The sequence below is a fragment of the Nomascus leucogenys genome, chromosome 22a (genome assembly GCF_006542625.1).
Source record: "Nomascus leucogenys isolate Asia chromosome 22a, Asia_NLE_v1, whole genome shotgun sequence".
NCBI lineage: Eukaryota > Metazoa > Chordata > Mammalia > Primates > Hylobatidae > Nomascus > Nomascus leucogenys.
The window spans coordinates 134,377,114-134,505,610 of NC_044402.1; the positions used below are offsets into that span (position 1 = coordinate 134,377,114).

Genomic DNA, 128,497 nt, shown 5'->3' on the forward strand with positions numbered 1-128,497 from the left:
ATTATGTTAATTATTATAGAGAGATGTTATTGGGATACACACCTTAACATTCACCACAATTGAGTCTGTTCTGTGCAGTTGCCTTAATATGCTTAAGTACAAAAATTGTATATCCCCTGAATGTCTTCTGGATAACTGAGAAACAAGGTGTTTTTCCTACAGTAACTAATCATATCAGAATAGAAACTGAGATCTGTGGTTATTACTGCAAGGCCCCATTCATTCTCTCATGTTCCATTCTCTTCCTTGGAAAAAGAAGACAGTGGGCAAGAGAAGATCAGCTTTCTTTCTCATTTCATGAAGGAATGAAAATAATTTCCTTAAGATAGAGTTCAGAATGGGAAATATATCAGGTTAAAAAGAAAGAACAATGATGTTAAAGACATTTATGTAAATACAATAGTAGGATTCATTTATAGTTAGAAAAGAGTAAATCACATTGGTTGAGATTGAACAAGAGAATAGGAATTGGGATGATCTTATAAAAACCCTCACTTGAATAAAGCAAATTGTGAAAAACTCATTAAAATTACAGCTATTGTAATAGAATAAAAGCATCTGTCCCTTTCATATACCCATTAGAATGTCATGTTTTATTATTCAGGCTCATGGAGAGTTCTTTGATTTTATAACATTGGTAGAAGGATAGTTCTCTGGGGGTGGTACTGATATTTCAAGGTTCCCAAATTATTCAATACAAACTTAATCTCTAAAGAAGCATGGAGCTCCATAGATGCCTGGTGAGGTCACCCACAATGGATCTGGGAAGATGTGAAGCTTAAATAAGGGGCCCAGGGCAATCCAGCCTGAGCCAATGGCCATCTGGCCATTGAACCTTGAACTCAGAACTGGAGAAAGAGCTTCTTGCTTGAGACCGGAAGAGACACAGAGAGAAGAGTCTGAAGGAGCTGGCTAGACCTGATTCCATCAGGGAGGGGAGAGTTCCAGGGACTGGGGAGACTTATGAAGAGCACCAAATCTAGAGGGACCTCTTATCCCCTAGACACAGAGAGCCCTGGGTTTGCCTGGTGGGCATTCTCTGGACCACTCTTCTGGTTCTTGCCTTTCTCCGTGTTGCTGGCCTTGGAGCTGACCGTGGTGCTGACAGGAGTCTGGCACCTCCTGCGCCCTTGCTATCAAAGTGTGTACTGTGGACCTGCAGCATTGGCTCACCTGGTAAGAGCTTGTTAGATATGGAGCATCATAGGTCCCATCTTGTATCTGCTGAACCAGAATCTGCATTCAACTAGATTCCCAGATGATTCATATGTACATGAAAGTTTGAGAAGCATTATTTATCACTTTTTATTACTCTACTGCAGAATTACTGGGGATGTGAAATGGAGGGCTGAAGGCAGAAGGGGATTTTGGAAGGTGGGTAGAGTTGCATAGATTTGGTTTTTAATAGGATTGATCACTTGAGTGGCTGAGAAGGATTCCATGGTTGTTTGCAAGTGTGGGCTATACATGTTGGAGGCACACTTTATGCTAGGAGCTTCCCATCAGGTCATTGCTTCTGGGACCTATAAATGCATTGTTTGTACTGTTCTTTTGCATGCTAGAGGGTCCTATGGATCTCTATGTTAACTTGCACTATATCAGCTAGAAACTTTTCCAGACTCAAAATTATATCAGAGAAGTTGAGGTACAGGCCACAGTTCCTATGGAATGGTGTGTTCTTGATGGATGAGTTGCCTAAGCCATAAGCAATGTTGAGTTGGTGAGGTAGTGAAGCAGCCGTGCTGTTGACATAGGAAGCATAGCCAAGGATCTGGCTTCTTTTTGACTGTCAGTGTATAGGTCACAGAATATTAAAGAGTGGAGCACTTTCTAGAACAGAGATGGTGAACCGAAGGCTGTAGTCCGAGAGGAAGGTCATTTTTGAAGACAGCCAGGAAAACGGTTGGAACTGCAGTTTTGGGACTAAAATGAACAAACAATGAGGGAGGCCTGGGCCACTGAGAGGCCTAGAGGGTGTTGTATGTATGGGAGGGGGTAGCTCAGAGGCTGGATACAAGGGCTGTCTGTCCACAGGTACTGGAGAACTCAAGGGCTTTGTGTGGATGAGGTGCCACAAGCCTCCTCCTGGGCCATGGCTATGCTTTGGGACCTGCCTGTGTTGCTCATGAAATCAATGTTCTAGCACTGTGTGCAGGCTTCCTCAGCCAGTCCACTGTGGTGGAGCAGATGCCCTATACTTACTGCCCTCAGAGCTTTCTTAGCATTTGATATGCCAGGAGCTGGCATGGTCAGCCCATGGTGTTAGGCTGAATACACTCACTGGGAAGGACCAGGGTCTTGGCAACAGATTCATTGCATATTTGCACCTATGGTGCCATGGTAACCTTTCTTCTTCCCGATGACCTACACCTATATTAAAGTTTATAAAACAGTGGCTGGGATGGTTGGAGGATGCAGGGGGACAGAAGCCATGGAGCCTGCAGAAGTAAAGGGTAAGTTGTTAATTCTCCTGGAAAAGGTGAGATCTTGGGTCTCCTACCAGGAGAGGCCAAGAGACGGGGTTATGGGTAGCACCCACTGCACCCTTTGCACAATGGGAGGGAGGATGTATGACTTGATGGGCCTCCCAGTTGTGTGTTCATCAGCTGCAATATGCTCTTCTCAGGAGTTAGTTTGTGTCAGGGAGTGTCTGTGCCTCCTATACAAGGCTTATTATAAAAGACACCTGATGTCCTTGAGTGACCAGAGTTCTAACTTGGGAGTATGTGCCCACCTCCATCAGTTGCTACCAGTGTGTCAAATTCCCTTCTACACTTGGCTAGGACTAAGATTAATGAGAGGAGCAGAATGAGCCCTGCCGGTCCTCCTTTTACTAGTAGCAGGAAGCAGCCTCTTCTTTGCAGTGTGGACCAGTGGCCCCTGGACCCTCAACTACTACCTGAGGCTTCTCTCCTCATCAAGGCCTCAGAGAGAGGCCTGGGCTCCTGCCAAGAAGGTAAGATCGGGACCCAACCAGAACTCCAGCTTCCTGCATACGGTCAAGAGAGGGAGGCAGGCTCATGGGTGGCTGCAGTGCAGCCTCCACAGGACTCTTCACAGGGGCAGACTTTTCATGGAATGCCCAGGGTGGGAGGCCTTCCACACTGACCAGAGAGCCTTGTCCCTTCCACCAGCTCCAGTGCAGCAAACTCAGCCAGAGAGTACAGTGCAGCATCAGTGGCATCAATGCATTCACATTGGTCTGTAACCATCATCGTCATCCACCTACAGTTTGTTCAGTTTTAATGTTTTCTCATGGCAAAAAAATAAGGAAGCTGAGCTGAGAGTCTGAGTCTACACATTTAGCTGGAAGTATGCAGAATGGCTCTGCTCATCTTAGTGGGGGAGGAAGGTGTTCAGGGACGAGCAAGGACAATGCTGTTAATTCACTTTTGAAACCTGCTTTGGGGAGTAAGTGGCCGAAAACGTCTCTGTGTGACTGAGGTTGCTCAGGGCAGCCACCTTCTGGCATTAACAGATAGTGCAACAATCCAGCATCTTAAAAAAACAACAAAACAAAGCAAAACAATTTCTATCTACCTTGCTAGATGAATTGGGCATTTTGTTGCATCTTGGATGAAATGGTAAATCTGTACATTATATATGTACACCTCTACTTATACCTCTTTATCTCCATCTCTCTCGCTCCCGTTTCATGAGAATGCTTACTTACAGCAAGGATCCATTCACGTACGATTTTAAGGACTTGCTAAAGATATTTGAATACAACTTGTTCAGGCCAGATCATACATTATCTGTTGTGGATAAAACAAGTTTGGATTTAGAATGAAAATTGAGATAGAACAAAAGACTTGCTTAATAACCAGAAAATAAATGAGAGAAGTCCACATGAGCTTAATTAATTGGCTCAATATTTCCCCCTCTCTGTCTCTCTGTCTGTCTCTGTCTCTCTCTCTCTCTCTCTCTCTCTCTCTCTCTCTCTTTTCTTGAGACAGAATCTCACTCTGTCACCCAGGTTGGAGTGCAGTGGCCTGATCTTGGCTCACTGCAACCTCCACCTCCCAGGTTCAAGGGATTCTCATGTCTCAGCCTCCCGAGTAGCAGGGATTACAGGCACGTGCCACCACACCTGGCTAATTTTTGTATTTTTAATAGAGACAGGGTTTTGTCATGTTGCCCAGGCTGGTCTTGAACCCCTGACATCAAGCGATCGGCCCGCCTCAGCCTCCCAAAGTGCTGGGATTACAGGCATGAGCCACTGCACCTGGCTGGCTCAATATTTCTAACAGCTAAAAAGCTCATTTTGCTGCTCTGCTCCTCAGATCGACTTGCTCCCCTGTGCAGTGCTATAGTTGTGCTTGGGGACCATGCTGGGTATGGGAGTTTTTAGTCCTAGGACCCATATTTACAGTAATTCTGAGATTTCTCTGATTCTCTCTCTCTGTTTCTGGCTGGATCTCTTCTCACATGGGTCCTCATTCAAATCTATCATTTCCAGTTTTCCACAGCCCCCACCCTTCCCTACTACCTTACACTTGCCTGCTTCCTTCATCTTTATGACCTGTCTGAGCTTTGGAATATTTGAATTTGAGACCTCTGTCTGGAGTCTTTTGTCTCTCTTTGTCGAGGGGGTTTTCTTCTTGAATTGAACATGCTTTCTGCAGGAGTTATCACTACAACCCTATCCTTCCTTTCAGACCTTGCTCAAATCTCTCTGCCTTTGCAAAAAGCCCCTTCACACTCCTTCTCTTTCATCTCTAACCTTTTTGCAAGTGTATGTCTTGTGCAATCACTTCCTAAAATACACTATTCTATTTGTATTTCTCTATGATACATGCTTCATATGAAAATAATATAATAGAAATAATGGCCAAAAACAGAGGAACATTAGTTGTAATATAACTATTATGTTTGTGGCACATGATTTAAGGAAAATGACCGAAAGTTGCCCACTGACAATTGTTACTTATTTCTTCTAGGAGAGTTCTTCCAAAGTGTAGTTTAAAGGCGACAGGAAATAGCTGTAAGTTAATGAAGTTGGATTTGCTCACCTCCATGATGCCCTCTTGCCCGGCCCAATACTGCATTTAGTTGGTATGAGGAAAGCTCACAAAATCTGCAAAAAAGCAATGTTGGTTAAATTTCCTCTATTTAATAATTTTTTTCCTAATCTTAATTAAGAGCTTTTAATTTATTAATTAATCTTGTCATTGCTTTCTATAATGAGCATTTCCCATTTTATTTGTGGTTTTTAAAATGTGCCATTAATTGCAGAAATTAAATATTAGTATGATTTCATACTATGGTGTTATTGTCAAGCTAAGAGCGGTATCATTTCTTTAGTAGCATTTAAAATACCATGTTCGCTAATTATCCATTCCCTACTCGTATTCCATTGCTAAATTGCTACTGTGCTTGGAGGCTTTAGGAGTCTTCTTGCAATTTCAGTGGCTTAAGTTTTTTGTTCCTCTGCTTAAAAGAACCTCAGAGAAGAAGGCGGGGCTAAGAAGATTCCAGTTATAAAAGCTTTCCTCCTCCTGTGCTGAGAGACCAGCAGGATCCTTGGGTGAAAGAAAATCCTGCTTGATAAAAACCGCCACTTAGGGTATGTCATCAACTTTTGCTTTTTGCTTCTCCTTAAATGTTGCCATTGCTGTAACTTGTAGAATAGTATGAGTTTGTGTTTCTGGGAGGGGCATCATTTAGTTTTTCTATGAAGATTTGAAACTAAAGGAAGACAAAAATTTAAATTCCTCAAAGAGTTGTGGGCATAAGCAAAATGCGGGTTCACAGATATATCTAATCCTCACTTAGATTTATTTAGAAATGTTGAAATCTTTGCTGGATTTTTGAATGACTTTAAATACAATTACAGTTTTCTTTTTCTGATTGAAGGAGTTAGAAACTCCCTAAATGAGCTTTAATGAAAAATTCACTGGCATCTGAACTCTGCAACTGACTATCTGAAGCAATCCTATTGGGAACATAATAAAACAAGTTTTTCTTGAATCAAGACTATGGTGAAATGTAAATTAGCACCAAGAAATAATGCATTCAAATAGTAAATATTCTTTCATAATGAAAGGAGAGGGTATATTTGGCTTGTTTTTACACACTGTGTTTCCTTTGGTTCTTCCAGCCTGTTGAAACAGGCTCATCATTTGTATCATTCAGAGGCAAGAGAGAAACACTGAAAGTCTGGATGAATAATTAAAGTTTTATTTCCATTTAATTTTCAATCCAGTATGGCCAGTGCTGACTTTTTCAGTGTTAGGATTCTTGAGCTGAACATAAGGAAATGGTTATTCCTTAAGCCTATTCTATATGTGCTAATACAAAGATACTGATCATGATAGAAGTTTTAGCTTGTCAAAATCTTGACAGTGCAAAGAACTTACTTCCAAGGTTGTGACTTTGGATGCATATTTATTTATGATTTGGAAAAAAGCTATTATTATTAATAATATATTTATAATTATATTACAAATAATATAATTGTTATATAAATAATATAATTACATTATAAATTATAATTACATTACAATTTATAATACTAATTATTACTATCTTTGTCTTGCCTAAGAACTGATATCATTCTTGGCACCTGTGAAGACAGTAGGGGTCCAGGCTCCATAGGGACCCCTGCCTTTCCTCTTATTCTAAGAGGCTCTCAGCAAATAGCATCTTGGAGCATCACCTGCTGCCTGTATCTACCTCCTGTTTCTCACTTCTGCTTTTTGGAGCAGGATACCTTGGGGTCAATGACTTCGGGAGCCTCCACTGGCTTTTGCTATTTTCCTAGTTTTCATCCATCTATTCAAACTTAAAAAAATTTGGCTGATAGAGGCAATTAGAAAAACAGGATAATTCCTATAACAAAATAAATCTCAGCTATCTCCTGGTGGTGACTGAGATGTGGAGGCACAGATGCCTAGTGACCTTTTCAGGTATTGTAACCCTTGTATGCACCACTGCTATGCCCCTGCCAAAATAAGAGTGGAGGAGATCTCTCTGGATGGTGTCATTTATATTTGAGGCTCCTGCAAGTGTTATACTCACCATTTTCATGAATAATTGATGGCTCAAAGAGTGGAGATGGCTGGGGTTTGGTGTGGGGCCCTTTGGAGCATTTTCCTTAGAGCATGAACAAGTTTTTCCTCTCTCATTCAGTGTGCAAAGGAAAACATCTTGTTTCTCCTCCTATCCCATTTTTTTTTTTTATCAGAAAGAGACTTAGAACTAGACAATCCTGCTTGAAAATGACACTTTAGCACTGATTTGACCATGGTGATAGGTGGGCTAAAAAGCAACTTATAAAACATGCCAGGAGTCTTTTTTTATTAGGATAATAAGATAGCACACTATTTTTTTTGTATTGAGTTCAAAGGATGCATGAATATTCTGTTGTTCATGAGTGACTTCTAGACTATTTAAAATTATTCATGACCATTGATAATAAAAACAGTACCATGGCCAACATCTCCCCTCAACAAACAAAATGAGGTTTGTAATCCTTTGTTTAAATTTTGGCAGTGTACTAATATGTTATTAAGATGACAATCTATTTCTTCTTAAAGCTGTATTAAAGTGGCACAAATTAGCTTAATGTTTAAGATTGGATCTCAGGCCAGCCTGCTTGATTTTGAATTCTGCATCCACTACTTATCAGCTGTGTGACTTTGGGAAAGTTACCTAACCTCTCTGTGCCTTGGTTTGTCATCCATCTAAAGGAGAAAATAATAATTCATATAACTCATGAGGAGACAGATCCATGTAAATACTCTTTAAAGTATCCATGTAAAGAGTATTTGCATGGATCCATCTTGCCATGAGTTATATGGATTATTATTTTATTACAAGTACAGTGCTTGGCACATAATAGACATGACACAATACATAGCAGTTATTTATTACTGACATTTGGATGGTGTTCCTGGTCTGTTGGAGATGCATGTTTCATGTGCAAGCAGGACAAATTGTAATGTTCAGACGTTCAAGTTGTGACTACACAAGAACACAAAGCCAAAATTAACATGATATTGCCTCCTGAACATCCCATCAGTTACCTGCATGTGTTTCGAAAAGATTTGATTATATGCTCTGGAAACATTTTATTGCAGTTTAAGGACAGGGGGGTCCTTGGTGTGATCTGTGACCCAGTGGTCCTCTAAATGTGGTCCTGAGGCCACCTCATTGGCACCTGGGAACTTGCTAGAGATGCAGAATCTGGGGCTCACTCCGGACATCTCATGCTCTTGAGGTGGGGCCCAGTGCTCTGAGTTTTAATGAGTCCAGTGAGTCAGCCTGCAGGATGATGTATAGTTTCCTGTGTGAGAAACTGTAGGAACTGTTGGTCCTTAGTTTGTAACTGCTCTCTCTCCTGATAGGTATGGTAGGTCTATTGTGAAGTTTTGAAAAAATGTGAACGGTGTTTCAAGAGTCCACCTTGATTTTAATTTTTACTGAGGTTATCTCTATGGTGGTAATTAAGATTCCATTAAATTCATCAGGCCCATTTGAAATTTTTGAGAGTAAAGACCATAAATAAAAATAATTGAGATTATGGACTAAAAACACGAAAGCAAAGTTTTACATAGTTAAACAAGTAAATCCTAGAACTGGACAAATCCTTAGCTGTCTCCCTATGAAGGTCCCATCCTTTGGGCCTGCCATGGAGAGAATTCCATTGAATTTTACTTTAATGGCATAGCTTCAACTTGCATTCAGGACATTCTAAGAAATAGCCAGGCTAAGTTTAGTGCTGTAAGTCTTGTATGGCCGTGCGGGGATATTTACCACTATGTGGCCCAGCATGCTTTTGGCATAGACATTTTTCTTTTAACTTATTATTTTGAGATAATTATAGCTTCATAGGAAGTGGAAGAGGAAAAAGTGCAGAGAGGGTCTGTGTACCCTTCACCCAGTTCCCCTCAATGGTGACACCTCACATAACTATCATATAAGATTAATACCAGAGAATTGGCATTGGCACAATGCAAAGGCTTTATCAGATTTCACCTTTTTTTTTCTTTTTTGAGATGGAGTCTAGTTCTTATTGCCCAGGCTGGAGTGCAATGGTGTCATCTTGGCTCACTGCAACCTCCGCCTCCTGGATTCAAGTGATTCTCCTGCCTCAACCTCCTGAGCAGCTGGGATTACAGGTGCCCATCACCACGCCTGGCTGATTTTTTGGTATTTTTTTAGTAGAGATGGGGTTTCACCATGTTGGCCAGGCACGTCTCGAACTCCTGACCCCAGGTGATCCACCCCCCTTGGCCTCCCAAAGTGCTTGGATTACAGGCATGAACTACCATGTCCGGCCCCAGATTTCACCACGTGGACATGCATTCATTCATGTGTGTATAGTTTAATGCAATTTTATCACATGAGTAGATTTGTATAACTACTGCCACAACCAAATTTTGGAACTCTTCCATCACTAAAAAAGCCCCTTCACTCTGCCCCTTTACAATCACCCCATCCTCCTCATCCTACCTGTCCCCAAATGCAGGAGTTCTTTTCACCCTGGCCTCTGTGTGAGGGAATGTGGGTTTGAAGTTAGTTTATGGATGCTGCGAAGCTTGTAATTGACTATGTTCATCCTGTCAACCTAAAATAATCAAAAGGCTCAGGATCCAATTAAAAGAGTTTATTCAAGTGCAAAGATGAGAGCAGCCATCCAGACAGCAGAATGACAGCAAAGGATGGTGATCACTGCACCTGGGATGGGGAAAAGGGAAGATCATTTATACAGGCAAAGCCAGAGGCACTGAACAGAAACACCTTTTCTTTTTTATCTTTTTTTTTTTTTTTTTTTGAGATGGAGTCTCACTCTGTCACCCAGGCTGGAGTGCAGGGGCATGATCTCGGATCACTGCAACCTCCCAGGTTCAAAGGATTCTCATGCCTTAGCCTCTTGAGTAGCTGGGATTACAGGTGCCCGCCACCACACCCAGCTAATATTTTTGTATTTTTAGTAGAGATGGGGTTTCGCCATGTTGGCCAGGCTGGTCTCGAACTCCTGACCTCAAGTGATCCACCCGCCTTGGCCTCCCAAAGTGCTGGGATTACAGGCGTGAGTCACCATGCCCGGCCAGAAACACATTTTCTGTATGAAGGCTACCGTACAGATGTAAGATTTGATTGACTACTATTGTTTATACTCTAACGGGGTTGCTTAACAGTCTATTGTAAAGAGGTTACAGTCGCAAGGGTCTCTGTCTCCAACATCATTAAGTCTAGGTTAGAATGAAGGATGGGGAGTCCGGTTAAGGTATAACATCTCCATCTGGTTTTGTACAACCCTTGCAAAAGTCAGTCAGCAAGGGTTGTGCAAAAATAGCCGTGCTATGTGACTTTGTTTTCAGAGCTTCACTTTCCCCATTGGCATAATCAACCTGGAAGGTCCTAAAATTTTATTTTCTTTTTACAACTCCTTTGCTCTGGCCATTGGTAAGTTTAGGGCATGATTTCTAGTGCCCCCTGAGGACCTTGGAACAGGCTTCCCCTGTGGCTGGATAAGCCTCTCACTTAACCAGTCTCTTTCTCTTATTTTATCCTCAGCTCGTTTATTTCTCTTTGGTTCCTTTGTTTTACGTAATATTTTAGTAAGTTTCTTCAATTCTTTCTGCACTGAGATAAAATATAAACATTTAAACTGAAAAAAAACCTCTACCATGTCATCTCTACTTATTATTTATATCTGACATTTTCCCTCCAGCCTCCCTGTCTCCCTTTCCAGAGCTGCCTAAAGTTATGTGTGTTTGCCTTCCTTGTTCCCCATTCCTGAGTGTGTCTTTCTACTGCCCTCACAGCTGAATTGGCTCAGGATACAATTCCTAGATCACAATCTTTTCCCTCTTAAAAAAATGTAAACACTGTTCCATTTTCTTCTAGTTTATAGTGTTGAAGAAGATAAGTTTTATACCAGCCTGGTTTTTCTCCTTTAGTAATTTTTTTCTGCTATATTGCTTGTATGTTTTTATGTTTATTCTTTTTTTTTTTGGAAACAGTCTTGCTCTGTCACCCAGGCTGGAGTGCAGTGGCATGATCTCGGCTCACTTCAAGCTCTGCCTCCCAGGTTCACGCCATTCTCCTGCCTCAGCCTCCTGAGTAGCTGGGACTACAGGCACCCGCCACCAGGCCTGGCTAATTTTTTTTTTTTTTTTTTTTTTAGTAGAGACGGGTTTCACTGTGTTAGCCAGGATGGTCTCGGTCTCCTGACCTCGTGATCCGCCTGCCTCGGCCTCCCAAAGTGCTGAGATTACAGGCGTGAGCCACCGTGCCCGGCCATTTTTATGTTTATTCTTATACTTAAATGATTTCATCTGGATACCTCTGGCCCTATTAATTTTGCTTGGCAGCAGACCCAGTGATATTTTTATTGTGAAGACTCAAATCTTTCTTCATCTCGGGGAAGATTTATTCTGTTGATTTTTTGATAACTGTCTCTTGTAAGTAGAACATTCTCTTCTTTGGAAAGGCCTGTTACTGACATGACGAATCTCCAGTGTTCTCCATGGCTCCTCTAGCAATGGCCACAGCCAGGTGTGGTGCAGCTGTACCAAGGTTTTCCCTCCTTGGTGGGGTGGGATAAAGTGGAGGGACACAGCCCCATGTCCCCTGCTGCCGTGCTCTGCCTGCCCAGTGCTGCTGGCACTAGGTTACCATGCAGGGCTCCAAGGGCCAGCATCCACTGCACATCTCAAGCACATTCTCTGGTTTGACATTGGGTCACACGATGCTGCCAGTCTTTGCCACACCTGATTAGGGCGCAAGTTTCATTAGAAATAAAGACGACTGTCAATTAAACATTTCACTGGTGGGTCTTGAGACTTCTAGTCTCAGCTTCCATTGTGCCTGGGGAAGCACCTCACTCTCTCTTCTCCTTGGGGAGGCTGTAACTAGAAAGCAATAAAACAACAACAACAAACTGTCCCAAGCTGGAAAAAAACAAAAACAGCCAAAATTGAGTTTGCATGTAAAGAGAGCTTATGATCAATGTGAAAATTTCGGATCAATATCTGGTTAGAATCAGTAAACTATCAGGACTTCAGAATAAGGGGAACATGCTGGGCAGAAAGAAGAGAAGGGAGGCTGCAGTCAGGATTTTCTTTACCAGATCAAAACTCTAATAAAAACAGAACTACTTTTACAGTGTTGGGGGGAAAGTGTTGAATGCAATAAGAAGACATCCCCATGGATGATAAGCTTCTCACAGGTTCCTCCTAGGCTTTGCTGTGCTAGGATCATCCCCAGGGACCTTCTCCGGACACTGACAGAGAAGTCCAAGGTGGGCGAGTCAGGAGCGGAAGGACTCATGCTGGGCATGGACATCCCAGCCCTTTCCCCTTTTTTTCCAGGGACTTTTGGATCGCAGGATCTGGCAGTGTGATTTTGTTACTTCTCCCTGGCACATGACGCATCAAGGGATCGGCTTTCTCCCCCTGCCTTTCCCGTTCTCTCTCTTTCAGGGGCATCTCCTTTTCTGCAGACCCCTTCCTCTCACTCTCCAGGGACCCAGCCGCTCTCTTCCTATATCGCTTCTCTTGGATCTCAGGCCTTAGGTTCCTTCTTCCAAAGCTTCTTTTACTTCCGAGCCTGAAGTCCTGCAAGAATGTGTCTAGAAGGTCAACAAACCTGCAGTCCTGGGATAGCTGCTGTCTAAGACTGTATGCCAAGACCCAGAGTCAACCAACTTGCATATCAACTGGTCTCAGAGAACCAGTTGAGACTACCAGCTGCTGAGAAAGGCATTCGGAATGTCAGAGGAGGGCTATTTGCTGCATGTCTTAAATGGCTTCCCAATGTTTTGTTCGATAGAAATGTGATTTGAAGGCAAAAATACCCCTTTTGTGTTGCAGTGAAATAAACAGTTTTTCATTTCAAGGCAAATGAAGTCACTTCCTAAGCCTTGGTGCCCTACTTAGAAGCAATTTGCTGTAAGGGAATCATAGTGAATACCTTGCAGGATTGATGTGTGGTTTTGCAGTAATGTATGTAAAGTGCCAATTAATACTCGCAGCTTCTCTTTGAAATGCCTGGGGAGAGAAGTAAAAGAAGCGCTTGTTGTTTTAAACAGTCTAGACCAACCATTCGGAGTGCGTTTTAAAGCAGTGCCAGTCTCTGAGGTGTGGGAGGCCTGTGGCTGGCCTGGGATGGGCGATCTGGATGGAGGAGTCATGGCCCCTGGGCTGAGGGTCTGAGAGCTGAGTGTGGCTGAGTGGTGGGTCTGCTCTGTGTCTTAGACATTTCTGCATTCGGGAGTTATAGAAGGTGACGTGGAAGTAGTTTGCAAACCGAAGGAGGATTTGCGAGGGGGTATTGATTCAATCAAACTATTCATCCAATAAATATGTATGCAGATCTCCTTTATGCACTGTGCCAGGCCCTGGAAGTCTAGTGGTGAACAAGATACAGTCCTTGGCCTCAGCAAGTTAACAGGGGTCAAACAGATCATTAAACAAATCATGATGCCCACAGCTTGGTGCAGGTTGAAGGGGCTACACAGGCAGGTGAGCACTTGCTCAGCTTGGGCATTGTGGGGCATCTCCCTGAAGAAGTGATAAGTAAGCTGAGCCTGGAGGATGAGCAGGAGATGATAGCTGGAGGGGTATGGGGAAGAACGTTCTGGACAGAGGGTGGGACCCCAGATAGGAAAGCCAGGCCCAGAGAGAGAGGGAGGTGGGCACAGTCAGGCCGGGGAGGTGGAGACCAGCAGGGCCCCTTGCCAAGCGCAGAGACAACGCGAGAGCCTTGGAAGGGGTGAGGAGGAAGGACTGCCGCTGGGATGTGGTGGGACAGACAGGGAGGAGCTTGGAGCCAGGAGGAGGGGACTCGGAGACACGGTGTGCGGGAAGGATGGTGCTTTCATTTACTGTGTCTGCAGGACAACCCCAGAGGTTGAGTAGGCATTGACGGGTTTTGTCCCAAGCTTGGGATGTGGGTCTGAGTTAGAGTTTGGGAGACAAGGGGAGAGGGGCCTCCTAAAGTATGGGATGGGGGCATCTTAGAGTGAGAAAAACAGAGCAGGGACTCCAGGAAGCATTGAATGACAGATAAGGTTTTGCAATGCCCAGGCTAGCAGCCTGCTCCAGAGCCCAAGAGGGAAGTCTTGGGCGTTAGAGTCTCAGGATGACCTGGGACATGCTGACCCCCAAGCCCTACCCACCACCCTTCAGGGGCAGGGGTCTTCTTTTCTGCCTGAGGTCCAAGTCCTCTGGCCAATACAGGCGGCTAGCCATAGTCTGCTCTGTAAATTCCCTTTATCCTCAATTCATTACTTAGCAAGTAGCTATTGCAAGCCCCTCCGAAGTAGTGCACTGTGATGCATGTGGTACAGACTGCCCTTTCAGAGCTTGCAGTCTGGTGGGGCCATGAACTTGGCCACTGCAAAGAGGGGGCACCCAGGAGGGGTTCCTGACTCAGGGGTGAGGGGCTAGGGAGGATGTGCTGAGGGGTGGAAATGCCATTGGGGTCTTGGAGGGTGAAGAGGAATTAGGGGCAGGGGCACAATGACCAAGGTGGGCCGAATGGAGCGTGGGACATTGCACATGGCAAAGGGGAGAGGGTGGAGGGAAAACGGAATTGGGGTGAAGCTTTGAAGGAAGCCCTGTTACTGTTTGTGACCCAAACTTATCCCCTCCACCCATCGTCACAGAAAAGATGTCCTTTCGGGGAGCCAGGCTCAGCATGAGGAACAGAAGGAACGACACTCTGGACAGCACCCGGACCCTGTACTCCAGCGCGTCTCGGAGCACAGACTTGTCTTACAGTGAAAGCGTAAGTCATGCGCATCACCTGTTTGAAAGGTTATCATTTTAATCTTCATAAGGTGTCAAATCATGCATTTGCACGTTGACTTTTAGGAAATTTTAAATGCCATGTCTTTAAAATTCCTTTCACTACTTAATGCTCAGTGCTCTTGCTTCCAGTCTGAGTCTTGAATCTCAGTCCCTTCTCCAGCTCTATGGCAAGTGTCTCAGTTTGGGTCCATCTGCATTTGTTCTTGTAATGGCCTCCTAGCTGCACTCCTTCGCACTGTCTCTCCTGGTTCCAAGCCAGCTTCTGCGCTGCCTTCAGGACACAGACGTGCCTAGTCATGGCTTTTTGGGTGAGCTGGAGGCGGGGTTGGGTGCCAGCGGGAGGTGTGTCCTTAGCACCTCTCTGCCTCTCCCTGCCTGGCTCTGCTGATGCTGGGCTGAGTTCCCTCCTGCAGGTTTTCCACCCACTCTCAGATCCTGTCCAACACTCTCATATCCTGCCCAACACTCTCATTTGTCAAGAAATTAAGACAACATTCCAGCCTGACATCCAGTTCTCTTGGACTACGGTGTTAAAAGTCAGGATAGCGGCTAGCTTTGGAAAGTAGGAATTGGTGGTGGGGGGCAGGTCTGGGGTGTTGTTTAGGATTTTCATCTCACTGGTGGGTTCCATGGGGGCTGACTTTGTGATCTATCATTGAGCTGTAAGAAAACACACACAAACACACACACAAAAACCTGCTCTCCCCTAGCTTGGGTCTACCTCCCAGGGCCCGGGCTAGGCAAGTGAGGCACCCCTGATGCAAAAGGTAAGGAGGTGCCAGCCTTCAGGGGCTACCCCTGCACTTGCATGCCTGGGGGGACTGAGCACCTCCTTGCACTTGCTCCCCAGTCACACCTCAGTCCTGGCCACAGGAGAAGCAAACAGTGGGCCAAGGGCGGTGGTAGCTTTTCTGGTGATTTACTCCCTTGCTGTCTTCCTTCAACCCCAGTGATGAATCACCTCTGGCAGGGCTCTTCTGGAGGGGTTCACCTGGCCTCAGCATCAGAGCCCTGGGAGATGGACAGAGGCTGACTCTTTCTCGAGCCTGCTGCTGCGACCTTCTGCTGGATGGGTCTCCCCTCCTCAGCCCCTGCGGGTGACCCCCTCCCAGATGCAGGCATCCCTATGGGTAGAACTGCTGAGATCATGCAGGAGCATCTCAGTTCTTGGGGGGGTTCCTTTTTGTCCCCTAAGCACATGCACACCTCTGCAAAGTGCATTTTCAGAGGGTTTTTAAGCAACAAAACAGTTTTTAAAAATCATCACCCTTCTTCCATGATCATTGATTACACAGCTTACACAGCTGTTTTCTTCCTGCCTGTTAAGTAGACTTGAAATTAGTCAAGTGGATGAAAAAATTACAAGTAAAAATGGGCATCACAGACTTTCAAAACTGTACAGGTGAGCACTGAAGCTATTTTTGCTTTCAAAATGTTTATGTCGAAAGATACATAGAAAAGAATGTATACAGGTGAATTTCCAGCTTAAAAAGAATATTGAAAAAAATGTTCTTGTGCCCACCACCAGCTTGAGAAATAGCATATCGCCTCCATGTGGCCGCCCCGTTGGCTTTCCTCTCTCCTGTCAGAGGTTATAACCACTATCCTGAATTTTGTGTTACCCATTCCTTGCTTTTATTTATAACTTTATGACTTGAGTATATGTATCTCTCTAAACAATACATTGTTTAGTTTTGTTCTGTTTTGAACATCCATGGAATTGTACTATGAGTATTTTTTGTGAGTTCCTTTTTTTTTTCTCTCAAAACTGTTTTTGAGATTCATCCACGGTGAGATGTGTAACCATTGTTGATTTATTTCACGGCTATGCTGTGCCCTACTGTGTGCTTATGGTTATTCACCCTAAGGGGGATGGCATGTGGATTTCTGGTCTTTGCTATGAACAGCAATACCACTTTTAACATTCTTAGATGTGTAAGCCATGTCTATCTGGAAAATATTCTTTGAGTTGAGGCTTGGTGGGTGAAGGTAAACATCCCTCTTTCATGGGTTTAAGACATATGGGTTTAAGACATATGACTTATGGGGAAGCTTATGTTCAAAGGATTGGGAAGATAAGGCACGTGGTCACCCTTCTCTGATACTGCAGGACCTGCAGGGGCAGAGGGTGAGAAAGGAAGGGGGCACATTGTGAACTTCATTCCAGGAGAGAGGACTTCCTCCTTTGCAGTGCATGGCTGGTGGCAGCCTTGCTGGTGGGGATAAGAAGTCAGGGCTGGCTCTGGCACCAGTGGCCTGTCTTATGAGGCCAACTGTGTGTAAAGTTGTCTGAGAACTCCGGCTGCCAGTATCTGGTGACCTGTGGGAAGTGGCACTGGATTGCCGGGGAGAGGAAGCTCCTAGCAGCCCCACCTCCCCACGGAAAGGCAGCCCTCTGAGGCTGAATATTTATTGCCAGGCAGCTTTGCCAGGCATTCTGGGTGTGCAAGTCATTCATGGGGCAATTCTGCCTTTCTCCACCAGAGACTCTTCCTCAGGGAGGTAACTTTACTGGCAATAGTGGACAATATTCAAGAATGGTTTTACCTGTTTACTTCCCCATCCATGATAGATGGGGAAGTCTCACTGCCCTCCCCTTCAACTATGCTGGGTTGTTGATTGCCTTTGATATTTTTACTAACCTGGTGGGTGTGAAATGGGATCTCACTGTGGTTTTCCTTTGCATTTGCTCATTCTGAATGAGGTTGAGCTTCCTTTCATATGTTTATGGGTTATTCTCTTTCAATGAATCCTTACTCTTGTCTTTGGCCATTTTTTTCCCATTGGATTGTCTGTCTCATTCTTACTGATGTACAATGCTTATATATTCTGGCTACCAATCTTATGATGTTTCATACATGATGCAAATACCTTCTTCCACTTTGAGGAATGTAGGTATTTTTAAAGGAGTTTTTCCTTTGTTTCCAAATAGTTTGCTTCTGCTAACTTAAGGGAAGCTTTTGGTTTATAAAGGCTTTTGGTTTTTTGTCAGAATTAGGTCCCAGATGTGCCTAACTACCTCTCCCATGGAGGGATAAATACAATTATGAAGGGTTTTTGGAATATGTCTTCTTTTAAACAGCAAGCATAAGAGGAATGGGAATCTGCATTGATATATTATTTATGAAAAACTATCATCCAATGCCTATATTCTCCCTGGTAGCCTTAGAAGTGGAAAAACATAATTCGTATGTATATAATACTGTTTATATATAAGATAAGCCCAAATCACTTTTAGAAAAATTTTCCATTTAGTTATAAAAATTTTAATGTATGCATCTTTAAAAAAAAACTTTGTGTGCTCTAAAGGCATGAACAAATGCTGGATGCTATGAATATGTGGTAAATCCTTAAAGCCTTTGAAATGGGGTTACATCATATTTAGTATTCATCAATATCAGCAAGGGGTGAGAATAAATTAGTAATGTGTTATTCAATGTTCTCTCTCCAAAGGACTTGGCGAATTTTATTCAAGCAAATTTTAAGAAACGAGAATGTGTCTTCTTTACCAAAGATTCCAAGGCCACGTAAGCTACTATTTTCCCTCCATTTTTGCTTTCCGCGTTCAAAAAAATTATCAACCACCCTTACAACAAACAAACAAATGCTCCCTAGTTTCATTATTAAAGACGTCTTCATCTTATAATTCTCAGAAACATTGTGTGCGCAGGAAGCATCTGGCAAGGAGCTTATAGTTGTTACTTAGAGCTATACAATTTTGTTTGGTATTTTCAGCTTTGGCAATAGTTGGAAAAGTCACTGAAGGAGGCTGTCACTCTCTTCAGTATTCCCATGAGATTGGGAACCCACCTGAGTGACCTTGGTAATGAAAGTTGTTTTACAGCAGTTGGCTGGCAATACCATGCATGCGTACATATGTCCATCTTACTGGCTCCTCCGTCAGGCTTTTCTTCCCTGCTGTTGACTTTAGGTCTTTCTTTCTAATTGGGTGTTCATCTACTCTAAGTCTCATGTGTTTTGGAACATTAAGGCTGGGTTACAAAAGCAGGCTTCACCAGCTCAGCCTACAGGAGATCTTCAATAAATGTTGATGAGCAAGTGAGTGAGTGAATGGGTCGACTAGTGCTCACCCTTTGTGCAGAAGATGCATTTGAATCTAATTAAACAATTTTCATCCTACCTCCCACTCTCCTTATTCCTCTCTGCCCCTTCTTTTTTGTTGGCTGGCAATGCAAGAAAGAGTCTAGCTATTAATTGCAAGTTGCTGCTGTAGTTTATAATGAAAAGACTCTCTGTTGAACAGAGGCAATGAACAGAGGAAGGATATAGAAATAAGGAAAAAAGCTTTAGAACCAGCTTTGGTTTCAACCTTGACTTGGCTGGCTCCTCACTGCATGGCCTTGAGCCAATTATTCTCTTTTCTAAAGCTAATTCTCTTATCCTAAAAATCTAGCAAAATTATACCTCATGGGTTGTGGTATTCAATGACGCAGCATATAAAATACCTACCATAATGCTTCAGAGCATAATTCTTACTTCATGTGAATTCGAAAATGAACACCAGAAAAACTAAGAGATCTCTGCTTTGTCACTGGTATAAACTTATGTATCATGAGTCATTCTGACAAAGTATAAGCTCTGTAAGTCCACTGTTTATCCCCTGTATGTTTCATGAATGGGACTTACATACTGGATTGCTAATACTATCAACCTCCTTGCAAGGAAGCTGTTATTACCTTTAAGGCAAGTGAGGCCCAGAGAGGTTCAGTATTTTACCCATGGTCACATGTCCAGTGGAAGACGGATGAGAGACTTAAGCCCAGGCTTTCTGATTCCAAGGCTGTGCCTTCTCTATACCCTCAGTTGCCTCCCTTTCTAAGAATGGCATTGCTTTGGGCAGAACAAATTCCTCAAGATGTTCTCAGTTACAGATGTTCAATCTAACTGGCATAAGTGGAAGCTGGAACGGGAATTCTGTGGGGTGTGATAATGGGATCTTGTGGCTGAAAAGCACAGCCAGATCCAGGGCTTACACAATGTCGCCAAGACTCTGTCTCTTTCCACCTGTTGTTTCTGCCCTTCTCTGATGGACAGGCTCTTCACTATTGGAGGCAAAATGGTCATTGTTGGTTGTGCGTTATCAGCTTTCCATTTGCCAGTTAGAGCAAAGAGGGCCTTGCTCCTAGCAATTCCATCAAAAGTCCTGGGCTGATGTTCATGGCTCTTAATGGTCTTGCTTGGAGCATGTGCCTATCTCTAAACTAATCCCTGGGGCTAGAGGATGGATTAGTTGAGTTGGACAGTGGAATATGTTGATTGGCAAGGCTTGGGTGATGTGTCCAGGTGAACTCAGTGCAGAAACGCATGATTCCTCAAAGGAAAATCAGGGCGCACTTACTAGTGGAAGGGGAAGTAGATGCAGGTTAGGGAAACCTATGGCTGTCCACCTTACAATGCTTGATTGCACCTCAAGTCTGGGTCAAAATGAAGGGAGATGTGGTGGGCAGCCACAGCCCTCAGCAGCACAAGTGGAGCACAGGAACACCTCAGGGTCTTCCAGTTCCCATCTCAGAAGGAATGCAAGGATGCAGGATTCTATAATCTCTGAATTCCCCATGTTTATTATTTCTCTCTCTCCATAGGTAGTGGGATCACTCCATGTAATCTAAGTTACCCATCAGACAAGGGCATCAAATGAAGTGATGATTAATTATATTGATACCCTGGTTTTGCTGTTACTTGCCACACTAGATGACATAAGCTGCCCAAGTCTCCCCTGAGAGTTCCCAGGGTTGCCACCCTGGTGCTAAGCCCAACCCACCCTTGCCTCTCTACTCTAACTTCTTTGGATGCCACTGCAAGATGGTGCCGCACCTTTGCCCCTGCAACTGTGTCCTCTGAAATGTGCTGCCAGCTTAGGAGCCACCTTCTGGCATGCTATGAGTAGTAAGCTCCTAGGTCTGGGTTTGTTCTAGTCACTTCTCACTTCCTTGGCCGTGCTGGGTTCCAGTAGAAACAGAAAGAACGCTACCTTCACAACAGCAGCACTGTGCAACAGAACTTCCTGCCATGGTGGAAGTATTCTATGTCTGCACCATCCAATATGGTAGCCACTAGCCACATCTGGCTATTGATCATTTGAAATGTGACTAGGACAACCAAGGACTGTTTTTAATTTATTTAATTTCACTTAATTTAAATATAAAATTAAATAGTCATGTGAGGTCAGTGGCTACCATATTGGACAGTGTAGTTCTACAGGATTAAGACTTGGTCCAAGGGGGTAGAACTAGGGTCCTGATGCTTTCCTGTCCTCTTCATTTCTCCTATCTTTCATCCCTATTCCTCCTTCAGGTATCTGCACTCCTAATCCCTTCCTGGCAATCTCTCTTCTCCATTTATAAACCAATTCATACAAATTGGTGCTTAGAGGGCTACCAGCCCATAGACCGGAGCTGCCAGGCAGCTCTCTTGGTTAACGTCACCTGCGACACACCCCTACCCTTAGCAGGGAAAAGGGCTCAATAGTCTGTTTGCAGTTACAGCAAGAACAGGTGGGGCAGGGAATTCTCTCCCCCATCCCCCAATAAGCTTGGGTGGTTGGACAGATCCCAAAGGATGGTGGAACAGTGGAAGCTATGGAGAGAGAAGAGGAACATCAGGAAGCAGCCTGGGCTCAGGAAGTGCCCTAACGCTTAGGAAGAGAGAGGGCTAAGAACATTATGCTCAATTCTGGTTGACATTTTCTTGGCCACACTGAGTAATGCCCTGGGAACTGTTCCAAAACAGAGGTGGGTTTGCTGCTGGAGGGGGATTTTGGATCCAGTCTCTAGCTCAATTGTTATAGCTTTAGAAAATATTAAATGCCTTGAGAAATATTTTGAATAGGGATCATTTCCATACTGTGTGGTAATTAAGACTTTCGGTTACAAGGAGCTCAACTACCTAAACCTAAAGAGGAGATTTACTATAAGGAAAAAGAAATGCCACCTAAGATCAGAGAGTGGCCAGGCCTCTGGAGTGGTTAGAAACAGCGACTGATGAGAGGGTGCTCAGCAGGTCCCCTCTGCCCATTCCTGCCTCCACCTCTCCCTGCACACCTGTTCTCTTCTCTCTCAGAGTAGCTATGATTGTGTTGTGGTGCCTGATCTTCCATGTCACAGGCCTAGACCTACAGAAAGACGGGAGCAGCTCTTTTGGTCCTCATTTCAAATTCTTAAGAAAGGGATGCCTATGTCAATCCTGGGTTAACTTCCCATCCTTGGGCCTGTCAGTTATGAACATTTCCACAATTCAGTTATATGAACAGGCTCATCTTGATCCTACTGTGTAGACGAGGCTGGAGAGAAGAGACAGTCTCACTGGAGTCCATGTCAATGCACCATCTCTAGCAGGGACATGCCTCGATGTAGCTGCAGCAGCATCCCCAACCCCCAGGAGAGCAAGCTGCTGAGGATTGCTGCTCAGAAGCATTTGTTCCTCATTACGGAATCTCTTTGTTGAGTGGCTTTGGGAGTTACCCTGGGCTTCCAGTACTTCAAGAAGATCACTAGCAGCAGAGCAACTCCAGGTGAAGCCAATTGCTTCCAGGCAGCAGAAACTTGGCCACAGTTTGGCTGGGAATCCATCTGCTTCTGGACTGGTCATAAAATTTGCCCATAAAGCAACTCATTTCTGCTCCTATTGTGTTTTTAGAAACAGTCATAGAAATGCATATTACTATTACCATCTTATAAACAAAAATGTGACCTCCTGCCACAGAGTGCTTTTAGAATGAATCCTACATTTTGCCATATGTTAAATAAGGTGAACAGTGAAGAAGATCTTGAAAACATAGCCCTTCTCTGGCCATGAACAGCTATGTATACTTAAGCTTGTATTCTGGAAGGAAAACATACCTACTTTACAAAAATCATTGAGGATACAAACTATTTAAAAGAAGACCAATCAATGTATTTATTCACTCATTTGTTCATTCATTCAAAGGACATTTGCTAAATGCCCTGATGTGCCAGAAACATGGTGACAGAGAATATAAGATAAAGAGTCCAGCTGGAAGCAAACCCTAACAGGATTTCCTCAGTTTATTTATCTTTATTTGGCTCAGCCTGTGCAGGGCATCCTTGCTCCAGAGTCACTATGTATGGTTGCCTGGGCTGTGCTCTGCACAAGAATGTTGGGAGTGAGTGGGGTTGAATCTTCTGACCCTGCATCTTGGTACTGACCCACATCTGCCAGAGGGGGATGCCTCTTCTGGTAGGTTAGTGGTGAATGGGTGACCACAGACTTTATCGTGGGGTCTAGAACACGGATAAGAGTGATGGAGGCACTGATCTTACCAGGACTTTGGCAACAGGTGTAAACTGAGACTGTTCTGGGCAAATCAGAACATTGAGTCACCCACTGATAAAAGGAGAGCTGTGCCCTTAGGGCCTGTTTCAGTGACTAAACATGTCTCCCACTTTGCTATTCTCTAGCCTTCTCAGGACAGAACTCTCTATTCTCCTTCATCACTGGCCACGGCCCCCTTGAATTCCTAGCACCCTTGGATCTTGCCCAAAGATTGGTCAGAGAGACAGCAGGGAGAGATGCAGAACCAAGTGGGTGGGGCAGGCAGAAGGAAGCTGGGAGGAGGGTGAACAGTGCCTTACTGAGCGGGAGTTGTTTTTGGCTAAATGGGAATCTTGGTTGTTGTTCCTGTCTTTGGGGACCACGTCTCTCTGGATGCCCTGGATAGAGAGGTCAAATCGTCATAGAATGTGTTTTTAGATTTTTTTTAACTGCATTTTTGCTTCTTTTCTGTTGCCACTGCCTTCATTAATCCTTGATTTGCATGTATGGCACCACCATAGCCCAAGTCACCTTGATGGAGCAGGTACCACATTCCAGGCCCAGAGAAACAATGTGCATCATTTCCAACCCTCATGGCAAGCCTGACAGGGGAGGGGCTGTTCAAGAGTAAAATGAGGTGTTTGTTTGTTCCCCTGCACTTTGCCAGGTGTCATGCTTAGCTATTCCTAAGAGACCAACTTAAGGGCCGGAAGGACATCCAGCTCATCTTGGGCTGCTGTGAAGCTCAGCCCAGGGCTGACTCAGAATGGATTTTCAGTCAGTATCTGTTGAATGAAGGTGGTATGCTGGCAAAGGCACAGGGGAAGAGGATTTGCCACTGACTGCGTGTGTTTTTATCCTCTTCCAATTTCCTGTTATGCCTCTGTGTCACCTAATGGATGAATTTAGTTCCATTGCATTTTTAATGAGAAGATCTTGTGTTCATTTACCGCACAGTTTGTCCTCATCTACCCCAAATTATTGAAAGTCTCTCTAGCAGCTAATGTCCAATAAGGAAAGGATGATCTCTCTAGAGTCTGGAACATTTTGGGTCTCTGCCAAGGGAATGCATCTTCCCATTGAGTTCAGCCCATGGGAAGGATGTCTCACCTCACTTCAGAAGAGCCTTACTGGCTGGGCAAACTGGCAGGGTTGGTACTGAGGTGCTGAGGCCAACTCAGGGCTCCTGTGTGTTATGAACTGTTTGAGAAGCTGAATAAAGTTTCCAGATTTCTGAAACTCAGTCTCATAACAGCCCCATGGACAGAAGCTAGATTCCATGACAGCAGGGCTTTGTTCTGTCCTATCAGCACAGAGCCAGCTTGTTGATGAAGGGAAAATAAACACCAGGGATAAAACATCAAACTAGTTTCTTTCTTTCTTTCTTTCTTTCTTTCTTTCTTTCTTTCTTTCTTTCTTTCTTTCTTTCTTTCTTCTTTCTTTCTTTTCTTTCTTTCTTTTTCTTTCTTTCTTTCCTTCCTTCCTTCTTTTTCTTTCTTTCTTTCTCTCTCTCTCTCTCTCTCGCTTGCTTGCTTTCTTGCTTGCTTTTTTTTTTTTTTTTTTTTTTTTGATGGAGTCTCGCTCTGTCGCCCAGGTTGGAGTGCAGTGGTGCGATCTCAGCTCACTGCAACCTACACCTCCTGGGTTCAGGCCATTCTTTTGCCTCAGCCTCCAGAGTAGCTGGGGTTACAGGTGCCTGCCAACATGCCCAGCTAATTTTTGTATTTTAGTAGAGACAGGGTTTAACCACATTGCCTAGGCTGGTCTTGAAATCCTGACCTCAAGTGATCCGCCCACCTCACCCTCCCAAAGTGCTGAGATTACACGCATGAGCCACTGCACCCATCCACATCAAACTAGTTTCTACACAACCAACTGAGATGATGAAAACAGTCTGAAAATAAGACTTGAAGGTATCCTTTGTGTGTCTATTTAAGCTAACAATGCCAGTTTCCATAAGCAGGCTCAGTGAAATCCTTCCTTCCTGTCCACACCATCATGCTTATCAGGGAGAATGTGTGCAAGTGTGGCTATGCCCAGAGCCAGCACATGGAAGGCACCCAGATCAACCAAAGCGAGAAATGGAACTACAAGAAACACACCAAGGAATTTCCTACGGATGCCTTTGGGGATATTCAGTTTGAGACACTGGGGAAGAAAGGGAAGGTAAGCAATGGTTTTCTACTTTGGCAGCTAATTCATAGGCCAAAATGACCTGGGCTACCTTGATTTACTTGGAATTGTCTAATAGGATGGAGGCAGGAAAGATGGGTAGTAAACACCAAAAATGATTGCAGAAAAAGATACATCTTGTAAAAGCCAAAAAGCGGTTATTAGGCTATGCTCAACAGGAAAACTCACCAGGTAAGGACTGGATTATCACCTAGCCTCCTGTGTCCACACGCAAGGCAGGCATCCATGTCACATCCACCTTGAGCCCTACTGCTACTGAGGGCCGCATGAATGCTTTTGTGAACCTTACTGCTTAGCTCTGTGTACTCCTGAGGTACATATGGTCCTGAATATGCATTCCCTTCATACTCACTGTGCAAGCTCTCTACCAAGGTTTTGCAAAGGTGTTTAATGATCAGAAATAGCCTCTCCTACATCCTCCGTGCTCCCAGTCTCAATGAGAGCACCATCCACAGGCTGTTCCTGCAGGGCCCAGGCCTCTCATCTCCCAAACCCCCATGGCATTCCTGGGAGGTGACCCAGCCCATGGCATCCCTGGGAGGTGACCCAGCCCCATCCTCTGCTGACTCTCCCCAGGGCCTCTGGCCCGGAATGGGCCGGCACCCTCTCTTGCTGCCCGCAGCTCTGCCCACCTCCCTGTGGCCTCAGCATGGCCGCTGGAGGACTCCCTAAATGTAAAGCCCACCCTGTTCCTACCCAGCTTCAAACGGCTCAAGGCACCCTTCTGCCTTCAGGACAAAGTCTCAAGTTCTCCACTTGGCCTGTGGGGCTTTTCAGGGCCTGCGCAGTGCCCGCACTCCCCCCGGTCTGCTTTCCTTCTGTGAACCCTGAATATCTGAGACAGGTCTCAGTTAATATAGAAAGTTTATCTTGCCAAGGTTGAGGAGGGATGCCCGTGGCAGCCTCAGGAGGTTCTGACAACATGTGCCCAAGGTGGTCAGAGCACGGTGTGGTTTTATACATTTTAGGGAGACATGAGACATTAATCAACATATGTAAGATGAACGCTGGTTCCTTCTAGAAAGGTGGGACAACTCACGAAGCAAAGGCGGGACAACTCGAAACGGGAGGGGGCTTCCAGGTCATAAGCAGATAAGAGACAAATAGTTGCATTCTTTTGAGTTTCTGATTAGCCTTTACAAAGGAGGCAATCAGATGTGCATTTATCTCGGTGAGCAGAGGGGTGACTTTGAATACAGTGGGAGGCAGGTTTGCCCTAAGCAGTTCCTAGCTTGAATTTTCGAGCCCCAAGATTTATTTTCCTTTCACACTTCCACTTCCTCATGGGGCCTTGGCACGGCGCCCGCCTGGGACCCCCAATGCTGGGATCCCTGCTGTCCCCACCCCGCCCCTCTTCTAGAAGCAGACAAGCGTGGGCTTGGGGGTTGGGGGGGGATGCTAAACGCCGACCTCAGGAGAACACAGGCCTATCCTGATGCTTCTGCTTCTCTCCCCATAGTATATCCGTCTGTCCTGCGACACGGACGCGGAAATCCTTTACGAGCTGCTGACCCAGCACTGGCACCTGAAAACACCCAACCTGGTCATTTCTGTGACCGGGGGCGCCAAGAACTTCGCCCTGAAGCCGCGCATGCGCAAGATCTTCAGCCGGCTCATCTACATCGCGCAGTCCAAAGGTGCGGGCGGGAGCAGCGACCGCGGTGCTTCCATTCCGGCTGCACCAAGTTTTGGGAGCAGAGAAGGCAGTTCCCGTGTGCAACTCCGGAGAATCCGGATGCTGCTAGAAGCATCTGATTAATCGTTATTTTATTGAAAGCCATATCCTCAAATGAATGGACACGGAGCTCTGGCAGATAGTGGGGGAGCTTCACAAAGTAACTCTAAATCAGCGTTAAGGTGCTTCCTTAGGGGAATTTTTTTAATCTTGTAAGATTTTCATTTTGTTATTAACACACGTAAAATTTTACCCAGAATTTCGGTTCAGGCGAATCGGAAAGGACGGTTGTAATTCGCTTGGTCTGTAATTGTGAGATCGGTGATGCACTTTTGAAAGTAGTGACAGTGCCTGAGAAATTGTAAGCACCATGTAAGTGTCTGATTGAGGTCAAAGCAACTAAGGCTTTGTTACTTGAAACACTTAGCATTTTCTTTCTTTTTAACTTTATATTTTAAAAAATTTGGAATCTACAAAATGTTGCAAGAATAATGCAATGAACATCTGTACATTCTTCACCTAGATTCACCAATTGTTAACATTTCCCTACGTTTGTCTTATCTTGTTCCATAAATATCTACGTATGATTTTAGGGGGAACCATTGAAAGCAGGTTGCAGGAATCATGATCCTTAACCCCCTAAGTACATGAACGTGCACCTCCTGAGAACAGGGGGTTTTCTCACATAACCCAGTACAATTTTCAAACCCGAACAGTTACCATGGACCAGTACTGCTACCTAACGGTTCATACTCGAATTTTGCTAATTATCTCAACAAGGTCCTTTAGAGTAAACATTCTTTTTTCTCAGTTTGTATTCCAAATCGATTTAGCTTTGTTTTTTTTTTTCCTTATATTTGGAACTGGTTCTTAGCCTTTCCTTGTCTTTCATTACGTTTTTTGAAAAGTGTAGGCCAATTACTTAGTAGACTGTCTCTCAATGTGGATTTGGTTGATGTTTTCTCGTGATTAGATTCAGTTTATCTAACCTTAACATTTAAAAAACTTCTTTTACGCAGAATTAATATTGACCGGTAGAACTAAGGAAACATGTCGTAATCTAGATGTGGGTTTTTTTTTTTTTTTAATGTCAAGAAGAAACTGAGATGTTTTGTTTTGTTTTTCCCATTTATTTTTCTCAGTTTCCTGACTAACCAGAGGGGACACTGTGGGTTGTCACTTTGTTACAAAATTGAGCAACTCAGCTTCCTTGCTGCTAAATCCTGAACACACCTTATTCATTCATTAAACATATACTTATTGGATGCTTATGATGTGCCAGAAATTGTTTTATGTGCTAGGAATATAGCAGAACAAAACAGACAAAAAGTCCCTGGGCTGGGGCGCCTATTTCCATGTAGACGAAGTGAAGTGATTGAGGAATTTGAATAGTTTCATTGTTGCTGGTTGTCCACTTGGAGTTCTACCTTCACTTCCCATTGTCTCATTTTAAAAGGGAACGTTAATGGCTGAAATAGATATGAAGCCATACCCGCTGTATGTGCAGGCAGTAAGTCAGTCACTGTAAGCATGGGTTTTGCAAAAGAGAAAAGATTTGTTCACAAGGTTGCCCAGTGAGAAGATGGGAGAACGTTGTCAAATCTGCTTCCTTAAAGATAAGGATTAGGGATATTTAAGGAGTAAAGCGGCAGGTGTTCTATGGCGTGAGGAAAGGTGATAGGCAGTGGAGAAGGAATGAGGTAATTGGTGGTTTGTGCAGGTGTAGTCAGAGTTCATGGCTCTTCATAGGACATCTGTTCAGAAAATGGCAGTGTTAGCATGATCTGAGGGAGGAGTTTTGGCCCTCTGACATCGAAAGGTCATCTCTTGGGCATTTGTGCACGCCCAGTTGAAGAGTCAATGTTCTCAGCTGTTTTGAACTGGATCAGAGCAGCTCCCTAGTTCCTGAAAAACAACTTTAAGCAACTATTATCATAGTGACGTATATGTCAGAGATGTTATCTATAAGGAAACTAGTGGTGATTTAGTTATATATTGTTTGGCTACATGACTTTTAGCTATACAGATTTTAAAATCAACTAGAAGGAAGCAATTAAAAGCAAGCAAGGCAGGTGAAGTTTGGCAGGCTTAATTAGGTTAGCTCTCGGTTTCAAAATCTGTCTAGAGGAAGGAGACTGGGTGCTGAGAGGCTGGATTTATGCCCCGTGAGAACTGGTTAAAAGAAGCAGGTGTAAAACTTCTTAGGATCACATTGTACTTACCTGAAAATATTGGAATGACTTTGATGTGGCGATGAATAAAATTGTTCCTCATTGCTGAAGACCATAGTAAAATTAGAGAATGGAGATAGTCAGCAAAGGGGCTTTCTAATGACTGGAGGAGGCGGCTGCCTCTCAGCTCCTGACACTTCTGTTACAAGAGTTAATCCAGAGAGGCCAGCGACTGCTCAGAGGGTAGATTCCTACATGGGCAGCATATTATACTAGGGTCATTTCCAACTTTAGATTCTAGTTTTATGCTAAAAAATATTTTTGTAGGTATTGTATTTATTCTACTTTGCGCCCCTCCCCCCAGCAATAAAACCCTGTATAACCCTTAGCATTGAGAAGATAATCAGATCTAAACCTTTAAAAGGCCAGTGTACAAAACTGTGTTTTATAAAGCAAAGTAAAGTTATTGACACAAAGGCCATCCGAAGAAGATTCACTTGAATCCAACCAATATGGGGGTCCAGGAGCAGAGTGCCCGACTTACCATGGTGGCATTGCCTAACTTGCTTAGAGGCTCTGGTTAGACATTCATTGTCCATAAGAGTCCTCTAGAGGCTGGTTAAAGATACAGACAGATTCCCTGGACCCACCTCCCAGATAGCCTGATGAGGTAGATCTGGAATAGGGTCAAGAATCTGTTTTTTTTTTTTTTTTTTTTTTTTGAGATGGAGTCTCACTCTGTTGCCCAGGCTGGAGTGCAGTGGCATGATCTTGGCTCACTGCAACCTCTGCCTCCCGGGTTCAAGAAATTCTCCTGCCTCAGCCTCCCAAGTAGCTGGGATTACAGGCGCCTACCACTGCGCCTGGCTAATTTTTGTATTTTTAGTAGAGACAGGGTTTCACCATCTTGGCCAGGCTGGTCGTGAACTCCTGACCTCGTGATCCAGTCGCCTTGGCCTCCCAAAGTGCTGGGATTACAGGCGTGAGCCACTGCACCCGGCCAAGAATCTGTATTTTTAAGTGAACATCTCTCAGGAGCACTGTCTGAGGTCCCCTCTCCCTTGCCATACGGCATAGCTGCCAGTGCTGTGTCCTGATGCCTACAGGGATGGGGCCTTTATTTTAGGGGTCTGTGAGCCCAGAATGGAAACTTTGCCCAGTGCCAGTTGACCATTTCATCTTCCTGTTTGTTGACAGGTGCTTGGATTCTCACGGGAGGCACCCATTATGGCCTGATGAAGTACATCGGGGAGGTGGTGAGGGATAACACCATCAGCAGGAGTTCAGAGGAGAATATTGTGGCCATTGGCATAGCAGCTTGGGGCATGGTCTCCAACCGGGACACCCTCATCAGGAACGGCGATGCTGAGGTACGGGTGGGACAGGAGGAGGTCTGCTAGGTCACATGGAAGAGAGACCATGGCATGGGTCTGTGGCCTGAACGCTGGGGCTCTGTGATGGAGCCAGATCATGGGGAAGTCTGCCTTTCAAGGACTGCCTTTGGGACCTTAAAGGAATTGAAAACAAGGATGACGTACCTAATTAACTGCTGGGAAAGAGTTAACAATGAATGTTGTTTTGTTCATTAAAATGTGTTCTCAGCAATCTCATATCACAGTCACGTTCTTCATTCTTTTTTTTTTTTTTTTTTTGAGATGGAGTCTCGCTCTGTCGCCCAGGCTGGAGTGCAGTGGCGCAATCTCGGCTGACTGTAAGCTCCGCCTCCCGGGTTCACGCCATTCTCCTGCCTCAGCCTCTCCGAGTAGCTGGGACTACAGGCGCCCACCACCACGCCCGGCTAATTTTTTGTATTTTTAGTAGAGACGGGGTTTCACAGTGGTCTCGATCTCCTGACCTTGTGATTCGCCCGCCTCGGCCTCCCAAAGTGCTGGGATTACAAGCGTGAGCCACCGCGCCTGGCCTACGTTCTTCATTCTTTATAACCATGGCTTACATCCATCTCAGGAGGGCTCAAGCCCAATTGCAGTGTCTTTTTTTTTTTTTTACGCCCACTAGGATGGCTATGTTTTTTTTCTTTTATTATACTTTAAGTTTTAGGGTACATGCGCATAACGTGCAGGTTTGTTGCATATGTATACATGTGCCATGTTGGTGTGCTGCACCCATTAACTCCTCATTTAACATTAGGTATATCTCCTAATGCTATCCCTCCCCCTTACCCCCACCCCACAACAGGCCCCGGTGTGTGATGTTCCCTTTCCTGGGAACCAACCCGAATGTCCAACAATGATAGGCTGGATTAAGAAAATGTGGCACATATACACGATGGAATACTATGCAGCCATAAAAAATGATGAGTTCATATCCTTTGTAGGGACGTGGATGAACTGGAAACCATCATTCTCAGCAAACTATTGCAAGGACAAAAAACCAAACACCGCATGTTCTCACTCATAGATGGGAATTGAACAATGAGAACTGCAATATCTTGATTGCTTGGCTACACTCACAGGAATTCAAATCAATGGATATTGTCCTTGGTTAATTGGGCATTAAGAAGGCTGTGAGACAACCACCCCCCACCCCCCGCAAATGTTTCCTGTGAACATATTTAGAGAGTAATGAGCATTTCATGCTAAAAATACAAGGTAGACATATGGGGTTTTGTATCAAGTGTAGAATTTTGAAAACAATATTTCTAGTAGTTGAGGACCTTCTTGAGCAACAGGTGTTCTCTGCCCAGAAGCTTTGGACCAAATGTTCAGAAATCCACATTTAAGCTACACCTTCTCCCATCTGGGCTCCTTAGAAGCAGCAAATGTTAAGGATTTTTGGAATTGCTGTGATTCTTCTTTTAGAATTATTTTATTTTTGTGTCTTGGTTACCATTTTTGAGATATATAAGGGGCAGGGGAGAGTGGGAGGTGTTTTTTTGTGCATCTTCAAGGAGGAAGCATGGTAGAGGGGGAGGAGGAGGTGTTTTGAAGACAGAGAAGTTGGGGTTGGAGTAATCATTCCTTTTCTAGCTGCATAGTCTGGAGACAGTTCCCTTCTTCAAGCTTTTATAATAATAATCTGTATTGTTATGGGACTGATTTATCTAATTGTGCAGAGTGAATGGTAGCTTCTATTATTATTACTAGATGCCCAACAGGAGATGGCAAAATGATTTCACATCAAATGCCAACTTCAGGGATGAGAGTGGCCTACAGCAAGCTTTTGAGGACAATGGCAGGCTAAATGGGAAAGAATACCATTATCTATTAGCAATATTTGTAATGGGCATAGGAGTCAACGTAGTGTTGTACAATTATCCCCATGGTAGATGCAGTGCATGTGTTAATTCACAGACTCCCAAAAAACCTTGAAAATGTAGGTATTTTTACCTCTGAATGGGAATGAGAAAAGACTTCAAAATCTCCCTAGAGGCTGTTTATAGAGCCCATTTCCTGGCAACAAGTAAAACTTGAAATGAATATGTAAAGATTAAAGAATGTGCCAATCATTTGGAAATTAAGAAACAACCAACCACCCAACCATCTGGTAAACAAATGTTGGATCTAGAATGATCTTTCAAAAATATAATCTCAGATAACTTAGAAAGCAATGCAAATAAAAACATTACATATTAAGAATATATATCAATATGTCAGTATGGCCAAAGCTGCACTCAAAGTGAAATGCATAGCCATATGCCTTTATTAGTAAAAATAAAATTAATAAATAATTCATTAATCATAATAACAAAACCTAACATTTATATAATAGCACTTACTATGTACTAGGTTCTATTCTAAGTGTATTACATATATTAACTCATTTGATCTTCGTAAGAAAACTATGAGGTAAGCACTACTATTCCCCTCTCATTATAAATGAGAAAAGTGAGGCATACAGAAAGTAAGAAACTTTCTTAATGCACATATCTAGTTAGTGGCAGGTTCATGGTGCACAATCTTTTAACCACTATAGTATTCAAATTAATAAATTTAAAAAATAATATCACCAGCAAGACTCTTAATTCTTTCTGAATACTATTTTTCCTTCTGTTCTCCTTGAGTTTTGGTGGTGATATTATTGTTCAAACTTATTAAATTCTACTTTTGGAGTTAAGATTGAAACACCTTTTAATGCAACCCTGATACTTTAAAACCTAAATGCCTTTGAATGGAACTTGACAGTGAGGAACCTTTTTGGTAAGTATTCCTTTCTTTATGTTCCTGAAGCAGCTTTTTATTCTCTGGTATTTTGGGAACAAAGTATCCATTTAATTACTTCTTTTTGTAGTCCTGTTGCTATGCGCTTCTCAACTGCAAAGACTGTTTCATTCATTTTCTAATCCCTAGATCCTGGCGTGGGTCACAGCATATGATAGATTCCAGACAACTATGTATGTGTGCATTTCAATGTCTGCTTCTACCTGTATCGAGACACACACAAATACACCACACACACACACACACACACACACACACATTTGCACATACACAGTTTCCTGAATGCTGAATTTCAATTTCGTTGAATTTATGCAAAAGAGCACAGGGCAATGAACCAAGAATGGGACTGGGAATCTGATCCTTACACTGTCACTGGCCATTTATGAGAAAATGAGCACGTGGCACAACCATTTTGAACTTCCTTTTCCTCATATTTAAAAGAAAGTCTGTACTATAAGATCTCTAAGACCCCTCTGGATTTAGGAATCTGGGAGGAGGCATAATGTAATTGAACCCAAAGTATTAGCTTTCATATGAATACATAAAAATATCATCATGTGTCTTGACTGATAATACAATCTCAAAGACAAGTTTCCCTGTACTTTTCAGGGCTATTTTTCAGCCCAGTACCTTATGGATGACTTCACGAGAGATCCTCTGTATATCCTGGACAACAACCACACGCATTTGCTGCTTGTGGACAATGGCTGTCATGGACATCCCACCGTCGAAGCAAAGCTCCGGGATCAGCTAGAGAAGTACATCTCTGAGCGCACTATTCAAGGTCAGTGGTTAGGAAGTAGGACACTAGACGTGTACAATTAACACAGCAGCCACAGCATCAACAACAATCTCTACCAACTATTGAGTGATGCATGAGAAACATGCCTGATCAGGTATTTTTATTGCCAAAGAACTGTTATTTCTCTTCTTGTTTCAACACACCAGGAATGCTTCTGCCAGGGTCATTGTGGTATGTACCCTTCAACATGCTAAAGGCAATGATAAATACGGCCATCTTCCACTGTGGTTTATCAGTATCGAAAGCCGGCTGTCTTCTTCTGGTAGATACCATTTAAGAACAAATACGATCTGCGATAACAAATATGAGTTTATGAAACAACGCAATTAGCTAGGATCGAAAAGATAAAACCAACCTGCTAGTTTAACAATGGTATGGTTTACTTTTTTGAATCTTGGCTACTTCTGAGTAACAGAAAACAGTGGTCTCAAGAGAAGAATGCAACAGTTGAGTGAAAGCCATTATTTGCCATGGTTAAGTGACATGTACTCTCTCTCTTCCTGTGGACAGGGTATTGAGATGTGTCCTGCCGTGGAACAAGATTACCTTGTGATTTAGTGATAGACATAATGACAGAAACTAGTTGGAGATGTTCTCAATTATTTTCCTTTCACAATTGGACATACATGAAAGAAGAAACTATATATGCAATAAACTCTGTTGAAAGACCACTAGTTACGCAAAGTTCTCACTCAAGCAAGCATAGGATTATAGGAGAGCATCATTATTATAAGGATAAACTTAAACTTAGTTTAATTTATGGGTGCAAAGGTAAATCATGCACAGGCTTTAAGTATTTAAATATGTATATTAAATATCAATGACAAACTGCAACATGACCCATGTCATGCTATGACTAGTGTGGGGCAAAAAGACTCATCCATCTTTAATGAGTAGATAATGTTCAAGTCTGTGAGATGTGAAGCTATCTCTCCACACCCTAGGCTCACAGGGCAGAAGCTCTTGGTCCAACTTTTCACAGAGGTAGTTGAGTATTTCCAGTGAGCTCAAAATATGCTTTACTTTTTATGTTTTACAGATTCCAACTATGGCGGCAAGATCCCCATTGTGTGTTTTGCCCAAGGAGGTGGAAAAGAGACTTTGAAAGTGAGTCCTGATTTAGTTTTCAAGAAGGTTGGCTAATAAGCCTATCCAACAAATTTGTATTTTCAGGGATTTGGGCTCATCTCATCTAACCTAATTGATTTTACTGCAGCAAGTAGGTAGTGCTTTCCGTCCACATACTGTTCCCCTAACAGACTCCGATTGTTTCTCAGTCAAGAAGATTTGGGAGGAGAATTTCAGTGACATGAATAACCTGTGTACTTAGTGTTGGCCTTGACAATCAACCTGCCAAAGAGAAGAGTTGACATTAACTCAGGAGACTTAAAGATTGTAACCAGCATGTATGTTAGAAAGCTATGGCCACCCCATCTGCATTGAGATGAGCTGTGATCATACACACACAGATTGCCCCCAAATCAGATGTTTCCAGACCACCTAAGGCCCATTTATATGCCACCTGGGGATGCAGGTATGTCGCATGATGGAATTCCAAACCCTAAGTGATTCTGGGATCATGGAAACTTCCTGAATGGTTCTGCACCTGCAACATTGAGCAACTGAGCAAGAATTTGACTTCCCAGACAATCTGTATGGACTCATTACTGAGTTCATCTTGCCTTCAGCCAGGCTTCTGTTTGACGTTTTTTTGTTTTGTTTTTGTTTGAGAATACACTTGAATCAAAACCTTTTATTTATTTATTTGTTTTTAACTTTTAGGTTCAGGGGTACATATGTAGGTTTTATGTATAAGTAAATTGTATGTCACAGGGGTTTTGCATACAGATTATTTTGTCACCCAGATAATAAGCATAGTACCCCATAGGTAGTTTAAAAAAAGAGTTAGTGTGACTGCATTTTAATAAGTATTGTAAACAATTTTTACATTTTTAACTCATCTTTTTCGTGAATTTCCGCAATGATTTGCATATTCCTGCTTTTGCCCATCCTATTTTACCTCTAAGACAGGGAATAGATTAAAGATACTGTGACCCTTGATCTTCTCCCCTCTCTTCATCAGAGTAAATCCCTAGAGCTAAAAGTAAGCGCTGGCAAAGTTATCTGGAATCATCATCTAGTACTTCTCATTATTCTTTTACGTTACAATGGTCTTTTTCTTCATGCATTCAACAGATATTTATTGAGTACCCACTATGAGATGTACAGTTGAGATCATGGTTAAATAAAAATCTTCAGGGAAACATTAAAATAGAGATTTTTTTCAGTGTGTGATTGTCAGTGTATTAAAACCTTTTTATGCCTAGTGTTCCATTATTGGAACGCTAAGCATGTGGGAGTTATTTATATCCTACTGCTCAAGGTCATTGCCAAGGTGATCGCCAAAAATTCAAAAAAATTGCAACCTCCAGCATAAATGGCTTAAATCTGAAAAAGCAGCCACATCAAAGAGGAAGAGGGTGGAGAAAAAGTCATTGAAATATGGTTACATTTATTATACTACCAGATCAAATATTAGATTTGGAATGAAGATTTCTTCGCCTAGCGTGTAGGGGGAGACTGGAAAGCTGCTGCTGGTCTAGGGCACTGCATTTCTACGGCATTTTCCACTGCCGTCTGCTCAGCCCATTTACAACCCACAGTAGCAGGGGTAGGAGAGGTGAGGTGAACTAGGGGAAAATACCCAGCCAGGGCCGGACGCAGTGGCTCATGCCTGTAATCCCTGCACTTTGGGAGACCGAGGTGGGTGGATCACCTGAGGTCAGGAGTTCGAGGCCAGCCTGGCCAACATGGCAAAACCCCGTCTCTACTAAAAAATACAAAAATTAGCTGGGCGCAGTGGCAGGCACCTGTAATCCCAGCTATTCGGGAGGCAAAGGTAGGAGAATCGCTTGAACCCAGGAGCCAGAGGTTGCAGTGAGCCAAGATTGTGCCATTGCACTCCAGCCTGGGAGACAGAGCAAGACTTTGTCAAAAAAAAAAAAGAAAAGAAAAGACCCAGCTGGTGCCTCTGCATCTCTTCCTGGTTCAGCCCCCATCAGCACACCCACGAGCGCCTGTGGTGCAGACACTTGAGGCACACAGAGGGACCCCAGCCTGCTCTGTGACTCTCACCCTCTGTGGGTTCCAATCATGGCACCACACATCTGGCTTCCTGGGTGATGTCTTCTCTAAGGAAAGCACTCAGACCTCAAAACAAGTGCTTTTCAGTCTCTTTCGTACCTCCAGGTAGATCACTATATCTTGCTGTCCAGTGATTAAAATCCTTAAAATATGATCCCCCTCTGCTGACCTCTGCGGTTATTATAAAGGTCATAAAAGCGTGCAAGGTATTTATCCAGGAAGAAAATATATTTTCATTCTTTTTTAATAACAGCGGCAGGGGAAATTATTTGAGGAGGGAAATATGTGAGTAAACATCACATAAAACATGTGGCTGCCGTTTTTAACTTATTTTCGTACCTTAAAACTATGAGTATTGGTTACTACTAACCTGTTTCAGATAAAGCTATCAACAATAATGCTGAATATAGTCTTAATACGTGTCACTCAAATCTATTATGTCAGTACTTGGAATGATCAATTTTGTGTACAGGGATATTTTAAAGCACTTATCTATGGAAAACTTAAGCTAGTCATATGTGTTCTTATTATGGAATTTGTTGTGGGCACAAGATTTCATAAAGCAGATTACATTTCTCATTCATAAAGCAATTGCCAACATTTGATTTGCTTCTGATTTAAAATAAAAGCCCCAAATGAAAAAGCGTAGGGATGTGTCCATGTGTTTTCTCCGGCTTGGCTCGGAACCTTAGTCCAGAGCTGGGTTCTGTGGACCAAGGTCTCTTTGATCTGCCTGACTCTGTCTCCTTCCTCCAGGCCATCAATACCTCCATCAAAAGTAAAATTCCTTGTGTGGTGGTGGAAGGCTCGGGCCAGATCGCTGATGTGATCGCCAGCCTGGTGGAGGTGGAGGATGCCTTGACATCTTCTGCCATCAAGGAGAAGCTGGTGCGCTTTTTACCCCGCACGGTGTCCCGGCTGCCTGAGGAGGAGACTGAGAGTTGGATCAAATGGGTAAGTTGTCAGGACCATGTGTGAGGGCTGAGAAAATAAGACAAGTCTGTGAGAAGGGAGAATGCCTTAAACGCACAACTCCACCAGCAGCTGCACGTGTTCAGTATTTTCTCCGTGCCTTTGAGGCTCAACAAGGTGTCTTGCTGGAAACTGAAGTTCAATAAGTTACGTGACTCACCAAGTGTATGATATTTCTACTTGAGATACTGCATTTTTCAGAGTTTACTAAAAAAGGGAAAACTGATGGTTTTATATGAATGTTCTTACTGGGACGTTGTAATATCTTAGTCAAGTCCAGGAGAGAGATAGACACAAGAATCTGGCAAAAAAAGATAAACATATCAGCCTTACTGATGGTGAAGGCAAAGCTGAAAGAGGTGGCTTGAGGTGCGGAACACTGGACCTGTGTGTGCTAAGTCTCAGAATAAGACAGATGAGCCCACCCTGACACAGGCAGCCCCGGACACCTGCTGACCTCCCTGCTGGGCTGGATGTGGCAGCTGCAGACCAGGGCACTAGTGCTTTGCAAGCAGCAAAGCCCAGTGAGAGAAGAAGGAGAAGCCTGGCTGGGCAAGGCCAATATTGCTCCCCAACCCTGAGTAGGGCTAAGTGAAAGACTGGAGATTGACTAGGCGGCTAATTTTGATGAGGCTCCTCCCCATGGAATTCTGTTGGTTGGGAAAAGCAGCATTCCCTTTCCAAAGTGCTTATACATTTTTGATTCTCTAAACATTCATACCTAACTACTTTGAGTCAGTTCTGAACATATAAACAGGGCTGGGTGCAGTGACTCATGTCTGTAATCCCAACCCTTTGGGAGGCCAAGGCAGGAAGATTGCTTGAGGCCAGGAGTTCAAGAGCTGCCTGGGCAACGTAGTGAGACCCCCATCCCTACAAACAAACAAACAAACAAACAAAAATTACCCAGGCATGCTGACATACGACTGTAGTACTAGTACCAGCTACTTGGTAGGTTGAGGTGGGAGAATTACTTGAGCCACGGAGTTTGAGGCTGCAGTGATTTGCGATGGGAACATGTAGTATGGGTGACAGAGTGAGATCCCATCTCAGGAAAAAAACAAAAACAAACAATCAAAAAAAGCATATAAGCAGGCCATTTCCAACGTATACATATCAAAGTAAGACACTGCATATTGATTGCATATTGATTGCCACTCTCAACATCATTTCCTGTGATGGATGGAATAAATTCAGTGGTCAGTTCAGGGATCCCCATAGAGGAAGAAACGGATGACTCTTAATTTATCCACCAAAGATGGCCCCAGGTCCACTTCAGTGACTTTCCTCTTGCTCCTTGTACAAGTTGGCTTGCCAGGTCTTGACCAGGCCATGTCCAACGAATAGAGGCCATCTGAAGGGCTACCACACCCTTTATAAGGGATTTTGATTTCTGCTTCATGAAACCTGTTACAGGCAACTCATCTGAAATAGGCTAAAAGGCACATTCTACCTTCTTTGATTATATTATCCTTTCTGCAATTCATAGCTAATTCATATTCATACTGAATATATGCTAATGATATATTATAATTACAATCACGTCAATCAGAAGACATACATCAATAATAAAAATTAGTCTGGGATTTAAATTAGGCACTCATACAGGGTTTTGCAGTTGGTACAGATTTCCCAAAAGACCAAGCTTAAGAGTGGGGTTATTAATTAATGAATGTACACATTCATGCAAATATTAATTAGGCAACCTTCCAGCGCAGTCCTGGGTGACCTCACTGACTATGTGGACAAGCAGCCCCAAAACCTGGACTCCCAATTTCTTGACCACTCTAAGCGATGTGTTATACCTCTCCCACTGGGCTCACACCTTCCTCTCCTAAAAGCCATAATGGTTATTCCCCCATGCCTATTCCTCAACTTCTCGAGAACTTGACCCTCCATAGTCTTCCAGTCTATCAACCAATCTAGATATCATTCGTTTATTCATCTTTAACTCTCATTTATTAATTTATTCAGTAGATATTTGTTGAGCACATACTGCATGCCAGCTTCTGAAATAGGCACTTCAGAAAGAATTGCATACATGACAGAAACAGTCTGTGTCCTCATAGACAAAACAGAATTTGAAAAAAGGTTTACGTTGAGTGATGACAGTACAGTGCATTATGTAACTGCAAGCTGAAATGGGTGTTTGGAAGAAAGGTAACATGGATACAAAAAGGCAGGTGCCGAGGGAGCCTGGCCTGGTGTGGGGCTTTCTGGAAGGCTTCCCGGAGGAAGTGACGTGGGAGCCAAGATCTGAAGGATGGAGAGAGTTAACGAGGTGGGGGCTGGGGTTGTGGTGGTGGTGGGAACAGCATGTGCAAAGGTCCTGAGGTGGGAGGCATGCCTGAGGAGTGAAAGACAGCCGTGAGGGTGGAAATGGTGAGTGGGAGCTCAAGAACTTGTGAGGGCCCAGCCCAGGAGTCTCCCTGAGCCCCGTTTGGTCTTGTTCAAGTGTAATGGGATATCATTAAAAGGTTTCAAGCAGGGAAAAAACGAGATGGGAGTTGTGTTCAGGAGAGCTCACTGTGGCAGCAGTGGGGCAGAGGATGGAGGAGGCAGGCATATGCAGGATGGAGTCCCAGCTAGGGGGCCCCTGCAGCCGTCTCTGGGGCCCATCGGTTTACTTGGTATCCATATTCATTTTCTTCTTCTTCCTTTTATTTCAAAGGAAAATAAAAATAACCGCTTGGTACTGCCCACCTCCACTTGTGCCGCAGAATTTTGGGAACTTCACCCCTCCTCCCCCTCCGTCAGTCCTAGCTGGACCCCTATTCTTCAGCCTGAACAAAGGCTGCAGACAGATGAAGAGGGCCTTTCCTTCATGCTATCATCCCCGCCCACCCTCTCCTTCAAAATCTCCATGGTTGGTCTTTTCCCGCAGTTTTCATTCATTTCCTCATCACCTACCTGGGTGCTTTGAACTAAGACCTCCATCACCACCTTTCCCAGGCAGCTGCAGCCTCAAAAGCTCGCCTTCTAATTTCCAAATCCAAGGGCTCTTCTTGCCACCTTCAAACAGCCAGACCCTGAGACTTCGTCTCCCACCCAGCGGAGCCTCTGCAGTTCCAGATCCTTATTTCCAAACGTTGCCAGGGAAACCCACCACTACCTCAAACTCAGTCTAATGGAAACCAGACTTGCTCCCTTGGCTAGAAGGGGCCCTTCTCACCAAGCTCCTGCTGAGCTTGCCAATGCTCATAACCTTGGAATTACGGGGTTTTTATTTTTTAAAACGTCTTAAAATTAAACATTACAGAAAAATAGCAAAGGACAATATAGAAAATTCTTAATCTGTTTCTCCAGTTTCCAAGCCTTCTTTCTTGTTTGCATTTGAGCTTTTATTTCCTATTGTTTAAATCTTTATGGGCACACTTGGATGGTGTCTATGGTCTTCTGTTGTCCCTTCTTTATTTACTTGGTCACTTAATAACTGAGCATCTGCCATGTGCCAAGCTTTGTGACACACACACACACACACACACGCACATGCACACAGACGCACACATCTGTAGTCAAATGAGGCTCTCAGCTTTTTGATAGGGGCTTTTTGATACGTGTATAACCAATACTCTATTCTCACTGTAGTCAAGGACTCATTACAATTCAGAAATGAGAGGCTGATCCGGAACTCCACTACAGGTGGTCTTTTTAAAAAGATCTCTCACAAAAAGAAAGAAGTTTATGCTCCTCATGCCTAAAATCTGTTGGCTGACAACTTTGTTCTTTAATTTTGCCAGCTCAAAGAAATTCTCGAATGTTCTCACCTATTAACAGTTATTAAAATGGAAGAAGCTGGGGATGAAATTGTGAGCAATGCCATCTCTTACGCTCTATACAAAGGTGAGTAAAAATAGCTCCTTTTGAAGTGTCAGCTTTGTGTTGCCTTCTGTGGCTTTTCATGAGTACATTTCTTTTATAAAACAGCTTTATTGAAAAGCAAACTTGTACTTAATTTTGATGATCCTAGATTGGAAACTAGAATAACTATGCTTGCCCTGGTGAGGTGAATCTCCTTGGTCATATGTATTTGATAGAATAATAATTTTTATGTCATTAAAATACCGGTCAAACACAATCACAGTAGTCTCCAAAGAGCTATTTCTAACAGTGGTTAAAAATGATTTTTTATTGGGCCTCAGATTCCTTTAAGAATATGGCAAAACTATGGATCTTTGTCCTAGCATTCTACATATTTGTACACATATGCACACGTACTTCACACATAAGCAATTTTGCATTTAATTTCAGGGGTTTACAAATTTCCTGAGCCTTATGAATGAACCTCGGGTTAAAAAATTCTCATTCATGATCTTTGCTGCTTTAGAATTCCATAAAGTGGATGTTACCCATAGTAAATAGATCCTTGGTTGTCTAGACTTGAATTGTGTGACTGATATGTGTAAATTAGCTAGAGTAGAGCCAGGCACATCGGAAGTGCAATGAAAGCATTAGCAGTTTATTAGAATTATTCTTATTGTACTTGCCAGACATTTGGTTATAAAGATATTTATTAAAATGGAATTATATTTGCACAGATACATAGATGCAGAAAATATTAGCTCTGGAAAAGACAAGAATAACATTGTTGAAAGGTGGCTTGTTGTTTCATAGATTTAGCTGTAGCATAAGTCAGATACAGCCTTGAAATATAATACTATGGAATCTGAATCTATGGAAAAAACCTTTACTGTACCATTATTACACTGTTAGGATATGCAATGGAAAAACATTACTGTAGCCTGAGTTGATCCCCATTATAAACTTTGGGACATACAGAATGTGGTTAAGAATGAGTGAAGATAGAGTGAATGACAGTTTGAGTGTCTGAATGTAAGAGAACATGCTTAGCATCACCTGTGATAAATAGCTCTGTGATAATTGGCCACACTGAATGGTTCTGACTCTTATTTCTGGGCCTTTGGTGAGTTGCGTCTTTTCCTGCCCTTTTACAGCCTTCAGCACCAATGAGCAAGACAAGGATAACTGGAATGGGCAGCTGAAGCTTCTGCTGGAGTGGAACCAGCTGGACTTAGCCAATGATGAGATTTTCACCAATGACCGCCGATGGGAGGTAAGCACGAAGCTCTCCTGGGTTTTTCCAGTGTTGGGTCTGGACAGTGGTCTGGGCAATGGCTGGTCCATTTCCAACAAGGTCTTCAATACTGAATCTCTTAAAGGATTATTCTATTCTGGATTGCTGAGGCTTAATTTCCTTGTCTGCAGCATGGGATCATAACATTGACTTAGTAGGTTTGTTGTGAAGAGATAACAAAAATAAATGGTATAAAATAATATCAACTCCACACTGCCTTCAGCCGCAACGTGAGGGTGATTCTCCATCTGGGTGTAGAGATGCAGATCTCCTCCTGGATGTGCGTGGGCAGAAGTATGGGAAAAATATATGCTAGATGATTGAAAGTAGCTCAGCTATAAATCAAGACGGCAGCACTCTTTTTGCTCCCTGCCCCCACCTGCCTAGCCAAATTCTGATTAGAGAACTGTCCTAGTGAGATGCATAAGAGACAAATAGAACAACTTGACTGACGCTCCCCAGTGAATGTCTTAGAGCAGGGGTACCAGTCCATGGCCTGTTAGGAACAGCAGGAAGTGAGCAGTGGGCGAGCAAGTGAAACTTCATCTGTATTACACCAGCTCCCCATTGCTCGCTTACTGCCTGAGCTCCGCCTTCAGTCAGATCAGTGGTGGTATTAGACTCCTATAGGAGCGTGAACCCTGTTGTGAACTGCACATGTGAGGCATCTAGGTTGTGCACTCCTTATGAGAATCTAATGCCTGATGATCTGTCACTGCCACCCATCACCCCCAGGTGGGACTGTCCAGTTGCAGGAAAACAAGCTCAGGGTTCCCACTGATTCTACATTATGGAGAGTAGTATAATTATCTAATGATATATTACAATGTAATAATAATAGAAATAAAGTGCACAATAAATGTAATGCTCTTGAGTCATCCCAAAGCCATCCCCCCAACCTGGTCGATGGAAAAATTGTCTTCCAGGAAACTGGCCCCTGGTGCCAAAAAGATTGGTGACTGTTGTCTTAGAGCTAGAAACTCAGGACTCCCCTAGCCACATGAGCACCTTTCATATGGAAGTTGCACATGCAATAAAAACGGGTTTTTTTTTCTTTCTAGCAGACTGCATTTTCTCACTTTTCAATGTGATTAGTGTTTTAGGATTGCATTTTCCAGCAGTATCCTCCTGTGTACGACTAAAGTGCAGTCAGCCCTAGGAGCCTTGTTCAATGAAAATTATTATGAACCATCACACTCAGTTTTATAAGGCTGCTTCTTTGTTTTCAGCTTTTCCAAATTAATTTCAGTCATTAGGGGGCCGTGATAATATATGTAATTTTATACATGTATGTATAGATTTGAAGGTGCATATATTTCATAACTTTCATTCTTGGCAGAAAACACTTTCAGGCCTATTGATGTATAATCAAAGACTAAGACTCGATTTATATTAACATGCGATCAGTTTTAATGAGAGCAGCATAAATAAAATAATGGTTTATGAATTTTTAAATTATTCATTCCTTTAGCAAACATTATCTTGTGTGTGGTGTTTGTAGTACAATGAACCCTGCTGCACATTGCAAGGCTTTAATTAGTGGAGGGAAAGTGGAACTATAAGTAGGTCCAGTCAATTGATTCATAAATGAATTACTGTGTGTGAAATGTTCTATTTAAGTGATGTCAAATGGTACAAATAAACTTAGGCACATCGTGAATGGTACATTTAATTTTATTAACTCAGCTAAAGATGGTTAAGGGTTAAGGGCACAATGGCTAAGGAAATGGACTCTGGAGCCAGCTCATCTGCATGACTTTGGGCAAGTTACTTAACCTCCCTATGCCTCAGTTTTCTCCTATAGTGGCATGTTAGAGCCAGCTTGTATTGGCTTGCAAGAGCCAACTGCTAAATTTTTAGAGATTTTCTGAGTTGGTTGTTAAATACAGTCATTATTAATCAGTTATATTTGGCTGGTCATAGTGGCTCATGCCTGTAATCCCAGCACTTTGAGAGGCCAAGGCGAGAGGATTGCTTGAGTCCAGGAGTTTGAGATCAGCCTGGACAACATGGCAAAACCCCACCTCTACCAAAAAACAAAAGTTAGCTGGGCGTGGTGGCACGCACCCTTAGTCCAGGCTACTTAGGTGGCTGAGGTGGGAGGATGGCTTGAGCCCAGGAGGTAGAGGTTGCAATGAGCTGAGATCGCACCACTGCACTCCGGCCTGGACAACAAAGCCAGATCTTGTCTCAAAACAAACACACACACAAAAAAACCCCAAAAAACAAAAAAATTAAATTATTCAAACTTAGAATTACATAGATTTTACAGAATTCTATAGAATTACAAAGGTAATCAATAATCATATCATTGTTAAATTATTTGACTACATTTACTATTACCTTTGCTCTGAAGGCCAATTGTGTGTATTGTATCTGGAAGCTGGAGATGCTATACAATGGTGAGCCACTCCACATCTCTTCCCGATTCCATGTTTAGTGATGTCACATTGGTAGCTGAAACTTGGCCGCAATGGGAGTATTTACACCATAGGAATCAGCAAACACTACAAATTAGGGCTTCTATTTTCTTTGAGAGAGCCAGTGGTTCAGTGTTTACCAGTACCCAACTGATCATCCGAAAATGGAGATGACGATAATAGTAGTACTTATCTCCTTGGGCTGTTATGATGAGTAAATCGGATAATGTTTCTAAAGTGCTTAGAACATTGGCACACATGAAACATTATTTGTTTAAAAATAAAAATCTCTGGAATGCTGATAATATTTCTGTGACCTTTTACAGTGCCCAAGCAGTTTCCCTGTGTGTGTTTACTTGCCTGTCATACCAATCCACAGCACAGATGATCCCCTTTGTGGTTATTAAATCAGGGCTCCATGGGTATCATGGCAGGGGGAGTTGCTGATGGTTTTTTGAGGGCCTGCTCTGAACTTGAATCTCTGAAAGGAATTTGATCTGTGTTAGCTTATTTCATCCTCGCAACCATCTATTTCTTAGAAGAGCAAACTGAGGCTCGGAGACACAATATTCCAGATCACATGGCTGGAAAATGGTAGAATCAAAAGTTTGAAAGCAAAGATGTCACTGATGGCAAAGCCTCTTCCCATATGCTGGTGGTTCTCAAGGTGGACTGGTGGCAGTCTGGGAATAACCTTGGCACTTGTTACCTTGCGAATCACCAGTCTCCACCTCAGACTTCAGAAATTCCAATATTGACTCCCAGCATTCTGCATTTACTGGGCCCTCCAGGTGGTTCTGATTAAAGTTTGAGAACCACTGCCCTATGCTAGCGAGTGTGTGACCAGTGGAAAGGCCAATGGATTTAGAAAGAAAAGTGAAATGCTGGACATGAGGAACACTTCCTTTGAGGACAGAGGAGAAATCATAGTTGCCGTCTTTCCAGAGGTAGCCCCCTCTTCCCCTGCTGAGCCCTGCTGCATCCACAATGTGGGGACTCAAGGAACCCTTGACAACTCCTTCCCTAGGCAATGTGTGATCCCCATGAGACCAACATTAGGCAGGAACAAAACTCGTTAATGCTGCTGTGGGCAGAAGACATCCACCTAGACCAGGGATCAGACATGCAATGTAAGAGAGTAAGTGGGCCGGTGGGTCCCAGGGAGGAGTGGTGGGGACTGTGGGGAGCTGGAGATCCAAAGCTCCGGGAAGCAGCTGCCCCTTGGCTCCCGCTGATGGTTCCCATGTTGACTTTGTTGGAGCTGCTGGTTTTTACTCTTTTTTTTGTGGGGGAGATGGGGACAGAGTTTTGCTCTTATTGCCCAGGCTGGAGTGCAATGGCATGATCTCAGCTCACTGCATCCTCCGCCTCCCAGATTCAAGCGACTCTCCTGCCTCAGCCTCTGGAGTAGCTGGAATTACAGGTGTGTGCCACCACACCCAGCTAATTTTTGCATTATTTGTAGAGACGGGGTTTTACTATGTTGGCCAGGCTGGTCTCGAACTCCTGACCTCAGGTGATCCACCCACTTCAGCCTCCCAAAGTGCTGGGATTACAGGCATGAGCCACTGTGCCCAGCCTTTTTTTTTTTTGAGATGGAGTCTCACTCTGTCACCCAAGCTGGAGTGCAGAGGTGCAATCTTGACTCACTGCAACCTCTGCCTCCCAGGTTCAAGCGATTCTGCTGTCTCAGCGTCCCAAGCAGCTGGGATTACAGGCACCTGCCCCCACACCTGGCTAACTTTTTTATTTTTAGTAGAGACGTAGAGATGAGGTTTCACCATGTTGGCCAGGCTGATCTCAAACTCCTGACCTCAATTGATCCGCCCACCTTGGCCTCCCAGAGTGCTGGGATTACAGGTGTGAGCAACTGTGCCTGGCAGCTTTTACTCTTAACTCTTAACGCTGGAAATGTAGATTTTGATGAACTTTCTAATTTTTAAATGTTGGCAGTGGAATAAAATTGTAAGAAATGCTATAGAGGGCACACAGAACACAATTGAGAGCTGGAGTGGCCTGTAGTCCACTGACGGCAAAGCCTCAGTGTTTACTTCTGTGTCTGAAGTAAACATCAATGATCCTTTTTTTTTTTTCTTTTCTTGAGATGGAGTCTTGCTCTGTCACCCAGGCTGGAGTGCAGTGGTGTGGTCTTGGCTCACTGCAACCTCTGCCTCCCGGGTTCAAGCAATTCTCGTGCCTCAGCCTCCCGAGTAGCTAGGACTACAGGTGTGCACCACCACACCTGGCTTTTTTCTGTTTTGTTTTGTTTTGTTTTGTTTTGTTTTTTTAGTAGAGATGGGGTTTCACCCGGTTGGCCAGGCTGGTCTCAAACTCCTGACCTCAAGTAGTTTTCCCATCTTGGCCTCCCAAAATGCTGGTGATGTTTCTTAAGATTCTCCGTAAGTTCCTATGGGCTAAATTTTGTCAGAAGCCCAGAATGTAGAGCTAGAGATAGTTAACAATCAAGTATTATTGTCAAGTGTTCCAGTGACTTACTGGTATGTAACATGAGCAGACATTGGTTTGGTGGCATGTGGTTTGCATATAGTTTGATACATTCTATTTTAACACCTGTATTTGAGAACGCAGTCACCATGATAGAAGGTTCCTGGGCATCTGTGAAGGGCAGCAGATCTCACAGTGCAGCGTAGAGACAGCACTTGTGTCTGGGTCATAACTGGTGTCTACTGTTGACTTCAGAGAGGTGGTTCCAGCTGTACTACTACCCCCACACCCCCACCCCCTGATGGAGTGTTTCCTCTATGTCTAATACTGGGGAAAATTTTTGACCAACATTATCTCTACATGGGTGTATTTATCTCCACTTTCACAAGGGGCCAAGTCACATCCAAATTCACATCTAGCTGATGACAAATATTTCACCATGCCATTCCCCTGTTTAGAGGTTTGAACTGTAATCCTCTGTTGTGTTAAAATGGAAAGAAGATAGACTTTGTTCTCAAGACAGGATTGAAAGAGAAGTTGAAGATATTATTATTCTGTGGCTGGAAATACAGTGCTACTGAGGAAGAAAAATGCTTAGTGCTTTCCTTACCATATTTTTGTAGTATTGTTAGTACTGTCGCTGTTCTTTCTCCTTAGTCTGCTGACCTTCAAGAAGTCATGTTTACGGCTCTCATAAAGGACAGACCCAAGTTTGTCCGCCTCTTTCTGGAGAACGGCTTGAACCTGCGGAAGTTTCTCACCCATGATGTCCTTACTGAACTCTTCTCCAACCACTTCAGCACCCTCGTGTACCGGAATCTGCAGATTGCCAAGAATTCCTATAATGACACCCTCCTCACGTTTGTCTGGAAACTGGTTGCGAACTTCCGAAGAGGCTTCCGCAAGGAAGACAGAAATGGCCGGGACGAGATGGACATAGAACTCCACGTAGGTACTGGGAGAGTTGCCTGCTTGAGTTCTCGGATGTTTCGAGGCTTCCCTCCTAAGATACCTTCATTTTGCCTATTCTCTATCTTATTGCCATAAAATACTTAACACAGTGACAGTGTTAATTTTTTTAACTCCCTTTACTTAAGATAAGGCGTCTGTCTATAGGGTGAGTCTCTGCTATTTCTAATGTCTTGCTTTATGCTCTATACTACACTATATTTCAGACTAGTTGCAGTTTTTCTTTTTTTGTTTTTGAGATGGAGTCTCGCTCTGTCACCAAGGCTGTAGTGCAGTGGCTGAATCTCAGCTCACTGCAATGTCTGCCTCCTGGGTTCGAGCAATTCTTCTGCCTCAGCCTCCTGAGTAGCTGGGACTACAGGCACCTGCCACCATGCGTGGCTAATTTTTGTATTTTTAGTAGATATGGGGTTTCACCATGTTGGCCAGGCTGGTCTCGAACTCCTCTCCATGTGATCTGTCCACCTCGGCCTCCCAAAGTGCTGGGATTACAGGCGTGAGCTACTGTGCCCAGCCTCTTTTTTCTTCTTCTTCTTTTTTTTTTTTTGAGACAGAGTCTTGCTCTGTTGCCCAGGCTAGAGTGCAGTGGCCTGATCTCAGCTCACTGCAACCTCCGCTTCCCAGATTCAAGCGATTCTTCTGCCTCAGCCTCCTGAGTAGCTGGGATTACAGGCATCAGCCACCACGCCTGGCTAATTTTTGTATTTTTAGTAGACACAGGGTTTCACCATGTTGGCCAGGCTGGTCTCGAACTCCTGACCTCAGGTGATTTGCCCGCCTCGGCCTCCCAAGTGTTGGGATTACAGGCATGAACCACCGTGCCCGGCCTCAGGTTTCCTTAGTTGCAGAGCTTGGGGTGGTATACTTTCTGAAGGTATCTAACAGAGAATGGGGCAAACAAATAGCTGCATGCTCATGTTGTAGTCCACCGGCCATGATCTGCTTAAAATAGCTGCCTGCTGCCCATGCGTGTGAAGGACTGAAGAATGGACATGTGTTCTTTTGTGAGTAAAAGGGGAAGTGCATGTTTTCAAAGGGATGAATCTGGATATTCACTTGAGACAATTTTGTGCCTGTAACACGTATAATCCCACAGGACTTCTCATTTTGAGTATAGGAAGGCCCAGTTTCCAATTGCCAGCACCTGTAACTCTTTGCCGCAAGTTTGTCCTGATCAGAGCCCAGTAGTGTACAAATACCTCCACTTGAAGGAACTGACTTTAAGGTTTGTGCTCTACTCTGGCTCCTGGAGTTGGCTAGTGGGGCTAATCTCTAGTCATCCACCAAGATAATTGACTTGATAATGCACTTTTTATTGGGTTCCCTTTTTTTCTGGTATCATTTCCGCAATTCTCCACTGGTTTCCTTGAGATCGCATCCAAAATAAACTACTTGCCTCAAATCCTTGTCTCAGATTTCTTCTGGGGAAACCCAAACTAGGTCATTATCTTTTGTAATCATGGAATTTTTAGAGTGCGTGTATGTGTGTTGCAAAAATCTAAATGCACTAGGTGTTTGCAGGAATTGGAAGTGTTTAAAGAGCTTCTGTTCGACTATATTCATGTGAAATTTCTCTGCAATATGCATAATATGCCTCATGCATTTTATACGTTGGTAAAATCTGTAAAGAAGCTGAAAAGGAATGTATTACTTACATCCATCTAGTTGTTTTCTATCTGAAAAGTTTCCCTTGAAAGGTACAGAATGCTGAAAGGAGCTGGGATTCTAATTGATAGGTTAGGCATCGAATGTTTGAATAACAGTCCAAAGAAATAAGCCACAGTTTTATGTTGGGATAATTGAACTTAAGCCATAGGAAAGTTGTAATCTAGTTTGAAGAATTTTTTTCTAGAAGAGAAACAGAGTTATATGAGAAGGAATTGCCTTCTGTCAGCCTGTCAGGAGTCATTCAGTTTTCAAATTGCTGTCAGGGCTTTTCTCACCCTTTATACCTTTTCATCTAGTTGTACTTTGTCTTTTATGACAGATGAAAGATTTGGTGTCAAAATTAGACCACCCAATGAGTTGCAGAGGTGAAAATCACATCACTGTACTGTGAGAATGGAGTCACCCACAAAGCCACAGAGCCCTCCAAACGCGGGCTACTCTCCTAGGGCTTCCTCATCCCAGAACAGTTTCCATTTGCACATGCTGACCACATGCTCTAACCCCCAGGACGTGTCTCCTATTACTCGGCACCCCCTGCAAGCTCTCTTCATCTGGGCCATTCTTCAGAACAAGAAGGAACTCTCCAAAGTCATTTGGGAGCAGGTAAGTGCCCAAGCCCACAACAGATTTACACCAAATGTGTGCTTTGTTATAACAGTTCTGATCCTCTCAAAATTCACGTGCCTAATATAAAACATCATCAGTGAAATGGGATGTCTGAGGTCAGGTGAACATGGTCTCTGTTCCATGTTGGTGAAGGAGTGCTTGGGAGGGACCGTCCCTGGAAAGTAGTCGGGCTTGGGGGGCAGTCCAGTAGGCACCTGCTTCTCAGGTGTGTGTGGGTGTGTGATTGTTTTCCAAGTGGATGAGGTATTCACATTTGATTTTAAAAATTAATTTCCAGCTTTATCACATTATGGACAAGAGGTAGGGCCTTTAAAAAATTCCGCTTTGGAAAGTTTATTGAGAATTTTCCTTGTGATTTAGCATGTAAGACCTTTTGTAAATGGTTTATGGGCACTCACATTACTTTATTTTGAGAGATAAGCTTAGACATTGAATATTGAATTCACACACTCAGTCTTAAAGTTACGTTGTTCAGGTCTTCTGTGTTCTTACCCAGGCCCCACTCAACCTTTGAGCTATTCCAGTATGAGAGTGAATTAGACCTCCCACTATCACGGTCTTACTGTCAGTTTCTCATGGCATTAGTCTTAATATTTTTTATATGCTAATTCTATGTTCAAGACTGCGAACATATTCAGGTTCCAAGTTATTTTGTGTTCATTAAAAATTTTACTTTGAATCATTATGAATAGTTCCTAGGTTGAGCTTCGGGCTCCCTGACCCCAGAGCAGTTTCCATTTGCACGTATTGATCGCATTCCCTAACCCCTCCCATCAAATTGATTCTACTATTTCCTGCTTTTGCCATGAATACATTCTTGTTGGACATTAACGTTGACTTGACCATTTCAAGGGATTAAGACTTAACCTTAGGCTGGGCTTGGTGGCTCACACCTGTAATCTCAGCACTTTGGGAGGCTGAGGCTGGTGGATCACCTGAGGTCCGGAGTTCGAGACCAGCCCGACCAACATGGCGAAACCCTGTCTCTACTAAAAATACAAAAATTAGCTGGGTGTGGTGGTGGGTGCCTATAATCCCAACTACTCGGGAGGCTGAGGCAGTAGAATCACTTGAACCTGGAAGGCGGAGGTTGCAGTGAGCCAAGATCATGCCACAGCACTCCAGCCTGGGTGACAGAGTGAGACTCCATCTCAAAAAAAAAAAAAAAAGAAAGAAAAAAAAAGAATTAACCTTAAAATTCTCCACCCCCCTAAAAAGACCAGGGGCTGCACTCTGGCAGCCCTGGGAGCCAGCAAGCTTCTGAAGACTCTGGCCAAAGTGAAGAACGACATCAATGCTGCTGGGGAGTCCGAGGAGCTGGCTAATGAGTACGAGACCCGGGCGGCTGGTGAGTCCACAGTGTGGGATGCTGTGGTGGGCACAGATCTTCCATGCGGTACAGACATTGTCAGTGGCACTCACAGGCCAGATGGTAGAGGTCCATGGCATGTCCAAGCTCCCCAGCCTGATTGAGGGCTGCAGACCACAAGGTCTGGATGCCACAAGCTCCTAGGTCCTGGCACATATGGAATTTTCCAAGAATGAACGTGGGAAATCTTGGGCTCTCTGATCCCATGGCCACCCAGGGCCATACCCAGGCCCAGTTCTAAGCAACTCAGGGAGCACTGGACTATTTTTTTTGGGGGGGGTATTTCTGGATGCTGTTACAAGACTGTGACAGGGCTGAGATTTTACCTGACTTGTGCACTAACCAGTTAGCCTGCCAGTTTCATATGCACACACTGCCAGAGGACCCAGCCCCTGGGCCTGCAACACTCATGGTTTGTTACTCATGGCAAAAGCAGCAGCCTGAGCAGCATCTCAGGTTGCTTCCCCTCGCCTCGGTTCCCAAGGGGTAATTTGAATAATGGTTGCCCTGCAGCTCCCTGAGGTTAGGACACGCTGAGCTTCTATCAGGGCTGCAGCTGAGATTACTTATTGCCTGGAGTGGACGATACTCCACTAAGCATTACTCTCCTGGCATGTCTCAGGACGCCTGACTGCTGTTTGCTAGTCAGTCCTCGAACAAAGCTTGTCAATTCCCTTTGCATAGAGGCCTCAATCATTCAGGAAGGTGAGAAATCCGGAACCGATTGCCTCTGAACAGGATTTTAAATGAGAATTTCAGGCCTTCTCGGTTTTTTCCATTTTCACTTGACAGTTTTAAGTTTGCAACATGGTATTTGCATCCAGGTTTGTCTAGTGTCTTATCAAATGTAAACATGCTCATGAATTTAGCTTGTCTGTGTTGGAATAAAGGTGTCTAATTATTTCTTTTTATTTATTAAAATTTCAAAGCAGTTCATTTCTGGATGACCTCAATTAAGCAATGGCTCCTAATATTTTTACTTTAAAAAAATTTCCTCTGAGGATCTACACTGCAATTTCTTTGTCATTGGGTCATGAAATGTAAGCACACACTAATGCAATAGGTCAGTGTTTCTTTTCTTTTTTTTCTTTTTTTTTTTTGAGACAGAGTTTCGTTCTTGTTGTCCAGGCTGGAGTGCAATGGTGTGATCTCGGCTCACTGCAAGCTCCGCCTCCCAAGTTCAAGTGATTCTCCTGCTTCAGCCTCCCGAGTAGCTGGGATTACAGGCACCTGCCACCACACCTGACTAATTCTTTGTATTTTTAGTAGAGAATAGGGTTTTGCCATGTTGGGCAGGCTAGTCTCAAACTGTTGACCTTGGGTGATCCGTACACCTCGGCCTCCCAAAGTGCTGGGATTACAGGTGTGAGGCACTGCACCTGGCCTTTTTTTTCTGTGTGCCTTGTCTGCCAAAGAACCTTACCAAGAAGGCGTAGAGTTCAAATGAGATGGAGGAAGGGCTGCTCTGATTATGGGGGGGTGGCGGTGGGGAGGTGCAGAAGGCCTAGATCCCTTCTCAGTGGCTGAGGGTCTTCTGCCTGAGCCCAGATGGAAGCCCGTCAAAGAGAGGGGCTCCCTGTGTCCAAAGCAGCTCAATCCAGTGAGCAGGTATTGTCACCTGCTGCCATCAGGAGCTCTGCTGGGTTTGTCTTGCCTTTGGAAAATCCTGCTATTCAGTAACGAATTGTGTTGTGATGGCATTTTCTATGCCTTTTATAAGAGTGGACTCACACCCAGGCTATTCTTGGATTCAGGGCTTGGCTGGGGGTGGAAGCAGGACAGTTTTGGTCATGTGCAGCTCTTACACCAGCTTCTCTCTGTGCTGATGTCGCTGTAGAGCTGTTCACTGAGTGTTACAGCAGCGATGAAGACTTGGCAGAACAGCTGCTGGTCTATTCCTGTGACGCTTGGGGTGGAAGCAACTGTCTGGAGCTGGCGGTGGAGGCCACAGACCAGCATTTCATCGCCCAGCCTGGGGTCCAGGTAAACCATGCTCAGCCACCAGACCACATGGCCGGAAATGGGGCTTTTATGTCAGATGCTACTAGCGGCATTAAATATTAAAAACAAACCTTATTCTCCAATATAAAAACCATAGAAGGAGTGGTTTGGTGATGATGTGGGGGATGGCCAAGTATAGGCATTGGTCGAAATCCATGCTTTAGATGATGGTGCAGGACAAAGAATACTCTTTGAGTTTCCACTAAGCAAACAACACAGCACCGTAATTATGAGCTGTGTCTCTGGATCCCACTGCCTGGGTCTCCATCCGCTGTACCCCTAATGACGTGTGTGATGATGGGCCAAGTTACATGAGCTCTCCGAGTCTTAGTTTCTTCATCTACAAAATGGGGATAGTAGCAGATAAAGGGTTATTGTGAAGATTTAAGGAGATAATATGTGAAAGGTGTTGGTCCTTTATTTAGCTATTGCTATTGCAGTTATTATTAGTAGTGATAACAGTAGGGAAACTATTGTGAAATGGGTAAAAGCAGTCTAGAAGTTTTCTGCGCTGAAGTGAATGAATTGTAGTTTGCACCTGGTGTCTCAGGCTGCAGAGGGGAGCTTTTCACCCACAGTTCCAGTGGTAGAAGTGTGGGTGTGAGAAGGGGAGGGGGAAGGGAAGAGATGGAGGGACAAACGCTTGTCAGCCACAGCTGTTATACACAAGGCCACATTTCGTCTTCACAGCACCTGTGGGGATGGGTGCCATCCCATTTCACTGAGGAGGATGCAGGAGCTCAGAGAGGTTCTGGAATGTCCTTCCAGCTAGCACTGCTGTGAAGTAGCAGCACTGGGATTGGCTCTTATGTTGATTGCCTGCAACTTTCATGTCATGGACTTTCCATGATATCATACAGCCAAATGTTTATGAACAAAACCCATTTACTACTGCAACTAAGCTAGATTAAATGAGAGCATTGATCCATGACAAGGAGCACGCGGAGAGGGTCTTGCTATTGCTCAGTTTTAGCCTCTGCTGCAGTGTAGTGGGTAGAAGTAAGGCTGGTGCTGGAGTCGGGGTGTGCCTGGGAGGCTGAGCTGGCTTCCCAGGTGGGCCACACTCTACTTATGGCTTCCTGGGCCCCAAACCCTATCTCGCTTGTGTCCCAGAACTTGGGGCCCTGGGGAGGCTGGCTTTTACTCCTGTCCAGGTTCACAGATCCTGAGGTTTCAATCAGATGCCAAGTCATTCATTTCACTGAAAATCTTACTATCAGGCCACAGTGGGCCCAGCCCGGGAGTTTCCTTTCTATAGTCAGGGTGCTATGTGGGGTCAGAATGCTGCCAGTGACCATGGAACCCAACCCAATGCTGTAATTTCCGTGACTGGGGCCTGACAGTGACACTCAGTGATGGCCTGGCGTCTGCATCACCCCAGCAGAATAGGAGAGTGAGGAAGACTTGTCTTCATTGCCCACGACCCCCACACCCCCTCCCAAGAAGCAAACCCCAAAGTGAGGGTTTCAATGCAAGGAGTTTATTCTGGAGGTGAACCTGGGAAGCACAGGAGGCGCCAGTGAGACAGGGAAGGGACAGGGACAGACATGATGTGCTGATGAGGAGGTTGCCACTGTGGGCACCCGGGGCTCAGCCTGCCGGAGACCTCTGGGAAACCGTAGAACCTGCTTCAGTGTTGCCCTGCCCAGTGCAAAGCAGTCGCCCATTTACCCACCAAGTGCAATTGTTTGTTTGCTGAAAGCTGACACCTTGTTCCAGGACACTAGTCTTCATGGGTCAAGCACGCGCCTGGCTGGAGCAGCCCTAGGCAGGGGCCCTCAGAAGCAGCCATCCTCCTCCAAGGGGCAGAGTAGGTGCCCAGGGCCGGAGGGGTGCATGTCAGTCCCAGCCCTCCTAGCCAGCACTGCGAAGGCCCTGGGTTTCCCTTTTCCACTGCTCCTGAGACACACCAATCTCCTTCTGCTTGACGGGCTATTTTTTGAGAGATGTGGGTCCTTTGATGTGGTCGAATCTATGCTCCCCTGCTAACTCTCAGAGCTACTATGAGTTTTCTAATTTCCACCTTTGTGGAAGTCCCTTCTCTCCCAACGTCAAGGGTTGATACAGTCTGGGGAGAGCTTTTTCATGCATTTCAGCCTGAATTGATGTCAAGACACCAACAGTCTCCCCCTTCCGAACTTCCTTTTAGTTTCCTGACAAAAGCATCACCCGTCTTTCTCTAGAAATGAATCCTTGGGGACCCTACAGGTAGTACTGGCTGTGCCTGTGAATTTGTGATCATTGAAGACAAAGGAGCCAGAAAGATACTTGTTTAAACTTACGTAATAAAAATGCGAGTTAGATAAAAAAATTTGTGGGTTTATTGAATTTGAACATACACAACTATTACTTTAAAGTGCACATAATCCAACTCAGAAAAAGACTTAAAATAAAACCAAGTTTGGCCAGGCGTGGTGGCTCATGCCTGTAATCCCAGCACTTTGGGAGGCTGAGGCGGGTGGATCACCTGAGGTCGGGAGTTCGCGATCAGCCTGACCAACATGGAGAAACCCCGTCTCTACTAAAAATACAGAAAAAGAAAAAAAAAAAGCCAAGCATGGTGGCACATGCCTGTAATCCCAGCTACTCGGGAGGCTGAGGCAGGAGAATCCCTTGAACCTGGGAGGCGAAGGTCACAGTGAGCCGAGATCACACCATTGCACTCCAGCCTGGGCAACAAGAGTGAAACTCCGTCTCAAAAAATATAAGGGCATTAATTCAAAGAGCTGTATATTTTGGGGAAAGTGTAGGGCAGGGAAGAAAGTTTGCATGCCATGCTGCATATAGTTGTGTTAATAAGGACCTTGTTCTCTGTCTTTGTTTCCCTGTAGAATTTTCTTTCTAAGCAATGGTATGGAGAGATTTCCCGAGACACCAAGAACTGGAAGATTATCCTGTGTCTGTTTATTATACCCTTGGTGGGCTGTGGCTTTGTATCATTTAGGTACAAACCAAGGCACATAATCGTGTGTGAGTGTATGTGCCAATGTGTGTATGTGCATCCACATATGTGTGCTGTCGTGTAAATGATTAAAAAGCCTGGAACTTATGATGTTTACATTGGTGCCTATGAAATTGGTCTTGTTTCTCCCCTGACTTTTCCTGGGTTTCCTCTTAAGTGGGTAGGGGTGAAGTTGTGTCTTTAATATCTGGGGCAGAATGTGGATTTGTTAATTGCAAAATGCCAAGGATTGAGTTGGGGTTGGGTCCATGTTAGGACATAGTTTTGATCCCATCTCTTCCTCCTGGCTGTGGGTCTGTGTTTATCTATGTTTGGAAGGAGGGGAGGGCTGTGCCCGTCCCATGCTTGCAAGGATGCTGACGATGCCCTTATCTCTGGGTCCAGGAAGAAACCTGTCGACAAGCACAAGAAGCTGCTTTGGTACTACGTGGCGTTCTTCACCTCCCCCTTCGTGGTCTTCTCCTGGAACGTGGTCTTCTACATTGCCTTCCTCCTGCTGTTTGCCTACGTGCTGCTCATGGATTTCCATTCGGTGCCACACCCCCCCGAGCTGGTCCTGTACTCACTTGTCTTTGTCCTCTTCTGTGATGAAGTGAGACAGGTAGGGCAGCCATGACAGCAGGAACACCCTCGCTTCCTCGGTGGGAGGCATCTTTCTAAAGCCAAGAGGAATAGAAGTTGCTTCTGAAGTTCAAAAGTCATTATTTTCCCAAAATAAATGTTCTCTTTAGGTGCTAGTCCATGAGTGTGAAGGTGCATTTTCACACCCTTAGTAATTCAGTAAGATCTCCTAGTACCGAGTTTATTCTTTGCTCGCTATTGAATGTTAATTGGTGGAAATGAATTAGTCAGGAATGGGGGAGTGTTCGAAGAAAAGAGAGACCTTGGATGATAAACCCACTGCTGTCATCAGGAGTCGTTTGTGTTCCTGCCATTACCGTGGCATGATAAGTGGCAGGGAGCTGGCAGGACTTTTGAGCTAAGAGCATCTTAATGCCCAGCATGTCAGAGTGACAATGTTTTAAAGTCATGTAACTCCCTGTGGGTTTCAGGGAACTGGTGTGAATTATTCATGGTGCTTTTCTGTGGTTTCTTGGGACCTTCATTTTTTTGGCATCGTCTCTCTATCATTGAACCCAGAAGTCTAGCTCAGGACTCATGTAGCAGGCGCTTGGTTAGTAATTGTTGAAGAAATAAATGTTGATGGTGAAACTGGTGTTATCCCTAAACCATTATGAAAACTCATCCCAGAAAATCCTTTCACACTTAGCAGTTTACAAATTGTTTGAGAACTGCTGTTGTTGTCACTGTTGTCCTCTCTAGGCACTTACAGTTTCCGAGGTACAATGCCACGTGCTACAAGAAATCTGGAGGGGCAAAGAGTGCTATTCTTGCCCTTACAGAGTCACTGACTTGTATGAGAATCCTAAGTTGGCTTAAATTTTCATGCCAACTCTGACAGACTTTTTTTGGTGACTTCCAGCAGTCCTGGGTTGAGAAAGATTCCAAGGGTCTGTCTATTCTCAGTGGGAGAATGTTTTGATCGATTAGTGATGTCTGCCATGGGTATGACCTGTGGGAAGAGTCCTGGCACCAGTGACCTGTGTCTGCCTTTCCTTGCCTAGTAGGTCTGAGGTGCAGATGGGGAATGGAGCTGGGATGGAGGTGGAGGAAGCATAAGCTAAATGACTCATGTCAGTGTTGAACAGCAGGATTATCAGGCTTCACCTACCAGCAATTCTTCCCCCAGGACAGGGCCCTGCTATGTGCAGGGGATTTCCCTAACTTCCGATCAGCCCCAAGGGAGTCCCATGCGGAAGTCACAGCTCTGCCCGGGCCATGCCCTTGGTATTAGTCTGTAGGGCTGCCAATATGAAGCACCATAGACCGCATGGCTTTAATAACAGAAGTTCATTGCCTTACGGTTCTAGAGGCCAGAAGTCTGAGATCAAGCTGTCGGCAGGGCTGACTCCCTCTGAAGGCTGTGCGGGAGACTCTGTCCTAGCCTCTCCTCTAGCTTTCAGCGGCCAGCTGGCAAGCTTCACCATTCCTTGGCTTGTCGATGCATCCCTCTGATCCCTGTCCTCATGGGTGACTCCTGCATGAGTGATTGTGTCCAAATTTCTGCTCTTCCTGGGCACATTCGTTGTATTGGATCAGGGGCCACCCTACTTCAGCATGACTTCCTCTTTACTTAGTTATATCTGCAATGCCCCTGTTTCCAAACAATGTCACATGCCAAGGTACTGGGGGCTAGGACTTCCATGTTTGAATCTTTGGAGACACAATTTAACCTGTAACACCTACAACGAGTCTCTTTCTCTTAGCTGCCATCCTACTTCCTAGCTCTGTGTTGTGCCTTGCTATGTATGTGTCAGCAGCAGTGAGGGAATGGGAACAGTCTGAGGGAAGCAGAGAAAGACTGAAGGAGATTCATCATTTAAAACGGAGTGGGCCCAGACCAGAGTGAGAGAGTGAGAGAAGCAGCCCTCATCCAGCGAGGAGCCTTGGAGCCACGGTGCGGGAGCTCACTCTGGATGAGGTCCTGCGTTTTCCCTTCTCCCGACCTGGCCTGGTTTCGTCCACTCTCACTTGTAGTTGACCATGACCAAGACCCTTTTCAAAGGCACTTCAGGGACAAAAAGACAGCATTCCCAGCTTAGCTTTTGCAAGAGGGAGGGGCTGAAAGGGTGAGATTGGGGGCTTTGTAGTACTGGAGGGGGAGGGGCCCCAACACCCCCTACCTCTCACTCCCTCTGAGGGGCTGGCTGATGTCTTGTCACGGACTGGGAACAACTGGGACAGTGTCTGCCCCATGAATGGGGTAAGTGCCAAATGGTTTGTTTTTGTTTTTGTTTTTGTTTTTTTGTTTTGTTTTCTTAGATTGTATCTTGCTCTGTTGCCCAGGCTGGAGTGCAGTGGCATGATCTTGGCTCACTGCAACCTCTGCCTCCCAGGTTCAAGTGATTCTCGTGCCTCAGCCTCCTGAGTATCTGGGACTACAGGCACGCACCACCCTGCCCAGCTAATTTTTGTATTTTTAGTAGAGACGGGATTTCACCATGTTGGCCAGGATGGTCTCAATCTCTTGACCTTGTGATCTGCCCACCTTGGCCTCCCAAAGTTCTGGGATTACAGGTGTGAGCCACTGCGCTCGGCCACCAAAGGATTTTGACTGGTCTGTGGAAATTTGTAACCTTGGAGGGCAGCCCGCTGGTTCCTGGCAGGCCTTTTCTGGCACAGCTTGCTGGAGAGGCAGCTGGACCACCTGGGAGGTCATACAGGCCTCCAACCCTTGGTGGTGACTCATAGGCAGGATATTGAGCTCTGTGGGGGCAGCAGAGTTTGCTGGAAGAGGCACGGGGTCTGTGAGGAGCTGGAGCAGCACACTGCATGACTCAGGCGACCAGCCTGACATCTCAAAGGTAGCCACTGAGTAGAATCAAGTGACGATGGATTCATAGCCTGGTGGGGAAATGAGTCATGAGCACAAATTAGCAGAGAGAGAGAGAGAGAGAGAACGAGAAAGACAGAGAGAGAAAGAGAGAGAGAGAGACAGAGGAGAGAAATGCGGAGGTGGGGAGGGAGAAAAAACCATCTGGAATTGCGAATAGCTGTTACAATAGTAACTTACTGAATTTTTTTTGACCTGCAAGAGGTTATTTAGAGAATGAGAGGATGGACGTCTGGCATCGTGCCCTAGTGCATCTCTTCTTGCATCAACCCCACTGGGAGGTCCTTTGAGCTTTTCCAGTTCCTAACACATACTCTGTTGTTGCTCAGAATTGCGTGGCCTGGGAATGATTTGATTTAGATGGTTATTTCTTATTCACAGTTGGTCGTCAGGGGCTAGCATAGGAGCTGGCACCGACGCGTTTCTGACAAGCGTGTGTGTTTTTAGTAAATGCATTGATGAAGCACGGTCTTCATAGTTCAACTCAAGGGCTGTGTGACCTGGAGTGGCCATGGTAACACTCAGGAGACCAGCGCTGGGGAGCTGGAGAGGAACCCTGCCCACAGCCCCACAGGTAGGAGCTCAAGGGTGTTCTCTGGGGCAGAGGGTGCTTTGGTGGCCTCTTCTCAGAATGGGTGATGAAAAGTCAAAAGTCTTTTTTCTGCTACTTTTCACCCCTCAAGCTCCCAAACATTTCTCTACCTGTCCCTGACCCTACCTCCCTTGCTGCATTAAGGCTTGGAAGCTGTTGTGCAAGTCCAGACGTTGTTTGACTCCTTTAGGCATCTAAAGAAACCAGAGGCTGGGTGCGGTGGCTCCCGCCTGCAATCCCAGCATTGTGGGTGGCTGAGGTGGGTGGATCACCTGAGCTCAGGAGTTTGAGACCAGCCTGGCCAACATGGCAAAATCCCGTCTCTACTAGAAGTACAAAAATTAGCCGGGCATGGTGGCGCGTGCCTGTAATCCCAGCTACTCAGGAGGCTGAGGCAGTAGAATTGCTTGAACCCTGGAGGCAGAGGTTGCAGTGAGCTGAGATTGCGCCACCGCACTCCAGCCTGGGTGACAGAGTGAGACTCCATCTCAGAAAAACCAAAAACCAAAAAACAAACAAAACACACACGCACACAAACCCAGGAATCTGAGAGAGAGGACTTATTCTGGGTTGCTTTGGAAGGCAGACCTTGGCCTGGATGGAAGCTGCAGGGAGATTTGTCTTGGCTTCATCCAAATATTTCATTCATGCGTTCTTCCTTTCAACAAATACTTCACACCCCTACTTTGTGCCAGGCACTGTTCTAGACAGCAATGGACCAAACAGACGAAGATCTCTTCCCCTGTGGAGCGTTCTATCAGTTCGTGATGATTTCCGGGAGCTTTCGAGGAGTGGAGATGAGCATCGGCAAGCAGCACTAAGTGGGCGAGTCTGACATTTACTGGGAGGTTGGCCCAGAGGACTTGCAACAGTAAAATCCGAAGTCTGTAAATCACAGACAACTCTGTGCCAATTTCCTATGTGCATTTAGCTGCTAAGTCACCTGTTTGGGTCATGCAGGAGGAGACTCAGGAGAGGTACATTTTCCTTGGAGAAAGGCCCTGGGCAGGGTTAGCATGAGGTGTTTTTGCTCAGGGAGGACACAGGGCAGGGACACAGGATGGGAGTAGACGGGCAGGTTCCCAGGAGAACTGAGGAAGGACAATGGGCTGTGAGTAATTCCCGGGGGCTGCGGGAGGAAGGGTGGGGGTCTGGCTGACCCCTACCTATTCTGTCTGCCTTCATTATGGGTGATGCTGGATAAGGGGGGATGCTTACTAAGTATCTCTTCTTGTTATTTTTAAGAAGTATCTTTGAATGGGCCACTTTCAACTCAGCAATCCTGGGTATGAAAGCAACAGTATGGGAAGCGCCCTGTGCTTAGGGTCGGCAGTGTGTGTTCCAGGTGGCCCTGCCATCCGAGGGCTTTTCCGGCCTTACAGCTCTGATTCTGCGACATGAATGGATCTGTAGAACACAGCCATGGAGATTCTTATCATTAAAAGAATCCGACACTCGGGGTCGCTGTTTCTCTTCTGGTCTGCAGGCTCATGCATTTGACATCCTAAATGGGATTGCTTTCCTCTAAGAAATAGTTCTGCTGGCCTGGTGCTGTCTTAATTAACCTAGTTTACACTTGTTAGGGGGGGGAAAAAAAAACCCAGCAGGGTGTGACCTGATTTAGATTGTGTCTGATTTAGATTGTGTCAAAAAGTCATGCTCTTCCGTGTGTACCTGTGTCCCTTTGCCTGAATGCAGATGTCGAAATGCTGATTTGGAATTTTGAAACGAGGTGGTCAATAAGTGCAAATACAATTGCTAAAGAATCCTTGGGCCTGTTAAACAGACATTGGGGATGTTTATTTAAAATGGATGAGTCCCATCATGCCTTCACGGAGGGCACCATTCAATTTTGAGGCATGTTGAATCTCCAAATCCTGACAGATATGATGAAATAGTGTCCTGGGATTTTATGAATACAGCCTATCCCTGGCATTCTGCTCAGAGAAGAGGCCTCTTTTCCTTTAAAAACATGTTATCTCCCTGTGATGGTAACTTGGAGCCTCAGAATTGACCTATTTCCGATGTCTCTCTTCATGTAGGTCATGCTTCTGAGAGTCTCCTGGGCTGAGGTTGGGCTGGGGCAGTGCCTACCTGCCTCCCAGAGCAGGGCATTAAGTGGGGAGCTAGCAGCAGGGAGGGCCTTTCCCAATCCCCTTTATCTTACCAGGCACCAGAAGAGCAAATGATTGTTGGTGAGGGGTCCCTGGGGCTGCTAGCACCAGCAAAGCGAACAGTTCCTGTGGCATCCCCCAAGGAGCCTGCCTTGGTTTCTGAGCCTAGGCAGAATGTTTGAACTGAGTGAATAGGGTGACAAGAATGTTGACAATACATTAGCAGATCTCTTGTCCTTTATTACGGTCCTGATAATAATGGTTATTGGCAGAGACAATTGTAATACAAATGAAAATATCAAATGTATTTTAGCTATATGGCAAGATGTATCTGTTTCCCCTCAATTTTTGTCCATTTTTATTTTATTTAGTTTTATAAAATCACAAAGTAATAATGCTTATCGCAAGTGGGACTACATAAAGAATAATCCTGCACAGTCTAGAGTATAATCTTCCACAACCTTCTTCATGCCCATAAAGATACGAACGTATGCAGGTGTTTTGTTTGTTTTTATCCAAATAGAATCCTACTGTGTTCATCACCCTACAATTTGCTTTCTTTTTTTTGAGAATTTCTCATGGGCATTCCTGCAAGTTAATCTTAGACATAGATCTCGTTTTCAGCCTAGTTTCTTGTAAACACACATATTTCACAGAAATGGAATATTATAGTGTGTGTGTGTGTGTGTGTGTGTGTGTGTTTGTGTGTGCTTTTTAAGTTGAGCGTTTTTTTCCTTCTTTGTTAGTCTCCCTACCGACTTTCTCAACCTTTACTCTAAAGACAAGGCCTCCCGAGCTATGTTAATAAACTGCTGTGTCTCTTTCTGCTTTTATTTGGTCCATGTGCTATGTACACACACTGTATTACATCAAATCTGAGATGTCATTTTTTTTTCCACATTTTAACGTCTCTGAAACTGCAATTTCCTACAATCTGAGGTTTAATGAAATAGGGTAGGCATATGTATGTTTGGGGGCTTTTTTCTTCATTCTTTGTTTTACAAAAACAAGATTCTGTTTCCCATACTTTTCTGCATTTTGCTTTCTCTTTTACTTTGTAGAAATCTCTTCAAGACAAATGACATCACTATGTTCCTTTTTAAAAACACGATTGTAGTATGTTCAATATTCCTTTAATGGTGGACCACGTCTTTTTCCTAGATTATGCTTTTCTCTGCAACAAAAATGCTGCAATAAGCATCCTATGTACCAATTAAAAAAAGAGAGAGAGTTTAGCCTTCACACAGTGACTGGACTGTTGATACACCCCATGGTGCTGCCCCAACCTGGGGGATTTTAACATTTCCTGGGTGCTTGATTTCATAGTGCCCTCGCCCCCTTGGCCCACTCAAGTTGCTCTTCGAATTTATAAATGAAGGAAAGGAAATGCTTCTTGAGAAATTAATGACGTGTCTTGAATCCCTTCCACATCCGAGACTGTAGGATCTCTGTGGGATCTGAAGAAGCAGAGTGATGTGGGGAGAAGCAACTGACTCGGGCTCAGAATCGTGAGGTCTGCCACTTGCTGAGCGAGTTCCTTAGCCTCTCTAGGCTGTGATTTCAGCAGCAAAGTAGGAAATATAATATCTGAATAACAGATGGACTCCTATTGGTGAGTTCATTTAGTAACATTAAGAAGTGCCCTCTTGCTTTGGTGACATTTCTTTGATGTTGTTTCCCTGCCTTGCACGAGTGTTAGTTTCCTTATGTGAATTCACTTAGGGCCTTGGTCTCATCCCCATACCGATCTTCGTGTCATTTCTTTTCAACATGTTTAACATCTGTCTTTCCCACCAAACAGTAGATCCCTTGAGAATTAGCATTGCACCTAATCCAGTGTTTCCGTGCGCCGGGAGCCTGGCATGGGTGTTTGGAATTCCATGTGCTCTCTGTGAATATATTCGAATGGATGGACAAATGAAAGCGTTAGCTGGTCACTCTGGAATTACCCAAATGCAGTTTATGGATTGATTTAGGAGCCATCCAGATGTGGTCTTCTCCTTTCCCTCTTCGGGAAAATGCGAAAAGAGAAACGATACTCTCTGTGTGTTTCAATGTTTTCCTGACATACTTTCTTCCAAAGAATAATGACCAATACATACACATCGGTCCCTGAGGCACACTGTTCCCATCAGTCATATCCGGGACCACATCTGTCCTCATAGATGTTGTATACAGCACCTATGTGCACATTTTTTTAAAAAAGGATTTCTTTTAATCAAGACGTTTTACTGCCATGTGGCAGAAAAATTTTACAGCAATGACACAAATCTACGATGACAACAATATGAGTAATACCCCCTAGGACTGTGCAGTGCACAGCCTGTACCATTGTACATGGTGGCCAGACAGCCTACATCTGCCTACGGAGGGTGTACTCACCCTTTGCAGGTTCCTCTTGAAAAAACGGTGAGGATACATCAATCCTTTTTCCTGACTTTGCCAGCAGACATGAAGAGGAGAACAGCCAGCGTGCAACCTACTTTCCAATCCTCCTGGATTAGCATGGGGCATGTGGTAGGGCTCACTTGGCATATGAAAGAATAAACAAACACGTCATTGGCTCAAAAAGGACCTGGAAGAAAATGAGTGGACATTTAAAAATCTGGAAATGGTTGATATTTCCAAGCTGCTGATGTCCCTCTCTGTCCCTTTCTGTATGCAGTGGTACGTAAATGGGGTGAATTATTTTACTGACCTGTGGAATGTGATGGACACGCTGGGGCTTTTTTACTTCATAGCAGGAATTGTATTTCGGTAAGTAGTCTCATCACTTTTCCTAATTTTCTGTGTTTTGACTACAAAAGTGGAGAAAGGCTCTGCAGACATTTCAAACCCAAGGGAAGTCTATTACTCATTAGAGATTATTACACAAGACCATTGTGTCTGCTTTATAGAGATACAGCTTGGTTGGCATGAAGTTGAGTCCCCTCTCTTCCCCTTCCCACTGATGTGTAATTTAAAAGGGGTCCCGCATGATTTTTCTCTTTGTTCTTATAGACTTTGGGGAGAATTTTTGATTTAAGTAGAGATGAGGTTTCATCATGTTGTCCAGGCTGGACTCAAATGCCAGGGCTCAAGGGATCCACCTGCCTCAGCCTCCCAAAGTGTTGGGATCACAGGCATGAGCCTCTGCACCTGATCGTGGGGAGAAATAAATAGAAATTGAGAAATTCTACTGATTATTGTTTATTGATTTTGTATCCTGAAACTTTACTGAAGTCACTTATCTGTTCTAGGACACTTTGGAAAGTCTTTAAGGTTTTCTAGGTATAGACTCATATTATTAGAAAAGAGAGATAATTTGACTTCTTCTTTTCCTATTTGGATACCTTCTATTTCTTTCTCTTGTCGGATTGCTCTGGCTAGGACTTCTAGTACTATGTTGAATATGAGTGGTGAGAGTGAACATCCTTGTCTTCTTCCAGTTATTAAGTGGAATGCTTCCAGCTTTTGCCCATTCAATATGATATTGGCTGTGGATTTGTCATAGACGGTTCTTATTATTTTGAAGTCCATTCCTTCAATGCTTAGTTTGTTGAGTTTTTTTTTTTTTTTTTTATCAAGAAAGGATGTTGGATTTTATTGAAAGCTTTTTCTACATCTATTGAGATGATTGTGCAGATTTTGTTTTTAATTCTGTTTATGTAGTGAATCACAATTATTGATTTGCATGTTGAACCAACCCAGGTAGTGAGCATAGTACCCAACAGGCAGCCCCCTCTCTCCTTTCCCCCTTTTGGAGTTCCCAGTGTTTATTATTCCCATCTTTATGTCCATATGTACTCACTATTTACCTCCCACTTATAAGTGAGAACGTATGGTATTTGGTTTTCTGTTCCTGCATTAACTCACTTAGCATAATGGCCGCGAGCTGTGTCCATGTTCTTTTTTTATGGCTGTGTAGTATTCCACGGAGTATATGTGTCACATTTTCTTTATCCAGTCTACCACTGATGGGCATCTAGGTTGGTTTCATGTCTTTGCTATTGTGAATAGTGCTGCAATGTACCTATGAGTGTATGTGTCTTTTTGGTAGAATGATTTATTTTCTTCAGGTATGTACTCAATAATGGGATTGCTGGGTCAAATGAGAGGAGAAGATGCTGAGAATGTTAACTATCATACAGTATTGTTTCATGTTGGGCCATATGATCTTCTAATATGCACGTAATTTTGATTTGAATGCTGGCTGTGGAGTCTGCCCTTCCAGTTACAAGCATATTTCCTCAATGGCACAGCCAGAGTGCGGGATTAGAAAAGCCAACCACACATTACCACCAAAAAAACAATGTGTATTCCACATCTTAGAGAGATTAGGGTATGCCCCAAACCATGGTTCGCATTGCCTAGCCTGCATCCTAACTGGCCTGTTGTCCCCAAATAGCTTTTAAGATAAAGCTACCAACTGGGCATGGTGGCTCACATCTGTAATCCCAACACTTTGGGAGGCTGAGTTGGGAGGATCACTTGAGCCCAGGAGTTCGAGACCAGCCTAAGCAACATAGCGAGACCCTGTTTCAATTTTTTAAAAAAGATAAGCTAGCAATTACATATGAGTAGTACTTTCAAATGATGTCATTTTGTAAAGAATCTTAACCATTCATATTTACACTTATACAGAATGAGATGGTTTACAATGAGTGTTCACCCTCCAATTTGAATGGGGTAAAAACGTCAATTTCCTCTTCAGATATTCTCCCTTTCTGGTTGGGTTTAAGGTTTCAGCATTTGAGCCACAGTTGGTTGGATATGATTCTAGATCACTCCAGTTAGAAAGCACAGATGGCTTTCAATGAGCACATTAGCAGGTGGTTAGATAATCAAATGATCTGGTGCAAATGAGGTAAGTTTCATTAGCGGAAAGCTGGCAGGGTGAAGTCCCAAGTGATCATGGGGGTGGGCTGGGGGTTGGCATCGTTATAGAAGCCATGTGAGCCAGGGAAGTTAGCAATAGCATGGTTAGTTTCCTGCAGTAGTGTGTGAGGATGGCAGGCTAAAGAAACAGGAACCTCTGAGAGCTCAGTTTGGTGAGATGTCTTTGCTTTTCATGTCTTTTCATGTCCTTGACTGTACTTGAGGCCATGAAAGCAGAAGATCATGGCCTTTGCTGGGTGGTGTTTCTGGCCTATTTTCACTCACTCAACCTTCCAGCTCTTGCCTGTTTCTTGAAATTGGGTTATTTTTAGAAACAAAACTTTGGAATGTTTTGTCAATATCTCATGAATTCTGTTCCTTCTTTTCCCCCTAGGCTCCACTCTTCTAATAAAAGCTCTTTGTATTCTGGACGAGTCATTTTCTGTCTGGACTACATTATTTTCACTCTAAGATTGATCCACATTTTTACTGTAAGCAGAAACTTAGGACCCAAGATTATAATGCTGCAGAGGATGGTAAGAGTCAAGAATATTTGTAGTCACCATTTTTCTTGTGGGGCCCAGAGTTCTTTTAATAGTTGATAGGAGGATTTTGTCCTTAGAATGACTGTTGCGTTTCACCATCAGTAACATTTACTTTCTTTGATGTATTTCATCAGGGGCCTCTCCCAGGTTAAAATTTAATGAAAGATGGTTGTGAGGAGCAAACAGTGTCATTTAGTGCATTGTTAACAAATAACCTCATACTTATTTAGATTTTATACTTCACAAGTTACTTTCATTTGAGTCTTGACAGTTTGCTAAGAGTGTAGGTAGGGGAGGGACTTTTATGCCAATTTTATACATGGGGACAGTGGAGTCCAAGGAGGACTATGTTTGTCCAGAGACAAGCAGTGAGCTAGATGCATAGTGAGGATTGGAGCCTGAATCATGTAACTGTGTAATATAAATACAGGAAAAGGTTATAGCAGGCTTGTTACATACACATAATGGAAAGAATTACACATGGATGGTGTTGCTTTCCTAAACTTGTTTTCCAGATGACCCAAACCTCCACCGTTTCTGTCTTTAAATCAGATGAACATTGAGATGAGCTCATCTGGAAGCTCCATTCCAACACTGAGGTTCTTTGAGTTTGTGGTTTTAATTCAAAGCATTTCTGGGACATCCAGTCACCATGAAGTCATGCTATGTGTGCACAAAATTTAAAAAATATTAAATGGTCCATTCTTGTCTAATAAGGATAACTTTTATTTTCCAAACAAGCAAATAAACCAACAAACTACAAAAATAATTTTGGGTTTAAAAATGTATCAAAATCAAGAGGTATAGGGACAGAGAAGTCCTCCAAAACTTAGATTCCTCGTTTGCTCTAGAGCTGGGCTCCCACTCAGAAAGCTGCTGTTGCTGGGCTGGTTTGGAGATCAGCAAGCAAAATGCATCAAACCGGTTTTAACTCTGGAAGACAGATGTCTTAAGATCCAGAGATGATGATGACCGCTTTTGTCAATGAGTCAGTGAACTCTGGATGACTTAGATGCTCTGAGCCCTGGAACCGCTGCTCTTCTCTATGGTCCACTGAGGACGGCCGGGCTGGGGGGAATTGCTGACTGTGGGCAGGGTCCTGACTCTGCTCTCCTGTCCTCCCCCGACAGCTGATCGACGTGTTCTTCTTCCTGTTCCTCTTTGCGGTGTGGATGGTGGCCTTCGGCGTGGCCAGGCAAGGGATCCTTAGGCAGAATGAGCAGCGCTGGAGGTGGATATTCCGTTCGGTCATCTACGAGCCCTACCTGGCCATGTTCGGCCAGGTGCCCAGTGACGTGGACGGTAAGCCTGACTTGGCTCAGGTGGAAATAGCTTGGAGGAGGCATTTGCTCCCTGAACCAACCCCCAGGGCTGCCCCGGAGACCGCACTTCAGAAGCACGCACGTGAAACAGAGTCCAACACGACAGAGTAAAAACTAACTCCTCGAAACCTCTTCTTTGCTCTTAAGCAAGATTTTACATCAGCCTTGCAGATGGTGCCCAACATTTCAATTTTTAAACCTTTTTAAAAATAGTGATTCTGATATTTTCAATTAACAATGTGGCAATGGAAGGCAACAAGACTTACTAGTTTAGAAACCAGGGTTGTGAGTTGTACTCGTCGATATAACTGAGTGACTGGGCTCCCATTTCTTTCAAAAAGAGCAACATTGGAAAATCCACATTGGAACCTGGAATTTAGACTTCCGGCGTTAGTTAGCCCACTGCCAACTGGTTTTTGGAGGCAGGATGATGGTGGCACAGATGGTTTTAATTTGCCCACACCCGATTTACAGAAGGAAAGTGAGGGGCTATGTAAATTGTGTGTGTTTTGGATGGATGGGCTGAAGCATCTTTAGGATGCTGACAATAGCCTTGGCTTGTCATTTCCTACCCTGCCACGAGAAAACCATCCTGATGGTTTCCCTGAGCCAGAGCCTGCTCCTCCTGGTCACGGTTCTCCTTTCCTGTTGTTTTCTCTGTTATCCTCCTGGCCTCATAAGTCTCTCCAGCCCCATCTGCTGAACCCTCTTCCAAGACCTTAGAAACAGCTCTTCTCCCCTGCAGTGGTGGAAAGGCACCTTGGTATTGTCACGCCCAGTCTGCACACTGTGCCTGCTGCTTTATAGAAGCAGACGCATTTCATCCTCATAACAACCCTCCACGTCCATCATTTTAGTTCCATGGGGCTCTAAAGAGGAATTGGCAGGCGGGGTTCAGATCCAAGGTAGCCACTCATGTGCTGTGTGCCCCCGGGAAGTGACTGCATTTTGCTGTCTCTGTTTCATGGGCACAACTGGTAAAGCACCATCTTCTCCACAGGGTCTCTCACTGGCCAGTGTGACCCCACACATGCTCAGATGAGGATCTCTGGCACAGAGCAGCTCTCAGAGGCCAGACGTTTGTACCCATTGCCCCCTCCTGTGAGATTTCTCAGATGCACCTTGGCACATCCTAATAAAAGGGTCTTGATGCCCACTTCCAGACCCAAACTTCCCCCAATGCCCTCCTGTGAAGGTCGGCTGCCACCATCCACACAGTTGTGTGAATAGAGCTGTCAGAAGCCTCATTGTTGTCCTTAACACCTTCTCAGATTTCATTCCCCTCTATTCAATTCATCCGCTAGTTTTGTTGATTTTTATCTCCTAAATGTTTTTTTGAAATCTGTTTTTTCCATCACCACTGCCACCCCGTAAGCCATCCTCATCGCTTGCCTGCCTGAGTCTTAGGCACAACCTCCTCACCTTCCTTCCCCTCGAGCCCCTTCTGATCTGTGCTGCAGCCAGAGCGATTCTTTGGAAAAGGGAATCTGATGTGTCATTCCTCTGCTTAAAACAGCCTCATGGCTTCCCATCACTTCAGTGTAAAGATTTTAAAAGTAGGCCGGGGATGGTGGCTTATGCCTGTAATCCCAGCACTTTGGTAGGCCGAGGCAGTCAGATCACCTGAGGACAAGAGTTTGAGACCAGCCTGGTCAGCATGGTGAAACCCTGTCTCTACTAAAAATACAAAAATTAGTTGGGAATGGTGGCTGATGCCTGTAATCCCAGCTACTTGGGAGGCTGAGGCAGGAGAATCACTTGAACCTGGGAGGTAGAGGTTGCAGTGAGCCAAGATAGTGCCACTGCACTCCAGCCTTGGCATCAGAGTGAGATTCCGTCTGAAAAAAAAAAAAAGATGTAAAAAGTTAATATGTCTGCTCAGTGTGCATCTTATTCTCCCATTTCCACTGATGTTTACAACCCCCACCCCGCCCCCACCACAGGGCCTTTGCACATGCTGTTGCCTCTGTGGGGTGCTCTAGGCTCCCACCCTCCCCATTAGTTCACGTTCCTGCTGCTCATCCTCTGCTCTCAGTTCTGAGACCCTTCCTTCTTGGGAAGCTGCTCCTGGATGAGCTGCCTCAGTTTATGCTTCTCAGAGCACTGTGTGTGTCCTTCTTAGCACTTTACATGGGCTGAGACTTTAAATGTGTGTGGTTGATTATCTGCCTATCCAAAGAGGCTGGAATGTTCTTTTTTTTTTTTTTTTTTTTTTTTTTTTTTTGAGACGGAGTCTCGCTCTGTCGCCCAGGCTGGAGTGCAGTGGCGAGGCTGGAATGTTCTTGAGGGCAAAGAACATGTTCACTTGACCCTTCCTTTTATCTTGATCTTAACAAAGCCCCTTTTTCTTAGTAGCTGCTCAGTAAATATGCATTGAGCAGATGAACAGGTGATTCTAAGGACTATGACTTGTTTGGATAAAGTGCCTTAGAAGACGGCCTAAGACATTTCATGACCACCATGTTCTTGTGGCCCTGGGGATGCCATCGCTCTCACCCCTCCAGAGGGTCCTCACTTTTCCTGTTGGTTTCTACATCCTCAGGTACCACGTATGACTTTGCCCACTGCACCTTCACTGGGAATGAGTCCAAGCCACTGTGCGTGGAGCTGGATGAGCACAACCTGCCCCGGTTCCCCGAGTGGATCACCATCCCCCTGGTGTGCATCTACATGTTATCCACCAACATCCTGCTGGTCAACCTGCTGGTCGCCATGTTTGGGTATGTGTTCAGTCACATGTTCACTGATGTCCACCCTGGGCCAGGCCCCATGCCAGGCTGGAGGTGCTGGGAGCATTGCAAAGGTCCCACCATTGAGGAACATACTTTAGAGATCTTTTGGGGGATTGGTGGACTAGAGGGAGTGGGGCCGTTTTAAAGGGACCATATTAAAAATATAAACTGTGCCTTAAGTTTATTTGACACTGAAGACAAGCACCTGTGACAATCTTCATCAAATCCAGACTGCATATTTGGCATCCATTTAGCAAGCTCTTTGGAGCTCCACGAGGTTGGTAACAACATCACCCACTGGTGACGGAAATGTAGTTTCACTCATCTCCAAAGTGCCTTATATGTTATGGGCCTCAGTGGTATGGATTTGAGGATTTACAGGACTCAGACTTTAGTTAATTACTGTTTTAAAGTTTTCAGTTTAAATCAGAATACAAAGAGCAGAGACTGGAGAGTGACTCTCCTTTAGGGCTCATGCCTGATGAGGTTGGAGGGAATAATATTGGTAATTCTCCTTGATATATTTAGAAAATGATGTTTTTCATTTCCTCTCCATCTTTCTTAGGAGGGTTTCAAAGAGCCCCAGTGGTAGTTTCAGTGGGAGAGCCTTGGTTTTATATTGTTCCTTCAAGGTATATCAGCATTTTCGGTGCACAAATCCCATCATGGTCAGAAAGAAAATTAACCAACAAATATGCACATTTAATACATTATCTGTTAAACCTTTGGGTTGAAGGGAACTCTTTATTCAAAACCAGAAACCTAGAAACTCTGAATGAGAAGATAAACATATTTGATAAACATAAATGTTTGCAATGCATATAATGAACAAAGGCTTTTATCTCCTAATATAGAAAGAGCTCCTGTGAATTTATAAGAGAAAGACAACCCATAGAAAACTAGTCAGAGAAAATAAATAATTCAGAGAAAGAAGAGTCCAATGGCCAATAAGCATATAAAAAAGGACTTAACCTTGTGGATAGGAAAGTTCAGATGGAAACAATGAAACGCTGTTTTAAACCCAGCAGATGAACGAAAGTTAAAGGGAGTCTCTGGTGTTGGGATGACGCTGGGAAATGGACATTGCTACTGGGAACCTGACTCGCTTCCCATTCTTAGGAAAGTACTTCGAAAATAGTTATTAAAGGAAAAACATGCAAACCTCTGTCGGAACTCTCTCACATCTGGGAATCTATCCTAAAGATGTATGTACAAAGATGTTTATTAGATCACTATTTGATGCCTATCGCTAGGGGGAGGCTAAAGAAAGTGTGCTGTATCCACACTGTGGAATATTATGCCGCTCTTAAAAGACACAGTTTGATCTGTATCTATTAACTTGAAAGGATGATATTTTTTAAATATAAAAAACAAGTTGCAAATTAATTTTACGGCATAATACTGTTTTCTAACAATAAAAACATGAACTTTAAAAATCGTATATATACTTCACTGGTTACAATGATCACACATTACATTCGTAATTTAGACAAGAATATAAGGAAAAGACAATTGTCAAATAGAACCCTGAGATTCCAAGATGCCCAAGGACTACAGATGAGGGTCACCTGCCTCATTTGGCCAGTGGCCTCCCCCTGAGCAGGGCTGTGTGGAAGCACATACCTGTGGAAGCATATACCTCTGGGGACATCACATAGCAAAGGGACTGAGCAGTGTGTGGCCATCTGCTCTCCCAGTGTCCAGAGATGTCCTTCTCCAGTCCACTCCAGTCTTCTTTACACTGTGACCAAAAGTGATGTTTCCGAAACGTCACGGATGTGGTGTGGCTGTGTCCCCACCCAAATCTCATCTTGAATGGTAGCTCCCATAATTCCCTCATGTTGTGGGAGGGACCCAGTAGGAGATAATCGAATCGTGGGGGTGGTTTCCCCCATATTATTCTCGTGGTAGTGAATACGTCTCACGAGATCTGATGGTTTTATAAGGGGAAACCCCTGTTGCTTGGCTCTCATTCTCTTTGCCTGCTGCCATCCACGTGAGACGTGACTTGCTCCTCCTTGCTTTCCATCATGATTGTGAGGCCTCCCCAGCCACGTGGAACTGTGAGACCATTGAACTTCTTCTTCTTTTTTTTTTTTTTGTAAATTGCCCAGTTTTGGGTATGTCTTTATCATCAGTGTGAAAACGGACTAACACAGTCATTGTTCTGCTTAAAATTCTGGAAGGATTTCAGTATTTCCCTACAGCATTCAGAATAAATTTCAGGCTTCTCAGCTTCCCCACCATGCTCATCCCCTGATCTCTGTCCCCTGGCAGGCCTCCCATATGCTGGTCTTTAAGCAGGGTGATCTGCCATGCCTGATGCTTTGCACATACTTGTCCTCTGGATTGCCTCTTCCATCCCGAACTTCTCTTCCTGCCCAGTTCCTGCTTGCCCTTTACAGAGCCAGGAATTGTCTTTTGCCAGGATTGTACCTGATGGCCTGCCCACTTCACATAGAGACCCTTTGAGCCCCTATGGCACTCTTTTACTTGCATAGTAACAACCTTCTCTCCTTGAGAACGGTGAACTCTGGAGGGTGAAGATTTTGCCCGCCATCTCAGCACCTGGCACTTTGTGGGTTTATTCAATGAATGAAAAAAATGGGTTCTTACCCATGTTTAGTTCATTATTTAGTTATTAGTTATGAGCTTAGCTTCCTGGTGTGTTATATACTGAGAAGCACCAATGGTGAGTAACAAATCAACAAGAGAATCATCACGTAAAAGTTTAACATCTGCTCTGTGCCAGGTGCCTGGGCCATGAAGATTATGTGGCTGCTAGTTCCACATGGCCCTAAGGAGGGAAGGTGAAACTCTCCTTCACCACCTAGCTGGTGGCAGGGAGGGACTTGCGGATCCAGAAAACTGTCTGACTCACAGGCAGCCAGCCGATGTCCAAATGGTGTCCAAACGTCAGAGGGGCCAACATCTGAGCTGCAGAGAGAAGCAGCAGGTTATGGGTGATTATGTCTCCACAAGAGAGGGAGAAAGAGCAGACCAATCCCAAAACCTGAAGCAAAGGTGAGGGCGAAGTGGGATGGCTTCAGGCTTTTCCTTACAGTAATAAGATGTCATAGCTACACCGGATAGTCCTGTAAGAACTTACCACTAACTATATTTACAGACATTAAACAAAAAGACTAACAGCTGCTAAAGCCATGGCCTTTGAATTATGCTGACTTGGTAAACCTCAGCGAGGCACATGGTAAAATATTTAGAGCTTTCTTGAATCTATGCACGTGAGCTGTCTGAAGGAGCCATTCATGAGAACCGTGGCACTTTTGTAATCCATTACCTGTATTTTGATAATGAAATGATTGAATTTGGAGCTGAGCAAGATGGGAGCCTCGTCTGTCACTTTCAGGTGAAGGAGATGAAGTCCCAGCAGCTCAGCAGTCTGTGGTCCTGGCCGCGCGTTATCTGGTTTAACTCAGGTCTCTTCCCCACGAGGCCAGAGCCACTGCATGACATCCTACTCTTGCCCCAGTCAGTGCTTAAGTGTGACAACTTGCGACATCCCTGTCCTTGGGGAGCCTCCTCGATTAGCTCCGGCTTAAACCAGAGGCGTTTTCCTGGCTAATACCTGTCTGGGAACGCCAGAACAGCGAGAGACGCCGTGTTGTTATCCTTAGGTTAAATCCTTGGAACACTGTTTCTGATCATTGTTAAAGTTGTTCAGGGCTTACTCTGTGAGCAGATGGCCCCAGGCTGTGACCCTTCCCTGGCACCACATCAAAATACTCATTTAAAAGCTTAACCATACACAATGGCAACCTTATTAACTGCAATGCAAATGTACCCTTGGGAATTCTGAAGGAGTATTGGAGTGCTCTCTAGATGGTATTCAACAGAGAAAGGAAATGGACGTGAACCTCTGTGATTATTCTACATTAAAATTATCGATCACAGGACCTGTGTGGCTTATCAGAGGCAGGAAGTGAATTTAAAGTCAGTAAATGACTCCAGGTCGACTTACCAGGAGCTAGGGCATTTATAAGCATTGTGTCCTGAAGATAAGTTCACCCCATGCAGTTCTGAAAAGGACTCGTCAAACATGTCCTGCTGTAGAATAATTTCTAAAAATGTTCTTCAGATCTTAGGAGTAATATAAACATGCAGAAAAGTAGAAGGAAGAAAATAATGACCTGATACAAACTAAACGTTTGAGTGCTGCGTGGACAGTCTAAGGGAGGTTATTGAACTGGGGTGAAAAGAATAGAAAGAAGAGCGCAGATAATTGCAATAGTAACAATAGCTAATATTTATTGAAGCTTTCCCATGCTGGGCACAGGTTCAAGTGCTTTACAGGGGTCACCTTATTTAATTATTACTCATTTCTGTGTAGGTGTGTAGCTGGTGGGCTAGTTCAGGTTCTTGACTTCGGGACAGAAAAGAATTTGAAAGTGAGTCAAAAGCAAAAGCAAGCAAGTTGATTGCAAAGCCAAAGTACACTAGCAGCTGGTCAGAACAGGCCGCTCAGAGGCAAGACAGCTCTGTCTATTACTGGGGGATCTCCCTTTATGGGAAATTTGCATGATTATTCATGAAGGGGTGGGAAGGGGTATTGCTATTAAGCACGTTAGGAGTGGTTTCTTAGGCCCACATGTGCACTGGCTGTACATGCTAGTACATCCGTCGCATGTCTTATAAGCATTTTAAATCTCCACCCGGGGGTGTGCTTTTTACTATTATAATGAGCACAGGTCAGCCCAAGGACACTAATCACGGGTTTCTGTGCTTGTACAAATGTGGGGATTTTTCTCTTCTGCTCCCGCCTTTTTGCTGTAGGATGTTCTAACCACGAGCTCAGGATGTGGTCTGTGCACTGTTAGGCGGTTTGTTCTCTTCATCAATTTGACAAGTTTCTTGTTTCCTGTCAGGGGAGGCTCTGACCACCTCATCTAACCTGCCTCAGGTGCAGTCTTGTTGCCATTTTACACATAAGGAGTGGGAGGCAGAGAAAGGTTAAGTCCCTGCTGTTAAGGGAAGAGATGACATGAAAACATATGAATATAATATATATATAATAGAATGTAATACAAACAGCATGGAGAGGCTATTTGCAGAGGAGGGAGTTATTAATTGTGAGATTGTTGCCTGGGGGAGCCTAGGATCTGCAGCAGCAGCTAGATGGAGGTGATGTTTGCTTGAAAGATCATGTACCCAGAGCCCCGAGTGTTGGTAGGAGAGGTAGAAGCAGGAGAGATAATGTTAGTCTGGGGAGGAATCAGCAGCCGGGGAGGGTGGAAATGTAGGCAGGGGCTAGGTTATGGAGAGTCTTTTATGGTATATTAAAGAATTTGGACTTTTTCCTGAAGTTGAAGAGAAATGTCCTGGGTCTTCGTGCAAGTATATGGCACAGTCTTAGTTGGTTACTCTGTTAGCAATATACTTACCTGAATGATTAGCAATATACTAACCTGAATGATCAGTTCCAAAATCAGTGCGATCCAATCACTGGTCATCTCTTACTGCTGGCTGTTGTTGGCTTTGTACCTGCTTTTTTGGTGTTGCATAATGAGAGGGGAACCAGGATGTGTTACACAGTTTAACATACACACCAGCTCATCAGAGAGAGCAAAAAGTCAGTGTCACCACGGGCCATGGGGCAGTACTGGCTAGATACTGCCTGTGTGCTGGGGAAGGAGCGACAAAGGAAAACGCATGAAATTTACGCAAAGTTTGGAGGTGGTATCCACCTGATAGGGAGTTAGCTGACAAGTTTCTTGTATTTCAATGTATTTGAAAATTCTGCCATTGTTTTAGCATCTACTTTTTCTTTGTGAATTGTTTGCAGACTTGGCGTTCTGTTCTGTGGATCTGTCTTTGTATTTTGGTTTTTACTACCAAATGGCTTTGATTACTGAAGTTGTTTTTTTTTTTTTTTAGTCATTCTAACATCTGTTGTACAAGTTTCCCTCATTATTCTTATTCAAAACTTTTCTGGCATTTCTTGTATATTAATTGTACAGAGGATCCTAAGGCTTATCTTGTGAATTCTTTCTTCTTTCTCCTTCTCCCAAAAATTCTAGTGAATATTATTATGATGATGTTAGGTTTGTGGAATCATTTAAGGGAATTTGGCATCTTACTATTGAGAAGAAATGCTATGATTTTCATTTATTCAAACATATATAATTTCCCAGTAAAGTTTTATGGTCTTTTTCATATGGGTCTGGCAGATTCCTTGTTAATTTGTTTCCAGCCACTTATGGTGGGGGGAAAAAGTAAGGTACTTTTTCTATTATGTTTTTTCAGTGACTACTTTTTGGTACGTAGGAAGGTTATTAAAGTTTTCCTTATTTATTCTGGAACAAGTCTCCTTACTAAATTTCTTTTTTTTTCTTTTTATCATGTCATGGAAAATTCCTCCTCTTTTTTGTTTATTAAGCTCCTCTTTCTCTTCCTAATCAGAAAAGGATGTTATATGTTGCCAGAAGACTTTCTAGCAGCTATTGAAATGCTATTTTTCCTTTTGATCTAGTATTATGATGCATTGTACAAAAGATGAATGATATAAATGTTCTTAATATTTAGTCATCCTACTCTATGGTCGTGGTGTGTTATTCTTTTAAGGTACTTCTGGACTTCATTTATGTACAAAGCAATCTGAATTCTAAATGTCTGTTCCCTCTTGGTACCATTTCCACTCTCAGTGAGTTTCTGAACTGCTGTCCCTCTGCATGGCCTCTCCTTCTTCCTCCTCTCCTGTTCAGCTGAAGGTGCTCAGCTGGTTTCAGATGGACCTCAGCTGTCACTGCACGTCTCCAGCCAGCTGGGTGTTTGCCAGGGACAGGACACCAAGGGCACAAGATATCGCTGGAGATGCGTAAAGGGAAAATTGCAGAATTCTCTCAGGGACAACACCAGATGGCCACTGGTTGTCAAGGAGACTTTGAAAACCATCTCAGTTGGGGCGGGTGAGACCCTGGGCATGAGAGATGGTCTCTAAGCTGCTCTGATGCTTGCTTTACTGAGGGGGTGTCCATGTGCTGGCCCAGAAAATCCTTTTCTGCAGAGTTCAGTCTCCCCTTTACAGAATTTGAAAACAATGTCTACAGAATGTAAACATTGTTTTAGGAAAGCAGGTGGAAGCATCGCTCCTTCAGGAGCCCCCCTCTGGAGAACCCTCATGTCTATTTGGCTGAGTCCCGGACTGACTTGAGAGAAAAAGAACATTTTGGAAGCTGCTGCCATATGGGTCAAGTGTACCTTGGTGTATAAATAAATCTCAGCCTAGCCAGTCCTGAATATGCATTATTTATGCAAAACGGCTTTTGGGTATTAATGTCCAGTTATCAGCTGGTTCATTCACACCCCCTGGGATGCCCATAAGGGTTCTTGCTATTTGTCTGGGAAAGCTTTGCTGCTCACTGGATCCACCTTTGCCCTTGAGGTACAGAGGAAGCTACCCTTCCAACAGGAGGGGCCGTGCAGTCAACCCGGTTGTCCTGAGGAACAAATGATCGGTGACATATGAGGCAGAGCTCTTTAAAAGTAGGGAATGATACAAACACAAAGCCTTATTCATGGGCACTGACCTACGTGCACTGTAGCTCGGGGATCACAGACTTTCTCTGTAAGGGCCAGCTAGGGTCATTGGTCAGGTGTGTCAAAAGAAGCAGTATTCAGTGATGCTGTACCTCCCTGCTTTGTAAAAGCCATTCTTAGCTCATGGACTGTACAAAAACAGCTGGGGGGCTTGGCTTGGTCCCAAGTTGCAGTTTTCCAATACCTATTTTAGATGATTTAGAAGATATGTTTTTCCCTGACTCCAAGTGGTCACTTAAGCCATGGTGCAATAAATCTCTTCCTACTTGGACTCTTCTGGTCTGCGTTTCCACGCTGAGCTCTCTGAGGAAGATGGGGGCCCACTTGCCAAAGAGAATGCTTTCCCCTGCTCTGAGCATCCTGGAAGCTTCTCCTTTCAATAGGACTTGTTGCTTCTTTTGGAATAATACCTCGGAAAACAACATCAATGCACAAAAATGGATGCAGTTGTTTTGATTTTTTCTTTGGTGTTAGAGTTTTGGGAAGTCAGTATAATCCATTTTTTGACTAGATATATAGTCAAAGATTTCTATTTCCTTTTTTGAAATAGAGCATCTATTTCTTTTTTGGAAATACAGCATTGCTTAAAATGTTTTCACATTCATCTCTTCTTATTTTTAGGTTAAATTCTCCAAATTCGAATATTTCAAGTTACTTCTAGGGACAGTAATTTGAATGGTAATAGTTGTTCTGGCCCAAGTAGTAAACTGATTTCTGGCAAGTTCTTAGCCTGAACTTCCCTAATCGGGGGCTGCTGCATGCACACCTGTCTTGTGGCAGCAGCAGAAACATGCAGTGCATTTTGTAGGCAACAGAACCCACTGCGGACTAGAAAGGGTGGATGATGATGCTTGCTATTAGCCTCAAAGCAACCTGACCTACATTTGGAAGAAACGCCAGGCTGGCTGCTAGATTTGACTATAATACATCCCAGTCCTGGCTGTTTTTCACCTAAGTAATCTACCACTCAGGGTTGATGTGAGGATCAGTCAATGAACCAATTTACATGCCTAGCATAGGAGCTTACATGTAGGAGATGTTTAATAAACATAAATCCTTTTCTTTTAAGGATCTCACTCTGTTCAAGAGGCACTTGCTACAAGTCTGCCTTACGCAGGATCCAGGCCCTAGTGTAGATTGCAGAGGTGTTCCATTCATCATTAAACGCCAAGATAAACAAAGCTAAACTTTAAGCAAAGCCTATAACCATTGTCTGTGTAGGTCAGTGTTTTGTGTAGGTATCTGACATTTTTTTTGCTTAAGATATTTAAGTCTAATGTAATATAATGTAATGTATTAAGGTGCAAGAATGAGGTCTCATAACATATGTAATCGATTTTTCTGCCTGACTTTATTGAGGATATTCCCCAGAATTTGGATAATTTAATGCTTCCCCCATCAGGATTTGCCTTCAAACAGTTCATTGCAGCTTCTTTGGCTCTTGAAGGGATGATTTGATATTAGCAATAAAAATGTCTTGGATGGTTGAACTTTGCAAATTGTAATATGCTTTGTAGTTATCTAAAATGCTAAGCTAGCAAGTAGCCCAATAAAATCTTTTGAAATGAAGCATATCTCAAACCCATTTTTTGAAATAGAGCATTGCTTAAAACATTTCCTGCTCCCCTCTGTGAGATGTTATCATGTAGCAGGGAAACAAATAGACATGGGGCTGGATTGCAGGGTCCAAATCGCGGATTCAACACTTCCTAACTGGGGGACTCAGACAATTCACTTACCTTTGTTGTGCCTCCATTTCCTGATTTGTTCATTGCAGATGATAATAGACATCATAGATAATAGACATACATCAGAGAGTTGTTTGTAGATTAAGCCAATTAATTTAAGCAGACTGCTGGAACAGTGTCTGGTTTATAATAAGTGTTAGCTATTTTATAGTTTCGATTTAATTTGTAACAGAGAAATCCTTGGCATTATCAGTTTTGGAGTAAGACACAAAATAAACATTTTAATCATTATGGAAGTAATTCATACTCATTGCCTCACGCTGGAAAGCAAATGGAAAAGAGAATAAACAGCACTCAAGATGTGATGCCCAAGGTGACCGCCATTTGTGGTTGATCTATTTCTCTTTGTGAATTGAGATTTGCATAACAAAACCATATTGTAAATACAAGTTTGAGCCTAATTATTTTCACTTAACATATATGATAAGCATTTCCCCATAATAAAACAATTATTCATAACTTTAATGGCTGCATAATGTAATCATATTGATTAACCGTAATGTGTGACACATTTTCTTAGTGATGAACATTTAGTTTCTTTCTTTCTCTTTGAGTAGGGGGTGGGGGCAGCTGTTACGTATGGTGCTGGTGGCCAACAGTGATGCATATATATTCATTTACATACATATTTTTTCTTAGTATTTCCTTATTCTTAGGGTAAATTCCCAGAAGTAAAGTCATTGGGTCAAAGGGATGAACATTCTTGAGGCTCTTGATAAACACAAGCTGTTTTCTTCCCAGGCTGTTTACACTTAGACATGGATGAGGGCCACCATGCTAGTCCCAAGGGTGTTGACATCTTGGACCACTTTGTATCTAACATCATAAGAAATGAATAAAAAAAGAGAATCATTGAAAGATCTTGAAATAAAATAATTTTAAAGTTTGTTGAGCATTTTTTTGTGATTAAAAAAAAAAACACCAAAAGCCAGACACACTTTTGACCCAGCATGAATTGAAGATCACTTTCACTTCCTGTTGAGTTATTTTGGCTCGTGTATCAGTCTGGATTCTTCTCTCCTGTCTGGACTTAAGCTATTGCAGTAATAGCTTAATACCACTATTGCCATACTTGGTAGTTTAGTGATGAGGCATGCGCAATGCTAAGTCTTGGCCTTCTCTCTTCCCTCGCCAGCTACACGGTGGGCACCGTCCAGGAGAACAATGACCAGGTCTGGAAGTTCCAGAGGTACTTCCTGGTGCAGGAGTACTGCAGCCGCCTCAATATCCCCTTCCCCTTCATCATCTTCGCTTACTTCTACATGGTGGTGAAGAAGTGCTTCAAGTGTTGCTGCAAGGAGAAAAACATGGAGTCTTCTCTCTGCTGTGAGTGGTTTTTCCATGTGTACTTGGGATCAGAAGCAGCGATTAATTTCAGGGAAGGATGCCTGGTGTGTATCTCAACAGGAAGGAATTATTCACAGTTCTTTTACTGTTCACATCTGTACATCTGTAAAGATCAGGCATCAGGCCAACCAATGAATTACTCTAGAGGAAATGTAGATGAAGAAAGCACTGTAGATCTGCCGGGATAGCCTGCTTTGCGGGGGATGAATGACTTTTGGACAGATCGTGTAATAATAATGTAAATAGTATGTTGAACGGGCAGAATTCATGGGATAGTGTCCAATCATGACTTTGTTTTTGCTTTTCATTGTTCCCGTGAAATTTATTCTCTAGGAACCTTTAAATCTGACTCCAGCACAGTTTGTGACTCTTCTTAGGAAAATAGAAAATCTTACAATTGTTATACTTGAGAAAACATCATCTCAGTTTAGAAATAGGAACGTGTGGCCAGATTACAGGCAGTGGCTTATGCCTGTAATCCCAGTACTTTGAGAGGCCTAGGCGGGCAGATTGCCTGAGTTCAGGAGTTTGTGACCAGCCTGGGCAACACGGTGAAACCCCATCTCTACTAACATACAAAAAAATTAGCCGGGCATGGCAATGTGCGCCTGTAGTCCCGTAGTCCCAACTACTCGGGAGGCTGAGGCAGGAGAATTGCTTGAACCCGGGAGGTGGTGGAGGTTGCAGTGAGCCGAGATCTCACCACTGCACTCCAGCCTGGGCGACAGAGCGAGACTCCGTCTCAAAAAAAAAAAAAAAAAAAAAAAAAGAGGAAGAAATAGGAACGTGCAGTTCAATATATTAACCAGCCTATTAATTGCTATTCAGAGGTGAGACTCCTCCTCCCCACCCCGCTCCCAGCTGGCGGAGCTGTCAGGGAGCGTTGGTAGTGGGCTGTTCCCTCCCTTCACTCCCATTCACTGGCTGTGGGGACTGACCCTCCACAGCTGGAGCACAGAGGGGCAGGATGGGAAGGGGAGCTGAAAGCCTTTTCTTAGTGATGCTGTTCTGGGCTGCTTCGTGCCCTCTGGCCTGGCAGATGTTTGAAACTGATCCTTGATTATGTGGGCACTCAGGGGGTCCTTCAGAGAGTCCCTGGCTGTCCCATCTGACCCCAACTCCTAGAACTTGGCCATGCTTTCTCTGGTGGCTGCCCCCCACCCCAGCCTCTGGTTTCCAGGGGTCCACCCCACATACTCCACACACTAATGTCTTCAGGAAGGCAGCCATCAACCCAACCCATCCACACATCAGACTGTGGATCATTCTCTCTCTCATATGGTCACCTAGCCCTCACAAACTGGGGTGCAGGCTGCTCCCCACCCAGCCACCTCTCCCTACCCCTGAAGTGGTAGCAGCTGTCAGCCATATGTCCTTTGAATGCAGGGAGCTGGCATCCAGCTCTCTTCCTGGCCCTGTAGGAACCCACATCAGGCTTGAGTTTCTCCCAGAGCCACTAAGCCAGACAATCTTCCTAGCCCCCAGTTATGCCTCAACCAGATTAAGCATGCAGGGAGGAAGGGGCCTGTTATTTGTTCGGATGTTTGGACACAAAAGAAAAGATAGAAAGGGCACCCCTGGCCTTTTTCCTCACCCCCTAACCTCAGACCTAAGCCACAGATCCATCTCTAGGGTGGGGAGGTAGCTGTGGGGCCAACTCCTCCATCAGGCACAGCGCCAGGGCCCACAGGACCTCAGGGGCTCCTGAACGTCTTTACATTTTCTTTAAAAACCATAAGAAAAAAATGAGATTTTAGATTAAAGAAAGTGTTCTCATATATATTCATGTATTTGTTTTATACCAACTAAGTCATAAAATATTTTTAATATATTTTTTTCTGAAGGAAGGGACTCAGAATGGCAAATGTGCCTAGGGCCTAGGGTGACCATCTCGTTGTAGTTTGCCCAGGACTTCCCCATCTTAGTACTGAGAGTCCTGCATCCTGGGAATCCAGTTAGGGTGAGCAGCTTGTGCCCATCCAGTTAGGGTGCCAGCTTGTGCCCATCCAGTTAGGGTGCCAGCTTGTGCCCATCCTGTTAAGGTGAGCAGATTGTACCCATTTAGTTAGAGTGAGAAGCTTGTGCCCATTTGCCCAGAACTATCCCAATTATAACATGGAAATTTTTGCCTTCTGGGAACCTCCTTGGTTTCAGGGACTGCTGGTCACCCTTCTAGTCTTAACGGCCCTGTGTGCTGGCAAGGGATGTAGAGTTAATGACTCGGATTGGACCACGCTTTGGTAGCTTCAGGATTTTCATTTTCAGTTCCCTTCTTGTGAAAAAAATAAAGGAGGGTCATTTTAGGTCTCTAAGTGGATCAGTTATCTATAATTGTGCAACCAGTCACCCCGAAACTTGGTTTCCTGAAAGCATTTATTTGCCCATGATTCTGTGGGTCCCTCCTGGGGCAGGGCAGGGCAGGGCAGGGCAGGGCAGGGCTGGGCTGGGCTGGCTGCCTCTGCTCCTTGAAGTATCCAGTGGTTGGAAACTGGACCCCAGGCTGGCTGGTCTGGACATCCACACGGATTCTCACGTGCAGGGCTGGCCGGCCAGCAGCAGGGAGTCTCAGTGTCACCACACATAGCAGCTGGGTTCCTGCAAAAAGCAGGTACTGCAAGGCCCCTGAGGCTGTGGCTCAGAAAGTCAGATGACGTCACTTCTGCTGCGTTCTATTGGTCCAAGCAAGTCACAGGCCCACCCAGACAGAGTGGGTAGAGAATGTGACCCCGCTTCTGGGTGGGAAGGACAGCCTGCCCGGTGGGTGGAAGAATCCGTGGCCCTGTTTGGCCACCTATCACCCTAGGCATCACTGAGCTGAATGCGCCAGTCCTCTGAGAGTGCCTCCCCCACCCAATGCTGGTTTATCAAAAGAAGGGGAGCTTCTCACTGCCCGTCCTACTCCCAAATTCACAGCAGAAGTGCGTGGTGCCCTTGGAGCAAGGTGCATGGGGGCTTACCTCTCATTAACTCACCTACCATACTAGACTTGGGTAGTTTGAGCAGTCCCACGTTATCTCTGATGCCTTGAACAATTTAAAACAAAATTTTCTATGCCCTGACATCTGCAGCTGCAATCACCCCTGGAAAATGCTGAGTACACAGGCTGAACCTGGGGTGCCTTTCCTGATCCTTACCATGCCCAGGCAGTTCCAGCAGATCTTTAAGAAAGAGCCTCTTCATCATACTCTGCACTTAGCTGATTTTCTGTTACTACTCTTCCAAAATTGATGTATTTTCACAAGTAATTTGAAGATTGTGTATGTGTTCCATCCTTGAAAAAAACCTTTCCTGAGCACATTGTTTCTGAGCAGCATCTGTGGTCAATGTGGATGGTTGATTGACTGATTGATTGATTTTTGAGACAGAGTCTCGCTGTGTTGCCCAGGCTGGAGTGCAGTGGCATGATCTCAGCTCACTGCAACCTCCGCCTCCTGGGTTCAAGTGATTCTCCTGCCTCAGCCTCCCAAGTAGCTGGGACTACAGGCACCCACCACCACGCCTGGCTAATTTTTGTATTTTTAGTAGAGATGAGGTTTCACTGTGTTGGCGAGCTGGTCTTGAACTCCTGACTTTGTGATCTGCCCGCCTTGGCCTCCCAAAGTGCTGGGATTACAGGCATGAGCCACTGTGCCCTGGCCCTGTGTGGATGTTTTAAAAATGCATAAACTTGGCTCTAGAAAATGACCTTTGGCAATTTGGGATTGAAAAGGCTTCCTTGATATTTATAAATTATTCAGTTATCTTGTTACAGTCAGGGAGGAAAAATATCTTTTCCTCTACCTATCTTAGGCTCATGGCTGAGATCCCTATAACAAAAGACAGAGTAACAAGAGGAAAGCATAGAAATTTAATATAAGTTTTATGTGACATAGGAGCCTTCATAAGGAAAGGAAGATCCAAAGAAACAACTTTTTTTTTTTTTTGGAAATGGTGTCTCGCTCTGTCCCCCAGGCTGGAGTGCAGTGGCGCAATCTCGGCTCTCTGAAACCTCCACCTCCCGAATTCAAGCAATTCCCCTGCCTCAGGATCCCGAGTAGCTGGGATTACAGGTGTGCACCACCACACCAGGCTTATTTTTCTATTTTTAGTAGGGACGGGTTTCGCCATGTTGGCCAGACTGGTCTTGAACTCCTGACTTCAAGTGATCCACCCACCTCAGCCTCCTAAAGTTCCAGGATTACAGGCGTTAGCTACTGTTCTCAGACAAACTTGAACATTTTTAATAGTAAGTTTAGTGAAGAGTGGAAAGGTGTGGAGAAATAGGATAGGGCAAACAGAGTATGATCCCACGGTAATAAACTGGGAAACCTAGCAAGCCCTATGCATTCACATTTCTGTCTGCATCCCTGTGTCTTTGGAGATGAGGACACTGTTTTCCTTTAGGTATAAGGAGTGTGCCTCTCACATGAGGGTCCTATGACCTGCTGTAGGGGAAGGTCAGAAAATCCTTCCTAGGTGATATGACCTGCTTCAGGGGAGAGGGGCAGGAAAAGTGAGATCAGAGAGACCTTCCTGATTGTGTGGTTTTTCTCCAATCCTTTCAGTTTAAAATATTCAATATGCCATGGTGCCATATTTTGAGGTAGTGTGTCCTAAACCCTATCATCACTTATATTCTGGACAGCCCCCAGAAACCGTGAAAAAAATGCTCATAAAATGTCTAAGTAGGGGAATAAAAGTTAGAAAGGAACATCATTGAGTTCTGATAAATTTCAGAAGCAAGAGTCTACCAACCTCATTTCCTGCCACAGTCCACTTTGGCAGAGTTCTGTAAAACGCACCCCACACTACCCACAGATCTAAATTGGAAAATTGAGTGAGCACAAGGATGGGTGGAAATTGTGCAAAGGCAAGAAAAGCACAGCATGAAAAGGAGCACCCCCCCTTAGCACCTATAAAAATAAATAGTGTAAAAGCAGTCCTCTTGCAGGACGGGGTCAGTCCTGCACAAACATGAAGTCTCAGTTCTGGGGATGCAGCCATGAACAAAAGCACATGGGCTGGGCCTGGAGGCCATCATTTGGTGGGAGCTGGACCAGAGGTGAGGTAGATAATTTGGCGGAGAGACTGCAATGCAGTGAGTGAGGGGGCCTGGGAGAGCTGATTCAACAAATACGTGCCAAGAGCCTACCACATGATAGTGGGCCCTGGGGATTTGGTGCTAAATAAGCTAGAAGCTCTCTGTGCCCTCGAGCAGGGCTCATCATCTGGGGGAGTGGGGAGCAGAGAATGAAAATGGAAAAGCCTTAATTAAAAAGTGTGGGAAACACTAATTTTAGGGAATGTGCAGGGGGTTGTGATGGCCACAGAGAGGACATTTAAACCCTTGACTAGAGTGCATCAGGGAAGGTTTATGGAGGAAGGGAATGTTCAAGCTGAGACCCAGAAGATGAATTGGAGTTAGCCAGGCAAAGAGGCAGAAGCTGAGATGGCACCACAGAGCGAGGAGTGGGCAGAGGGAGGAGGGAGTTAAGAGAGGTAGGAAGACAGGGGAGAGAAGACCTCAGGACTGAGGGTTGCAGGAGATGAGTGTAAGGCTTGAGCTGTATCATACAGCCACGTTTTAGCTCCATACAGTCCCCTTCCCCCTGCCCTCAGCCCACCAAGTCACAATGAATCCCAGAGGAAGGAAAAACTGTAGACAGGAGACACGACAGTGCAAGAAATGGTGACATGAACCATGAAACATACATCATGACACCTCTTTGATGACTGGACTTGTTTCCCTCAAGGCGGAAATGAGCAAAGAAACTCCCAGGGCCCGTGTGGGGAGACCCGCAGGTCACCACATGGAATTAGGCTTCTCAGACCCCGATGCTCACTCCTGTGACTTGGGGAAGATGTTGGCGGAGGGGAGGGTTGTGAGATGCCCCCCGCCTCTACCTGGAACTCTACTGAAAAAAGAAAAGTCGCTGTTAGATAGGAAATTTGGAGTCAAGGGCAATTTGGAAGTGGGAAATCTAGGGAGAATCCAGTACACGTGACTAAAGGAATAGGCTTAGGTGGTCCTTCTCTCTGCTTTTTTTTAAAATCCTCATTCTACTGTTCACAGGTGTTGTGTCTTTCAGTGGCTGCTGGACAGGTGTTGCCTTCTGGTTTTTTTTTTCCTAAGGGTATTTGATAAAATGGTCACTGACTGCCACCACTGGATTCATGTTCCATAGAGGGCTGATTATGCCTGTGCCTTTAGTGTAATCTCAAATATTTTGAAGATTCAGAAAGTAAAAATATAAATTTTGCTAACCTAGACATGGTAATTGGTGGCAATTAAGAAAAATTTAACTTGCCAAGAAGCATAGTTTTTTGTGGGGTTCTTGAACTACTTAGAAAAGGAGACAAAGTACTCATAAATATTACTTTAAATATTGATCATAACATATTTCTGTGCTCTCCCTATAGCTGTGAGCCCCTAAAGTCTGGCTTTCAGAATATAAATGTATTCACGACCCCGAACTCGTGTCATATCTTAAAGAACCATCATAGTCAACTCTTTTAACAGCATTATTTTAAGATGTTAAATGTCACTTTGGGGATGTCATTAACGATCACACATATGTAATTGCTGTTCTTAATGAAAAAAGTGTTTTGACGATTTGGATAAGTTGCTGTCTTTCTTTCCATCATTTTGCCTTGAAAGACAAAGTGAGTCAATTCTAACTAAAAGCACAAAAAGTCTTTATATCAGGGAGAGGATTTGGAAGTTCAGATCTGGAATTTGACTCAAAAATGGCACCCAGATACTAGAAGCACTTAATGACATGCCTCAGGACTCTCGTTGGCGCTGTCTTGAAGCCATGTCATGGCTGGTGGCTATAGGACCTGGGAGAAGACTTAGGGGGCCATTCTGTGCCTTCAGGTAACAGAAGTCCTATAAGCATCATACTTTTTTTTCTGAATGATTCAGGGGAGAAAACAAACAATGGATAAAAGTTGCAGTGGGGAAGATTTTGATTCAGTACAAAGAACAATGTCTAACAGTGTGGGCTATCTGGAATTGAGATTAATTGTTCTGTGGAGGTGGTGAACTGCTCATCACTAGTGGGGTTCAGGTTGAGGATGTGTGGGAGGAGGGGCTGCATGGGATAAAGGTCCATTCTCCAAAGATACACTGTACTCAGTCCAGGATCAGGGGAATTAGGAAATTCAGTGTCTAAATAAGGACAAATCAGTACTCCAGATTAGGGGTGAGGTTGAGAAGGCAGGACAAAATTCATTACATTCCCCTAAAACTTAATTAATGATTAAGCACAATATGACTATAAAATGGAAACAAATCCCCCAATTTGGTCAGCAAATGAAAAGGGGCTTCAGCACAAGGAAGACACCAGATAAGTCAGACATGAAAGAGTGAATTTGGACCTGTCTCCCTAGTGGGCCCCTGGGAGAGTGGCGATCTCATAATAATCAGAGAAATGGTGTGTTTAACTGTTGACATTATCCCTCTTCAGACAGTTTATGTTCTCGGAAGAAACAAAGAAACACTGAGAATAGGAGACAGCAGAAGGACAAGATCTTTCTCCACCCTCGGGTGGTGTGGTGGTAATGGGACAGAGAGCCAAGAGCCCCACTTTCTAACTGCAGACTACCCAGGGTGCCTGGTCACTGCCTGCTCATTTTCTTCTCCTCCTTGGAGATGACTAATGCCTGAAACCACAGCACTTGGTGGTTGCCAGAGCCTCTAGCTGGCAATTCATTTCCTACATGTACTTTGCTTTGCCTCCAAATGATGGCGACGTCATGGGTTTAATTTTGAAATTGTTCTTCTTTGGAGAAAGATGCAAGATTTTTCAAATGACTTTCAGAAAAGTAGAATCCAAAGTTTCACTTTTGGCACTTTTTTTGGTGACATCTTCAAGTAATAAAAAAGTATGCTACCCAGTAATTGCTTTTTCATAAAATGTATTATTTTTCATGATTCGGAAAGCAATCCATATTCATTATAGGACATTTGAAAAATATAGAAAAGCACAAATAAAGATGAAGAGCACATGTAACCCACCATCCAGACGAAATATTGTCAACACAGTGGTGTTTATTCTGTTATTTTTGTGTGGGTGTATAGTAATTGGATTGCTCTACGCACACACATTCATAATCTAACTTGCTCATTTAACTAACAATACATTGCAAACTTTTTCCATATCCACAAATAGCCATCTAATCTATATGACAATCTTCAACTGTGGAGTAGTATTCCAGCCTATGGATGCACCATAATTAATCAGTTCCTTGTTAAACATGTAGATTGTTTTGATGCTTTTGCTAGCATATAATGCTATGTTAAAGAGTTCTATGCATTCATTTCTGAGCACATGAATACATTTTTCCTTTGAGTTATTTCTAAAGAGAAATTTCTAAATAAAGGGTATGCACCTCTTAAGTCTTTGTATATTGGCTGTCCCCCTCCTCCACCTTCTGGTCCCCCATTACCCTAAGGCAGTAACAATTGGCAGATTTGCCCCCTTGTATGGGAGGCCTATTTCTTCACGTTCTTGCCAACACAGGATATAGTCATTACTTTACTGCTGATTTTCCAGTATGGTTAGTGAAAATGCGATGTCATCATTTCAGTCAGCATTTCTTTGACTGTTACAGAGGTTGGTCATTTTTTATTTTTATTTTTTGGTCATTTGTCATCCTTGCTCTCTGGCTGTCTGTGTCCGGGAGTGTCTACCCTTTCCATGCTGATTTTTAAGCACTGCTGTTGGACTCTCTTATTGATTTTGTTTGAAGAAAAGACATTGAAACTTCCTTGTTGGGAAAAATACAATTCAAAAAATTAGTTAAGAATTATTTTGTAAAGTGAATAACCACACTTAAAAATAAAACCATATTTGCTATGTAGAATTTGCTTAAATCGAGGCTGGCCACAGTGTCTCAAGCCTGTAATCCCAGAACTTTGGGAGGCCGAGGCAGGTAGACCACTTGAGGTCAGGAGTTTGAGACCAGCCTGGCCAACATGATGAAACCCCATCTCTACTAAAAATATAAAAATTAGCTGGGTTTGGTGGTATGCGCTTGTAGTCCCAGCTACTTGGGAGGCTGAGGCAGGAGAATCGCTTGAACCTAGGAGGCTGAGGTTGCAGGGAGGCAGAGGTTGCAGTGAGCCGAGATTTCACCACTGTACTCCAGCCTGGGTGACAAGAGCGAAACTTCATCTCCACACACACACACCCACCACCCCCCCACACACAGAATATGCTTAAATCCAGCCACATGCATATTGGTTCTGTCTTTGACCCCCAATTAATTCTTTTTAAATCCAGAGAAATCTTGTAATTATTCCTAAACTCTAACATGTTGATGAATACATTTAAATGGTAACTCAAAAGTTAAAAACAACATCATTTTATTCCAAATGGACACCTGTGTGAGCATATGTGCTCTCTTGTCCCCGTGAATTTGTGTGGAGGTTTGACGTCCATTGCATTCGTACCTGAAATGTAGGTGACATGTGGATCTGTTCTTTTGTTTTCCTGTCATCTGAAAGGCTCAGGCACCATAAGAAACTGAACTAAAAATCTTACTGGAATATGTCCCAGAACAATCTTATGGCATGCCCTATCTTAGGTGAATTTTCTTTGAGGTCCACAGCTCATGTTTCAGAAGGACAGCAACAATGCCTTGGGCTTATTTTCCTCTCCTCCAGAGCTCCTACCCCAGTTTTAGGTTGAGAGTAAGTACACACTTCATCGGCAATTATCCAGCTGAATTGTTTAGCATTTTTATGTCATCGAAATGGAAGAAGAGCACATATCAAATGTGAGAACTAAATTCGTTAGTGGAATGATTTTGCTAAGTCACAAAACACACAGATAGGATTTGGGTCGATTATTTAGAATAAAGATTGCATTCCTATTTCACACAGGCAGCTCCAATTCTTCATTGTTAGGAGAAAGCCATTACTATTCCATCGCTCCGATGCTGTCACTAGGAAGTAACATTAGTCGGACCAGACTGTGCAGGATGAATCTCATTCTTAGTTCTACAGTCTCACAAAATGCCTGGAAGATCTTAATTTAGGAAGCAAGGGGCAAATGAAACAATTTGAATGTTTTCTTTTTCTCATTATTCAAGGTTTCAAAAATGAGGACAACGAGACTCTGGCATGGGAGGGTGTCATGAAGGAAAATTACCTTGTCAAGATCAACACAAAAGCCAACGACACCTCAGAGGAGTATGTCAGACATCCCTTTCTGTTTTGCAAGGCTCCCTCTGTAGACATAAGCCCACAGAACGTAGGCAGCTTATTTGAGCAAACTCAGTAAAGAGCATTTTCAACAGAGAGCAATACCACCACAAATATATTACCTGGGCAATTGAAGATGACAAACACATAAGTGTGTGCCAGCCTTTGGAGAAGGGGAGAAAACACCCACCTACTATCTCAATTGCCCTTCAAGGCCCTGGGAGAGAGAGAGGTATTTGAAGCCTGCAGGGCAGGGCCATGGAACTAGGTAACGAGAGGGTGGGTCCCCTGCTGTGGCTGCAGAGGTGGGTTCTGGCAAGACTCACAGGTCATGGGCCATTGGCATTATCTTGCAAGTGCCACACACCTATTTATCTTTGTGGTGAAGAAGTACAGAGATTAGAAGATAGAAAAACCATTTTGTTGATCTGTTACAGGCTGCCCCTGAAAAATTCTGAATTCATTTATGAATCACATGAAGCTGTTATAAAATCCATGTAATTAAGAAATACATTGATTCAACATCTTATATAAATAGATAAGTCATAGCTAAGTCTGTAGGTGGCCCACAAGTAATGTGTTGTGAAGTCTATAGAGCGTGCTCTTATTGTAAATGTTAACGTTCTTCACTGACAGCTGTCACTCTTCCTCAGGGTTCAAAACACACCTCAAGTTTCACTCTAACAAAATATGAGTATATATAAGCATAACTAATACCTTTGCTGGGTTCAATACAGCTATTGAAAGAAGCATGGGATGCTCATGCTTTTTTAACAACAGAGATGGTGTCATAAGCTCTCCTCCGTCCCTAGACTCTGAGATCTAGGTTTTGCAAGGGACAGACAGACTTACAAGTCATTTTTCACCACCCTATCAACAGAAATAGCATTTACGTGCTGTGCTTCTAATTGCGATGAGATAAAATTCTGCTTTGTTTGGGTACTAAGAAGAAAATCAGAAAGAAAGGTAAATGCAGCTGATCCTTGATTTAGCTAAGACTGAAAATGACTTGTATTCTGTACTTTAATTTAAAAGACTGCAAAATGGAGCCTAATAGCCCTCTCTCAATCTATTTTTCTCTTGTTCACTTTCTTTTTCATTAACTTCTTTGCAGAATGAGGCATCGATTTAGACAACTGGATACAAAGGTATGGTTCTGTTAATAGTTTGAATTTTTTTTTTTTTTTTGGTCACTAATACTTTGAGCTTTCAGCTAGAGACCAGTAGTTGTGGTCAGAAAATAAAAGAAGTTATATTCAGCTTTCTTAATTCACTGTCTAAGAGCGGGGTGCTGGAATGGTGTTGCTTCTCATGCTCTAAGCATCTCCCAGGGAAGAGTCTTGAAGTCCCACTTCCATGATGTCTAAAATCTTTTCTGTCTTATCTGACTCAGGGCCCCCTCTTCTCTTTCTTTCAGCTGTGGAGGCAGGTGAAGATGCTTAAATTATAGGGAACATAAGGAAGGCTCAAAAGAGCTTTTTGGGAGCCAGTGTGCCTTGATGTTAGTCTTTGCTGCCACTCTGATTCGTTGCCTGTTTTATTTGGAGGGCACTGGAAATGCGTGAGTACGCATATGAACACCAGGCATAGACAGAGTGTGTCTGACCTCACTCTGAGCTGGGTAGCTGAAAGTATAATCAGGTTCAAATCACAATCAGAAATCACAATCGATTCATATATGGTAGATCCCTGCTAGGCTCTGAAGAGGAGACGATATTCGGTATTCTATCACGTTATTTTGAGAATGGCATCCCGGATGATGACATTCATAGACCTCCCAGTGTTGTGGTATTTGGTGGGTAGACAGGACCCCATCTGGTTTGGCAAAATCTCCACCACCCAGTACCTTGTCCACAGTAGAGCCGTAATAAGTGTTTATATTGAACGAATAAATGAACAAAAGGGGTCCTTTGCAGAGCTCTCATATGAGAATTTATCTGTTTACGGTTTCTTGTTTATTTATTTGTGTTATTTACCCTCAACATTTAAAAAATCTAGGCAGTAGTTGGCAGCTGTGAAGGCCGTAAGTCTAGAGAACCGTGGGTTGTTATAAGCAGCTGAAATGAGGGGCAGCATGAACCAGAAGAGAGCCCAGTGGGAAGAAGTGGGGGAGTCTGGATTATTCTGCCTGGGAACTTGCTTGCCTCTTTATAGAGCTGGATTTTATTCCCATGCAAGGGAAGGCTTGGGGAGTTTTAAAACCCAAGAGAGACCTATCTGGAATCCTTTCACAGTGCTCTCTGAGTGATCAGAATGGTCGTGGAGGAGAGGCTCCAGCAATCTGGTTGGGGAGTTAGATGCACTAGGAACTCTTCTACGTGGTGTGTTTGTAGAGAAAACAGTCTGTTTTAATTTGTTTTGTTTTTTACTTGAGAGTTTATTTGGGGTGACTTCGGAGGGAGCTAATGGAAAGCCATCTCAGGGTTTGGGCAAAAGCTTCCCCAAGCCACACCTCATCCTGACCCTGCTGTGGGACATGCAGAGAGTGGACAGAGGAGGACAGCAACAGTGGATGCAGGAAGAGAGGGACAGGATGGGAGCCTTGGCCCCATCAGAGGAGGAGGCAGTAGAATTGTGGAGACAGGACCAGCAGACCTGACTCCTAGGGTCCAGGAAATTCGTCAGCCTGGACCCCCACTGCACAGCGCAGAGCCTCGGCCATCACTCAGGAGGTCCCACCGCCTCCCTCCCCTTCTCCCTTTTCCCCTGCTGTCTGTGTCTTTTTTTAAAATTGCCCCCTCTGTCCTCTTACCTCCCCTTCTGAACAACCAAAAAACCCTCCTTCTTTTTACTCACACATAATTTTAGAGATAATCTTTTGTTTCTCAAGAAAGCTTTTGGAGTCTTTTAAATTTATTTTTAAACAGCTTTATTGAGATATCATTGACATATAAAATTATATATATTTAAAATGTACAGTTTGATACTTTGATGCATGTATACATTGCAAAATGATCACTACAACCCAGCCCAGCTAATTAACGTCGTCTTACTTCTACATATTTACCATCTGTGAGTGTTGTATGTACGTGTGAGGGAATTAGATTAATTTAAAATCTCTCCTCCTGGCAAATTTCGTGGGTACAATATTGTTAACTATTGTCACCATGCTGTACAGTTGATCTCTAGAATTTATTTTGCATAACAGAGACTTTCTGCCCTTTGACCAATATCACCTTATTTGCCCCTTCTTCTTAGCCCCTGGCAACCACCATGCTACTCTGACTTGATGAGTTTGACTCTTTTAGATTTCACATATAAGTGAGATAGCGCAGTATTTCTCTTTCTGTGTCTGGCTTATTTTGTTTAGCATAATGTCCTCCAGCTCCACTTATGCTGTGGAAAATGGCAGGATTTCTTTCCTTATTTTAAGGCTGAAAAATATTCCATTATAGGTATGTACCACATTTTCTTTATCCATTGATCTCTTGATGGACATTAGGTAGTTTCCATATTTTGGCTACTGTGAGTCATGCTGCAGTGAATGTGAGAATGTAGATATCTCTTTGTGAGCCCGATTTCAATTCTTTTGGATCTAAACCCAGAGGTGGGATTGCTGGATCATATGATAATTGTATTTTTATTTTTTTGAGGAACTTCTATACTGTTTTCCATAATAGCTATATCAACTTACCTTCCCACCAATAGCGTACAAGAGTTCCCCTTTTCCCACCTCCTTGCCAACACTTATCATCTGCCTTTTTGATAATAAGCATCATAACAGGTGTGAGGTATGGTCTCATTGTGGTTTTGATTTGCATTTCCCTAAGTGTTGAGCACCTTTTTATATGCCTGTTTGACGTTTGAATTTCTTCTTTTGAGAAGTGTCTGTTTAAGTTTTTGCCCACTTTTTAATCAGTTTATTTGTATTTTTGGTATTGAGTTGTATGAGTTCCTTATGTATTGTGGATATTAGGTTCTTACTGATAAATGGTTTGTAAATCTCTTTTTCCCACTTAATAGGTTGCCCTTTTATTTTATTTGTTGCTTCCTTTGTTGTGAAGAAGGTTTTGTTTTACATAATCCCACTTGTTTGTTTTTGCTTTTCTTGTCCTTGCTTTTGGAGTCATATCCAAAAAAATCATTGCCACGACAAGAGTCAAGAAGGTTTTCCCCTATGCTTTCTTCTAGGAGTTTTACAGTTTCAAGTCTTATGTTTCAGCCTTTGATCCATTTTGAGTTGATTTTTGTGTGTAGTCTGAGATAGGGGTCCAATGTTATTCTTTTACATGTGGATATCCAGTTTTTTCAACACTGTTTATTGAAGACTTTCCTTTCCCCACTGATGCCTTTGGAGAAATCAGTTGGCTATAAATATGTGAATTTATTTCTGGGCCCTTTATTCTATTCCATTGGTCTATAGTCTGTTTTTATGCCAGTACCATACTGTTTTGATTAGTTTAGCTTTGTAATATAATTTGAAGTAAGTGTGATGCTTCCAGCTTAGTTCTTTTTGCTCAAGATTGCTTTGGCTATTCAGAATCTTCTGTGGTTTTATATAATCTTAGGATTGTTTTTTCTATTTCTGTAAAAAACAAAAGCCCATGGCATTTTGATAGGGATTGCATTGAATCTGTAGACTTCTTTGATTAGAATGGATATTTTGGCAATATTCATTTTTTCAATCCATGAACATGAAATGTTTTTCCATTTATTTGTGTCTTTTAAAATTTCCTGGCCGGGCACAGTGGTTCATGCCTGTAATCCCGACACTTTGGGAGGCCGAAGCGGGTGGACCACGAGGTCAGGAGATCAAGACCATCCTGGCTAACACAGGGAAACCCTGTCTCTACTAAAAACACAAAAATTAGCCGGGCGTGGTGGCGGGCGCCTGTAGTTCCAGCTACTCTGGAGGCTAAGGCAGGAGAATGGCATGAACCCGGGAGGCAGAGCTTGCAGTGGGCTGAGATCGTGCCATTGCATTCCAGCCTGGGAGACAGAGCGAGCGAGACTCCATCTCTTAGAAAAAAAAAAGAAAAAGAAAAAGATTTCCTTTATCAGTGTTTTATAATTTTCAGTGTACCAGTCTTTTACTTCTTTGTTAAATTTGTAAGAATTTTATTCTTTTTGTTACTTATATTAATGGATTGTCTTCATAATTTCCCTTCTAGATAGCTCTTTGTTGGTGTATAGAAATGCCATTAATTTTTGTATGTTGACTTTGTATCCTGCAAATATACTGAATTTATTTATGAGTTCTAACAGTTTTTTTGTTTTGTTTTGTTTTGTTTTGTTTTTTTTTTTTTTTTTTTTTTTTTTTTTGAGACAGAGTCTCTGTCACCCAGGCTGGAGTGCAGTGGCGCAATCTCGGCTCACTGCAACCTCCGCCTCCTGGGTTCAAGCGATTCTCCTGCTTCAGCCTCCTGAGTAACTGGGATTACAGGCGTGCGCCACCATGCCCAGCTAATTTTTGTATTTTTAGTAAAGATGGGGTTTCACCATGTTGAGCAGGATTATCTCCATCTCCTGACCTTGTGATCTGTCTGCCTTGGCCTCCCAAAGTGCTGGGATCATAGGCTTGAGCCACCACGCCCAGCAGTTCTAACAGTGTGTGTGTGTGTGTGTGTGAGTGTGTGTAGTCTTTAGGGTTTTCTTCATATAAGATTATGTTATGTGCAAACAGATAATTTTACTTTTTTCTTTTTTATTTAGATGCCTTTTCTTTTCTTTTTTTCTTGTCTGATTTCTCTGGCTAGAACTTCTCATGCTATGTTAAATAGCAGTGGTGAGAATGGGCATCCTTGCCTTATTCTAGATCTTAGAGAAAAAGCTTTCAGCTTTACCCCATTAAATATGATGTTAGTTGTGGGTTTTTTCATATATGGCCTTTATTGTGTTGTGGTAAGTTCCTTCTATATAGATTTTGTTGAGAGTCTTCTTTTTCCCTTTATCATGAAAAGACCTTGAATTTTGTCAACTGCTTTTTCTGTATCTATTGAGATGATCATGTGGTTTTTGTCTTTCATTCTGTTAATGTAGTGTATCACACTGATGAATCTTCATATGTTGAACCACCCTTGCATCCCAGTGCTAAATACCCCTGGGTGGTGGTGTCTCCATGGATCCTTTTAATATGCTCTGAAATTCAGTTTGCTAGTATTTTATTGAGATTTCTGTATCTATATTCCTCAGGAACATTGGCCTATAGTTTTCTTTTCTTGTGTTATCTTTTTCCAGCATTGGTAAAAGAACAATGTTGGCCTCACACAATGAATTTGTACTTGTTCCCTTTTCTATTTTTTGGAAGACTCTAAGGTTTGGCATTTGTTCTTTGACTGTCTGCTAGAATTTACCAGTAAGCCATCTGATTTCCCAAAAGGCATCCTGGGCTTTTCTTTGTTGAAGCTTTTTGATTGCTGATTTTTATTTTCTTCATTTGTTGTTTGTCTGTTCAGGCTTTGTATTTCTTCTTGATTCAGGTCTTTGTAAGTTGTACATATCTAGGATATTTCCATTTCTTCTAGGTTATCCACCTTGTTTGCATATAATTGTTCATACCAGCCCCTTCTGATCCCTTTCATTTCTATGCCCTCTGTTGTAAGGTTGTCTTTCTCATTTCTGACTGTATTTATTTGTGTCTTCTTCCTTTTCTTAAAAGGTTTGTTGATTTTGTTTATCTTTTCAAAAAACCAACTCTTACTTTCAATGATTTTTTTCCCATTGTTTTTCAACTCTCTTTTTTAAAAATGTATTTTGCTCTTGGAGTTTTTGCTCTACTTTAAACAGCTTACTAAAGTCATTTTACTATTAACAAATACAAGGCTCTCTCAAAAGCTCCTATAGGGAATACAAAATTTCCCCATCTCCTTATACCAGAAAACAAAGTTATTTACAATTCATCTTAAGTCTGTAAGTATGGATCTTACTATGCCTTATTTATTTTAGGAAGCCATTAGCACTTATAGTTTCATTTTTTTCTTTTATTTTTAAAAAGTTAAAGTAAAAGGTTACTACTGGAATTAGCACAACTTAAATACAGATTTTTTTTCTTGAGTGAGTGATAAAGCAAATTAGAAACCAAACTGTACAGAAATTGCTTTTAGCAAATGTAGTAATATGACATGTAATTTAAAATGACTTCATGTATCTTTTGTAATAAATTTGTGAAACATGCATGGATCAAGATTAATTTCATTATGCCTTTGACTTAAATTATCTGCTGTTTTTGTGTGTGTGGGGAGATCTTTTATTTGCAAAAATTTGATTTCTTAGTATCACATTATTTTTATTAGTATTATACTTTTACCAAAGCAAAACTTAATTAGTATCTTATAATTTTATTAATGTTAGTTACATAGAACATTATTCTTTTTACATATTATTTGTTTGTATTATTGCAATCTATTATCTCGATTTGGGAGCACTAATGATTTGGATCTGAGTAAAGTTAATATTAATTGGTTTACTAATTGGTTACTAATTACTAGTGATATGATTTTAGAAAGTAAGCAATGATCAGGATCTGAAATATCACATGCCACTCTCATTCTGCCTTAGTTTAGATGTGCCATGCTTGCTATTTAGTAGACATGTCTGTTTCTTAGAAAAGTCACAGAGCAATAATTTAAAAATGAAAGTTGGAAAATTTATCTTAAGACCAGTTCTATTTTTTTCTCTTTCCAAGCTTAATGATCTCAAGGGTCTTCTGAAAGAGATTGCTAATAAAATCAAATAAAACTGTATGAACTCTAATGGAGAAAAATCTAATTATAGCAAGGTGAGTCATTCTAATAGCTTTTTACTTTGCTTCGAAGATTTGCATCTTTTAAGACTAATTTAAAATCATGATTTTTTCCCTCAGTTATTTTATTTCCAAAAATTACCAAATTTGAAAATAACGCATTGTACAAAAAAAAAAATACAGAGATAGAGAAAGAAACAAGTTGAAGTTCCTCCTCACATTACCTTCCCTACCAATTTTGCTCCCCACACCAGGGGTTAGCATTGCTAGGGGCAGGGTATAAGTATCTTGTCCTGTAGGACCTTTTAAAACACTTGCAACCTATACAGCTATTTTGGTTTGAATTGAAACAAGGTCACACTGTTCCAAGATCTGCCATTTTTTAATCTTCCTTAATTCTGTATCAATGTATTTACAGATCAGCCCCAAAGATGTCTTATTCTCATATTATATTTATTACTATGAATATAACAATATGTTAATCATGTTTTTACCAACAAAAAATGTTTTAGTGAGGCAGTCAAGGTTTTTAACAATAGCTCTTTTGCACAATAAAAATACAATTCAATTAACTGGCAAAATTTAACCCAAGGCTTTGCTCCATGGTCTTACCATTTGCTTTTATTATGTTTTCTCATTACCTGTCCAAATCTTAAAACCAAATGTTAAGAATGTTTTTAGGGACATTTCGAGTTAGGAAAAAAACAGCAGTGGGCATTCCACTGGATTAGAATTTTTTTTTTTTTTTGAGAAAGCAAATTGAAAGGAATGGAAACATAATTAAGAATTCTCTTCTTTCTCCTTCCTGTCTTCCCTTCCTTCCATGAGTATTTATTGAGTACCTGCTCAGTGCTCAGAACTGTGCTGGCCCTGGCACTGACCTCATACACTGACCACTGTCTATGCATTAAGTACTTAAGCTGCAGAAATTCCTGTTCATGGGGTGATTGTGCTATAGGGGAAATCATGTTGCATCAGGTTCCTTTCAATCTTTCTGGTCTCAGAGTTCTTTTCCTTGGGTTCTGACAGTTATAGCTCATATTAAAAAGCACTGTATTATGGAGGGCTTTGTTAGAGCAAGACTGATGCATATTTGATGTAATCTGAAAGGGAGGTACAGCCTCCTAATGTGCTCAAGAAAATAAGCCTTGCATATTAAGGGAGAACTTATTTCAACTTTTTCATAATCATGTTTAATGAAAACACTATTAAACCTTATAATAAATTACAATTTGGGTGTTGAAACACATGCCATCTTGTTTAGTTTATCTGCTAAAATATAGAAAAAAAAACCAGCAACGGATAGAACAACTAAAATGGTACAAATCTAAAGGTGATTAAAGAGTTGTAATAATCAGAAGAGAGTCAGATTCAGATACGCACATCTCCCTCTTAAATCTCCAATCTTCTCATCTCTCATTCTTTCTCATATGTGCTGACTGTGTAAAATGGGCAGACAGACTGATTACCTATCAACTCACCCTTTGTTTAACCTTAAACTTTTATTAACATATTGAGAATTAAGTAACTGATGAATGAAAAGGAACTAAGAGAAGGATATCACTTATTTTTTGTGTGTGTGCGGGTGTAGACATTTGCATCTACACAGAAAAAAAAAAAGAGGAGCAAAAGAGCCCATGAGAAAACAGGTGCCCCAAAATTCAGAACCACTGGTGGCCTCAGAGACAACAAATTTGGCATGTCCAATTTTTTGTATGCTTTTTACTTCTAGATATAAGATCATTTTTTGAATGTTGTGTTTGTCATATCCTTAAAAACATCACTGAAAATATAACTTTATAGGCAACCAGCTAGGTATACTCTGCCAGCGTCTCCCTAGGTTTCTTTCTCTAGAGGGGTGAGGGTAATCTTTCCCTGGCGTAGTGGCCAGGGAAGACAGGGTCAGTCTCTTGCGAGAGTGAACTGGAAACCGTCTGATGTAGGCGAGGAGCTGACCCTGGGGGCAAGCCTTTACCAATTCCCCTGTCTCCATCCCTGAATCAACCTTTGATCCAGGAACTTGGAATGAAATAAACAGATAATTGTCTATTTTTTTCCTTCTCTTACACCAAAGTTGAAAGGAAGTAAGAATCCAGGGCGAGAGCAAGCCATTTGTTTTCTCCTATTTTTATACTTCAGCAGTGGGCACCCTCCCTGAAGATGATGGGAATAGACCTTACCTTAAGGAAGCTCCCTGGAAGTTGTTCATTTCCTGCATAATAATCCGTTGATTCTTGCATTTGCTGCACTTACGTTCTAGTTCATTAAAAGAATCTAGGCTGTTCTTTGGGGGACTCATTATAAACCCACATTTTTATAAGTTATTTCAGTTTTAATTCAGTTTTTAAAAATTTATGCAGAAATCACTGAGCAAATAAAATGCTCAGAAACGTTCTGGATTTTAACCTAGATTGAATGAGTTGAGCCTTGATCATTCAACCTTAGTCACGCAGCTCACACCGACAAATTGGTCAGAATATACATCTTTAAGAGAAAAAAACATTCTCAGAGCTGCTTCTATAAAAAAAAAATCTCTCAACTTTGGCGGTATATTTGGATCTATTCCCAGTATATTCCCAGTATATTTTGAAGCAAACCATATCCTGCCTGAGAATGGAAGTGGGAAATCTATTCTTAACACAGTGTTCTTTCTTTGTTTTCACAGATCATATTAAGGAATGCTGATGAACAATTTTGCTATCGACTACTAAATGAGCGATTTTCAGACCCCTGGGTACATGGTGGATGATTTTAAATCACCCTAGTGTGCTGAAACCTTGAGAATAAAGTGTGTGATTGGTTTCACACTTGAAGATGGATATAAAGGAAGAACCTTTCCTTTATGTGTTTCTCCAGAACGGTGCCTGTTTCTCTCTGTGTCTCAATGCCTGGGACTGGAGGTTGATAGTTTAAGTGTGTTCTTACAGCCTCCTTTTTCCTTTAATCTTATTTTTGACGAACACGTATATAGGAGAACATCTCTCTTATGGATAAGAACCTGGTCATGCTTTACTCCTGTACTGTTATTTTGTTCATTTCCAATTGATTCTCTACGTTTCCCTTTTTTGTATTATGTGACTAATTAGTTGACATATTGTTGAAAGTCTCCCAAATTAGGCCAGATTCTAAAACATGCTGCAGCAAGAGGACCCCACTCTCTTCAGGAAAAGTGTTTTCATTTCTCAGGATGCTTCTTACCTGTCAGAGGAGGTGACAAGGCAGTCTCTTGCTCTCTTGGACTCACCAGGCTCCTATTGAAGGAACCACCCCCATTCCTAAATATGTGAAAAGTCGCCCAAAATGCAACCTTGAAAGGCACTACTGACTTTGTTCTTATTAGATACTCCTCTTATTTCTTATTTTTCCATTAAAAAAATAGCCTGCTATTATAGAAAATTTAGACCATACAGAGATGTAGAAAGAACATAAATTGTCCCCCATTATCTTAAGGTAATCACTGCTAACAATTTCTGGATGGTTTCTCAAGTCTATTTTTTTTCTTTGTATGTCTCAATTCTCTTTCAAAATTGTACAGAATGTTATCATACTACATATATACTTTTTATGTAAGCTTTTTCACTTAATATTTTATCAAAATGTTTTTATTATATTCATAGCCTTCTTAATTAAACATTATATCAATAATTGCATAATAGGCAACCTCTAGTGATTTCCATAATTTTGCTCATTGAAGGCTGTTTCCAGTTGATCACTGGGATGAGCATCTTTGTGCATGAATCTTTTCGCTGTATTTTGGGAAATTTTCCAAGGTTAGATTCCAATAAATATCTATTTATTATTAAATATTAAAATATTTATTATTAAAACCATTTATAAGGCTTTTTCATAAATGTATAGCAAATAGGAATTATTAACTTGAGCATAAGATATGAGATACATGAACCTAAACTATTAAAATAAAATATTATATTTAATCCTTAGTTTAAGAAGAAGTCAATATGCTTATTTAAATATTATGGATGGTGGGCAGATCACTTGAGGTCAGGAGTTCGAGACCAACTTGGCCAACATGGCAAAACCATGTCTCTACTAAAAATAAAAAAATTAGCTGGGTGTGGCGGTGCACTACTGTAATCCCAGCTACTCAGAAGGCTGAGGTACAAGAATTGCTTGAACCCGGGAGGCAGAGGTTGCTGTGAACCAAGATTGCACCACTGTACTCCAGCCGGGATGACAGAGTGAGACTCCGACTCAAAATAAATAATAAATAAATAAATAAATAAATAAATAAATAAATATTATGGATGGTGAAGGGAATGGTATAGAATTGGAGAGATTATCTTACTGAACACTTGTAGTCCCAGCTTTCTCTGGAAGTGGTGATATTTGAGCAGGATGTGCACAAGGCAATTGAAATGCCCATAATTAGTTTTTCAGCTTCGAATACACTATAAACTCAGTGGCTGAAGGAGGAAATTTTAGAAGGAAGCTACTAAAAGATCTAATTTGAAAAACTACAAAAGCATTAATTAAAAAAGTTTATTTTCCTTTTGTCTGGGCAGTAGTGAAAATAACTACTCACAACATTCACTATATTTGCAAGGAATTAACACAAATAAAAGATGCCTTTTTACTTAAACGCCAATAATGAACTAAAAGGGAATCTTGTTCATAGGGCCAATCAATTCATGGTTTCAGATGCTGACAGCAGATGGGCAAAATTTACATGACAAAAATCGTCAATGAATGAAATATTCAAAATTTCTCTATTAGTGAAAGAATGTCACTTTCACTTCACCATGGCAACTAAAATGTCTGCCTTTTCTGAAACCAGAAGAGGGTAATGTCGTCTCCATGCTGACTGGAAAAATAAAGTCTGTGGATTATGTAAGATTGTGCAGAAGCAACAGCCTCAACCTCTTACCCTCAATTCAAGTAGGAAATTTGAATAAAACCAGTAAATTAAATCTAAAACTTCCCAGAAGTCGTATTTAGCAAAACCTATCTGATGATCCCCTTTAAATGAATTTGTCCTTATATTCATATTTCCATTGACTGTTTCTGTTAGCTTCAGAAATAGGCCTGTGAGTACATCAGTATCAGCTGCAAAAGAAATCCTCCCGTTGACACTAAAGGTAGAAAACTTGCCCAATACTGAGAAGCAACCTGCATTAGAGAGGGAACTGTTACATGTTTTCAACCCAGTTCATCTGGTGGATGTGTTTGCAGGTTACTCTGAGAATTTTGCTTATGAAAAATCATTATTTTTAGTGTAGTTCACAATAATGTGTTGAACATACTTCTAATCAAAGGTGCTACATCCTTGTGAATGGTACTAAATGTGTCCTGTGTACTTTTACACAACTGAGAATCCTGCAGCTTGGTTTAATGAGTGTGTTCATGAAATAAATAATGGAGGAATTGTCATGTGTTGCTTTTGTCATTTTATTGAGAGTGACAAAATAAAATTCCTTAATTCGGTCAGATTCACTTCTATAGGGATTTGGTTCCCAGAGTTACATAAACTGACTTCTCTAAGCAGATGACTAGAGCATTCTGATTAAATGCAAGCAGATGAATTCCCCCCTCTGGTTCCGGTTCTTGACAACACGGCCAGATCTGAATTCTGTGGCCCACTTTTTGGTCTCCTCCAAGTCAGGCACCCATCTGTAGCCCTGGGGACTCCAGATTCATTGACTCAGAGCCACCCCAATGTGTCATGGGTCTTTTTTGAGGCCTCATGTGGGCCCACAAACAGGTGCTCCTGCTCTGTGTTGGGGTCAACAGGAATGTCGATTGTCCACAAACCACTTGACGACAGAGCTTCGGGCCCAGCAAAGGACATGATTCCCTTGTTGTAGGCATTGTCTCCAGAGTGTTCCTGGGCCCTCCTGCTCCAAACACACATTCGTTCCAGGAAGAATCTGGGAAATGTCTCTTTTCCCATGCTGCTGCTTCTTGGTCCACCTGGGGACTGAAGTGTGTTGTTGTCATGGATACAGTTGCTGGCTGCAGCCTCAGTCTCAAAATAAAAGGCTTGGAAGTCAGGGTTGAGCTGGTGCTGGATACGGGGAGCACACATCCCACTGACCTTCCCAACCTGAACTCAGGCATGAGCAGGAGAGCCTTTATTCCCCTGAAGATAGAAATCTTTATGGGAAAAGTGACAGTAGCTGGCCTACCTCATTTGTTTATCAGACCCAAACAGGCATCTCTGAACCACAATTAATTTAGTGGGAGTCAGTTGGGGCTTAGGGTACTGCATGTACACATTTATAGCATCAAATTTTTAAAATCAGTTTTTTCCCTACAGAAGTCTTATCTGATAAGAAGAAATTTCCCTTCTTCCTTTACATGTGTAACATGTTGTTACTAAATGTCAACTTTGGGCACTTCTTTGGTGATAAGAATGGTTCAAAATAAGTGAAAGGGATTGGTAGCCTGTGCCTTCCATTATTTTGCAATCTGTTTGAGTAGTTGAGGTTAATTTAAGAAATGAAATTAACACTACAAGGCAGAATTCCAAGTGTGTGTGTATCTTTATTCTGCAGATCTACATGCAGAATAAGGAGATTCTCCTGTGTGGAGTGGAGGATGAGAGAAGTGCCTGGGGACGCTCATCTTTGCTTGTGCAATAAGACAGAGAACATTGGCTTCTCCTGAATTCCTCCCAAGGAGATCAGTCTTGTATTTGTAGAGCAGAACTGCCCCAAGAAACTCCTCAAGGTAGAGGGCAAGACACAGGTGGTTGCATGTGGTCACTAACTGCGGTGCATTAGGCAAGGGGGATGCATTTGAAGTTGCTGGGAAAATATTGAGGAGGATTCAGGGAGAATAAGAATAGCAAAAGGGGGCAGGCTAGAGGAATGTGTTGGAGGAGTGTGTTTTGAGGACCCTTTCCCTGGGATGGTACAAATCTTTGGAAAATAAATACACAAATCAAAGCACTTGTATCATCAGAACACCCGTGACCTTCTAGAACATGGAGCATGGCATGCCTGTGAGCCCCCCACAGACCCCCGTCATGCTAGATTGCAGCAAGATCCTTCAAACACCTTTCCATCCAAACTCTCACCTCTCCCATTGATTCTCAATACTGCTCTGGGGGTATCTTTCTGAAACGCAGGATGGAGTCAACCATTCCCTGCTCACAAGTCTTCAGAGATTCCCTATGTACTAACCCCTGCCTAACTCCTAATACGGGGCTCATGGACAGCAGCGGCCTGGTCCTTACTGACCTCTGCAGATGCATTTTAGAGTCCTCCCTGCCTAGTTCCCAAACTTCCAGGACAGCCGTCTGGGCACAGACTTCATGCCAACTGCCCGTGTGGCCCTCCTGTCCTGAGCTGAGTGGCATGTTCCCCTTTGACACTTCCCACCACCTACTGCCCAGCACTCTATGCCAGGGGGAAAACCAAACCACTTGGGTTGGCCACCCTTCCCCATGGCTTTCCCCTATCCTTTGTTTTATTCCTCTAGGGGTTTCCTAAAAGGAGGCAGCGTAGTGCTCTAACTCAGAACTGTGGGACAAGTTTGCATCATTGTTCAAAAACTCTGCGACTTTGAAAAGGTTATATGAGTTTTCTGTGCCTTGATTTATGCATCTGTAAAATGACCCTCCTTCCTCAGAGGGCTGAGAGGATTCCATGAAATAAGTTGAAAAGTCTCTAGATCTCAGTGAGTGTTAGCTGTCCCCATCAGCACCATTTTCAGCTGTTCTCTCTGGCTAATGTCTCTTCCACCTGTCTCTTTGGCAGACTCTTATTTTACCATCAGGGCCCAACTTGGGAATCACCTCTTCCTGCAAGCCTGCCTTGATCCTCTGCCCCCAGAGCAACCTCTGGTAGCTTTGTCCTATGAGGGCTTCCTGGCTCTTCCACTCATGGCATGTGTAGAAAATACAACCTGTAGGTCACCTGGTGCTGGACAAGGATTTCTCTTAGTCACAGGCCCTGGCTGGACCCTACTTAGTGGCTCAGTGCCTTGACACCCCTGTAGCCAATTCGTGGTCAGGCAGCTGTGATTATCAAATCCCACCATGAGCTGGTCATGTGTCTCCCTTCCTCACTGGACTGGGAAGTTCTTGAGGGAAGAGACTTCTACTGGTTTGTTTAACTCATTACACCCAGACAGTGCCTGGTCTATTGCAGGAGTTGGATGGGATATTTACGTGGTTGAATTGAGCTCTTCTTCACCATTCTCCAAAGTGCTGTATAATTTATTTATTCATGTCCCTTCTTCTTTCTTGCCTGGTTAAAATATTGCTCATTCATAATTAAGCACCATTGCACCCTTTTCTTGCAATCCCAGGCAGAGGCCACCAGTCCTGACCCATGTGAGGACAGACCCCTATTTAAAAACTTGACTGCAGCCCTTGTAGCCTGTCTACAAGGTATGATAGTCATTGTATAGGGGACTCCAGATAAACAGAAACAATAGGAGATTTATTATGAGGAACTGGCTCACATGATGATGGAGGCTGTGAAATCCCACAGTCTGTCACCTCCAAGCTGGAGACCCAGGAAAGGTGGTAGTGTGTAATTCCAATCTGAGTCCAAAGGCCTGAGAACCACAAGTATTGATGGTGCAAGTCCCAGTCCAAAGGCAGAAGATCAATGTCTCAGCTCAAACAGCCAGGCAGAGATAGAGAATTCAGCCTTCCTCAGCCCTTTTATTCTATTCAGGTCCTCAATGGATTGAGTGATGCCCATCCACACTGGGGACGGAACTCTGCTTTATTGAGTCCACCAATCCAAATGCTAATCTCATCCTGAAACACCCCCACAGACACACCCAGAAATAAAGCTTAACCACATATCTGGGTACCCCATGACCAAGTCAAGTTGACACACGAAGTTAACCATCACAGCTCTGTCTCCCCAACTCCCCTGATTAGGAGCTCTTGTGGGACAAAGCCCTGGACATTTGTACCAGTTCACACATGTATGCATTTAGACACATAAATTCTGTGCCATAATGTGCTTAGATATAACCTAAACCTATTCTCATGGAATTACAATCCACATGGAAAGCCAGGTCCAAGCTAGTTGCAATCATGAGCCATGAACTGTGATGGGGGCTTCAGTGCAAGGGCTTCAGGGGAGCAGGTAGGAGGGGGTCACAACCCAGCTATGGGGGAGAAGGCAGGAAGGCATCCCAGTGTGTCCAGAATTGGTGGGTTCTTGGTCTCACTGACTTCAAGAATGAAGCCGCGGACTATCGCGGTGAGTGTTACAGTTCTTAAAGGTGGCATGTCCAGAGTTTGTTCATTCTGATGTTCAGATGTGTTTGGAGTTTCTTCCTTCTGGTGGGTTCATGGTCTCGCAGGCTCAGGAGTGAAGTTGCAGACCTTCGCGGTGAGTGTTACAGCCCTTGAGGCAGTGCATCTGGAGTTGTTCGTTCCTCCTGGTGGGTTCGTGATCTTGCTGGCTTCAAGAGTGAAGTGGCAAACCTTCGCAGTGAGTGTTACAGCTCATAAAGGCAGTGTGGACCCAAAGAGTGAGCAGCAGCAAGATTTATTGCAAAGAGCAAAAAAACAAACTTTCCACAGTGTGGAAGGGGACCACGCAGGTTGTCACTGCTGTCTGGGGCAGTCCGCTTTTATTCCCTTATCTGGCCCCACCCACATCCTGCTGATTGGTCCATTTTACAGAGAGCCGATTGGTCTGTTTTACAGAGAGCTGATTGGTCCGTTTTGACAGGGTGCTGATTGGTGCATTTACAATCCCTGAGCTAGACACAAAAGTTCTCCACATCCCCACTAGATTAGCTAGATACAGAGTGTCCATTGGTGTATTTACAAACCATGAGCTAGACACAGAGGGCTGATTGGGGCATTTACAAACCCTGAGCTAGACATAAAGATTCTCCAAGTCCCCACCAGACTAACTAGATACAGAGTGCTGATTGGTGCATCCACAAACCCTGAGCTAGACACAGGGTGCTGATCGGTGTGTTTACAAACCTTGAGCTAGATACAGAGTGCTGATTGGTGTATTTACGATCCCTTAGCTAAACATAAAGATTCTCCAAGTCCCCACTAGACTCAGGAGCCCAGCTGGCTTCACCCAGTGGACCTCACACCCGGGCTGCAGGTGGAGCTGCCTGCCAGTCCTACACCCTTCACCTGCACTCCTCAGCTCTTGGGCAGTGGATGGGACTGGGCGCTGTGGAGCAGGGGGCAGCACTCGTCAGGGAGACTCAGGCCACGCAGGAGCCCACGGTGAGGGGTTGGGGGGCGGGGGTCAGACTCAGGCATGGCAGGCTGCAGGTCCTGAGCCCTGCTCCGTGGGGAGACAGCTAAGGCCGGGCGAGAAATCAAGTGCAGCACCAGTGGGCCAACACTGCTGGGGGACCCAGCGCACCCTCCGCAGCTGCTGACCCGGGTGCTAAGCCCCTCACTGCGCCGGCGGCAGGGCCGGCGGGCCACTCCGAGTGCGGGGCCCGCCAAGCCCACGCCCACCTGGAACTCTAGCTGGCCCGCAAGCATTGCACGCAGCCCCGTTCCCGTTCCCGCCCGTGCCTTTCCCTCCACACCTCCCCGCAAGCCGAGGGAGACGGCTCCGGCCTCCGCCAGCCCAGAGAAGGGCTCCCACGGTGCAGCAGCAGGCTGAAGGGCTCCTCAAGCAGGGCCAGAATGGGCGCCGTGGCGGAGGAGGCACTGAGAGCGAGCAAGCGAGGGCTGCGAGGGCTGCCAGCATGCTGTCACCTCTCCCCAGGACCCAGCTAAGGGATAAATAGCACTTATGATGGAGGAGTGTTTGAAGCAAATGGAACACATATGGACTAGTGGTGGAGAGCACAGGTTTGAACTGGCTCGCTTGGGTTCAAATCCCACCTCTGAAATATGCTGGGACCCTTCCCTGGCATACAGTCCTTACTCATAAAATGTTAGCTGTTGTAGCTACATGTCACTTACCAACTTCTTTTAAAATCTGTGTTTTGGGCAAAATGTTTCACAGTTATCCTGTGAAATTTGCCTTCACATGTCAGGAATGATTTTGCCTGCGAAAAATGAAAACAAGCCAATTGCCTTCAGGGAGCTGCACCTGTGGGGTAAAGACCCCAGGGAGGCTTCCTACAGGGACACAGGAGACCCCTGCGTAGGGTGTGGGTATTAAAGTGCATCTGCCGGCCCTCAACCCCAAAGTGGATTTTCCACCCAGTAGAGTGCTTTTTTTCCACGCACACACACACACACACGCACCCCCCCCCCCAAAAAAAAAACCAACCAACAGCAGAGCTGCAGGTCTCCAAATGAAGAGCTTTAGCAGCACCTTTTTTTTTCCTTTTAAGTTATGAGATGGGAAAATAGCATTTGCAATAATTTTGTGTGGCTATAACTGAAATTCCATGTGCGCGTTTTGCCTTGTTGCTTTTAAGTAAGTACAAAGGGACTGATAATGCTTCCAACTGCATGCTGTCTCTGTTATGACTAGGGTAACTCCCAATCACTTGACTGTAAATAGTGCGGGGTTTCTGTCCCTGTTTCATGTGCCTTTCACCCTGCCTTCGAGCTTCCTCCTTTCCCCCCCACCCGCCCCCTGTCTCTTGCTTTCATTTCTGCACTGGCAAATGGCTATGACGTCTGGTTCCTTTTTTTCAGAGATGAGTGAAGAATTCAAGAGAAACTGCCCTCTGGGTTGATGGTGAGGGCTTTTGCCTTCAACTTCACCTCTCATGTCCTCTGGATAAACCTCCCAATGGGGGCAAAACCACCGCAAAATGAAAATCCCCTCCTCCCCGTTGAATCTGCTCTGCTGAAGCTGCAGCACTCTCGGATTATTCCAGAAATGGATGTCCTTTCAAGCCCTGCTGTCAGTTTCTTTCCGATGCATAAGGCGATTTATGGATGCTTTATTCTAAGCCATGTGCCTTCAGTGACCCAGAACTGACAAGACTTGAGTTCCTGGCCCCCTGCAGGTTTCTTCACAGTCCATTCCCTAGCAGTCCCCTCCCCAGGGACAGCCTGAGGACATTAACACCAAGCAATAGCTCTGTCCCCTGTAGAACCTCCCATCCTTCTGCCTCCACAGCGCCCCCCTACTGCCAAGCTCCCCCACCCTCCAGCCCCTTCAAAACCCATCAAAGCCCCAGGACTTTGAGCACTGCTATCTTTCGGAGTGTCAGGCAACCACGATACTCTCATTCCAAGGGAGGGTCATTTCCAGGTCAGGAGAATGATTTTCCTTCCACTGCTGAGAGCTGCAGAATCCTGGATTTAGGTTCCTTTGTTATGAGGTTTCCTCTTCTGATCCTTCCATAATTAAGTGACACAATTTCTCTTCCCATTAAAAGACAGGAGGCTTTCATTTTCAGACTTGAAGAGCATTTGACTTGAATGGAAGCACTTTTGAGTTCAGAGAGGGGAGATAAGTTCATTTTCATTGCGCACCACAGCTCACCTCTTCATCCGATTTGCTCAGATTAATTCTCCAGTATTTCACATTCTCAAAGAATGTGAAAACCCCACTGATGAGACGGATCATGAAGCTTCCCTGGGCTTCAGTTCCTTCATTAGAAAAAGGAATGATTTGAACCAAATAATTATGCAGGCTCTCCCTGCTTTGAAATACTGACATTTTGTCACTGTCAGAATAAATGGAAGGAGAGCACATGGCTTTGGTCAAAACAAACAGCAGCAGACCTTCTTGACCATTTGGGTTGCTTTTACGTGATTTCTGTAAATGTGGCAAGGAGGAAAGGACAGGTGTTAAATGATGAGGGTTGGCAACTTCCCTCTCCTCTTACAGCCTTCGGAAGGGTGGAGTTTCCTGCTTGGTTCACCAGGCTGTCTTTGGTTGTGGGAATGAACCTGGTGGTAGAAAAGTGAGGGAACAGGAAGGTTCCAGGGAGGCAAGTAGAAAGGAAGAAGAGGGCCTGCCCGGCTGCATTTGAGAGAATTTACTGAGTGTGGAGAGGAGGAGTAGCAGGATTTTGGGCCCTGCCTCGCTTGTGTGCATGTGTGTGCGTGTAAGCGTGTGCTCTGTCTGAAGCTATCCTTCCACCCGCTCCCTACTCTCTGTCATGGCCATTTCAGACCTCCATTATCCTCAAAGGCTTTGGTTCCTCCTGTTCCCCAATCTCCTTCCGTAGTCTTGGCAAATAGTCCGACTTTCTACTTTTCCATTCCAACAGGAATTCTCTCAATCTCTCTCTTCCAAGTTACAGACCTTCCTCCACCTGGACCAGAACGTTGGGGTTCCTTTCTACTGCAGTGGAGGAGCATTCTTTTGTTTTCTCCAAGGTCAACTCTCTCCTCCCGTGCTTTGGACGCCATCCCCTCCATTCTTGTCAGGAACCTTGTAGTAGTGATTACCCCTCCTCTCGCCTTCCCTTAACCTCTTCCTTTCTCAACTGGAAACTTCCATCAGAAGTATTTCAATTTGCTCAAGCCTTTCCCATTTTCACAATATAAAGCCTATGCCCTCCCTCTTCCCATTGCGCTTTCTGTCTCCTTTCTTTCATAGTCTGAGTTTTCAGAAATGTTGTCCCTACACTTGTTTTCTCCATTGTTTTTCCTCTCTTTCCCTGCTTAGCCTTCTGCAATCCGCTACAGCCTTCATTCCCCCATGAAGCTCCTCATTCTAAGCTGGCCAGTGATCTCAATGTCTTTATACCCAATGACGTTTTTCAGTTTTCCTCTTACCTCATTGCCCCAGCAGATTTGACATTGTTGACAACTTCCTTCTTCCTTCTGTTGATTTTCTGGAAACCATAGTCTGCAGGTTTTCTTCATACCATTGACTACTACTTCTCAGTCCCCTCTGACTGCAATTCATCCTACTCTGACCGCTGAGTCTTGGCCTTCCTTCCTGCTCTGTCCTATGCTCTCTCCTGGACCACCCTGGGTCAGCTCATTCACACCCATTGCTTCTGTTATGGTCTAGATTCTGTTGATTCCTAGATTTATAATTCCAGCCCAGGTTTCCTATCTGAGCCCCTCTTTGCTTATCCAACTGCCAACTGACATCTTGACATACACTCTTTAACAGTTTTTAATTTTTAATTTTTTTCTTTTTTGAGACAGGGTCTCGTTCTGTCACCCAGAACAGAATGCAGTGGTGTGATCTAGGCTCACTACAACCTCCTCCTCCCAGGCTCAAGCGATTCTCTTGCCTTAGCCTCCTAAGTAGCTGGGATTATAGGTGCGTGCCACTGCAGCCAAGCTAATTTTTGTATTTTTAGTAGATTCAGGGTTTCGCCATGTTGGCCGGGCTGGTTTTGAACTCCTGTGATTACAGGCGTGAGCCACCATGCCTGCCACTCTTTAATGTTTCCACCAGACAGAAATCTTGGAGTCATTTTTGGCACCCTCTTACTTTTCTTTTCATATCCTGTTGATTGTATCCTCTAAACACCTCTTCAATCTAACCACTTCTTTCCTTCCCTACCGCTGCATCTTTGTCCAGCTTGGACTTGGACTGTTATCTTTGCCTGAAGCACAGTAATAGACTTCGACACTTCCTTGTTTACCTACTTATTCTTGCCCTCCTCTAACTCTTCTCCAACTCTAGACCAAAGTGATCTCTTCAAAATGAAACTCTGATCATGCCGTATTTAAAACCCTTACATAGCTTCCCCTTGCTCTTGGATTAATGAACAAGATTGTTACTGGAGGCTATAAGGCTCAAAATGCTCTGGTCTGGCTGGGCGCGGTGGCTCACGCCAGTAATCCCAGCATTTTGGGAGGCTGAGGCAGGCAGATCACGAGGTCAGGAAATCGGGACCATCCTAGCCAACACGGTGAAACTCCGTCTCTATTAAAAATACAAAAAAAAAAATTAGCCAGGCATGGTGGCGGGTGCCTGTAGTCCCAGCCACTCAGGAGGCTGAGGTAGGAGAATCTCTCGAACTTGGGAGGCAGAGCTTGCAGTGAGCCGAGATCATGCCACTGCACTGCAGCCTGGGTGACAGAGTGAGACTCTGTCTCAAAAAAAAAAAATAAAAAAATTCTCTAGTCCTACTTAACCTTTCTAGCCTAGCCTTATCTGATACATATTCTCCCTCTCTGATCTCTGACTATCTCAATTTCTCAAGGACACTATGGAGAGGGAAAGAGATGCTGTTAATAATTAGTCTTGGACAACAGGCATAAAATATGACCATGCTGAACAAACTGTATGATGCCCTCACTCAGGAATGACATTCTCCTTCCTGCTACAGGCCCTTTTCTTGCTCTAGTCCATCTGCCTTGGAACCTCTGGCCTCTCTTCTTCACTTCGTTAATTCTGACTTGCCTTTCAGGTCTCATCTCAAGATCTACTTTTTCAGGAAAGCCTTTCTTGTCTCCCTACCTCAAATGCTCCTGTGATGCACTTTTGCAACACTTCCTACGGAGCCCCTCCTGAGTGCCATTGATCTCTTTCGAGATTCCTCATCACTGTTGCCACTTTGTGTGCATTTATGAGCTTATTTGATTAATATTTAATCTTCTCTACTGAAGTGTAAACTCTCTGAAGCCAGGAACCGTATCGAGGTTCGCTCACTATTGTATCCCCCACATGCAGCTCAGTGCCTGACACATAATTACTAAGTATTATTCAATAGGTGAATCAACAAAGAAATCAGCTCATTATTGGGGGTAACTATCCATTGGTTTCTTATGTTTCTGCCCATATTATGAATACAGATACTGACTACCTTTGTTTCTGACTATCTGTCTATTCAAGCGTTTTGAATAATGAACAGCCTTGGAAGATACAGATGAAGTCCCCTTCAGAGCAGAGGACAGACGTGCTAGCTTCCCAATATAATAAAGATAATGTCTTCCACTAAAGAAAAGGGCAGGTGTGCTTCTTGCCCATAATAAGTGATTCCATTTCTCTCAGATCAGTGTTCTTCTGCTGGAAACATAATTGACTGCATATGCAGGTATAATATGGCTATTTTCATGTTGCTCTGTGGGAATTGTAGCTCAAGTAACCAATGCAAAAAATATTGAAACCCTGGCACCTGCTGTAAGTAATAAACTGTCTTTCATCACTAACAAATAATCTCGTGTCTTTTTTCAGCACTCATGCTAGTTGCATGTTTGGTAAAATCTGAGATCCTTCACAGTTTTTGACATTAATTATATTTTACTCATTCTGTATATTTCTCAGACTTTAGTATCGAGATGTGCAGAAATAAAACATGTGAATGTCTTGAGTATAAGTCCCTGTTTTTCCTTATGCATTGACAAACTACATTCCTGAGATCACCCCTACATGATAATCTGTAATAGGCAAAGGTTTTATTGACCATCTCTCTTATTTATTCACTTTTTAATGTTCTCTTTTTCTCCTAATTTTGTCATTTTTTCCTCCTATGTTCTTAATCTATGTTCTATTTCCTTTCAAATGGTTACATTAATTTCTCCCAGGATGTTAGCTGATCTTTATAGGGGACTCTTAAAGAGGAAAAACATCCAGAGTTTAGCGAAGTGTAGTAGAAAAAGCCCTGAATCAGAAATTAGGAGACCTAACTTTTACATATGTACAGGCATAACTAGTTATGTGAAATTGGGCAGGTCACAAAGCTCCAGTTTCCTCATCTGAACCCAGTCATTCTTTTATGCATTTATTTATTCATTCAACAATCATTTATTGAATTATTTGCAATAAATGACATAACTGCTGCCTTCAAAAAACCCACAGTCTAATGAGAGAGAAAGACAAACTCAAGATATTAACACAGTGTGAAGGGCATGATAATAGAGGAAATCCCAGGGAGCTGCTGTAGGACCTATGGGATTAGAGCGGAGACAGAGAGCATGGGATTAAACTGTGCAAGGGAGGTAGAGTCTGAGCTGAGTCTGGTAGGGCAAAATAACTTGGCCATGAAGAAGGTGAGGTAGGGAGTTGTAGTCAAAGGCAAGAGAAAGTCCCTTGCAATGCTTGTTGAAGCTTTTCCCTCTTCTCCCTACTTAGGCTTTGCCTTGGCTCCCAATCCCTCCAAACCTATAGTGGTGTCCCTAATGGAGAGTCTTATCACCCCCATGGCCATGGCAAGTTGCCTAGTGGAAGGCAGTATAACAACCCAGTGGAGAGCTCAGGCATCTGCCTCCACCACTAACCCTGCAGTCTGGGCGCCATATTCCTGTCTGCAAAAAGGGAGTCACATTTGGTTTCTCCTGCTGGTTTATCGTGGGGATGTGAGTGCTCAGCATAGTCCTTAGCAAGTGAAAACTATCCAAGTGGTTGCATCAAAATTGGGGAATACTTTGGAAATTATTCATCTCATTTCTCTTTTGTCTCTTTGAGAACATGACATCACCTCTAGTTGGCCCAGGACCTCCATCTGCCTGAGGGTGGGAGAATGGAGCAGAGATTAGAAGTGTCTCAAAGTCACACAGGGAGGCCAACATAATTTTCAGTTTCTGACGTGCAAAATAGGATTAGGCAGTGGGAGGTTAGCTTTGAAACAGAGAATATTCTCTTGAGGTGAAATTACAAGATTTTTATTTCCCTGTCTTGAGTTTCTCCCACCAACACCTTCGTGACAGTCTTCAGAAGAAAGATACAGGCAATTGAGTGCATCTGATGAGAAGAAGCAAGGCAGTCACATTATTTACATCTATGTGAGACAAATAAAAAGAGTTTTATTATTTCAGTCACTAAGGGCTAGGGGCCTCATTCAGAAGACAGTGGTTTTCAACCCCAAGACATGCCCTTGTCACTATATTTTTCAATAGCACATGTTTGGAAAAATGACTGCTTTAAAAATGTATATATCATACCAGGTTGAAAATAACTTCATGCTTCTTAGTAATTTTGGAGAGGTACAAAGCAATCCCAATAATTTGAAGGCATCACCGACTCTTTTAGAGGAGTTTTTGGAGTGCTTTCAATGGTTGAGCCATAAACATGTCCACTGATTTACATATTAAAAATGAAAGAGTGTTGTTTTAAAATATTTGGATTCTGGTCACATAGCAATGCTATTGTGCTTCCAGGGGTTAGCGCAGGATTAGACTTGGTTACTGGAAGTATCAAAATTTGCAAATTATCCTTCAAATAAAAATTATTCAGTTCTTCAGGCTTTTTGCTTATGAGTGGTGCATATTTGCTGGTTGTGAAAATGGAAACCGACACAGGATTTGCTCCAAGTCTGAGCAAGTTGAGTGGCAGGGAGGCTAATAAGGCATCTCACTGCATTATTCCCTTTTCTTCCTGGATGGATGACATGTATTAATGTGCATGTAAATCCTTGCCCCACTTCACTCTAAGAGCTGAAGCAATGACTTAAAAGTCTTTTGCCTGTTTGTTTTTCTTTTTTCTTTTCCTATTTCTAAGTAGTAGACTCATACTGCTAGTTTTGATTGTTTAGTATTTGTGACTTCCTATGGTGAAAGAATGAAGACTTAGTCATTTCATGCCTTGTTCCCAACCCCACTTTCATCCTCCCAAGTGAGTCATATTATAGTTTTTGTTGTTGTTCAGTGTTTGTATTATCATGACCATAAGTATTGTTCACAGCAATACCGTATTTCCTTTTGTGGTTGTCATTAGTGCTCAGTGACAAATATTTTGTTCTCAACTTTTAAGGTACATAGCAGGACTTGCTTTCCCGCTCCCTTTGAATTAGGTAAAGTCATGTGACTAGGTCTAGCCAATGAGCTCCAGGCCAGAACATGTAATTACTGGTGTGAAACTTTCCAGAGCTCTCTTTCTGTCTGGTATTGCTAACTACCAATATTCAAGAAGTTTATGAGTGATGCTAGCATAATGGTGGATTGGAAGATCCAGACCCTCCTTTTACCCATGTACACACTGATTTAATCATAATACATGGGGCAACTTCCTTTCTGATAAACCCAGAAACCGATAAGAAGTTCCTGCATCTGAGATGAGCATGAGACCAGCTGCATAAAAGTCAGTAGGAAAATTCAGGGCACTTTTCTTGGCCTTGTTCTTCCCTTCAGTACAGCACAAAACAAATGGGTAAAAAAAACACAACTCCTGGCTTCTTCCTTAGGAGGTAAAAAATTGAAGCATGTGTCTAATGGTCCAGCTTTCTGAGTGGCTGCCTGAGGGACTGGTTTCCATCTGCCTGAATGTAAGCACTGGCAGGAAGAAGCACCAGGCTGGTAGGGACACTGAAAATAAAGGCAACACTTTGGACTAGTATATATAACCATTTACGATAGCCCCTCCTGGCTCAGCAGAGAATGAGTGGGTGAAAACTCTCAAATGGTAATTTCTCCCTGGGGAAAGAAATTGTTGGAGCATGGCATTTTGCAGAGCTGCCTGAAGTACTGATTTCTGTCTCACCCAATTCAGGGTGCTGATGGGACCTAATATACTCTAGATTCCTGGTGACTACTGAAAAAAAAAAAAAGCTGGAGTACATGCTGCTGCTACAGAGGACCCAGAGTACAGCAGGTAGACACCAGAGGAAGTAAGAGATTATGAGCATATGAAGATAGAAACAAGCAGGATTAGTTATAGTTAAGTCAGATAAAATGGACTTTAAGTCCAAAATAGTAATAAGAGACACAGGAAGTCATATAATGATAAAGGGATCAATTCAGCAAGAAGATATAACAATTCTAAATGTATAAGCATCCAACACCTGAGTACCCAGATTATATATCTGGGTAAATAGTAATTATAACAAGTATATAGTAATTATATATATATGTATATAAAACAAATATATATATAGATAACAAGTATATAGTAATAATAACAAGTAATTATTATTGTATCTAGAGGAAAAGATAGACTCCAATATAATAATATTAAATAGTTAAGGACTTCAACACCCCACTCTTAGCATTATATAGATCATGTAGACAGCAAATCAACAAAGAAACATTGAATTTAAACTGCACTTTAGACCAAATTCACCTAACAGACATCTACAGAACATTTATCGAACAGCTGCAGAATACACATTCTTCTCGTCAGCACATGGAACATTGTCCAGGATAGATCATATGTTAGACCACAGAATGTCTCCTCAAATTTTTTTTTAAAATGAAATCATACCAAGTAACTTCTCAGACCACAGTGGAATAAAACTGAAAATTAATAACAAGAGGAACTTTGGAAACTTTTCAAATACATGGAAATTATACAATGTGCTTCTGAAAGACCACTGGATCGATGAAGAAATTTAGGAGAAGATTTAAAAAAAAAATCCTTGAAACAAATGAAGATAGAAACACAGCATACTAAAAACCCATGGGATACAGCAAAAAGGACTGCTACAAGGGAAGTTTATAGCAATAAGTGCTTACATCAAAAAAGAGAAAGATTTCAAATAAACAATCTGATGACGCACCTCAAGGAACTACAAAAGCAAGAACAAACCAAACCAAAAAGTAGTAGAAGGATCTGATATGATGTTATATGTAGAAAATCCGAAAGATTTCACAAAATCCTGTTAGAACTAATAAATGAATTCAGCAAAGTTGCAGGATACAAAATCAACACACAAAAATCAGTTGCATTTCTATACACTAACAACAAACAATCCAAAAAAGAAATTAAGAAAACAATTTATTTACAATAGCATCAAGATGAATTAAATACCTAGAAATAAATTTAACCAAAGATGCAAAAGACTTGTACATTGAAAACTACAAAACATTGTGGAAAGAAGTCAAAGAAGACACAGATAAATAAAAAGGCAACTTATGTTTTATGAACTGCAAGAAATACTATTGTTAAAATGTTCATGCTACGCAAAGAAATCTAAAGATTCAATGCAATTTCTACCAAAATTCTAATGGCATTTTAATTGAAATAGAAAAGAAAGAAATTCTATAATTTATATGGAACCACAAAAGACCACAAATCAATCTTCAGAAAGAACAAAACTGGAGGTGTTATACTATTTGATTTCAAAATATAGCTATAGTAATGAAAACACTGTGGTTCTTGCCTAAAGATAGACATATAGACCAATAGAACAGAATAGAGAGCCCAGAAATTAATCCATACAAAAACCGATCAATTGCTCTTTGCCAAGGGATCCCAGAGTAAACAGTGGGGAAACATTAGTGTCTTCAATGAATGGTATTGGAAAAACTGGATATCTATGTGTAAAAGAGATTGGATCCTAATCTTGCGCCATACACAAAAATCAACTCAAAATGGATTAACAAGTTAAGCATAAGACTTAAAACTGTAAAACTCCTAGAAGAAAACATATGGGAAAAGCTTTATGACATTGGTCTTGGCAGTGATTTCTTGGACATGACACCGAAAGCACAGGCAACTAAAACAAAAATAGACAAGTAGGATTAATTAAACTAAAAGACTTCTGCACAGTCTTTCAACCAACAGTGTGAAAAGGAAACCTACAAAATGGCAGAAAATATTTGCAAATTGTGCATCTGGTAAGAGATTAATGTCTGAAATATATAAGGAACTTCTACAACCTAATGGCCAAAAGCCACAAATAACCCAATGAAAAAATTGGCAAAAGATTTGAATAGACATTTCCCCAAAGAAGACATATAAATGGCTAACTGGTATATGAAAAGATGCTCAACATCACTAGTCATCAGAGAAATGCAAATCAAAATCACAACGATATATCACCTCACACTTGTTAGAATGGTCATTCTCCAAAAGCCAGAAAATAACAAGTGTTGGTGAACATATGTAGCAGTTGGAAGTCTTGAACACCGTTTACGTGAATGTAAAATGGTGCAGCTGCTATAGAAAACAGTAAGGTGATCTTTCAAAAACTTAAAAATAACTACCTTATGATTCACAATCCCACTCCTGGGAATTTATCCAAAAGAACTGAAATCATGTTTTTGAAGAGATTATTTGCACCCTTATGTTTATTGTAGCATTGTTCACAAAGGCCAAGAGGTGGAAATAGCCTAAATGTTCATTGATGGATGAATGGATAAGGAAAATGTGGTATGTACATAGAATGGAATACTACTTAGCTGTAAAAATAAGCCTATCATATGCTATGACATGGATGAACATTGTGCTAGGACATTGCACTAAGTTAAATAAGCCAGTCACAAAGGGACAAATACTGCATGATTCCATTTATATGAGGTTTTTAAAGTAACCAAACTCGTAGAAACAGAAAATATAACAGTGATTGCTAGAGAATAGGGGTTTGGGGAAGGAGGAAAGGGAGTTGTTCAATGGGTGTAGTGTTTCAGTCGTGCAAGATGTAAAGGTTCAAGGGATCTGCTTTGTGACATTGTACTCGTAGTTGACAATACTACATTGTATACCTAACATTTGTTAAGAGACCAGATCTCCTGCTATGTGTTATTTACCATAATAATAATAATAAATGTTTGCTTCATTACCTTGCATCCATTTGTGACTATTATAAACAGAACCCCCCTTTCAACCTGTGGTGGATATGTAGTATAAGCAAAAAATGAAACCTTATTGTTTCCAGCTACTGAAACTTTGGAAATGTTTGTTACCACACTATAACCAAGACATTCCCAACTGATAAACATTTCTTGAATAAATGTTTATTTTTTCCTGAAAATAACAACACCTCATTGAAAAAATTTGCTTTATCTTCTTTGTACTTGTCAGAAATTAAACTCTAAAACTCTCCATCAGAAATATAAATCTCTTCTGAATATTGTTTATCAAGGACTCTATTAATTTCATCTTTTCTTTGGGACTTTCCAACCAAGGATTGCTCTCTAGCCTCCTGCACAACTGTCTTCCTGGAGATACCCTTCATCTCTATACTATGCAGCATAAATTCCCTGGTTTCTACAACTCAAGTTGGCAAAGTCTTGCTTACTATTCCAACATCTATCCTCTCAGTTAGCGGATTACATTTCCTACTGTTCCTCACAGTAGGTTAGCTCTGTAACGTATTTCTGGCCAATGAGATGCAAACATTAATGTTGTGTGTGACCTTTGGGAAGTGTCCTTAAAGGGATGGGGCTCGCTCTTCTTTGTCCTTTCCTATACCAGGGTTTTTCAACTTTGGCACTATTCATATTTTGAACCAGATAATTCTTTCTTGTGGGCATCTGTCCTGTGCATTATATTAATCATGTTCAGTAGTATCTCTAGCTACTACCTGCTGGATGTCAGTAGAACCCTCTCCTCCAGTTGTGGCAATTGGTAGTGACTTCAGACCTTGCCAAGTGCCCCCAAATGGGCAAAAATCATCCCTTTTGAGAACCGTTGCTCTGTACCAGTGAATCTCAGACTTGACTGTAAGTCACAATAATGGGGAAACCTGTACACGTATAGATGGCTGGATCTTCTTCCTAGAGTTCCTGATTTAGCAGGTCTGGGATAGGGCTTGGGAATTTGCAAGTTCCTAGGAGGTGCTGAAGCTGCTGGTCTGGGACTGCACTGTGAGAACTGCTGATCTGTACTACTTTGCTTAGCAGATAAACCTGTGGTTCCTACCAAAAAAGTGTAACAATAGCATTGAACATGGAAGGGTTGTGAACTACAGGCCATCAAGGTAAATCTTGATAGTGGAGTTCAGGAATTTAGAAATCATGCAATTACGTGAAATTGGAACGCAGCACCAAAAACTATGGTTTATGCATTAGATGAAGATTTGGTTTACATATGCTCTAAATGCAGTGATTTTTCTCAAATAACAGAGATGATCAAGATGAAAAGAAACAATCTCAAAAGAAATAATAAAGATGATAGCGATGAATCTTATTAGTCTATAATGTGCATGCCCACCCATCTTTATTCCATAGGTTTCCAATTGCTGTTGTCAAGCTTTCTGTGGTAAATTTTATATAAATTTCCAGAGGCTATGTTAAAAAAAGCTATTATACAAAACTCTTTTCATTTAGTGCCACATACTTTTTAATACCTTACCTAAATAATTTGTGTTGGACCAGCACAAAACTGGGGGGCATTAATGCTGTACACATTTCTGCAGATGGGAGAAAGACTAATAAAAGAAATCATTATGGCCTGAAATTTAATAGATGTCTTGTATTTAATCTCCTAGGTTTACTAGACATGACAGAAGTCTGCAGAGGCATTTTTAGATCATCACTTTTTAGCACTAATCTGTGCCTGCCCTGCATGTCTGGTGCCAACGTTTAATTGTAGCCGAGAGAATCTGAGAAATGAACGAATCTCTCCCCACACCAGCAAGCTACAAACAAAATCAATAGCTCTGTGCTGGCAACATTATTTTATTGTTGTCCCCTTAATCTCCTCTACTCTTTTGCAATTAGTTTTATTACTACTGCTCATTTAATGAGACCATGGAGTTTGGTGCCAGATGGTGCCATTAGTTAAATCTGGAAGACTCTAATGGAATTGAGTTCAAAGCAGGTTAAAAGTAATAGAATTACAAATTTTAATGGTCATCACCTCATAGCACACCGCTCTGTGTACCTGTTACATACCAGAAATTAGTGCCAGTTTCAAACAGAAAGGCTTGGATTAAAGTTCAGAGAGACCAAGGGTGCTCATTCACTCACTCATTCATTCAGCAAATATTTAATCATATTCCTATCTGGGTGCTTCAGGATACCATAAATAAGACAGTCATGGTTTCTGCCTCATGGAGCTTAGAGTCTACTAGAGGAGAAACACAACATCAAGCAAACCAGTAAGATCATTATGCATTTGTGGTAAGTGCTAGGAATGGGGGAAGCAGGGAACTGGCATGGAGCGTTAGAGGATAGAGTGGTTTAGGTCGGGGCTTGATCAAGGGAAGCTCTTTGAGGAGGTGCTCTTTAAGCTGAGATTTGAGTGGTAGAGAGAAGCTGATTGGGGGCATGCAAGAGGAATGTCATTATTGTCTGATGCAGTGAATAGCATGTGGAAAGGTCTTGGGATGGAAGTCATTTGGTGTCCCCAAGGAACTCAAGGACACTTAGTGGGGAAGGGAGGATGGGTCGAGATGAGGCAGGAGAGTGGCCAGAAACTGCTGGACCCAGTGTTGTGCATGAGTGAGATGAATGAGCATTTAGAACCTGAGATTATCCAGGGATTTTAAATATGCCTTTGTGCCAAAGTGCTGATGAGTAAGACTTGCAGCAAGAACACCTTTTGGTCAGGGCAGTAAATACTCATGAGAGCATCATGACCTGGTCAGTATATAAAGTCATCAGAAGCATACTTCTGTCCCTTGGTGAAGAGGGCAGGCAAAACTGAGGCAATAGTTTGATTCATAAAGTTGCCTTATATAACAGTAGCAGTAATTTAAACTTTGCATCCCTGCCTTCTTACAGGGCACATCTATTGTGTTTAGGTCTCCTCATCTTCCTGGTTGGTAACAGTGCCTGGCCTGCCTTTAAAGAACATCCCTGCTCCCCACCACATCCCTTGGCAAATGACTGCTGTCCCATTCCCAGTGTTGCCTTTCCTGGTCTTTTGTCCTGGGCTGAGGCGCCTTCTTTCCTGTTGAATGAGTTTGCATCCATCAAGGCCAAGGTCAAAGAAACACATGATCTCCTGGGCACTGAGCTTGAGAGAAGAACACAAACTGCCAATGTTTCCATCATCTCTAAGAAGTCTTTCTTCAGCTTCTCTCTGAATTCCTCCAGGGATTTGTACTACCTGTGTTGGCACCCACATTTGCATTGTTTATGAAGGATAGGCTGGATTATTAGTTCATTTCAGATATTCTCCGGACCTGTTGCCTTACATGTAGCAGATACTAAAAGTATCTGTTGAATTGAATTCTTACTAGTGGTTACCAATTGTTGAGTAATTAATTGCCAAGTACTCTTCTAGAGCTTGTTATTTAATCTGTATATGATGACTAATTTAATGTGTTAACTTGGCTAGGCCATGGTACTCAGACATTTTGTCAAACACTATTTAAGACGTTTCTGGGAAGGTATGTTTAAATATGAGATTAACATTTAAATTAATAGACTTCGTGTAAAGTAGATTACCCTCCATTATGTGGGTGGGCCTCATCCAATCAGTCAAAGGCCTGAATAGAAAAAGACTGATGTCCCCCGAGCAGGAAGACATTCTGCCAGTCAATTGCCTTTGGCTGAAGCAGCAACTCTTCACTGGGGCTCCAGCCTCCCAGCCTGCACCACACACTTTGGACTTGCCAGCTTCCACAATCATGTGAGCAAATTCCTTAAAATCTCTCTTTCTTGTGAATTTGTTTAACTTCTTTGTAGATTCTAGGTATTGGCCCTTTGTCAGATGGATAGATCGCAAAAATTTTCTCCCATTCTGTAGGTTGCTTGTTCACTCTGATGATAGTTTCTTCTGCTCTGCAGAAGTTCTTTAGTTTAATTAGAGCCCATTTGTCTATTTTGGCTTTTGTTGCCATTGCTTTTGGTGTTTTAGTCGTGAAGTCTTTGCCCATGCCTATGTCCTGAATGGTATTGCCTAGGTTTTCTTCTAGGGTTTTTATGGTTTTAGGTTTTACATTAAGTCTGTAATCCATCTTGAGTTAATTTTTGTATAAGGTGTAAGGAAGGGATCTAGTTTCAGCTTTCTGCATATGGCTAGCTACAAGGAAAAAACAACCAACCCCATTAAAAAGTGGGCAAAGGATATGAACAGACACTTCTCAAAAGAAGATATTTATGCAGCCAACACTCATATGAAAAAATGCTCATCATCATTGGTCATTAGAGAAATGCAAATCAAAACCACAATGAGATATCATCTCACGCCAGTTAGAATGGCAATCCTTAGAAAGTCAGGAAGCAACAGATGCTGAAGAGGATGTGGAGAAATAGAAACACTTTTACACT

The 128,497-nt window shown here is 43.1% G+C and overlaps 1 protein-coding gene across 4 annotated transcripts; it reads left to right on the top strand.

The window, feature by feature from the left end:
* Nucleotides 1-5,505: 5,505 nt before the first annotated feature.
* TRPM8 (transient receptor potential cation channel subfamily M member 8) lies at nt 5,506-105,824 on the top strand. Of its 4 annotated transcripts, XM_003278553.4 has the most exons (26): nt 5,506-5,566; nt 14,621-14,742; nt 18,219-18,292; nt 25,067-25,223; nt 26,710-26,887; nt 30,294-30,466; nt 33,884-34,058; nt 35,116-35,183; nt 37,977-38,174; nt 41,933-42,035; nt 43,148-43,266; nt 48,810-49,100; nt 51,297-51,392; nt 52,635-52,764; nt 54,623-54,768; nt 57,618-57,730; nt 58,133-58,349; nt 66,574-66,665; nt 69,160-69,301; nt 70,441-70,612; nt 73,175-73,352; nt 83,802-83,992; nt 94,091-94,190; nt 95,317-95,350; nt 101,827-101,919; nt 104,549-105,824. In XM_003278553.4, exons 2-25 carry the CDS (start codon nt 14,626-14,628, stop codon nt 101,875-101,877), a joined length of 3,315 nt encoding a protein of 1,104 aa, XP_003278601.1. In that variant the 5' UTR covers nt 5,506-5,566; nt 14,621-14,625; the 3' UTR covers nt 101,878-101,919; nt 104,549-105,824. The 4 variants fall into 4 exon arrangements, with proteins under 4 accessions (XP_003278601.1, XP_030659327.1, XP_030659329.1 ...); XM_030803467.1 differs by lacking the exon at nt 101,827-101,919; XM_030803469.1 differs by lacking the exons at nt 57,618-57,730; nt 58,133-58,349 and having other exon boundaries at nt 5,507-5,566.
* Nucleotides 105,825-128,497: the final 22,673 nt, after the last annotated feature.

Excerpts from the sequence above, each read along its gene's own strand:
- TRPM8 (XM_030803467.1), top strand. The coding sequence starts at position 14,626 with ATGTCCTTTCGGGGAGCCAGGCTCAGCATGAGGAACAGAAGGAACGAC. Across the intron at positions 43,267-48,809 it reads CCAATGACCGCCGATGGGAG|TCTGCTGACCTTCAAGAAGT; the intron begins GTAAGCACGAAG and ends CTTTCTCCTTAG. Across the intron at positions 49,101-51,296 it reads AGATGGACATAGAACTCCAC|GACGTGTCTCCTATTACTCG; the intron begins GTAGGTACTGGG and ends TCTAACCCCCAG.